General features: G+C 34.5%; 4 protein-coding genes across 10 annotated transcripts in view; 2 read left to right on the plus strand and 2 right to left on the minus strand.

Moving 5' to 3' along the window:
• rab5ab (RAB5A, member RAS oncogene family, b) overlaps positions 1 to 2,611 on the minus strand; it is an 8,002-nt gene extending 5,391 nt beyond the window's left edge. The window contains exons 1-2 of the mRNA XM_051132065.1: positions 2,538 to 2,611; positions 228 to 457 (exon numbers count right to left, since the gene is read on the minus strand). Of these exons, the coding sequence (XP_050988022.1) occupies positions 228 to 393 (166 nt within the window). The 5' untranslated portion in view covers positions 394 to 457; positions 2,538 to 2,611. The remainder of the gene's footprint in view (positions 1 to 227; positions 458 to 2,537) is intronic.
• Positions 1 to 12,265, plus strand: part of efhb (EF-hand domain family, member B) — a 20,418-nt gene extending 8,153 nt beyond the window's left edge. Inside the window, 15 exon segments of the mRNA XM_051132058.1 lie at positions 3,958 to 4,031; positions 4,142 to 4,222; positions 4,330 to 4,392; positions 5,734 to 5,877; positions 6,140 to 6,314; positions 6,402 to 6,512; positions 6,656 to 6,785; positions 7,927 to 8,010; positions 8,111 to 8,178; positions 8,439 to 8,593; positions 9,055 to 9,262; positions 9,522 to 9,740; positions 10,423 to 10,538; positions 10,540 to 10,605; positions 10,711 to 12,265. Of these exon segments, the coding sequence (XP_050988015.1) occupies positions 4,157 to 4,222; positions 4,330 to 4,392; positions 5,734 to 5,877; positions 6,140 to 6,314; positions 6,402 to 6,512; positions 6,656 to 6,785; positions 7,927 to 8,010; positions 8,111 to 8,178; positions 8,439 to 8,593; positions 9,055 to 9,262; positions 9,522 to 9,740; positions 10,423 to 10,538; positions 10,540 to 10,605; positions 10,711 to 10,857 (1,752 nt within the window). The 5' untranslated portion in view covers positions 3,958 to 4,031; positions 4,142 to 4,156 and the 3' untranslated portion in view covers positions 10,858 to 12,265.
• Positions 12,266 to 13,341: 1,076 nt separating this feature from the next.
• Positions 13,342 to 20,659, minus strand: si:dkey-82o10.4 (uncharacterized protein LOC797793 homolog). 2 transcript variants are annotated; one of them, XM_051131759.1, is made up of 5 exons: positions 20,146 to 20,659; positions 18,553 to 18,624; positions 18,341 to 18,467; positions 17,649 to 17,793; positions 13,342 to 13,992 (listed from the first exon to the last, which is right to left on the minus strand). In XM_051131759.1, exons 1-5 carry the CDS (start codon positions 20,527 to 20,529, stop codon positions 13,914 to 13,916), a joined length of 807 nt encoding a protein of 268 aa, XP_050987716.1. In that variant the 5' UTR covers positions 20,530 to 20,659; the 3' UTR covers positions 13,342 to 13,913. The 2 variants fall into 2 exon arrangements, 1 of the variants encoding a protein (XP_050987716.1); XR_007829424.1 differs by having other exon boundaries at positions 13,935 to 13,992; positions 17,649 to 17,789.
• Positions 20,660 to 56,295: 35,636 nt separating this feature from the next.
• Positions 56,296 to 120,396, plus strand: LOC127178529 (DNA-binding protein SATB1). 6 transcript variants are annotated; one of them, XM_051131457.1, is made up of 13 exons: positions 56,296 to 56,625; positions 66,615 to 66,853; positions 70,128 to 70,304; positions 72,024 to 72,150; positions 74,491 to 74,539; positions 82,061 to 82,172; positions 82,880 to 82,957; positions 88,322 to 88,773; positions 91,877 to 92,089; positions 95,945 to 96,016; positions 96,742 to 96,897; positions 114,476 to 114,682; positions 118,717 to 120,396. In XM_051131457.1, the coding sequence occupies exons 2-13, from the start codon at positions 66,643 to 66,645 to the stop codon at positions 119,281 to 119,283; spliced, it is 2,421 nt and encodes an 806-aa protein (XP_050987414.1). In that variant the 5' UTR covers positions 56,296 to 56,625; positions 66,615 to 66,642; the 3' UTR covers positions 119,284 to 120,396. The 6 variants fall into 6 exon arrangements, with proteins under 6 accessions (XP_050987414.1, XP_050987416.1, XP_050987418.1 ...); XM_051131455.1 differs by having other exon boundaries at positions 56,299 to 56,625; positions 74,491 to 74,614; XM_051131456.1 differs by lacking the exon at positions 56,296 to 56,625 and adding an exon at positions 64,557 to 65,537 and having other exon boundaries at positions 74,491 to 74,614.
• The last annotated feature ends 23,783 nt before the right edge of the window (positions 120,397 to 144,179 follow it).

The following is a 144,179-nucleotide window of genomic DNA, read 5'->3' on the forward strand; positions in this document are numbered from 1 at the left end:
GGTTTTGATTGGCAAATATTGTGTTTACTGTACAAATCTTTAGAAAACTTTAATTTCAGAGTGATTATGTAATAAAATGATTTTTTTTTTTTTCCCAGCAAAAATAAGTTATATTGTGATTACCATTACTGTAATATACAATTTTGCTCACACTGCCTATGCATAAATGCATTAGCATCACATCAGATGTGAGTTATTATACGCAGGCAATAAAATGTATCTCTTACCTCCTATTGTGCTTTCCTGAAACTCGTGAAACTGTCCTTTTACAAAGCGAAGGACTAAACTTGACTTCCCCACTGCGGACTCCCCCAGAAGCACTAGTTTGAATTGACAGATTTTGTTGCCGGCGTTCGGCCCGTTAGGTCTCGTTGCTCCACCTCTTCCTGCCATGACCCTAAGCCCCAATCTCCTGTACTAAAGTCAAGAGGTGCTTCTCAAACGGTCACTCCCAGATCTGTGGAAACAAACATTAATAATCTAGTATTACTCGTTAGTTAACAACAACTCTATTACCTATTACGTAATGTAGTATATCAGGGGTGTCTTGAGTAGCCAAATACAACCTGAGGATAACAAGAGCTGCACAATATACATTCGTTGCCAATTAGTACAAATATTCCATTTAACATACTCTATAGTAAGCATAATCCTACAATTTGAGACCCAAGTCTTCAGATCTTATATTGTAATGAATGAGACTGAAATAGTGATATAGAAAGAACATCTATTGTGTAGTTTGTCATGCCATCAATTACATCCATACCAATGTGGTCACATGACTAAATCGTAGACAACAGACATTGTTTAGGAGCTGCCACTGTGTTAAGCCTTAAATATCCATTGTGCTTTGACCCAAAAAACCCAGTGACATCAGTCTGTGTCCCTAAACACCACAAACAAAAACCAAAGCTGTGATGGGAATGAAATAGTAGCCTATTACATACTGCATACTGTATATTATGGAAGGTCATTTCTGCCACATGAGAAAATAAAATCATACTTAAATCATAATTACATGAAAAACATGAAATTATGATATAAAAAGACAAGGACAATGACAAAGTTATAATTATGAAATGTAAAAAAAATGGCAGTGTCAATTATGAGAGTCAACTGACAAGTCAAAATTTAGAAAATCATAACTGCAAGTCATTTATGACAATTTAACTTTCCATGTAAATTTAGCTCATTTTGACATTGTTATAAATTTGACTTATCTAATATTTATGATTTAGCAATGCATGTTTTTTCTTATGTGGTAGAAATGGGCTTCCATAGTATATATCGTTTATTGCCAGCTGTTTTAGTAGTAATGCAAGGAAACAATAAGAAAAAATCCATAAACAACATCTGAAAAAAGTTAGGAATATTTATTAGTAGGCAAAAATGTGGAGTATGTTTTCAGAGCTAGAACACAAACATTTACATAATCTGTATCCCAGTGTTTCCTTTCACTTTCTAATTCCTTAATTTGACTTTTTGAGCCTACACGTTGAAGTAACGTTAACATACAAGTGTTTCACTTTTTGGTGTATACTCTTAAGGTGTTTTCTGTAGTACTGTAATGTACAAAAAATAGTAAAATACAAAAAATGTATATATATATTAGAACGTTCGGGAGAAAACTTCTATGAAGTGTAGACACTATGTATACTGCAGAAAAGGTATGAACAGTGTGGTAATGTGCTATTCAAACACGGCCCAAGTACCTTTGCCTCTCTGCTTCACCAACTTCCAATACCTACTTTACATTCTAGGCTACACATACTTTACATACAACCCTGTTATGTCTGATGTGATACAGAAAGTATGAAACAGAGTGACAGTGCAAAACACAGGTTATTACTGACACTAATGATCAATCAGCGCGATTATTGCTTCTAGGCTTCCAAGGCGATTATAAATGGCAATTTATTGACATTTTCACGTCGGAATTGATAGTATATGCTCAAATTAAACTAGCATTATTTATAAAACATGACTTATTTGACGTATAGCATAATCTGCCTCTTCAAAACAACCCTTTGGTCGGCTAATAATGTGTTTGTTGTGCAATTTATCAGGTAAGCAGTCCTATTTCGAAGTGATAACAAAATAAAATCACTTGATTATTTAATAGTAATGTATTTATTGCAACGATATAAAGCTGGAGCTGCCTGTTAGCTTGTGATGCTAACTGTGCTAATGCTATTGTATGTCTCTATATCTTTCTCTCTAATACACACGTAATAATACAGTCAACTCAATGACAATCGTGTTCCGATGGTGTTCTCAGCGGTACTTTATCGAGTCTGTCAGTTTCTCAGATGCTCCGGTTCAAATGGTTCAGAAGCTAATGTTGCTAATGCTAAAAGAAAAACAGGCCGCGCGATATACGCTCACACACAGCACTGAGCGTGACACCTCATAAACAAACGCTTAAAAAGCAAGAAATCTGAAATGACTGAACAACAGTATGACTTATTTCAAAAACAAAGCAAAAAACATTCAATTTAACATAACAGTACAAATATTTAAAGCCCAGACACTCGTACCTTCCTCTCGGTTCCTCCCAACTTCCCCTTTTGCATCAAAACTGATGATGACGGATCGGATGACTGGATCTGACGTCAGACTCATCGGCCAATCAGAACAACGCTTATCACATTTTTTATTTTTTATTTTCATAACACACAGGTTTGTAACTTTGTATTGTTTTTCTTCTTCTTCTTCTTCTTCTTCTTCTTCTTCTTCTTCTTCTTCTTCTTATTATTATTATTATTATTATTATTATTATTATTATTATTATTATGTTCTTAATTAAATGTAACATTTGAAATTCATTAAAGTCATATTACAGTTATGCATTTTATTCATATTTAGTACTTAATAACAGTTTTCTTAACTTTATTTAAGTATTTATTTATTATTATTTATTGTGTTTTTGTCCCCCAATTAAAAGCGCACTGGCAACTTAGGTTTTTGTTGCAGGTAGATATTAAATATAGGGTACTTTATTTATTTATTTATTTATTTATTTATTTATTTATTTATTTATTTATTTATTTATTTATTTATTTATTTATGAGTCTCTTATTCAATTAAAAGCGCACTGGCAACTTTGGTTTTTGTTGCAGGTCGATAATACATATAGAATACTTTTATTATTTAATTAATTTTTTTTTTTTTTTTCCACGAACTGTTGTTGTTGTTGTTGTTGTTGTTGTTTGTTTGTTTCAATTAAAAGCGAACTGGCAACAGGTTGTTGTTGCAGGTAGATAATCGATATAGGATATTTGTATTATTTATTTATTTATTTATTTATTTATTTAATTTTATTTTTTCGCGAGTCTTTTTTTTTTTAAGCGCACTGGCAAATTAGGTTTTTGTTGCAGGTCGATAATACATATAGAATACTTTTATTATTTAATTAATTAATTATTTTATTTATTTTTTTATTTTTTTCACGAGTTGTTGTTGTTTGTTTGTTTGTTTGTTTGTTTGTTTGTTTCAATTAAAACGAACTGGCAACAGGTAGATATTAAATATAGGGTACTTTATTTATTTATTTATTTATTTTTATTTATTTATTCATGAGTCTCTTATCTAATTAAAAGCGCACTGGCAACTTTGGTTTTTGTTGCAGGTCGATAATACATATAGAATAGTTTTATTATTTAATTAATTAATTTTTTTATTTTTTTTTCACGAGTTTGTTTGTTTGTTTGTTTGTTTGTTTGAATTAAAAGCGAACTGGCAACAGGTTTTTGTTGCAGGTAGATAATCGATATAGGATATTTGTATTATTTATTTATTTTATTTTATTTTATTTTTTCGCGAGTCTTTTTTTTTTTTTTTTTTTTTTTTTTAAGCGCATTGGCAACTTAGGTTTTTGTTGCAGGTAGATACATAGATCTAGGATAATTTTAAAATAGAAAATAAGCAAGCTTAATTTAGACATCGATTTTCTGACAGGTGGACGTCTGAGAGACTGGCGTCATTATCAACTTGACGCCGCATTTCCTCCGCGCGTTGTCAGGTAACGGAAGGTAAACAAACACTGCTACATTGTTTGTAAGGCATTGTAATTGGTGCTTCTGGTGAAAAGTTGTTTTTTGTTTGGATGGTTAATTGGTTGTAAATATATCTGCATTAAAAGTGTGAGTGTGTAGGCATGAGTCTCATAGAGCGGAATTCATCCGTCTGGAGACGCAGAGACCCGTTTCCAAACGTCCGCGCGGTATGAGTAATTTTCAGAGGAAGTTTGGATGTTGTACGTAGATTTTTCGACTGTAGTTATGCAACAGATATTAAGAAATTCGTATGTATGTTATTTTCCACTGAAAGGCAGGGAAGCTCATTCCAGTTGGTGACAGAGCCAAGACTTGTCTGCAGGAAATTACAGCAGGGGTAGGTCAGCAAGCGTTTCTTGTTCTAACTGGATGTATTTATATATTTTTGCGTTTTATTTTATATTTTCATTTATTTTCAACAGTAAGTTTTAGACCAATATACAGATGTCAAAAATATACACTATATAAAATATAAATACTGACCTGTATAAGATATTTCACCTAAAAGACGTTTACATATAGTCCACAAGAGAAAATAATAGCTGAATTTATAAAAATGACCCCTTTCAAAAGTTTACATAAGCTTGATTCTTAATACTGTGTTGTTACCTAAATGATCCACAGCTGTGTTTTTATGTTTACTGATAGTTGTTCATGAGTCCCTCTTGAGCAGTTAAACTGCCTGCTGTTCTTCAGAAAAAAATCCTTCAGGTCCCACAAATTCGTTGGTTTTTCAGCATTTTTTTGTGTATTTGAACCCTTTCCAACAATGACTGTATGATTTTGAGATCCATCTTTTTTACACTGAGGACAACTGAGGGACTCGTATACAACTAGTACAGAAGGTTCAAACACTCATTGATGCTTCAGAAGGAAAAACAATGCGTTAAGAGATGGGGGGTGAAAACTTTTTGAATTTGAAGATCAGGGTAAATTTAACTTATTTTGTCATCTGGGGAACATGTAAGTATCTTCTGTAGCTTCTGAAGGGCAGTGCTAAATCGGAAAAAAAGAAAGAAAGATATGTGGGCAAAATAAGAAAAATGTACACATTCGTTCTGTTCAAAAGTTTACACCCTCCGACTCTTAATGCATCGTTTTTGCCTTCTGGAGCATCAGTGAGTGTTTGAAACTTATGTAATAGTTGCATATGAGTCCCTCAGTTGTCCTCAGTGTGAAAAGATGGATCTCAAAATCTCAAAAATCATACAGTCATTGTTGAAAAGGGTTCAAATACACAACAATACTGAAAAACAAAAGAATTTGTGGGTCCTGAAGGATTTTTCTGAAGAACAACAGGCAGTTTAACTGTTCAGGACAACTGTTCATGACTCATAAACAGCCATCACTAAACAAAAAAAAAAAAAAAAAACACAGCCGTGGATTATTTAGGTAACAACGTAGTATTAAGAATCAAACATGTAAACTTTTAAACGGGGTAATTTTTTTATAAATTCAACTCTTATCTTCTCTTGTGGACTATATGTCTTTTATGTGAAATATCTTATTCAGGTCAGTACTAAATAAAAAATAACATGCATTTTGTATGATCCTTCTTATTTTGATAAAATAATTAACATTATCCGATTCTGCAAGGTGTATGTAAACTTTTGACCTCAACTGTATGTGTGTGTACATGCATACTGCATATATACTGTGTTTGTGTATTTATTTATAGACTGTAACTCCACCTGTGGTGAGAAAGTTTGTCCATTCTGCTCGGCCACCCGTTGGGACAGTTCGGGTCTTCCATGGAAAAGCAAATGATCCTGATATTGCCAGCACACTAGTGCATGGTGTGAACACTAAATCATCCATTAATGTAAGACAGTCATGTCAAAATTCTTTTAGTGACCATGTTTGTTCTTATTGCTTGATGTTGAAACGCTTTCATTTGTGATTGAATCTCCCAAAACCTGTCAGTGATCTTGTTCAGTTCATATTTCACCCAAAATCAAAATACAAAATGTTTAGAGAAAACCAAGCCTTTTTTAGACTCAAACAATTTATTAAGGAGCTTTTTTTTTTTCAATATAAAACACACTGCCAACTTTAGTCTTTGTTGCAAATGCATGCATTTTCAGGCTGGATCAGTGATCAATCCCTCACCAAAAACCCGCTTCCAAGAGAGGCTGCGTCATCTTCAAGAAATCAATTATGCAACCAGTCAGAAAGCTCCTCTTGGGAGGTCACGAGTTCAAGGTCTACCAAGCTGGCTTGACCCTGAGGGAACTACTTTTGGTGTCGCAACGCTCCAGTGTAAGAGTAATAGTGAAACCTCACTAGCATAGTCATGAATAGACTCAACATTTAAAAGAAACAGCAAATCTGTTCTTTTAAATGCAGTATCTAATGGTGGTGAGATCATCAATCCACCCAAAACCGCACATCAAGTGAAGAAGGAAGCGGTCGAGGGACATCAGCTCTACGTTCGCTCACACGGATCCTACTTTGTAGGTCAGTTAGAACTGTCTTTTAATCATTTATGACTTTTTTTGTTGTTTTCAAACTACTGTCTATTTCTCTTATGCTCATTTTGGCATTACTTCAGAAAATGCAGATAGACAGCTTTTGCTGCATTTGTCTCTTTGCTGTTGCAGGGGAGCGTGTGGACAGGAAGTACAATTGGGGTCACTGTGGGAGAGAAAGTAGGTTTGGTGTCCCTACGCCTCATTACAATGATGGGAGAACCATCTCCAGATCTTTGCAATGGCCCTGTGACTCACTAATGTAAACTCATACATACACATGCACCTTAACTTACTGTACATTTTGCTTATAGATGAAGATCTGAACATAGTGATTTTATTAGCGTTGATTTAAGGTGATTTCAAATTATTTTTATTTTCAGATTAAATGAAAATGTAAATATTTGTAAATTTAAACATTTAAAAAAAAAAAAAAAAAATACATTGTATAATTTTATTTGTCTGTATTTGCCAGGAAAAAAAATTGCAAAAATTCTGCTTAATATTTTGTGACAACCATGATACACTACTATTTAAAGTTATATATATATATTTTTTTTTTATTCAGCGAGGATGCATTAAATTGATCAAAAGTGACATTAAATCATTTTTTAAAAATTATATTTAAGATAAATGCTGATCAGTAAAATTTGTTCATCAAAGAAACATTAAAAAAAGCACTTACAATTTTTATCATATCATATGTTTTTTTAAATATATTTTTATAATTCATATTAATTTTGAAATATCATTAATATCATATTTTTATATTAATATGATATTTTATCAGTAATTACTGAACACCTTATCAGCATATTAGAATGATTTCTGAAGGATCATTGTGACACTGAAGGCTGGAGTAATGATGCTGAAAATTCAACTTTGCCTCATATGAATAAATTACATTTTATGATATATTCAAACAGAAAACGGTTATTTTAAATTTGGTAATATTTTTATATTTTTGAGCAAATAATGCAGCCTTGGTGAGCAGAAGAGACTTTCAACAACTTTTTAAAAATCTATATTATATATAATCTGTATATATAATATGTGTATATAATATCAGTATATCTGTAGGGGAGAATTGGGTCATTCATCCCACTCTCAATCCCAGCACAAGGTTAGAGAAAATCAGAGATTAATTGCATTGTCATTTATAGCTAAATGAATTTTTTATTTTTTTGGGGGGATAAAATTATGCCTCGAGAAAGGTAATAGCATTGTCATTTTTACTATTTTGACAGCTATTATGAACGTCTGTAATTTTCAATATTCGGTTTGTAATGACAATCCATATTTCGTTTCAGATTTCCTAAATAAGCCCCTAATGACAACTAATATGGCAATGCGAATGACAACATTATCAGAAATGAACAATTAATTAATCTTCATGTCTTAAGGCACAACAGCGCAAAATTAGTCTCGAAACGCTGCGATGACTTCAGAGAGAAGACTCAACCGCAAACAGGCAAAGTTCATGATCCGTAAGTCATGATTAAGAGCATTTTTGTTAAATACTAATGACATTTTCACAGTTTCTGCCACTGTGTAAATCATCTTTTCTGTCTGTGCATTAATTTATAGAATTGCAGAGACATTAAACGTTCCCAGTGATCACACATTCGGAGTCTTGATGAAACCTGACAGCTTTGGTAATTTGAATCGTCTGTCACATTCTGAGTTTGATATGTCAGAAATAAATTAGCAGCCAGCATTGTAGAGAATTTATGGTTTGATATTGCTTAGTGTGAAAAACACTGTTGGGAAACTTCAACTTGGACATTTCTATAATCAGTCTAAAACAAAACTCAAAAGCATTCGTTGTATTTTAAATCAAGAAAATGAAGCCTATATTTAGGACATTATTTTCATGATAATTAAGCACATTTTTTGGGGTATGTTCTTGACTCAGGTGCAGGTGACCTCCTGCATCAAACTCCACCTGGCGATTACCTGAAAGGCAAAGACAGACAGCGAGCGCTGATCAGCGCTGTTCGCCAGCACCTCAAGAAGTCCAACTACCAGAACTTCAGCTCATTACTAGAAGCATTCAGATACTACGACAAGGTCAGAAGCTCTTCTCATTGCTTGAGGTGTATTAATATAGCCAGCAAGAGAGACCTAACCAATAAACCATACAACATACCATAGTTACCCATTAATTTCTAAAGGAAAGTATGCTGAAAAGTTATAAATAAAGCAAAAAAATCCATTTTGCTGTTTACCTGTTCTCTTTAATGGTCTGTCTTGTGCTTTTGTTTTTTTTAAGCAAGTATAAGGGCTTTTAGTATAATTATAAAAATGTCTATATCATATCATTTTATGCAAGTAGTCTATTGTACTTTTAGAAGGACCTCATTGTTTTATATTACAATCAGAATTTCACCATGGTTAGCCTTTAATTTATAAAGAAAAGTATGCTGAAAAGTTATAGAGCAAAAAAATTACGAATTGATCCAGAATTGATTTTTCATTTTGCAAGGCAGTTTTGCCAATTAGCTATTGTAATTGTGTGTCTTGTGTTGCAGAAGGGTCAAGGGAAAATCGATAAGGAGGATCTGAAGGAAGTTTGCCACCAGTTTAACATGATTGTCAGTGAGCCGGTGCTTGATGATCTCATGGAATACTGTGATGTTGATAAAGACGGACTGATCGACTTCATGGAGTTTTCCAATTTTCTCAATTGGAAAGACAAAATGCCGATCACCAGGGTGGAGCAGAAAATTCTCACAGGAGGTGAATTTATTTGCATTTGCTCACAGAATCTCAAGTCAGACCTACCAAAAACTCATCGAAATTCAAATGCAAAGTCTTTTGGACTATTATGATTGTTCAAATACTTTTCTGCTTTGAATCAAAGTTTATAATGCTTTGATTAATCTCTAAGCTAATTGGTTTGGATCAAGGCTTTAAATATTGAAGTCCCACCAACCAAGACAATGAAACTGTAGAATAAGTGTGTGCCAGATGTTAATTTATCTCTTGCAACTTGTAGAACGCATGGCTTGGACGGCCCCAGCTAACATGCAGCGCACAGACCTCCAGAAATCCAACGCCGTGAAGCCTTTAATTAGACCTGAAGATCTGGAACCTGTTGAGTTGGGATACACCAGGAAGACTCCAAAAACCCTGTCAAGGCCAAGAACAGTGCAAAACAACTTCATCACCTCATCTTCTGTCATCAGTGCTGTCGTGGGTGGACTTTCCTCTGCTGGTGAGTCTCACAAAAAAAACTTTAAATCTCTAAACTGCCCAGTTATTCAAACTACTTTTTTTTTTAATTGAGATTATGACTGATTTTGTGGTCCAGGGTCACATATGATTGATCATGGTTTTGAGTAATGTTTATTTGTTCATCTCTCATTCATGATTGTATTGCGTTGCGTTTTGCCCAACAATTAAAAACCACAGAGCTTTGATTATAAAACTAAGCATTTAAATATCATCTTACTAAGGCATATTATTGAAAATATAGAATGACATTTGATATTTACATGTATTTTAGGTAAGTAGTCTGCTATATATTATAAAGATCTCATTGAATTACATTACAAACATAATTCATCTCACGTTTTGGTCATAAATATCAGTAGTTGCACCAAATTGCATATTTTTTTTTTTAGTTTTTTTTTTAAATTAATTAATTAATTAATATTTTACCTTCATATTCACCCTATATCGTACTATATGAGCCATAAAAGCTTTATGTATGACATATGATGCATATATACTTTGTCTAAAGGTTCAACAAACTGTTCCATTTCCAAAAATGTAATCTTCTTATTATTATTTCATATGTGACCCTGGACCACAAGACCAGTCATAAGACCAGTCATTATACCATTTATGGTACTATTGTACAAGTTTCTTCTGATCACTTCCCATTAATACTGTAGATGATCGCACATACGGAGTACCAACAGTACGGAGCGATCTACCTGCTCCTCGTATCAAACGTGTCAGCGACAGGACAAACTACGGAGACGAAGCAACAGCACATGATCTACTGAACCCCCCCTCTGCATTCCCTCCACGGAGTCCATGAAAGAGAGTTTTTCAGTCCTCGCACTAAAGATGAGGTGAGTTTTGGATAACAGCCATGTCGCATTATGATTTAAAGGGATTTTAGGCTGTCCAAACAATTATTACAAACAGACTAAAGATATACTGCATATCTCTCGTAGATTGCACAGATATTCCAAAAAGTGGGTCTTGATGTTGGTGAGGAGACATTTGAGGAGGCCTGGAAGTTGGCGTCCTTAAGACATCCTGCTGGTGACGTATGTGTGGAAAGCTTTCGACATGTTCTTCATGAACTACGGGCAAATTAAATCTAAAGTCTGAGTATTTTAATAGTCTTTAAGCAGGTGTTTATTTAGAATGCACTGTTAAATAAAGACTTGCATTAAAAAGCATGATCCTTAACAAATTTGTTTCAACTTGATAGCAAGATTTGGTGACACCCAGTGTTATTATATTTGAGATTATAGTTTTTATTAATATTTTGAATTACTCTTTATTTTGTTTTCATTTCAAATTTAGTTAAAATTGTAGTTTTTTTTGCACTTCTGTCATTTTTATTGGTCTATAATTTTGATTAATAATAATTTTGTTAGTAATAATCATTTATCACTTATTAATTAGTTAAAGATTATTTTACGTAACAACACTTATGGTTTTATTTTAAGTTTTAGTTAACTATAAAAACCCTAGTGACACCATAATTCAAAGTTTGCCTTCATTCAGACCATTTAGGAGAAATGAATGTCAAAAAATTACAAGTAAAAGCTGAGGTAAAGCTCTAGGTGCCTTTCAATGGATTATTTCAGTAATATGATAAATGCAGAAACTGCCTGTGGAAAGATTTGTTTCATTTGAGCAATTATCAGCGTGGACACACTAAACTAGTAATCATTACTACGCCGTTGTTTAATTGGAAGTGGGTTCAGACCCTCATGACTTCTGCAACTGCAGTATTTTATTAGTTCAGATCCATTATTGGGTCAGCGGTAATTTCGGCCATGTTATTTGTTTAATTTAGTCTCTTGTCAAATGAAGCAAAGTGCTGCAACGGGCCTGACTGCAATAAGAAGTGCCCTCAACGTAGCGTAATAATAGCCCAGCTTAGTAATGAATTTTTGCCTCCCAGGATAATATTATTGAGTTTACTTGGAGGACGTACGCTGCATTTAGAGTTTGAGAGAGATGGAGATTGCTGTCAATTACCGTTTTCTCCCAAAGGACTTTATCACAGTCCTGATGTTAAGTGGGAGTCGGCGTGTGTGTGTGTGTGTGTGTGCGCTGTACCCTGTATAGTTTGGGCAAATGTTGTTATCTGTTATGAATATTAATGGTTATTTGCCACCTGGATATTAGTGTTCCCTGGTTATTGGGTAAATTATTACATCTCTTGGACTAGTAAATCTCTTTTGTTTGTGAAACGATGAACATGAACCTGCTTCTTTTCACAATCCAATCCATTTTCTATGCTTAAGATGACGTCCCGCTTAACATTTTGGGCCTATCGTGACTTGTAAATGTCAGATTAAAGAAGTAAAATGGGTTTTGAGCTGCATTTGGTGTGGAGTTTAAATGCACAAATTCATCTGCCTAATTTGGCAACATCAATACAGCCCATCAGAAACATGAGTTAATGTTTAGTAGAATAAACAGATTATTAATAACAGCAGAGAGTCCCTAATCCATGATAAAAGCCTAGAGGAGTGCAAAATAGCTTTGTAAAGCACATTAATGCTTTTATTTTCTTTTGTTCAGTTCACTTGTAGTTGAAGCCAGCGTGATTAATTGCCTAATATGGTATTAACATATTTATTTCAATTGAAACAGGAGGTATGATATCCACTGTTAATCATATTATGACTTGTTTGCACACATGTGACAAAACACCCACGCAAGTTGAACAGAACAATCCATTACTGCCTGCAAAAAATTATAATAATCCCACAGCCATATTTCTAAATGATTTAATGAATTTCAGTCAATGATAATTCGATGACTCCCTGTAAAGCCATGAATGCATAAACAATGACATGCAATAAAACAGTTTTCCACAGAAATAGGATGACATCCACGCATGGGTGAGAACATCTTCCTGTCAGTTTAACAAAGGATTTATTTTAATATCTAAATTAGGTGATAATTGGTCTCAACAACCATCTGTGGTTCTCTACGATCTGAACGTATCAAATATCATAATTAATTGTGGTTGTTTATCTTGTCGGAAATGTTAGAATCTCATTTGTCGTCTACTTGATCTGAAAAAACGTTGCGTTGAGATATCAGTTTAATTTCAGTCTCTGCTTAATGGAAATGCATTAGACCAAGATTTGACAGTTTTTAAAATTCTAAAAAAGCAAAAGTAACAAACGTTGGCCATAATTAATCACATGACCCAAGGACATTTGTAACACTGTAACCATTTTTAAAAATAGACTTAAGTCATCCATATCAACATGGATGTTTTTTAAACTCCAAGTAATTTTGTATTTTGAGTTGCCTGTTTTATGACAAAAAGGCGCATTTAAAGCCATCTCATTTCATTCCCATTGTATGAGTTTATTTTACTCTGATTTTTAATAAAAAAGAAAAATCATTGCATCCAGACAGATCTTTCTCAATGCATTACAGTAATGAGAATTAGATGTTGTCCACATTATAGGCAATCTGGTTGTGAAATGTGCTTATTTGTTAAGAAAATCTTAATGGTTCTTAATAACTTGCTTTATCTTTATGCAATACATTTACAATGGCATTATAATTTAGTCAAATTAAACTTTGACTATTAACTTTTTTTTTTCCCTTTCAAAACAAGGAACAAGAAATACCATAACTAAAAAAAATGACAAGGAAGAATTACAGTTTTAATGGGTTCTTTTATTGAATTATCTAATGCTTTCTGGACCCGTCTGAGCTCCGACACACTTGTGGATGTAGATGTGACTTTGCTTATGAAACATGGAAGTGATTCTTTGACCTCATTTATACTGGAAACAGATCTGTTTTGGACGATCACAAGTGGTCAATGCCACAGTACATAAAGTACAGAATGGGGTCCAAAACATGTGATCACATCACTTAAATCACATTTGTAGTCAGAATGTGTGAATTGCATTTGTACTGTAGCAAAAGTGAAACACCTACTCACCTGTCAATCAACCAGTGCACTACAACATGAGTTTTAAACTTCGTTAAGAGAGGCTCCGAGACCCTCCCCTAGAAATCCAGACATAACAGACTTATTTGAGGCGTTATAAAGAGCTGTAAACACTGATGTTCCTCACCTGACCACTTGTGATCAAATCACCTGAGACTGATGGTAACAAAGTGTAAACGAGATAAAAAAGTCTTGGTAAAGTCTTGTGTGTTTTTACTCCAGTTGTTTCCAGTGCCATATCCGCGTCACCGTCCACTCTTGATCAGCTCCAGTAGTCAACTCACGATAAAACCTTCAACAAACACATAATTACAAGTTGTTAATAGTTCATTAGAGACCAAAAATAGCTTGAATGTAGATTTTTATTTATTTTTTTTTTTTTCCTTCGCAAAACGCCAGATAATATGAAGCCTGTTTCTGCCACATAAAAAGGTAACTGTGATTTATTATCTAACAATTCTCACAAAATCCCGCAATTCTGAAAAAAAGAGACATCACAGTTCTGAGAAGAAAGGTCGGAATTGCGAGATATAAATTTGGAATTGTGTTAGAAAAAGTCATAATTGTGAAAGAAAAAGTTGCAATGACAAAAAAAAAAAAAGAATTGCAAGGTATAAACTCAAAATTCAGAGGAAAAGGGGCAGAATTGTAAGATATAAACTCAGAATTCAGAGAAAAAAAGTCAAAATTGAGAGAGAAATACTTTTTTTTTTTTTTTTTTTTTTTTTTTTTTTTTTTTGTCAGAATTCTGAGTTCACATTCACAATTCAGAAGATTCAGACTCAGATTTGAAAAGAATCATTTAGACCATTTAGTCAACCAGTTTGACTGATTCACTTAAAAGAATCAAGTCTCAGATGATTCACTGTTTCAAAAAAGTGAATATCTTGCAATTCTGACTTTTTTTTTTTTTAGTTAAAACTGAGTTTACATTCACAATTCGGAGGATTCAGACTCTGTATTGTGAATGTACAGAGTCTGAATCCTCTGGTTTTATGAACCAGTTTAACTGATTCACTTAAAAGAATCGACTCCCAAATGATTCTCTGTGGCTTGCGGCCAAATTTTATGCTACATGAGCAGTATTTAGCTGAAGAAATATGTTTAAAAAAAGCAGAATTGCAAGATAAGAACTCAGAATTCAGAGAAAAAGTCAAAATTGAAAGATAAATACTAACAATTCCAAAAAAAAAAAAAAGTGAATATCTTGCGATTCTGACGCATTTTTTTTTTTTTGTCAGAATTCTGAGTTCACGTTCACAATTCAGAAGACTCAGAGGTGGATTTGCAACGAATCATTTAGAGCATTTTGTGAACCGGTTTGACTGATTCACTGATTCACAACTTTCGAATGATTCACTAATTCAAAATTTAGGATGCATGAGCAGTATTTAGTTACAGAAATATAAAAAAAAAAAAAAACTGGCAGATTTGCAAGATGTAAACTCAGAATTCAGAGAAAAAAGCCAAAATTGAGAGGAATACTTCAGAAGATTCAAATTCAGACTCAGAATTGGTAAATAATCATTTAGACCGTTTTGTGAACCAGTTTAACTGATTCACCTCAAAGAATCAACTCCCAAATGATTGTCTATGTCTCGCAGCTAAATTTTATGCCGCATGAGCAAAATATAACTGAAGAAATATGTTTTAAAAAAGGCAGAACTGCAAGATATAAACTCAGAATTCAGAGAAAAAGGTCGAAATTGAAAGAGAAATACTCAAAAAAAAAAAAAAAAAAAAAAAAAAAAAAGTTGCCAGAATTCTGAGTTCACATTTAAAATTTTGACTCAAGATTCAAATTCAGACTCAGATTTGGTAAAGAATCATTCAGACCATTTTGTGAACCGATTTGACTGATTCACTTAAAAGAATTGTTTCAAAAATGATTCACTATGGCTTTCGGCCAAATTCTAAGCTACATGAGCAATATCAAGTTGATGAAATATGTTAAAGCATAGCATAACTAGAAAAATATATATTCTATATAGTAATATGCATTACATTTTTGCCATAATTAATCACAACAAGCAAATCCATCTGACAGATTACTTCTTACTGGAAAGATGTTGCATTGCACCTGATGAGAATATGTAAGGAAAAAAGGTAAGTATAGATTTATAATATTGACAGTTATCCTTTATTTCAGTATTGATGCATCTCTATTGCAATGCAACGGAAAATCTGTGAAATTTCATATCATGCATAAAACAATAAAAAAAAACTCCAAGAGTGTCAGAACTCAAATCGCACAATGGAAAAAAGACTGAGGTGTGAAAAAACGTGTCATATCAGAACCACACTAGGGTGATCTGAAGTACGACACTTTCACAAAGTTAACTTGGAGACGGCACTCTAGCTGAGCGACAGCCGAGTAAAACGTGCTAATGTGACAGATGGAAAGATGTTTTGAAACACGAGAGAAGGAGAGGAGTATGCAAACAGCTGAGAGCGAACCTATTAGCATCTATATATCCATCAAAGCACTGCGGAAAACAAATGTCTGTCATAAGGGAGAAATCCATTAAGTACATTTAAGATCATTTGAAGCTGTGCTGGCATTCATCAGTCAGACTTATGGCTGTGTGCAGTTTACGTCGACGCTCACCAAAATCTGTGTCTATGGGGAGGAGAATTTGTCACGCGAGGTGCTTTCACGGAGACAGTTTACAAGTGCGATGAAATGAAGAGCGTTTGACTTCTAATTATGTTGTGAGTGTGACTCTTTCAGAGTTGTATATGAAATTTACTCTAGAGTGTCAAACATACAGCCGCTATATGTGCGTTTGGACCGAGAACTAAGGCTGGTGTAGCAATTAAGTCACGTAAGCGGTGCATAAACATAAAGAAACGTAAGGATGAGATCATAACACCAAAATGTACATAAGATGAATGTCACAAAACATGTTCAGCTCACCACCAAATCAGAAAGATTAGACTTATTGTTGTCTTAGAACAACATTGATGAACTTTGTTTTTTTTTCTTTTATCCACTTCAGATGTTGACTACTATATAGTAACATTTCGTAATTAAATAAATGTAACATTTTTTACACCATTTAAATAGATTTTTAAAATCTTATTTACAGTTTTTTTTTTTTTTTTTTTTTTTTTTGGTTTTAATTTTAGTTTAATTGTTAGTATTTTCTTTTTTAATTATTTCTTTTTTTTTTTTTTTTTTCATTTTAGTACATTCAGTTAAATGAAAATGAGAAATATTACCTTAGCCACTAGCTGAAATAAAATAGTTTTTATTTGTAGTTTCCATTTTCATTTCTCTCTTTTTTTTAATAGTTTTGTTTTTGCAATTTTTATAAATTGTTTTTTATGTCTACAGTTTTTACATTTAATTTCTATTTTAGTTATTTTGGTACATTAAATTAAATGAAAATGAGTTGACGTGGTGATGTGGTTTATCTATTTATCTATAAATTTTTATCATTTATTTAAGTACGTTAAGCTAGATAAGAAACTAGCTTAAATAAAAGAAAACAATAAAATGTTGTTTTGGCAATGTTGCCATAAGTCCATCTTGAAGATCTTATGTTTTTATACAGTTTTTTTTTTTTTTTTTTTTTTTTTTTTAACATTTTATATAACTTTTAGTCATTTTAGTACATGAAACGAAATGAAAATGAGAAATGTAGCCTTGTACTGTTTGTCAAAACAGTTTGTGATTTTTATATTTTATGTTTTCATTTAATTGTAATTATTTAAATGAATAATTTACTTTTTTTAGAAATTATTGTTTTGTTTTTTTTGTCTATTTTTGTCGAATTTTTATTTTAGTTTTGGTTATTTTAGTACACAATATATTATATAATATAATATAATAAAATGACTATTGTATTTTTTAAAAAATGTATTTTTTGTAATTCTTTCTTTCTATCTATCTATCTATCTATCTATCTCTAAAAAGCTTTAAATATATTGTCATTGCACACTTACTCATACACAGCTGTGATGATCTTCTTTTGAGGATCATCTTCGTCAGTTAAATCCATCTTGAAGATACGGGTGCTCTCGGGGTCCTCAGGTACATCTGCGCTGGACAGATACCAAAGCCTCATCGTGATGTAAAGAAACTTTCTGCCTAGGAGAACAAAACACATTCAATTCCGTGCTTATCCATCAGGATCAGATGTGCTGATCTAATTTTTGGCTTTATGGAATATTGCTTCTTCCTCTCCATTTATGTTGGAAATATATTGGAAAATCAAAATCATATATCACAAAACATGATTATTGGTACACGGTATATCACTTTTTGTAATATCTCTTTAACAAAAGCCAGTTCTTAATGACATCATCCTCCAGGAAGTGACATCACATTGGAGGGAAAACAACAGCACAAACAGCAGTGAGTATTATCAAGTGATTTTATATTTAAAAATTGCATCCACAGAAATCAACATTACATTAAAAACTTAAAGTATCAAAATAATAATAGTAACAAACAAAAAAAAAAAAAACATGAACCTGAAATTTCAAGCCAACTTTATAGCTTTATATTTATTTATATAAGCTTTTAACCAGAGAGAATGTTTCTGAAAGACTGCTGAATCCTTGGAAATCCTTTAAGTTACGACGCAAGTTTATAGAGTTCAAAGATTCTGTACAACAGGAATAACCAGACTCACCGCTCAGGTCAAAGAATACGGACACATCCTCTGGTAACAGAAATATAATGTCATCGAGGGAAATTGCAAGATGTCTTTTCTGGGCCTCTGACAGAGTTTTACACTGCTTTCTGACAGTGTCGACAGCCTGTAAGCAGAAAAAAAAAAAGTTTTACAGGCCTTATATGATTTCATATGTTTGTCACATCAGTAATTTACTGTAATAAACTAACCTCTCTCGACATCACACTCCTCAGCTCATCAAACTTGCCTTTGGAGAGCATAGCAGACACATGGACCGCTGCCTGTGGAGAGATATGTCAGTCATAATCACAGTTTAGTGCTTTAGTAGTGATAAACAGATATATGTGCCAGGCTGCATTTGGGCATTTAGAGATTATCATATTGATTTCTTATTTTAAACTTCATTATATTGAGTAATCAGCATGTAAAGTAAATGTAAGTAATCAGCATTTCAGCATTTCTGTAAAGCTTTTGCTCTGATATCTCATTTGCTGTAATTAAATTGCATTATATATAAATGTATCAGCCACCCTAGTCTATCAGAAGACCAGTATTATTTTAGTATACTATTGTAGTTTTTATTAAAGGGGTCATCGAATGCAAAGTTTACTTTTTCATGTTGTTTGAACATTAATGTGTGTTGGCAGTGTATGAACAAATCTACCCTATAATGATAAAAACTCATGCAGTGGTTTTTAATTAATCTGAAAAAATAAAATCCCCTTTTTCAAATCGAGCCGTCCTCAGATGCCTGTCGGTGTGGCATCACACTCACGCTCCCACGATAGTTGATTGACACGAGCGTCTTAACTCAGATCAGCTGTAACAGTCCGACCTCCATTGCCTCGATGCCGGAGCAGGGATGCAAGTTAGACAAGAATCTCTCCGATTGAGCGATTGAGGTGTTGTGTTGCTGGATGTAATAATGAACATAGTGGTTGTCATTTACTCCCGACATCTGAGCCACTAAAGATGCAGTGGATTACATTTGTTTGTGAATGAAATGCACCTCCTGATCTACATAAATGCGTCTATGTTCGCGCAAATTATTCGTGATCCAGCTTCACCTACAGCAGAAGTGAGTATAGGTTTTTTTTTTATGAACCTCTGCAATCACTTTTCATAATAAGTTGCAAGTTTAATGGCTAAAGTAAATAGGCTCGTCACTCCACAAAGAGAAGAAAAGGGAGGGGCGAGCAGAGCTCATTAACATTTAAAGCAGCCTCGACCAGAACAGGATGATTTTTGCAGAGCTGATTTTGGCAAGGTAAAAAGGGTGTTGTTTTACACTATTTTAAAACGTATTAATTATATATATAGTCATTTTTATATTGTTTTTAATGTTTTAATGTTAATTTTTTTTATTTCTATTTTTGTTATTTTAGTACATTAAATGAAAATGAGTTGACTTGTGAGTTGTAGTATTTTTCTGTTCTTATTTTAATTTTAGTAACAGTTTTAGTAATTTTGTAGTAATGTTTCAGTTTTTTTGTCATTTTTATACTTTTAATGCCTATGTATGTACTTATTTATTTTAGAACATTAAGCACTTTAGTATTTTTTTTTTTTTTTTTACTATATTCAGTTTCCATTTAAAATTTAGCTAAAGTTTTAGTAATTTTGTTTTTGTTGTTTTTTTTTTTTTTTAAAGACTATAATTTTGTAATATGAGAAATGTATTGGTAATCAATAAAATTAGTTTAAAATTAAAATTAGTTTTTTTTATTATTTAATTTTATTTATTTTACTTTCTTTCAGTTAACATTTGTTATGTTGTTTTATTTTTCCCTTTATATACCAACCTGTTTCACACCATTGTCAAACTCCACACTGAACGTCAAGCCAAAATACAGTTCAGTTAAAAACAAGATGAACCTATTCCTGACCCACATGATGGGATCCGGGGTGCCCACCACCTTAATGCCAGGATGCTCAGTGTCCTTAGTGTCCCTGTCCGCATCTTTACTATAAAGTCTGCACTGCTGACCAGCAGACGGCGCAGACGGTCTGCGCAGGTGATGCCATGGGCGCTCTGGAGAGGTCGCGCAGCTGGCATAAGGGCGCAAGCGCTGATGCCACCATGGCTGGCAGTGGGTGTCTTGTTTAACTAACACAATATTCCTCTTCCATGGACAAGCCAAGAAAACGAGTTCCCGACGTGCAGCCAAACACATGAATCGCTGCATCACAAACGCGCATTTCTTTTGCAATTACGCAGTGCCGATCTGATCACTGTAAAACTCCTAAATGACAGGCGTACCGTCCTCAGTGCTGCTTCCGGCACCCTTATGAAACTAACCCACGCTGTACCCATAATGCTTTTGGTTTTTTCATTACTTGTGTCGTTTCTCCAGTAGATGGAGGCAAAGACCCGTGTTTCCAATTCGACCCACCCATGACGCACAGACGCTGGATGGCAGGATGATGCTGATGGATGGCCTTACAATGTAAGTAGCATTTATTATGAGAAGTTATAAATATACAATGCAAGTTTTCGTTTAATGTGAATATCCACCAGTGTTGAGGAGAATGTCCTTTTTTGTTCAGCTAAATCGTGTCAGGTGGACAATATAACGTTTAGAGACTTATTTAGACACAAAAATCGCACTTCAAATGTCTGAATGTCGTTGCATTAGAACAAATCTATGTATTTGCGTTCAGATGTTAAACGACGTGTTTTCTTCGAAAGTGTTTTTCTCCGTGACTCAGTCAGAACGGTGTTTTGTGGACTGTTTGTAGCAATAGCCAAAATACATTGTATGGGTCAAAATAATCGATTTTCTTTTATGCAATAAATCATTAGGATATTAAGTAAAGATCATGTTGCATGGTATTTTGTCAATTTTCTACCGTAAATATATCAAAACTTAATTTTTGATTAGTAATATGCATTGCTAAGAACTTCACCTGGGCAACTTTAAAGGGGATTTACTCAGTATTTTCTTTTTTCTTTCTTTCTTTCTTTCTTTCTTTCTTTCTTTCTTTCTTTTTTTTTTTTTGCACCCTCAGTTTCCAGATTTTCAAATAGTTGTATCTCAGCCAATTATTGTCTTATCCTAACAAATGAAATCGTATTTATTCAGCTTCCAGATGATGTATAAATCTCAATTTTGAAAAATTGACCCTTATGACTGGTTTTGTGATCCAGGGTCACATATGAAGTCAGTTTCAGAAAATGTAACGAAAGAACAGTATTAGAGACACCACCGGGGCTAGTTGTCACACAGTGACAGTCATTTTATGAATAGACACAAGGTTCTGACTACGACAGTGCTGTCTTATTTTGTATGATGGACCGACAGAACAATAAATTTAAATGCAAGCAATATCTTGACTGCTCAGCATTTCCACCGTCATTGCCCTGGGTAAATGTACACATGCTGATGGGGCATCTTGTCACAATAGAACCTGCAATTAAACCGCCTATTATAGGCTTTTAGCCACAGGTAAACAGTTATTAAACATAAAAAATACCAAACCATTAGCAGAAAATATTCAGATTTTTAAAAAGCATAGATGTCTAAGATTTTAAAACCAATGTGACAACATTCCCCAATCATCATCATTTCTTGAGAACACAGTACAGTCTAGTGTGCTTTTTAATTTGATTAACATTTGAAAGCATCTTGTATGTTCTTGTATGAGTCACAGCTGAGGTAAAACCTTTGGGACATTTAGCCCCGGTCTCTCCTAGTAGACTACTTTTTGCATTTTCCTTCCGTTCGGCATGAATACGAGCACGTATGTGCTATATAATATACTTACTGAACGATCGGATGAATGAACTATTGAATAAAGAGAGATTTGAGCAGGTTAGGCAAGTGTTGCTGTTGAATCATCTAATGCAAATGAGTGACACAGGTGGGCAAGCCGCGTTAAAGCGCGCCCCCCTCTCCGAAGCTAGCGGCATCACCCAAACACACCTCACAGGTGCACAACATCATTGTTTCAGAAGCTTAAATGTGATCAGCAGAGCAAAACATCATTAAATTCCTGCTGTTTCCGCTGATTACAGGTCATAAGCTTTTGTATTTGCCTGCTATCTGTGTTTTCTTTTGAAAATGATGATTATTCATTCAGGGTTGAGGCATAAAAACCAAGACTACAGACACCTGCGCGATTTACCCGCCCCTCTAAATTCTGTGACTATTTTTATTGATAAATAATTGCTATTGCAGCTCATCATTATTGAATTTGCGCTCAGATATGGAAACCTTTCTAAGATGTATTATAGTAATTATCTCTGTCAGTCTGAAATGCTTTTACATCTGTGGCTTGAATGAACAGAATAATAAAAATCTTGCAGCAGTTCCGATTTCAATTAATTACTTCGCCAGAGTGATTACAAACTTTAGGTCGTGATTTTATAGCGGAAAGAAACTCAGATAACTGAGTGCCTCCAATAATAAATAGCAAGGAGGAAAAAGTTTTATTCGCTCATAACCTTTTGCATGCTTTTTTCTTTTTCTTTTTTACACTTGTTTACACTGGATTTTATTTTGGACTTGCAAGAGAAAAATAGGCAAATAATAAATCTGTCAACATCAGTTTGCATATTAATGTAACATTCAGCATAAATTACTTGAGGTATGGTATTGTATGCTGTTATCTTAAAAAAGCATTTTTTGATGAATCAAACCTGGCTTATATTGGTTTGTGCACAAAACTGTGAGAGATGTATGTATGAAAATGAGTGACACACTGTAACTTTGACGCTGGATAATGAGAGAATCAGTGCAAATGCCAAAGTAATAGTTTCTGATTTTTTTCCCCCAACAGATTATTTTTTCTTGTTTTTGTATCTATGCATAAATTAAAAAATCTGCTGAAATTTATTATTCATCTGAGATGTGATTAATATGCAAAATTATGCAAATTAAGATGCAATTAGGCTCCAATTCTCTAGTGGAATTTTCCATTATAATTTAATACAAAGTAACAGAGTAATTGGTGTCACGTGTAATTACGGTTACTCAAGTGTACTTTCAGGCATGCAAATGATGCGCTATATGTTGGTTATCCGATGCAAATGTGATGCTTTAACAAGTTGGGCACGCCAAATGTGCGATACAGACGTGTGGAGCAAAAAATATTGCATTTACCTAGTATTTAATGCCCAATGTCTTTAATGCCTAGCTGGTATGAAATACTTTTTGAAAGTTGACATGTTCTTCTGTACTTTGTCGAAAACTATTTTACACAGCAAATGCATGCAGCTTTTACAATCTCCTATTAATTGAGAGCGTGCATGGAATCTTTAGACTTTTTAAATGCATCCAAAATGGCAAAAAATAAAATACCCCATCTGTAAGTGTCAGACCTTGCACGCAGGTTCAAGTGACAAAGCCTGGATAATTTCGAAACTTTCCAGGGCGATTAACACAGACAGGGCTTCTCGAGTGCCTTTGAGATCAGCTCCTTCTTGGGAGGTAAATTGATTTTGAATTGTTACATGGCTGGTTACATGACTTGCTTGACATCTAGCCCAATGACATTATAACACAGATGCTCGCTTCATTGAGCTATGCCTTTCTTTTCTCCCTGTACATCCTCTCTCCCTCTCCTCTTCCCGATCGGCGCTCGGAACAAAGACGCGGGCTCCCCGCGCCCTCCCTCCGCCGCGCCTCCGCTCCGTCCCCCTGCCCGCACAACTCTCTCAAAGAACATAATCCCTCAACAAAAATCGACGCACAAAGGAAACTTGAGCTCAATCCTATAACGCACAGCCGTGGCAGACAATACCCCCCTCCCACCAGCCCATCCGTGCCTCTTCAGGAACGCTAAATGCCCTGTGGCAAAAATCAGTCTTGATCCCTCCCAGCCTGGCTGATTAGAGACGTCCCGCTCTGGGTTTTGCCCATTAGCGCATGGCACAGTGTACAGGCTGCCCACTGCATGGCTCCCCCGGTTCCCTGTTCTCAAGGGCCTGGTGATTGATTGCTGAAAATGTATATACATAATGTTTTTTTGCACTCCCAAAAGTTACATTTCCGTCATGGTGGGTTGTGAAAGTGCTCGAGAGAACGGCCTCTGTCGTATCTCTACAACTTTCCCATTTTCTGTGCATGTAGTTTTAGGTCTTGCATGCATAAAAATAGGGTTTGCATGATCAAATTCTGTTGATTTCATCAAGTTAGCATGATCTAATTGGTTACAGATGTGGTTTCATTGCGTATGTTTTCGTAACTTTCATGCTCTTACATTTTCAGTTGCTGGAAACTTGCTGGAAAAAAAGCATAGTTTAGTGTAAATTTGTTTTGGGCTAGTGGAAAAATTGGCAGGGCAAATACAGATTTGCTGAGTGCTTATTTTTTCGGTATTGAAAACTTATACTGCATATAGAATATGTTGCTAAAAAAGCATAATTTTGTTTTGGTGAAAAAATTATGGAAAATTGGCAGGGCAAGTACAAATTCAGACTAAAAAAATCCTTATTGTTGAGCTCTGTATATGGTTGTTTGGGGAATAAAAATAGGTTTTGTCTTCTTTTTAGTAAAGAAAACGTACTGCATTTGATTTTTAGCAACCTTTTTTTTTTTAATTTTGTTGTGGTGAGGAAAGTGGAAAAATTGGCAGGGCAAGTACAAATCTAGGCCAGCAGAAAATAATCCTCATTGTTTAGCTCTGTACATAGTTCTTGTTTTTGTCTGAAATGGTTTATTATACTACATATGGAATATGCTGCTTGAAAAAGCAGAAGTTTGTTTTGTGGAAAAATTAGGCAAGTCCAAATTGAGCTGTGTAGGTGGTTGTTATGAGAGTAAAAAAAGATTTATTAATTACTTTAAATAATCTTGTTTTGATGAAAATTGTGGAGAAATTGGCAGAGCAAGTACAAATCATAATTGCTGAGCTCTGTACATGGTTCTTTGAAATATATATGATTTGTAGCAATAGTCAAAAATACATTGTATGGGTCAAAATTACATATTTTTTATGCCGAAAATCTTTAGGATATTAAGTAAAGATAATGTTCCATGAAGATATTTTGTAAATTTCCTACCGAAAATATATCAAAACTTAATTTTTTAGTAATATGCATTGCTAAGAACTTCATTTGGACAACTTTTTTTTTTTGCACTCTCAGATTGCAGATTTTCAGCCAAATCTTGTCTATCCTAACAAACCATACATCAAGCTTATTTATTCAGTCAAAAAATTTACCCTTATGACTAGTTTTGAGGTCCAGGGTCACAAATATGTATATGTATATAAACATTTTGATGGTTCATAATATTGTTTTTCGTAGACGTTTCCTTCAGAAATGAAATTTCTTAACATTCTTTTCATTGAGCTTTAAGTATACTACTCCTGCTTGAGGTTTAGAAATGTGCATCTGCCGTTTTTACGAGTCGTTTGTGTGTTAGGTTTACGGATGACCTACTGTACTGTTACCCAGATAATCTTTTGCATCTTGGATTTCCTTTGCATTTGTAAGTCGCTGCCAAAGTTGCGCATCAGGTGTTGAGATATGACTTTCAGAAATATGGGGATTGAGGTAAGGTGCAACAAAAGATGCACAGCCGAGCACGGCAGGAACTAAAACTGGGTTTGTGGCATCAGCATTGTGTACAATAATATAGGGCGATGCACGTTCGCCTGCGTCGTGCTTCCTGCATGTGGCAGTTTAATAATAGCACCCAAGCTTCCAAGATGCAGAATAATGCTGCTACCTGAATCTCAGCCAAAGCGTCTTTAATGCGTCCCCTTAGCTTTGGCTTTGGGCATGCAAGTTCACAGTGGGGGAGCGTGGGTGAGGCCGATGTAATCTCGTGTTCGAAGCGTAAATGTTCAGCCCGGTTCGTCTGTGTGGTCTTTCTCTGTCTGTGCATTCGCAGAATGGCAGTCGAACGCAGCCCCCGTGTGAAGATTACATCGACGACAAACACTGCTTGCAGAAACTAGGCCACGCTCTGATGTTTTTGAGGGTGAAGGAACCACGCTGTACGTCCTCACCTGGCTGTGAGATCACCGATGGGGAACGTGCTCCGACTCGGCTCATGTGGGAGATTGCGTTTTGGTAAACGTCTCTAGACGGCACGTGCCTTCTTGTAGCGATTAAGAGAACACAATGATCTTGCATAATGGAAAATGTGGCGTGCTAACGTGTCTCGTAACATGTCTTAGTAAATTCGTGTTTGCGGTAGACACAATTAAGATGTTAAAGTAATTCTTTTATGTCGGGTTAATATGGGGAGGCAATATTAACTAATGAGCGAATTGGGGGAAACCTGTTTGAAGACAGTCAACGGTCGTCTGGTGATGTTGGTAGCGCAGAAGTAAAGTTTTAAACTTATGCAGTTATCCTACGTAAAAGCTACATGATATAATGCAATAAATAGTAAAACATACTTTGTTATATGTAGCTCTGGACCACAAAACCAGTCATAAGTAGCATATGTAGCAATAGCCAGCAATTCATTGTATGAGTTGAAATTATCGATTTTTCTTTTATGCCAAAAATCATTAGGACATTAAGTAAAGATCTTGTTCCGTGACGATATTTTGTAAATTTCCAACCGTAAATATATCAAAACTTAATTTCTGGGTAGTAATATGCATTGCTAAGAGCTTCATTTGGACAACTTTAGGGGTGATTTTCTCAGTGTTTTGATTTTTTGCACCAGAAAATTCCAAATAATCTCAGACAAATTTTGTTTTATCCTAACAAACAATGCATCAATGGAAAGCTTATTAATTTAGCTTTTCAATTAAAAAAATGTACCCTTTTGACTGGTTTTGTGATCACATATAAAATTTGTTTTGGTAAACATCTATAGTTGGCACATGGCTTCTTGTAGTGACTAAGAATACAGAAATTAATTTGTAACTACACTAGACACCAGTATTTAAAATGTTCAAATCATTTCTTGCATCTCAGTTTAATATGCAGAGACAATATTTAAGCATCCTGACTAGTAACGCTGAGTTAACTAATGATTGAGTTTCAGACAGGGAAACCTGACTTCAGTAGCGCGGAAATGTAAGTTTTAAAATGTATGAAATTACGCTACATGAATGCTACAGGATATAATGCAATAAAAAGAAGCAGCATAATAAATTCATAAATATTAAACCATACTTAAGTTTTAATATATATTATTATGTAATATTCATTTTGGTATTCACTTCTACTGGGCATGTGCCTTCCCTAGTAAAAAAGTAATAGATTTAAAATTTCCTTTTTTTTTTTACTAAATATAGTTCAAGACTATTAACATGTTTACTGACATATCGCTCAAGACTTACTGATATAAAAATTGTAATTAAACTTACTATTTGTGCACAATGCACATTTCTTAATATTAAAACTAAAATATGTTTTAATGTCACTATTGATGAGAATTAAATAATAGCGGTCTTTAAATGCAAATTATTAAAGTGTACCTAAAGTATACTTGCAGCAGTGTCACTTAAGCACAAATCAAATATACTTAAGTATATCTTTAGTTGCACTACTTCTGCACAATTAAAGTACAAAATTAGTTGTTCCAATTTAGTAGACTTTAAATATACACGTTTAGTACACTAAAAGTACAATTGCAAGGTGTTTTTATTAAGTTTATAAAATGCAAATGTATTATTTACTATACTAAATATTTTAAATAAACAGTAAAATCTTACAATTTTTATGAGTGCACAGATACTGTGTTGCATAATAAAAAAAAAGTTGCATGCTAATGTGCATCGTAACGTGTCTTGCAAAATGTGTGGCCAAGCTGGACAATGATATTTAAAATGGTATAGTTCTCAGTTTAAAACAAAAGTGGATTTGGGGTGGATATGTTTGGGAAACCTGTTTGGAAACCGTCAACAGTTCTCTGGTGATGTTAGCAGTGCAGAAATTAAGTTTTATTTTCAAAATGAGCTTTTAGAATGATAATGCATATTCTATAATGCATATGCATGATGATGCATAATCATAAACTAGTATTTTCATCAACTTTACATCTACTTCAAAGAATTAGTTAAACCTAAAAATGAAAATCCTGCTCTTACTCATCATCATGTCATTCTACACCTGTACAGCTTTCTTTTTTCTATGCAACACAGAAGAATGTTCAAGCTGCTCATTTTCATATTATGACTAAATGTTCATTTAATTCAACAAAATGATTTTATTTTAAAAGATTTTATAGTTTAAGTGTAAGAGTGTTTGTGTATCTGTACATGGGAAAAAAAATGATTCTTCAATGTTTAAGTGTAGTTTTAAACTTTGAAATTAACCCACATGAATGCAAAATAATATGATGCAATAAATGAAGTATGTAAATATAAAAAAAAATTAAATCACTTTTCTATATGAATTTGCAGGTCACTGGTATGCAGCAGGAAGACAAAACTGTGCATATGCGTGTATGTCCTTTCCAGCGGCCGTATGCAAGTGGATGGAGCTCAAACTCTAATGCCCCATTAGGCAAATCGGTAGGTAACGTGTTTGTTATGAGCAAACTCATTTTTGTAAGCGCAACGTTTTTAGACTTTGTGCCTATCAAACGTTTGAACAATAACAAAGTGCCCATATGTCCCAAAAGAACTACATTTCAATTGTGCGTCGTGTTACACTTTGGAGAAAAAGCAACTGCTAAATGGCAATTAACAACCAAAAGCGCTCTAGAGAGTAAAACAATCTTTCTCTTTCTTTTCTCTTTCTCCTCTTATGATTGTTCGTTTGAATTAACACCCGAATAAGTGAATCACAAAGACTGACAGTTGTGTTTCTGGCTCAGCTTCTCAGCTTTTTGCTTCTACGCTAGTACACAAACATGAAACAGACATTATTTGAAATATTTGCTCAGCAGATGTGTTTTCTCTTTTTTAAATAAGTAAAAGAAAAAAAAAAGCCCATCACAGAATAGGAAACGGGGTTGGGAATAAACGTGGTAATTTGGTTCTTCTCTTCATGGATTACTGTCACTCACCATCAGCCACTGTGTGCGCTTGCCAGTCCTGTTTGCAATTTCTGGGCTTGTGCTGTACCTTGAAATATTTGCCAAATGGATTTTATAGAGGCTGTAATTAAATTTAGTCCACCTTCACATGGTTTAGGAGGGCAGAGGCAGCCTCTCTGCATCGAGTGGGTTTTCCTGGTGGTGTTCTCAAACGCGTTAAAGCCTTAATGTCCAGATTAACGTGTCGATTTTGTGATAATCTTTAATTTTTGAAGAGAATATGAGGAGGATTTCATTCATGTTTGCATTGTTAAAACTGTTAAGATAAACTTGCTACAGGTTTTGCACTAAAAAAGCATAAAATGAGCTGCAGTGTTATTTTCGTATCACTGAGGTATTCGTTTTCTTTAATACTTTTATAGTTTTCTTTTCAGTTATTTTATTAAATATTTTATATTTTGTTTTAGCTAACATTTATTTTAAGCAACTAAAATAATTTTTTAATGAGTTTTCGTTTCAGTGGTCTGTATAAATTTAGCTTACAAAATGATGATGCATATTCTATAATGCATACATGCATGAAAATGCATATTCATCAAATAATATTTACATCAACATCTCCTCTACTTTAAAGGAATAGTAACCCAAAATTTTAAATGTTGTTTTTACTGATCCTTGCATTGTTGTGTGCAACACAGATGTGTTGTGATTTAATTTTAAATTATTTTATATAAAAAATAAATAATTCAGTTTTATAGAATACAAAACCAAATAATGCATGCTGTAACCCTAGTAAAAAAAAACTATAATGTTGAAATAAATACATTTATTTCATACTAAGTAAACTACAAATACATTTACATATTATGTACTTAATAAAAATATCCTGCAATTGTACTTTTAGTATACTAAGCTGGTATATTTAAAGTCTGCTAAATGGGAACAACTAATTTGGTACTTTAATTGTGCGGAAGGAGTGCTGAAGTCCAACTAAAAATATATTTAAGTATATATAATTATGCAAGTGTACTTTAGGTGCATTGTAAATATTTTGCATTTAAAAAACAATGTTATTTAAAGATCATACAGTCCTCATCAAAAGTAACATTAAGACATATTTTAGGCTTAATAATAAGAATTGTGCACAAGTAGTACTCCAGATGAAGTTTAATTACAATTTTGAGCGATATGTCAGTAAATATGTTAATAGACTTGAGCTATATTTAGTATAAAATAAATGCATTTTAAATGTATTACATTTTATTAGGGAATATAGTGTTTGTGCATCCATACATGGAGAAAAAAAAATAATTCCTCAATCTTATTTCGCAGGATTTGAACCCCTAACCTGGCTTACAAACACATCATGTTACGAACACAGGTATCTATTCATTATATTTTGTTTAAGATGAATTATAAAACATAGTTTTAAAAGTGGCAGTGAAACAGTGCAGCAATTGTCACCAGTAAACACCAATCAAAAATCCTTTGAAACATTAATTAAACAAAGAAAGTAGAGCTTTCTTATAAATCACGGCGCAGGCGTTAACTGCGAGACGCGTGCACACGCGACGCACATACACAAATTACTTCCTGTCGGCCCGTAATTACCACTGGTTCGCTGGCCCTTTTGGATAGCAGTTATGGTGACATAATTCATTAGTGTTTGCCCAAAGAAATGATTTGAAATCTTTAAAGTGCTCCTTCAAGCATAATAGCTATTAAGGGGGCCACATGCAAGACTGAAGTGTTAAACGGTTTGTTGAAGTCAGCTGGGGTACAAGAGATGATAAATATAAATTATAGTTAATATACTGCACCGGTGGTTTTTAAAAAATCAAATGCTGCTGCTGCTGACACAGAAGACTGCAGCAGCGGCAGCCCTTCACGGATGCACGCCACAAAATGCACAACGCCCACAAACAACACTTCACTTTCACAACTCTGAGAGGTTAGTAGCATTGCTTATGCCTGGGTACACAAATTTGATTACTAACAACATGTTTTGTACACCTGCAACCCACATGCAAACAATAGTCACTGCGCTCACAGGGTGCAAATACCCTTATTTGATTAAGAACAGTTGAAAACTTTACACTTTAAAAGTAGGGGTTTTTTTTTGGTTTGTTTCACTCGCTATGCAATCTACACTTCTTGTTGTTTGTGTTCGTAACTTAATTTGTTCAAACCGCACGTTGTAACTGGTGACAAAGCCTTCTGGTAACAGTATGTTTTTCCCAATGCTGCGGCAAGGTATTTTTATCATTTATGAGCTTAGGTGCAAATGAATAAAAAGCAGACAACTGTGAAACACGATCACGTGATATGCAGATCAGGTAAATATGTAGATTTGGTTTGTCATTTATACTTTTGTCACTTAAAACTTGAAAGAAATTGCTCCCAGAAATGTGGGGCTCCCAAAAAGTACAAGTTTAACAATCTGACCCTAAAAAATAACATATCGATCAGTTTTTTCTATCTGCATTTAAACTAACTTGTGCCTTTTCATATTTTTAAATGTGTGCAAATATGTGTATATCAAGATTAAGTTGACTAAAACTAAAATTAAAACCATAAAACATTAAAATAAATGTTAACTGAGATTACATTTAAAAAAAAAAAAAAAAAATTAAAAGCTTTTTATTTCGGCTAGTTACAGAGGCAACTTTTTTCCATTTTAATTTAGTTGAGCAGCGTACAATAATAACAAAAAATTTATACTGTTTAAATATATATATATATATATATAAACACATATAAAACGGAAAATTAGTATCTCAGTGCTAAAATAACAATACTGTATATTTAGAAATAATAATTACATTAAAATAATCTATATATACACACACTTTTATATATAGAAAACTTTACATTTCAAATAAAACTGACATATAAATCAACAGAAACTATAAAAAAACTGATTGAAAATATATTAATGATACAAAATTCTAATAGTACCTCGATGCTAAAATAACACTGATATATATTATATAAATACTATAAATTATATTATAATATATAAATAAATACATAAAATAATTAAATAAATGAATTAATCAATAATAAATCAAGTAAAAAAAAAAATAAAATTCAACTAAGGAGCGACTGCAGGAGATGCAGATGTATTATTGTAAAAAAGAAAATTCGTCATATGGTGAAGTATGGTGGTTATGGTTCTTTTTATACTCCAGTTTTGCACCTAATCTGGATTTCAGGACTGTGTTTGGTTGAAAGAATGACGTGGCCTAATAGCCGCTCCCTCCGGCAAGGCGTCCTTTGTGAGCGCAGCTCGTTCATTGTCCGCACAGGCCGACTAGCACCATATACACGGCATTCATCACTTTGTCTGGTCTTTGTGTGTCTCCTTTTGAACCAAACAGCAGGAATTATTAGGGGCTTAACACGGAGAGGGTCCCAACGCGGCTCTGACGGCATAAGCCTCTTCCCCTTCCTTATCCAGGGTTAGAAAACATTCGAGCCCGTTCTTAACATTATCGAGCATCTGCATCAAGATATTGTTGATTTAGAATGAAAGACGTGAATCGGCTGACGTTTGGGGAATTCCAGGGATTATTATTATTATTATCGCGAGCGTGAACGTCGACGGCGTTCTCGCAAACGTGGTTTTCCGGACCGGGGGTGGGGAGGGAGGGAGGCGATACCGGAGCGCCACACCTCGGCGTCTCGGGTCCCGCCGATTTGGGGAGCGTGTGAAATCCGTGGCACCTCTCCTGCATTCCTGGCTGAATCGGTGCCATATCTGTGATGGACTGAGGCAGAAGAGCAGGCAGCCGGGGATGAATACGGCTTAATCTTTACACAGGCCACATGTGTGCGCATGATAACATGGATGCTTTCTTCCTGTGCTGGGTTATTCTCATCCGGCTGCCAGGTTGCTGCCTCGAACAGCCGTGTTTCGCTGCGATATTTAGCTTGCACCAGAAAAGAACGATGGCACCTCCTAAGGAGGGGGTTAATGCATGTTTTTGGAATTGGAGGCAAAAATTGCTGTAATTCCTGACACATTTCGAGAGACAGATACGGCGCCTTTTTGCTGCAGACAATATGTAAAAGCAACTATAAATGGATGGTTGGCTTCTCAGAAGCTGATATTTGATTTAAAACCTTGTTGTGATGGAGATGAGATGAGGTTATTTTTGGACGCTCATGACAGCTGGATTCTGTTTGATGCAGTTGACCGAACGGAGACCCGTTGGTCTCGAAATGCAGAATTTATGGCTTCCGCATTCTGTTGTGTTTTTTTTTTTTTCCCTCCGTTCTGTTTTTCCCAGGATCACTAAAACATTCATTGTGATTGCATTACCATAAATGATTCTATAGCATCTTCGTCTGTAATTATGGCCCGTGTTTCCGCGGCCTTCGGCCTTGAGTTTGGCTGAACCCCAGGTGTAGATCTCGGCTAGTCTAATGAGCAGACACGGACTCCTCTCCTCTCTGAACCGCAGCCGTCCTGCACCCGGCTCAATTAAAAAACGCAGGATGTGCCGTGATATTAGCACAAAATTAATAGACTCTCACTAATTGAATCTATCAGATTCAGTGGGTAGTATATCTTCTACACAAACACAATTGCATGTTTGGACAGATGACAAAGGTTTGGCTGAGGTGCCACTGCCAACCCAGTCAGTAGTTTCGTTTTTCTTTAGCAGTCAGAATCTAATGCATTTATTGTAGAATGTTTCAGAAATGCATTTATTTATTTGTTTGCATATTTTATTTATACATTTATTATATTTATTTTGGATTTATGTCTTTATTTGTTTGCACTTTATTAATTTGTTTATGTATTTGTTTGCAAATATTTGTATGTTTATTTTACTGTATTTGTTTTCATGATGCGTTTGTTTATTTTGGATTTTATATCTTAATATGTTTTATTTTGAATTTGTTCATTTATTTGTATTATTTACAGTTTATTGTTTGTATTTGTTCGTGAGTTTATTTCTTTCTTTATTTTATGTATGTTTTGTATATTTGTTTGTGTTTTATTTGCTTGTGTTTATATACATTTTATTTATTTATTTATTTGCATGTTGTGTTTGTGTATCTATGTATGCATGTATTTATCTTTGATTTCTTTCTTTACTTGCGTCTTTGTTTTTATTATTTCATTTATTTGCATGCTTTATTATATATTTGTCTGTATTTATGTAATACTTATTAGTTTATTGTTTGTATTTGTGTACATGTATATGTTTATTTTACATATGTTTTATGTATTTGTTTATTTGTGGTTTTAGGTTGTTTGCATGTTGTATGTATGTATGCATTTATTTTGGATTTATGTCTTTGTTTGCATGTTTTTTATTTAATTATTTCATTTATTTACATGTTATATTATGTTATATTTGTGTGTCTGTATGTATATGATATTTATTTATTTATTTGTTTATTGTTTGCATTTTTATTTGTTTATTTTGCATATGTATTGTGTATTTGTTTGTTTTTTTATTTGTTTGATTGTATTTGTTTTCATGTTGTATTAATTTATTTGTTTGTTTGCATGTATTTATGTATGTATGTATGTATGTATGTATGCATGCCTGTATTTATTTTAGATTTGTCTTTGCATTTTTTTAATTTAATTATTTGATTTATTTACATGCTTTATTATGTATTTGTTTGTCTGCCTGTATGATATTTGATTGCATTTCATTTATTTATTTTTGTGTTTGTGTATTTGTTTGCTTGCATTTATTTATTTGTTTAATTGTTTTTTTTTGCATGTTGTGTGTGTGTATATAATATATAATGAAAAAAAAAAATAATATATATATATATATATATATATATATATATATGTGTGTGTGTATGTATGTATGTATGTATGTATGTATGCATGCATGCATGTATTGATTTTGGATTTATGTCTTTGTTTGCATGTTTTTGTTTTATTTAATTTATTTGCATGCTTTATTATGGATTTGTTTGTATGTCTGTGATTGTGATGTGATGATATGTGATGTTTGTTTATTGTTCGTATCTGTTTGCATATTTATTTATGTATTTATTTGTTTATTTTACGTATGTTTTGTGTATTTGTGTGTGTTATTTGTTTTCATGTTTCATTTAGTTATTTATTTTGCATTTATGTATTTGTTTGCATTTTATTTATTTATTTGTTTGTTTGTTCACATGTTGTATTTATGTATGCATGCATTTATTTTGAATTTATGTCTTTGTTTGCATGTTTTTGATTTATTTATTTTATTTATTTGCATATTTTTATTATGTATTTGTTTGTCTGCATGTGATAATTATTTATTTTATTGTTTGTGTGTGCATGTTTTTATTTATTTATTTATTTATTTATTTATTTATTTAAGATTCCATAATTTAAAAAAGAACTGGAGATGCAGCTTTATCCTCATCGTCTTTTGAGAGATTTTACTCTGTGCAAACGCTTTGTCGCAATTATTATTTTAGCACGTATTTCGCCTTTGCTCTTTGATGTAGCTGTCACACAAAGACATCAGAAATCATGACATCTGTTTCGAAAGCACGTTGTTTGTTTGCAGTAATAATACATCTGCATCTCCTTCAGTCGCTCCTTAGTTGTTCAAGTAGATACAATTGCAATGTCAGATGCACCTCTAATTGAAAAGTTAATTATCTTTCTGAAGCCATCAGCTGTCACTTACGAGGATCAGATACTGGTATCGTCCCCGGGGAGCGACGTTATTTTGGTCGTAATGGTTTGGGACCCTACATTTTGTTGCATGTGAACGTTTGATCACTGAACAAACCATTTATAGCTCACTCTTTAATTGAAGTCAAATTAGCAGTACTATACACAGTGCTTAATTTCACGTAGGAATTGTTTTTTTAAACATGGCTCGACTAACACAATCAAACTTTCCATTAGTCCACTTGTGTCTCTTGATGCCTTTGTTATTTTCTCATTACGTTTTATTTGAAACTCCATGGCTCCCTAAAAATTCAAGAGAAAGGGATGAAATTATCTGCGGTCTAAACTATTATTCCATGAGGAATGCTCTACCTGGAGTCATGACACCTCTGCTGGCAAACAAGAGTGTTTTTCTCATTTGGTTTGGCTCATTTTTTGAAACATTCTCTAAACTCTAAGTGCAATAGTCACAAATGTTTTCTGGGACATCACAACTCAATTGCATGACTGCAGAATGTACTAACTCACCCAAAACATTTCATTCATGCTTCAAAATCTGCTTATTGTGTCAGTAAATTGGCCAGTGCCACCATAATGAAGTTTTCTTCCTAAAAAGAACATCTAAAAATGAAAAATTACTTCAGATGTACTTCCCTTCAGGCCATCCGAGATGTAGATGAGTTTGTTTCTTCATCAGAACAGATTTGGAGAAATTTAGTAATCACTTGCTTACCACTGGTTCCTCTGCGGTAAATGAGTGCCGTCAGAATGAGAGTCCAGTCAGCTGATTAAAAACATCACAGTAGTCCACAAGTAATCCACACCACGTTAGTCCATCAGTTAACATCTTGTGAAGCGAAAACCTGTGTGTTTGTAAAAAAACAAATCCATCTTTAAGACGTTTTTAACTTCAAACCATTGCTTCCAGCTAAAATAAAAGTCAATAATTCATAATAACGCTTCCTCCAGTGAAAAAGTCCATCTCTTGTTATCCTCTCACATCACTAACATATTCATTCGGGTCTGTTTTAGCTTGTAAAACAGTACTTGATCTTGATCTGATCCAGACAAGACAACATTTTCACTAGAGAAAGCAATGTTATTGATAGAGGACTCATATTTTAGCCCAAAAACAATGGTTTGATGTTAATAATGTCCTAATGATGGATTTGTTTCTTACAAACACACAGCTTTTCACTTCACAAGATGTTAATTGATGGACTGGAGTGGTGTGGATTATTTGCTGACTATTGTGATGTTTTTATCAGCTGTTTGGACTCTCATTCTGACGGCACCCATTCACTACAGAGGATCCATTGCTGAGCAATCTTAAATGGCCATCTTAAATGGCCAAAATTTAAAACTCTATTGTAATGTTCCATAAATTATTTACAGTTAAGATGATATTGTGCAACATTTAGTTTAGCTTTTTTTTTTTTTTGCTTGCAAAGTGACATTGCCATTGACCTACAGGATCTGAACATCTTTAAAATACAAGACAGTGTCTGAGAACGTAATCTGAGATTAGTTTCATTATCTTAAGCATTCTTATATTATAAATGAATGCCTCCTGGTCAAGACACTGACATGTTCATTTCACGCTGAAAAAAGTGGCACAAGCTTCTTGCATTTGAACCGACACTCCTTTTCTGTCACTCATAAATAGAGATGTGGTGTGCTTTCTGTCAATCATCTGGTACAATTAAATGTGGGCGTTCTTTTCTCCGTCTTATAGTTTAGGTCAGTGCAGTGGGTCGAGGAATGTTTTTTCTGTCTCAGTGTTTTTTATTAAAGGAAGCATGTTTTCCATGGTAACAAGTTAACAATGCTTGTGAAAGTTATTAATGCGTTTTAAATATATGCGAAGGTATATATACTAGAAATATGTGCCTTATATATATATATATTTATATATATATATATATATCTGTACACACAAGACCCCAAAACAAAGATTATTTGTTCACTTTTAAATAAGTTGCATTTGCAAAATGTGGCAGAAATTGTAATTTTTTTCAAGAGAGATTCATTCAGAAACAGTTTAAGATGACACACTGTCTCTGTACAGTATTCCCACGGCATGAAACTCGCAACAGATTCATAAATCATTTTTACTGTAATTAGGGAAATACTCTAAATGTCATTTTGAATCTTTATACCACTACAATGAATTGCACACTTTTGCTATTACTCACTGTTACTCATCGTATTGAACGGGACCTCGTGTTTTGTCGCTCTTTGTTGTGGCACTTTCCGTTTCAAAACTCCTACGGCTTACTTGAAGCAAACCATCGCTGGTCTTTCCACAACAAGAACAGGAGCTGTTTTGTGTTGATTTGTGACAAAATTCACAAATAGAATGAAAGGAAAGCGATTAGCATGCTGTGCAAACAGCAAAAACAGTGACCTCATTCATTCGCAGTGAATACATATTTACAGCGGCGCCTCGTTTAAAAGTTGTTGATGGGTATCTGGTGAAATTGAATGATTGCATTATGTTATGTATTAAAATGAGCTTATCAAAATATGCATTCACTCTGTTAACCCACAGTAGAGTAGAGTATCCAAAACAAAGTCTTTCTCGGTCGGTTATTTTAATCTAGCTGTTTAAAAGAATCAAGGTGTGAAAGGAAATGTATGACCTTAAGTTTTTGTGGTTGCTTTCACGTTTATGTGGGTATTTCCTACCAATTATAAAAGACACAACGGTATTGCGGTCATGAGCGTTTCTGAAACTACATACAGTCAATATTGACTTTGATTGTCATCGTTTTATCTCACCTCAATGACGTGTGCATGCCATTTTCACCTGTTATCCCAAATTCACAAGCCCCAGCCTAATCTTAAAAGCCCAGACTTTGTGTTTTAACCGATACGCTTCGGCGAGCGAACGTCGGAGATGCCATCCGCGCTGTTGAAGAATGTCGGCACGGAAGTGTCCAGCGTTGGCACGCGCGGCTTTCGCCTCCAGTGCTCCAATGTGCGTCGCCGCCATCCACCCAAGCCTTCGCACGGTGTCAGGCGGCGATATGCGGCAGAAAAGAACGCCACCTCTTATCGGCGCCAATCCAGATTAACTCAAAGACACGCTCCCCCTACATTTCTGGGCCCACTTGCTCCATATTTGGGCACCGTTCGACTTGTTTTTGAGCTGTGGCGAACCTAAGGCGAAGGGAGACCCGCAGCCAAGGTGCTCACAATTAGCCACATTTCCCAGGGCTGCAGGCCTGTGGGTTTACTGGACTGCAGAGGCTTAAACCCCCTCGTGTCCCTTCGGGAATCTCGGCCAATTCGGAGCCGCTGGCATCCCTGGAGTGATCCCTGAGAGGTGGATGGGTATGATATGCCTTCCACAAGAGGCCATTTGCATCGTGCTGAATTCTGAAAGGGATAAAAGAAACGTGTTGGCTTGAGGTGTATGAGAGCGCGTGGACCGACTGCCTTCACTCCTGCAGTTCTGTCCTCTTTGTATTCACATGCGCTAGCATTCAAAAGTTTGAGTTGAGTAAATGTTTTTGCCACTTCTGCTCACCAAAAGCTGTTTTATTTAATCTAATATACAGTACAAATTGTGCAATATTATTACAATTCAAAATAACTGTTTTCTGTTGGAATATATTTTAAAATGTAATTTATTCCTGTGATGCAAAGCTGAATTTTCAGCATCATTTCAGTCTTTACGATGTCATTCATTGCTCACCAAAGCATTTAAATGATCAAAAATACAGTAAAATTAGTAATATTCTGAAAAAGTATTACAATTTAAAATAACTGTTTTCTATTTGAATATATTTTAAAATGTAATTTATTCCTGTGATCCAAAACTGAAATTTCAGCATCATTACTCCAGTTTTCAGTGTCACATAATCCTTCAGAAATCATACTAATATGCTGATCTGCTGCTCAAGATTTTTTTGTTGTTGTTGAAAAGTTCTTATTTTTTTGTGGAAACCGTGATGCATTTTTCCACAGGATTCTTTGATAAATAGAAAGTTCTACAGAACAGCATTTATTTGAAACTGAAGCTTTTGTAACATACATTAATGCTCATCAAAGAAAATTTTATATTGTGAAATATTATTACGTTGTACTTGTGCATTCTTCTATTTTAATTTTATGTTAAAATTCAATTTATTTCTGTGATCAAAGCTGAATTTTCCGCATCATTACTCCAGTATTCAGTTTCACATGATCCTTCAGAAATCGTTATTAATATACTGATTTATAATCAGTGCTGGAAACAGTTGTGTTTCTTAATATTACTTGGGAACCTGTGATACTTTTTTTCAGAATTCTTTAATAAATAAAAAGTTAAAAAGAACAGAATTTACTTAAAATAGAAATATTTTCTAACCATATATACTAGTGTTCAAAAGTTTGGTCAGTAAATTTTGATTCTTTCTTTTTTTGAAAGAAATTAATACATTTATTCACCAATGATGTGTTAGAAAAGATTTATATTTTGAATAAATGCTGTTCTTTTTATTCATCAAAGAATCCTGAAAAAAAGAATCACAGTTTCCAAAAAATATTTGGCAGCACAACTGTTTCCAACATTGGTAATTCAAATAATAAATCAGCATATTAGAATGATTTCTGAAGAATCATGTGACATTTAAGACTGGAGTAACAGCTGATGAAAATTCAGCCTAGCGTCATAGGAGTAAATTATATTTTAAAGTATATTAACATAAAAAACATTATTTTATATTGTAATAACATTTGCAGTATTATTGTTTTTGTGTTTGTGTGTGTTTTTTTTTTTTTTTTTTTATCAAATTGATGCAGTCTTAATGAGCATAAGAGACTTCTTTAAAAAAAACATTACAAGTCTTACTGATCCCAAACTTTGAGTGGTAGTGTATATGTGACCCTGGACCACAAAACCAGTCGTAAGGGTCAATTTTTTAAATTGGGATTTATACAAGCATAATAAATAAGCTTTCCATTGATGTATGGTTTGTCAGGATACGACAATATTTGCCTGAGATATAACTATTTGAAAATCTGAAATCCAAGGGTGTGAAAAAATCTAAATATTGAAAAAAACACCTTTGAAGTTGTCCAAATTAAGTTCTTAGCAATGCATATTACTAATTACAAATTAGGTTTTGATATATTTACGGTAGAAAATTTACAAAATATGTTCAAGAAACATAATCTTTACTTAATATCCTAATGATTTTTGACATAAAAAAAAAAATATCATTTTGACCCATACTGTGTATTGTTTGCTATCGCTACAAATATACCCGTGCTACTTACGACTAGTTTTGTAGTCAACATATACATATCTACTGTCATTTTTTTATCATTTTAATGCATCTTTCCTTAATTTCTTTTTAAAAACCTCACAGCAGTGTATGCGCTACAAAGGTTTAGGAGTCGCATTTAAATGTCACATTAAATTTCTAATTATTTCTAATTATCATTTCTGTGTGTATGCAGTATAGCGGTTGCTCCTGTATTTGTGATTGTTTACATAGTGGCAACCATAGCAACGTTTTGGTGCCTCATGTCTGTAATGCAACCAAAGCTGAGCTTGTTTGCTATTAATGCCTGAAGACGTGTTGAATATGTATCTGCAGTATTCGGGTTGCATTCAGTTGAGATGATCCTCCCTGACCTGGTTGTCACTTGTTGGTACTAGTCATGCAGGGTGTGGGTAAAATGTCAAGTTTAACTGTACATTTAGGTTTTTGCTTTTAAAAAATGAATGGCTGAAGTTGATGGTGTTTGGCCTGTTATTTTCATTGCATTTTACTTCAGGTCTAAAAAGAGTCTTAAATTGGTCATATCATGAGAAATCTGATCATTTGAGATAAAAATTCAGCTGAAACATTCATGAATTCGACACTTATTTCTGGATGGACATATTTCGTGAGGGGATTGCAAAAACCTTAATAGGAATGTCGCTTTCTTGTCACCTTAGACAAGGTGAAAAACATCATTAGAACTATACATAAAAAAGGGTACAAAAGCTGTTGGTTGGTACCTTTCAAAAGGTACTAATATGTATCATTTAGGTACTAATATGTACACTTTCTGTGCTATAAAGGTACTAATATGTACTCTTTAGGGGTAAATAAGGTACAAAAGTGTACCTGTTGAAAAAGTACAAACCCAGTGATTGTTTTTGTACATTTTACAAATGATAGTCTGATTGTAACAGCTTGAGCATCACATTTCAGCATGAATTGTTTCATGAATCTGTCATAATGTGACTTGCAAAGAGGCTGTTAGTAAAGGTGAAGAAATTATAGTGATATTTCAGGGTTCAGGCGTGTAGCACTGAAACCCTATTGTAATAGTTAGAATGGTCACAGATCAGCGATCTCCACGTAAAACTGATTGTGCATACCAAACCGTAAAATCGTAGGGACTTGAAATTTGGAGGAATGGTAGTAGTCACACCGCCAACAACGTGACTAAGGCTTGCCCCAATCGGCCTGACGGGAGCGCTACAGTGATCAAAAGTACGAAATGAAGTTCCAAACATAGGTTCGGGAGGAGCCCAATCATTCAGTCCAGTAAATCATCATTATGAGCCTATATAAGCAGCTCTCATTGCACCGTCCCAGCGTCAGTTCTTCTGGCATCCCTCCACCTCCCCTTCTCCTCCTCTGTTTCTGTTATTCTCCCTCTAGGTAATATCACAATGGGGGGGTTGAACTCGGCGCTCAAGCCGAGCCTCGGGTTCGAGCCTCCATTAGCAAGCCAAGTTTGTTTACCATTGCCTATCAGGACTAGATGGGCAGGCGAACTCATGGAATCGCTCATAACTCCTAAACCTTCAGTCGCAGGCTCAAGTGTCTTGTGTCCTTGGAAGCCTTGGCTCACGCTGGACAAAATGCACACCAGATTCGATCGTGAGCCTTGTGAAATTTTCAGGTATTTCACATTTTTTGAAAAACCTACTGTTCCATACTAGTCCTAGGTTTTTCACCCGATTGGAACCAAACCAGTGCAGAAAGATTTTCTGGAGAGTGATTATCAATCATTTTCAAAAAAAATCGAACTTTTTTTCAAACTGAAAAATCGAACTTTCGCCAAAACGTTCGAAAGGGGCAGAGCCACTTTTAGTAAAATGCTTCTGCTGAACGGAATGACATATATCCACCAAACTCAGAACGCTTGTGTAAGAGCTCAATCTGAGGTCACATGAAAAAAATTGCGGTGCTTGGCCACTACGTGGCGCTATAAGAGGGGGAAAAACATAATAATGGCTATAACTGCGCAACCATTTGTCCTATCAACATGAAAATCGGTGTGTGTGGTCTTGGTCTGAAGTGCCACAAATGTCTACAAGGATATTTGTGTATCTCAAAAACATGGCCGCCATTGGCTGACGAAGTAGACAAGGTTAACGGAGGCCAATCGGAGCGAAACTCGGGGGGCGGTGTTTGACTCATGGACTCAAAGGTCTGAGAGAAATTTGAAAGCAGTCAGCCACTGGAGGGCGATATCGCATTTTATCAAGTGCATAAACAATTGTACGTCGCACGGTTTTGCACATATACGCACTATATTCATATCATACGATAGAATTCCTCATTCCAGACAACTTTTCCTCTAGAACCACTGTTGCCAATTAAATCGTATTTTAAATGATTGAGAAGATGTAAAAAGCCTACTTTTGCAAACTAGCCCTAGGTTTTTCGCTCAATCTGGAAAACATTACTGCAGTACAATTCTGGACTCTAGGCCAACAATTATCCAAAAAAATGTTGAAATTTACCCTTTGGGAAGCTATAACGGGATAGTTTATAAAAGGGGCCTGTCCAAAATCCTATAAAGCCTAAAGGAAAACTCAAAACTTCACAAACCTGCTGAGAACATGCGACAGGTGATTCTAAACAAGCATGCAAAGTTTAAAGGCGATCAGTAATATCACTACAATGGTCATAAATGTTGAAAAACATCATATTTCTATGGTAGGGTAGGGCTTGCAGCTATACTCACGATTGTAACTAATAACTACGTTGTTGTATCATTGAACATACAGTATAAAGAGGACATTAACCTGGAAGTCTTAAAGAGACGGAGTTCACCCAAAAATGAACATGTTCACATTATTTACAGAAAAGAAAATGTTTTGAAGAATACTTAATGGGTGTTTTTGCTGTTAGAAATAATAAAATATATTATTTAAAGTTGATAATTGGAGTAGATTTTACAAACAGCACTTTCAGTCTTTCTCCTTCAAAATTTCTTGTTTAATTTATTGTGTTACTGTAATAATTTGAAATAATTTGCTAAATTTACTTCTGATTGAAAATCTAGCATTTTTCAACCTAACAGTGTAAGAAAACCGTTTTTTTTAATAGTAAATGGGAATCAAAATAAAATATGACCATTTATGGCACAAAGTGGACCTCAGGGGAAAAAAGGGAATTATACATCGATTTGACCCGTTTAACCGCTTTTGTACTAACAAGTATTCGGTTCAACCCAACAGACTGTAATTCTTAATTCAGACATCATTTCCTTTCTTTTCTCTGTCAGCTCTACCCAAACGGTTTTGATTAATTTACACAGGAAGTGCTTGTGAAAGAGATTTATATCACGATTCATCTGCAAAATAATCAAATCATTACCAGCTAATGACAGCGGGATGACGGATGATGTGGATATTTGCCCGGTCCCAGTAACGCTAGCGCCTGTAGACACAGAGGATGCTGGCCCCACATGTCACAGCTACACCGTAATTGTGTTTCGGCTGTTCTGAGATCAGCCGCGCAGACAATCCCCGTCTTAATGAAGTCGTCTGAGGCGGCGGCAATTACTGACTTCTGTCACTATCACCGGGGGCAACGAGGTTTGGGAGAAACGCTCTCTTTGCTTGAGGGATCCCCCATTGCTTTCAATGGAGTGATGTAGAGCGCTTGTCAAAAGCAACATGGAATATCGGAGGATTAATTGGTCGAAGAAAAGAAGTGGAAAGTCTCTGTCAAGAGAGCGTAATTGAAACTCATTTCATTCTCGGTGTAATCAAACCAGCGCTCCGCTCAATTGTTTCTATTGGTTGATATCGGCCGAGTTATTTGCGGTGTACTTTTTTTTTTTTTTTTTTTTTTTCTTTTTCTTTTTACAAAGTTTTTTTTGAAAGATTAAATACTTTTCAGTTCAGCAGAGATGCATTAAATTAATTATAAGTGACAGTAAAGACATTTATAATGTTACAAAAGATTTCCATTTCACATAAATGCTGTTCTTTTGAACTTGTTAATCATCAAAGAATCCAAAACAACAACAACAACAACAAATGTGTTGTGGCTTTTACAAAAATATTAAGCAGTACAACTGTTTAGAACAGCAATAATAATAATAATAATCATAAATGTTTCTTGAGAAGAAAATCAACATATTAGAATGGTTTCTGAAGGATCATGTGACACTGAAGACTGGAGTAATGATGCTGAAAATTCAGCTTTGATCACAGAAATATATTATATTTTAAATTATATTCAAACAGGAAGTTGCTATTTTAAATTGTAATATTATTTTAGAATTTTACTGTATGTTTATCAAATAAACACAGACCCCAACAGTTTTTACTGCAGTTTTATGCACTTCTTATGAATTTATTATTCAAGAGATTCTGCTGAATATATTTACTTCTAAAAATGATGAAAAAATTCTGCCATTATTTACATTATTTACCCGTTTCTGCCACTAAATAAAAAGAAATAAAAAGGTACATGGTAATTGAGACATGAACTTGTAATTGCGAGTTGTAAAGTCAGATTTGTGAGATATAAACTCAAAATTCAGACTTTTTTCCTCAAAATTGCAAATTTTATTTCTCAAAATTGTGACTTTTTTTCTCATGCAATTGTGAGTTAAGTCAGAACTGAGATATAAATTCTGAGAACATCAGTCTTTCCCCCTCACCATTGCAAGTTTATACCTCACAATTCTGAGAAAAAAATTCAAGACAAGCTGTGCTAAAAAAAAAAAAAAAAAAATTTTAAACACTCAAAAAAAGGTACAAAATCTGTTACTGGGGTGGTAAGATTTGGAAAAAAAAAATACTATAAAATATAAAAAGTTCAAGTTTTGGCAAATGTAAAAGCCCGTTCACACCAAAAAAATAAATAAATAAGCCTAAGGCTGAAGGAAAAGTAAATTCACATCCGTACAGTAGAACTGTAGGAGAAGGAAGTTCAACACTCTACAGCAATAAGAAAAAAGAAAAACAAATGTTAAATACATGTATGTACACAATAAGTACATTGTATCAAATGATTAATTTCAATGTAAGTACATAGTAAAGGCCACTTAATATAAAGTGGGACCTTTCAGGATTTTTTTTCATATAATGGACTTGATTGCTGCCCTGATGTTGGACTTTCAAAATGTAGTTTAAATGCAGCTTCAAAGGGCTCTAAACGATCCCAGCTGAGGAAGAAGGGTCTTATCTAGCGAAACGATCGGTCATTTTTTTCGAAAAATAAAAATTTGTATACTTTTTAAGCACAAAAGCTTGTGTAGCACAGGCTCTGGGATGTGTGTTCACGATGCTAAGAATTAGTGATGGGTCGTTCTTTTTTGAAAGAATCTTGTGACTCTGGAAGAACGAGTCATCTCTGGGAGTGATTTGTTCAGTTGCGCATGCGCAACATCCTATAGGTTCTGTACTGGAATTAGTTCACCTTTTTTGAGTCTTCGGGTTTTTTCGAGTCATTCGTTCATCTTATGGGGCTGTCACGTGATGATTGAACGACTTGAACTGGACTCGAGAGATGAACTAATCAGTTCTTTTTCTGGCTCACACTGCATTGGTTGAGCTTATGGGGCTGTCACATGATGAACGAACGACTCAAACCCGAAAACTTGTCAGATGAGAGGTGAGGTGAGCTAATCATAGACTAAAGACCCAGGTAAACAATGAATGAATCTTTTCTGTTTCTTATAGCATTATAGTTTTGTCTTGTTTGTAGAGTGATCAACGTTTGTGTAAGCAGTAGATGTGTTCGGGAAGTAACACGTAACATTTTTATTATATTTTGCTAAAATGAACGAAATGACTCGAAAAAAGATTCATTCATTTTGCTGAATGAGACTCAAAGGTCCGAGACGGTAAAATGATCCGAACTTCCCATCACTACTACGAATCACGTCTAAGTTCATCGTCTGTGTACTCCTGCTCAAAAAGGTAGAGTATGTCGAAAAACTCCATGTTATTTTCTCCTACAACTTCAGAATTGTCCGACATCGTTGTACCTTTTTGTTTGTAAACAGCATTTGACTTACTTGCACTTTCTTAGTCTTTGCACGTTTGCTTTGTAAACACTGGGTCTGTAGTTCCACCTACGTTCAGCGTGACCTTTTGACGTGATTCAATAGTACGTGAACGCGCATCCCAGAGCCTGTGCTACACGAGCTTTTGTGCTTAAAAAGTATACACATTTTTATTTTCCAAAAAAATGGCCGATTGTTTCACTAGATAAGACCCTTCTTCCTCGGCTGGGATTGTTTAGAGCCCTTGAATCGAGATCTGGATCTTTTAAGGATTAGTCACGCAGATCTATTGTCAGGAGATCCGACGTGCCACGAGATCTCGTCACATCCGTAGCTGTTAGTAACGCCGTTTATTTATAATGCTGTTATTCCCATCACTGCTAATATGTACCTTTAAGGTACTAAAATGCACCCTGTAGGGGTAAATAAGGTACAAAAGTGTACCTTTTGAAAAGGGTATCACCTCAGTGACAGCATTTGTATCGTTTTTACCTTAAAATGTAGTGCACAAATACAGTTTTGGACTCGTTTTAGGATTTTGACAGCTGTGGTCCCTGTAAACTGCATTGCTGTACAGGGAAGAAAAACAAAATGCGTACAGGTTTAGAACGAGTAAATGAAGACAGACGTTTAGTTTCTTTAATTGACTTGTTTCTTTAAAAGAAAACAGCATTTAAATCTAAAAATATGTCTTTTCTGATAAACTGAATAACTTAGAAGTCCATGTTATTTGCAGATTTATTAAAGAGAAAATGGGAAAAATACAGCTTCGCTTAATGTATTGTATGCGCTAAACATCACGTCGCTCTTTGCCACAGCAGCCTCACTGATGTAATACATAGGGGATTTTCTGGAGAAAAAATGAAAGCGATGTCATAAAATGTCTTTTCTTACATGAATGTTAATAGAATCAGGTCTGGAACGCTTTTGATGGACGTATTGAACCCGCGCTCACAGCACAAGTTTGTCACAATTCAGCTCATCCGGCGCCGCTGCCCCGATACGCTCGTGATTGACTGGAGCACAGGTGTGCTTTGATGCTTACAGATGTTGTCATGGTTACATCCTGTTTTCCAGCTCGTGCAATTATGCGTAATAGATGAACTTCACTCCTCGGCAAATTAACAACAGGTAAAATGTACCGTAGTCACCGATCGTCTCCAAAGGCGGCGAGTTTTCCCTCATAAAAGCTTTCGCCAAGTGATGTGTTGCTGCTTGTCAGTCGAGTGCTTTTAATGGCAGGCAATCGCTCGCTTTGTTTGCGAACTCCCAACTTCACACTCTGTGGAATTTGAGGAATCAGTGTGTGGTTTGTCTCTTCAAATTACTGTAATAAAGTCACATTTATCTTAAGCCCAATGCTTCAAACGGGTCATAAATCTGACGAAAACACAAGAAAAGAAGTGGTGGAAGGAAAACCCCTCCCTGAACAAATTGGAAACTTTTAGTCTGATTTTGCTTTTAAATATCCCCAAGCAAATGTAATAACTTATAAGTTATTATTTTTGAGTATCTATGTCAACAAGTGTTATTTTATTATTATCTACATATTTTTAACATTTTTGTATTTTTAATTTAAAATATTATTCATATTTTAAATATTTTATTTTAAAGTTTTTTTTTTTTTTTATATGGCTTTAATTGTAGCTTTTGTTAACTGTAATAACACTGAAGGTAATACATTGTTATGCTTGTTTTTTTTTTTTTTTAATATGCCGGCTAATGATGTCCAGCCAGGCAGAGCAAAGTCTTCTCATGCAGGATTCTTTATCTGAGCTGTGCTTATTTGAGTTCAGATGTGTGGTTTAATTAAGCAGGAGTAATGGACTCTCTGCTGCTCGCGTGTCCTGCTGGGACTCAAACGTCGCCATCAAATGCATGTCAGTAATTTGGTAGTGAACTGAAGGGGATGAAGATTTAAGTGAACAGTTTTTCTCACACTCTTTCTTTCTCCCCTCCTCTGACTTTTTTCACATTTACAGATATTTATCTTGACTATAGTGACAGATTCACATGCAGCGTTTGCACTTTCAGGATTTGCTGTGAGTTTTGTAACATCAGAAAGGGCAGTCAGTGTGTTTGTGTGTGTAATAGAAAAGTACACACTTTTTTAAAAAAATTAGCACATGCAGGAATGCCTGCTGACCCATACACGAATCCAAATAAATTGCAAAAAGAAAATAATAATAATAAAAAATCTATTTATTAAATAATATATATAAAATATAAATATAAAATATATATAATAAAATAAATATAATAAAATATATTTTTCAAAATGTATATAAAATATAATATACATATAATAAATATAAAATATGAAAATGTACAAAACAATCATGCCTTCTCACCCATATGCTAATACAGCATTATAGCATATTGCATATTATTCTTAATAGAAAAATAATAAATAAATAAATAAAAATGTATTTACAAATATATAAAATATATTTAAAAAATTAAAGAATTAAAATGTAATAATAATCTTGGCTCCTGACCTGTACACTAATCCAAACAAATTACAAAACAAATCGAAATTATAAAATTAAATAAAATATATTTCATTATATATATTATAAAATATAATTTAAAATATGAAAATTAAAACAATCATTACTCTAGACCCATATGCTAATCCAAAAAATGAATAAAATATACTTATATCTAAAATGTATAAAAATTAAATAATTAAAGTTTAATAATAATATTGGCTGTTGACCTGTACACTAATCCAAACAAATAACAAATTACAAAAAAAATAAAAATTCTAAAATTAAATAAAATGTATTTCATGAAATATATATGTATATACATATATATATATATATATATATATATTGTAAAACATACTATAAAATGTGAAAATTAAAACAGTCTAAAAACAATAAAAAGTATAAAATAATAATAAAATATATATTATAAAATAAAATATAATATGAATATAAAATATGAAAATAAAAAAACATTACTCCTGACACATATGCTAATCCGAAATATGTATAGAATACAATATAAATATAAAATATGAAAATGTACAAAACAATCATGCCTTCTCACCCATATGCTAATCCAGCATTATAGCATATTATTTTTAATACAAAAATAATAAATAAAAATATATTTAAAAAAATCTAAAATATATAACAATTAAATATTTTTTTATTTTTCATTTTAACGGTATTTATTTACATTTTATTTATTAAATTTGTAAAATGTACTGTAAGTCATTGATTTACACATCTAGCACAATAATGTCTGTTTATTGGATTTTTTTTTGTATAAATTGATTAATTTGATTAATGAATTGTCATATCATGTCATGTTGATTGACAACTGTTCATTTTTGAAAGAATTTACAAAACAGTTGCAGTTTGCACTTTTTTCCTGTCATTTGTTTGTATCACATACTGTATGAGGAATGCAGGTTTTTGTTGAATTTGCTTGTTCATCGGTTTCACACTGTAGAAACCTTTTCTTATCTAGAGAGATCTTCAGATCAACATCCTGTCAGGGCCTGACATGGGTGGTAACGCTGAGAACCAGGCTATCGGCGTCTCAGACTCTTCTGCTTTCATGTGTAGGGAGTGTAAAGAGAGTTGAACCACACCACAAATCCAGCCATGATCAGAAAAGTGCTGATCTAATAGCTGCTGGCTCACCATGGTTTTCCGAAAGGAGTGATACAGCTGCAATAAACGTGGTTCATGCAATGTAGATTAAATGTCACGTCACGTCGAACAACCTGTCCATTTTACCTCATTTATTGCCAACGATGAATTCATTTGTTCCAGAGTCTGACAAAAAAGTTTCATCTCTTGAAAGGTGAAAAGCATTTATTTTGCACGGTTATGTCGTGTTTCGCATTTATGTTAGCGAAGCAGGTGTCAACTGGTAGGTCGCGACCCAAAATCGGTGACAGGAAAAACAATGCGAAATGCAAATAATTCAGAATTTGTGAGTTTCTTTAACTTCCAGTCATTTTGACCCTGAAAAAAGAAAATGTTACTGCACTGAACTAAAAATGTTTTTGCTTTTTTGGGGATTTTCCCCATCTTCTTGTGGTGTTACAAAAAATGCTTGTAAATTTTGTGGTATGCTATAGCATGTCGAAATATTGGCTTTAACTGTTTCGTCAACTTGTTTTCTTTCATTTAGCACAGGTTTTGCATTTCGTTTTGGACTGATTAATCATAGGCCTCATTGATTTGACCACATGCACCTCATGTTTTTAGCAGCCACTGGCAAAATTATCCGCAAATAATGCTTTTTCATTAAAAAACGTTCAGATCAATTAGGCCTTTGATCAGTCACTTCCAAAAAGAAATGCTAAACCCATACTAATTGAAAGACAACAAGATTGAATCCAAGAACTGGTGATAATACAGTATAACGAATGATTTACAAGCAGTTTTACAAGCGTTTCCACTCATTTTTGACGAGGAACGCCCAATTAGGATTTTCAAGGGTTAAAATTTGGATGATAACTGTGCAGTTCACATACTCTAAAATCTGTAAATTGTTCAACGAGAAAACAAAATAATAAAACATTCTAAAATTAGCCGAAACCTCTGATATTTTGCCCTAGGCGTATTTTTTTAGCGTAGTAAATATAGCCTGTAATTAAAATGTACCCACTGGATGAAAACAACAGCAGTCTTGCTTCTTCTCCAGCCTGGCTGTGAGTTGTAAACATTAATTTCAGGGTGTTGTTCGGGGTGAGAGGGAAGAGTTGGGATCTGCTGTTTATGTGGTGTTTTGCGTTTTATTTATTTCTGTTTCTCTATGAACTGCTGAGGTCTTTTTCAATCTTCCTTTTACTCACCATTAGACTCGGATGGCAGAAAAAATACGACTCTGTCAACACAATTAAGCTCACTTCCTGTGTCAGACACCCACGCCGCTACTTTAACACCTACTGTCAGTGCGCGGATGTACCCCAGCACCGTTAATACTGCACCGTTAGCGACTTCTCCAACACGCGCTCTCAGCTGTTATGGCAGTCGTGGCAGACAGCGTGAAATATTTTGTTATGAAGTCAACGTGACATCGAAATTAGCTCAATTAATTTCCTAATACGTGTGTCTGGTGGATGTTATTCCACATTAAAAAAAAAGTTTGGCTTTGAAATGTTTATTCAGAACGTTTAATCAGAATTTGACCCTCCTCTGAAAGGACTTTCCATTTCAGCTGACGTCACAAAGATGTTGATTGTTTTCAACCCCTTCCGTTTAGTCACATCTATCTATTCTGGTATTTACCCGGTATATTCTAGTATATCTCTCCGTAGTTATTAAAAACCGAGCAGTTGATGGAAAAAGTGTATGATTGGTGGTGTTGTCTCACAAATTATGAGTAGTAAATTTGGCAACTAATCATTAAAAAAATGTAATATTGATGAGTGTGTGTGTGTGTGTGTGTGTGTGTGTGTGTATGTGCTGTGTTTATTATTATTTTTCTTTTTTCGTTAACTTTACAAAATAAATATAACTACATATAACTCACATACTTACATAAGTGTGTGTGTGTGTATATATATATATATATATATATACATACATTTTGTGTGCACATATATTTATGTAAACTTTTAAATAATAATATAACATTTTATATAAGTAGTTTTTAAATTTATTATAACATTTTTATTGTTCAAAAAAGGTGTAGTTATTTTTCTTTTATTAAATTTCTATTTAATTTTTTTTCTTTACTTTCAAAAAAAATTAATACAAATGGCAAGTAAAACTGCATATATATATAGTGTGTGTGTGTAGCTAGCACTTATACATTTGTTTATTATTATTTCTTTTTTCATTTACTTTACAAAATAATTAAACAAAAATACATAAAACACATACACAAGTGTATATATACACACATTATGTGTGTGTGTGTGTGTGTGTGTGTGTGTGTGTGTGTGTGTGTGTGTGTATATATATATATATATATATATATATATATATGGACTTTAAAGTAATATAACATTTTATATTTGTACCATTTAAATTTATTATATTTATTTATTAAATAAATGTATATATTAATAAATTAAATGCATTTTAAATGTAAATTTATTTATTAAATAAATGTATTTATTAAAACTTTTATTGTTCAAAAAAGGTGCAAGTAGTTCTTTTTCTTTTATTAAATTTCTATTTAAATTGTTTCTTTTTTCTTTACTTTCTAATAAAATGAAATACACATAGCGAATAAAAAAAGCAAATATACACACACAGAGTATATATGAATTATTATTTTGTGTGTGTATATTTATTTATTTATAGGAACTTTTATATAATAATAATATACATTGTGTGTATATATATATATATATATATATATATATATATAGTATTTAAATGTATTATTAAAACCTTTTTAATACTATTTTTAAAAAGGTGTAAATAATTATTTTTCTTTTATTTAATTTCTATTTAATTTATTTTTTTCTTTTCTTTACTTTGTAAATAAAAGTACATACATAAAAATAACACATAACACTGCATACACACACACACACACACACATGATATTATATATTTTTATTGTATATTTATATACACATACACACACACTTTATTTTCTGGGTTAATAGTCAGTCTGTGTAGTTGGTGTGCACACAACTTTGTGACGTACACGGTGTCGATCATGTTTCACGTCATAGCTGCTATATTGTGTACTTCAGCATGGCTGAAATGCTGCACTAAAGGCTTGTTTTATGATTTGCATTAATGTGTGTAAATCAAAGCTGATCAGTGTTTCTCTCCAGCACACATGAAGCCCTCTTGTGGTCACTCTGGAGAACAGCACATGAAAGTCTGGTCCTGTGTCCTTGTTCCACATGATGGTGAGCTGAATCCAAAGCCAGTCGTACAGTGTCAGAAATTCTCTCTGCTCTTCGTACTGTATTACTCTCTCAGACTCAAGGAGTTTCCCCCGATGTCTCCTGCTCGAGATTACTCCCCTGAAACTAATGTGTGACGGTGATTCATACAGAGAACCTGAAAATTATGAATGCCACTGATAAATGAAACCATTTTGGCTTTTGTGGAGTCCCGAAGCCACTATTTGGGCGAGTTTTCTGAGAAGCAGTTACAATGTGATGATGACAAGAAACGGCTGTAACGATAACAGGCAGTTATTTGAATTAATATTTGGCTAAGATTGCAAATAATAACTTGCTTCAAATGAATTCACTTCCGGTTTTTAAAGACAGACATAAGCGGTCGCAAGCTTTAGAAAACATTCACAGATTTTACTCTGTGATTATGTAAATTTTGGCCTAGTTATCAAGTCCGAGGTGTCAGTGTTTTTGGAAATTTACAGATGCTTGTTTCCATGATGCACAGCACACTATAGCAGCCGCCTTTCCGTTCATACGACAATAATACCGCAAACAAACACACAAATGCACAAGCATATTTGGACAAACACCCCTGTACTTTAGCAACAGGTGATGCTTGCCAAGTCCTTTCGAAAGGTTGTTTTGGTGAGAACAGAGAGTGTTGGAACACATTTTTCTTGCTCCGCACGTCTCAGACTTTGCTATAATATTCCCACATGTGTCTGCTAGAAAATAAAGTTACAGCTCATGCTAAAAACATGTAAATTAGCGTCAAGAGCGCTGTTGTTACGGCCGACCACACGTGTTCCTAACACTAACAGAAAGCATGAGTCTTTTAGATTTTGTGCACGCATTTTTATTTCTGTATTTTTTGCCATTTAAAATTACAGATCAAACATGTTTTAAAAATACATATAGGCCTGTTTAGTATTTCTTTTGTGGGCCAAAGAAGCACCCCAATTTCTGTGACACCAGTTCTGTCATTTAACATCCACACAGCAATTCATAGATAAACTAAGCTACCATTCCACTTTATTTTTAACACAGATTTTCACAGACTGTACTGTCACTTCAAGAGGCTGGTGGTCATGTATGATGGTGATAGTGAGACTTTATGGTCTGCTCTATTCATTCAAGGTTTCCTTATGTTGCATCATGTTTGTAATTTCTATATGATAATAATGCACGTTTGCATTGCAGTAATGAATAAGCATGCTGACATTATTCTGTGTGTGCATGAAAACGTAACAGGAGTTTAAAATTTCAAATTCGAATTCTTTCAATTCAAAATGTCTAATCAGATTAAAAAAAAAAAAAAAAAAAAAAAATCAAAACTTCGTCTTTAGAATCAAAACAGTGCGCAGCGTTACTTATTTCCCCTTCATCAAAGGGAGGAAATGCTGAAGCTCTACTGGAAATCTGCATCGGAGATGATGGTATCTGATGTATGTTTACTGTCGAATAAATGTCAAATGAACTCTGGTGTAAAAGCTTTCTAATAACGTGAGCTTCGGGTCGGATGACTCACATTTGAAAGGATTCATTCTCACCGTCATATCTGGTGCAAAACTCCTGCAGAGCTACAGTTTGAATAGTTTCCTTTTCCGCATTGAATATTAAAATAAATATCCATATGGTAGATCTTTATGTTTTATTGTCGCGAGGTGGTTGTGTTTTTAAATCAACACCTGCCACTTTTTTAGCAACGGATAAAATAATCAAATCGTTTTTTAAACTCTGAATATTGGTTATAAAACGTTTTTTTATTTGTGCTACAAATGACAACTTTATAGCTTAAAATTGCCGCCTTAGTGTATATAAAATTTTATGATTAAAACGGAATAAATGTGCAACTCACAAATCAGCGCTCGGACTGAAAAAAAAGAAAGAATTCTATTATGTGAACCTTAAAAACCACTTTTATTTGATTCTAGAATATATTTAGATTTAATATCAGCATCCGCTTCAAATGCGCCTTTTCCTCATTTCAAGATTTTGTCCTCTCTATGTTCATTTGGATTTTGATCTCACTCGCGCGTAATTGAAAACTTATTGATCTATAAACAAGCCTTAAAAATAAAATGTTTTCTTGTGATCCCGTATTAAGATGTGCCGTGTGTGTGTGTGTGTGTGAAGTCGCACATGAAATCAAATGACTAGAAGTGTAAACACACCGTGGCTGTGGATGGCAAGTTTTAAATAATTTTATACAGTCCTCCTTCCTGACATTTTTTAACATGTGGTGTGTAAATATGAGAATGGTTGAGTGTGAAAGTGGATGAGTCCCTGGAGAGCGCGCATGGAGACGCGCCGCTCCAAAAATCAAAGTGGGGCAAGAAGACGCGTTGCGCCACAGCTGGCAGATCGTCTTATGTCGACGGGGAGGGGCGGTTCGTTTACCTGACACCCCTCTCATCGAGCTCGAACCCTCCCCCTTCTCGTGCGCTGCTATCCCGCATCGCAGCCCACGTTGCGCGCAGTCCGTGCGCTCCCAACTTCAGCGGTACGCGCAGGGACATCCTCATCTCCATCAGCGAGCAGAGCTGCGGACGTGCGCCGGCTTTGGATCTCTCAACGCGGGGACGAAGTTAAACGAGCCTTCTCAACTTTTGGATGGAAAACGAGCGCTTTCGCGGAGATTGCTAACTTCTCTAAGGTATGGTCGTGTTTGCTTTCTTTCCCTGATGTCTCTGAGCATCTGCTCCCAACGCAAAGCTGCTGTATATTTAACGACCAGTCAGATCTGTTTGCTGTCCTGTCCTATCAATAGATAAACAATTGACAACGAAGGGGGGAAATCATTCAGGCGTGCGTTCAGGTGCAGCTGATTTTCTTCTATTCTTTTTTTTTTTTATTTTTTTTTATTTTTATTTTTTTAATATGCATGCATTTTATGCACTGTATATTATAAATCTCCAAATGTAGATTTTACTAAAAAGTTCATTTTAAACACACATCTGCAGATTATAAGTGTTTTAAACACAGTCTGGTGGTTTGCATCCTATTTGCACTTGTGCACATTAATGGCATTTGCACGTATGTGCACAAGATCTAAATAGAAAAAAAAAAGAAACAAAAATCCAATTTTATGGAGTCAAGAGGCAGACATGCTCCTAAATAAGATGAAATGACTAATACGACTAAATGACTCTAAATAAAACTGACTGTCAGCCTGCAGAGAATCACATATCAGTGTTTTCTTTTTTTACTGGTGTGATGTATAACTTTACGTTTCAGTTTTTATAGAAGGATGTAGTGGTTAGGACCCTGTGCAACTAAGTGTGACAATCACACTTGTAAACATGAAAGGGTCGATTAACGTGTAAAGAGAAAAAAGGCGACAGATCAGACTTTAGGGAGTTTAGTTAAAAAAAAATTGATATACATAATGCAGTAATAATCATATGAATTTAAAAGGCAAGGTTGTCAAATGCACGTTAGTCAGAAAATCTATTTGCATTTAAATTTCTTTCAAATCTACATATTTGACTGTCACTACATTTTCTTAAGGAAAAGTATTAATAACGCAGGTTGAAGTCAGCACTGAGATTAATACATTTACACATTTCTGACCTGAAATGCATTGCATTTAGGCATCTGAACAAATAAAATAAAAATGCATGCATCTCTGTGCTTTTAATTCATATCCTAATTGGCAATTATATGGGGTGTGATAGAATAAATTATATTAGAAAGTGGTTCATTAAATGTTGCATTTAAATTTATTTGCATTACTGTTATGGTTATGGGTAGCAACCGTACATTACCATTATTGTGTTGATGAAGAGCAGAGAGCAGTTTTAGGAAGTGCATGATCACTGTTACTCGTGGGCAAGGTGCTGTCCACAAATGAAATATGTGAAAACGTGACTGTTGCAGTGCAACAAGACGTGCGTGTGATTAATTAATTAATCAGTGATCATATTGATTCTATAGAATCGAATTGAGGACAGTAAGAAGAGCACGCCTGGAATATTATTTACAGGTACTGACACACTTTTGCAGTCTCATTTGCAGTGCACAGTATATCTGATTCCCCATTAACAGGTCAATGTGGTAAAAACGAGGTTATTCTTCTTGAGATTACTAGTTATCTGGGGTAGAATTAGTGCGGTTGATCTGGTCAGTGTTTCTCAGAATAGAGCTCGTGAGCTTTTCCTGCCAGCGTCAGGTTTGCTTCTTGTAAGTGCTGTTTGACATCAAAGTGGCTGCTATTATGCAGGTTTTCTTCACTTGTTTCATTCTGACATCTTAATACTGTCACGTTAATGTACAGTCTGCTGATGTGAAACCGCGTGGGTCCCCTTGATCTCGACTTGAAAGTTGTTAACCATCTTTTTTTTTATTGGCATCACCTAACCCCATTTCCACGGCTGGTTGTTGTTGTGCAGATACTCACCGTGATATGATAACCGAGCCTGATTCATCATCTGCGTCGATATCGCTGTCCCAAATCTCAGCGCAGCGGCATCGTCTGGCATGCTCGGACGGACCGTAAATAACAAAGACGCTACAGATGTTTGTTAAAAATGATGCGCGTTTGCCAGTTAGGCCCTGAGTGCGTAGCACGTTCTCGAGCTGCAAATAACAACAGGAAGTTAGAGCAGCTTCTGAGAGAGGAGGTGATATCGTTCAACGCTGGCCTTCGATTTGGGGGTCGGAAAGGTTAAGCTGCTCTCTGAACGCATAATAATGCGACTTCTCGACGTTTGCGCGCGAGCAAAGTTGCATCTTTGTCGGGGAGAGGTGCACGCCGGTCGCCCTCCCGACCCTTCGAGACCAATTATCCAGCGCGGTGCATCGGTTATTTTCAGCATGCACCTGAGAGTATAATCAAGGCAAGTCGTCCTTGATGAATTATTTCCACTCGGTCTCGCATGATTTGTCCTGTTGTAAGTGACGGCAATCAAGGTGCACGAAAGCTCAAATTCCTGGCCTCCCAGCCTCAGAACTTCTTGGTTGGTCTGTGTCTGATTTGTGTAGTGAAGTCAAGAGTGATTTCTAGGGTAAAACCATTAATCGTCTTTACCACGGCGGTAATGAACGCTAGGCTGAAATAACAGCTCAGCAAAGAGAAGAATTATACTTGTGGTTAGAGCACGGTAAATACCTGTTTAGCTGCCAGCGTATGCATTTATTAGACTGTCGCCAGCAAATAAGAGGTCTGTCTCGTTTTTTAATATGTGGCTGCTTGGAGATTCCACCCTGTTTGGAAAGAGCTGTTATGATTTCTAATAGTTAGGAAAGGTAACAATGAATCAGAGACTTTTGATGACAAGCTCAAACCAGTTTGGGAAAAAGAAGAAAGGAAAATTAAGGATTGTTTGTGCATACTTGGGCTCTGAGTCAAGCATGTAAAACAGCAGACGATCACATGCAACTCGAGAATAATTTAGCAACATTTTCCAACTTTTTCTTTCCCCCGAGACGATTTGCATATATCAGCAGCGATTTGACGCTCGTGCTAAAATCCGCATCTCATCTTCGCGTTTAATTCCTCAAGCGCTATCTTATTGACGTATTCGCCTGCTTTTATCTGCTTTTGAGAATCGTCACCGGATCTTTTCAGAGGACAAAGCGTCAAAAGTGCGTCATGTCGATTTGGTCATGCCTAGGCTAAATGACATTTGTGTAAAATCAGAAGAGCAATATGAGCATTCTCCGCAGCACCATCACTAATACAATTTGAAATACGCACTCGGTTCCACCTTAAACCTTTTTAAATTTCGCATAACCTAAATTTAGACACTCCATATGTTTTGATCTCACGTTATTGTCTGCTATTTCTATGCTTGTCGTTATCCGATCTGTGTAGGTTTTCTCGAATCCTTTGTTCTGGTAAGGCGACACAAAGAAAGCAGTATGTATCAGAGGAATGCACATACTGCAAAAGATCAGGGGTTTTAATACCCACCCACATACTCGCAACAAACAATTAAAGAAGATACTCTCTTTTGCAGCGCGAACGCACACACATGCACTTGTAGAGATTTGGAGGGACGCAGATTAACGCCATACAAATCTTTGCCTTTGCAGTGTAGTCAACTGAAAAGAAGCAAAGGGCTTTCATTTGTTGCTTTTGATTTCTCCTGCACACACATATAGAGAAACACTAAAAGAGAAGGAAGAAGTATGTTGGTAAAACTGTAAATCCTGCCTATTGTCACCGGGCCTCCGATGCAGTTCGCTTGAACGCCACATGCGTTTTGGGTAGATTCGATCGGTGCGTACGCGTGTACGTGTTCCCTGTAAGATCTGAACCCGATGACCTTGGTGTCGTCGATGTGCGTTTTTCAATATGAAGGTTCCGAAAAAGCGTTTTTTTGTTTGTTTGTTTGTTTGTTTTTTTTGCAGTTTTGGAATCTTTCGGTCTTTAGAACAACCGATTTGCTTAGTGTGATGAACATTCTGAAAATCTTTCCCCACCTTTTTATTGCATTTCCTCCACTATTTTTGCGGGAACATGTGTGCAAGCTCTCTCATTTTGAAAGCCCAAAGCATCATGAATCGAGCCAAAACGTGGAGACGCGTAAAACTTTGTGAATGACGGGCGTTGCAATTGTGCTAAAAGTTCTGCGGGCGCTGTGTGCGCGTGGGCCCACGCGTTCGCGTTGCATCTCAGCAAAGCTTGGACAAAAAGAGCTTCACAGCGGTTTTCTCCCCCTGTCGCTTTAACTCTATTAATTGTTGATACGTCGCAATCCACGAGGCAGAAATTAGAGGGCTAATTATTCGATCATGTGACGCTGCCCCACTGCAGTGACAGAAAAGTAATTTCCCGGGCCTTGAAACTGATCTCACTTGATCGTTAGATGACGGATTTGTTTTATAATTCGATAAAAGCGGGGAATAAACAAGCGATGAGCCGATAAAGAGCCTCTCTCGTGCGCTTGGAGGGAGTAATTGTTTTTAAATAATTAATACGGATTCCTGAGGGAGATCCGGAGGGCAGGATCTTTTTGTTGTCGTTCGCTTGTGTGCGGCCGGACTTTTGCACGCCTTCACTGATTTAAAAGTCTCACTCACTTTATTTGGCAAGTGTTCAGATGCAAGCAGGCCACAGGGGGACTTTTACAGTGCACACTGGAGGTTCAGCAGCACTAGACAGAAATGACTGTTCACTGTTCTGCATGGGTTTATGTCGCTGCTTGCATTAAATAATTAGCCTAAACGTATAAAGCGATGGAGTTAGACTCCCCTCATGCACATAAGTCTATTACTGCAGGTTATTTTTATTATTTAATACACTTACAAGTCATGTGAGTCGTGCACAGTCAACTGCAAACTACTGTATTAATGTGCTCGAGTAACACAGCTCCTCTATTCTGTCTAAAAATGTGCCAGCCACCGATATTTAGAGACTGTAATGAGTTCCACGTTTTCGTGTTTCCAGGAAATGTTTGTTTTGAATGCATCTAATGGAGATTTGTATACTGCCCATTTGCCTCCGCATTGATTCAGTGTCTCTGTTCGCTATGTGGTGGGCACTGATGACTCTACCCCATGCTGTTTGTGTTATCAAACTGCCGAGATGCTCTTGGCTCTGATTTATAACACTACCTCAAATAATCTTGTTAATGCACATTTAACATTGCGGAAGTGGCAAGCACATAGACTAAACAACACCTACGCGTGCGAGCAGTCAGAATAGCGCTGCTGAAATGTGCCGAGTGATAAACTGCCTCCAGTGCAGCTAAAAAGAGGAAGAGCGTACTGTCTTGTTGTCATAGGGGTTTCTAACTTTGGATGTACACTTACACATATTGTGTCACTATTCCGGGGGAAACCGGATGATCGTGGAAAAAGGCTAAATAAGCAGTGCAACCGCTTTAGGATGTTATAAAATGGGAAGAAATGTGATAAAATGCTCTGTGTGTGTGTATTTCAATTGTAGAAAATATTAGTAATTAGAAGTCTTGGCGAAATGATGAACTGTTTTTTTTTTTTTTTTTTTTTAAGTCAGCTCATTTTTTTACCTTTTAACTTAAATTAGTGATTTAAATATGACCAAATATGTCAACATAAATTGACATCAAATTTTCAGATGTTCCAGGATAAACAGTATGTTCAAGGGAAAATATAAACAATGCAGCATCTATAGGCTATGCTATAAAATGGAAAAAAAGAGTTAAAATTCAGTTTTTGCTCAAGTATTAGAAGTGTTAAAGAAAATATGATTTTTAAAATTAATTTCAGTTTTATTTTTATTTTTGTAGTTAAAATTAAAATTGTATTTTGTTAACTTTTTGAAGATTTAAATATAACCAAATATTTCATCTAACATCAGTATAAACTGACATCAAATTAAGCTTGCATCTCAAATTTGAATACCCCCCAAAAATGTATTTTATTTATGTGGCAGTACAGTACAGTACATTTTTGCAGTGTTTGTGCATTGCTTTTGTTCAGCATTTGTGTATTTGTTTCTAATTATTTTATTTTCTTAAAGCACTAGTGTATGAGTATTCATTATTGTTTGCTCTGAGCGTGCTACAAATATTGGCATTTTCAACTCTTCAATTGTGTTTACCCTTCTTTAAATAGGCGAGAGCTGAATTATAACCACAGTTGATCAAATCATTTCTGCTCTGTGAATCTGCATGCCCTTCTGTATGTCAGAGTTGGTGTTGTTGGGCGGTGTGTGTGTGTGTGCCAGGGCTCTTGGCAGTGTCTGCACCTGTTGGCAGCATCAGGACCCTCCTGGCAAGGCCGGCAGAAATTGTGTGATGCTCTTGTACGAGTGCAGAGGAGACTGCAGCCACAGCACGTCAACATGGCGGCCACGCTCCGCTTACCCCTGCGCCCGGCCCGCGTTTCCATTTTACTGTGGAAATAAAAGTGGACCGATGCGACTACACAATCCGTTTGTGTTTTTGGAATTGACATTTAGAGCCACTGTTGGATTGCCGGAGCAGAAATGCATCATATACAACTGTGCATTGTCTTGTTTACAACGACTAAATCAACTTTTTAAGGGTTATGTCGTGGTTGAAACAGTTTAAGCTACATTACTTCAGTGTGTGTTGTGTAAAAGAGCCGCTGCGGCAAACTGTTTTTGATATACCGTAAAAGTTGGTTATATTAGTTTTGGTCTAAAGTAAGTGCGACACTGTAGCTGCTGCGCCACCCAATGTGTTGCACAAGGACTAACATCTCAAGACAGCGAAACACAAGCTCCCTGCAAATACACATCAATGCCGGAAACGCATTTAACACTGTACGAATGGCACATCAGATATGTCGCATTCATGTGTAACATTAAAATACAAAGAAAAAAACACTATCGTTTACCCGTGTTGAATTGATGAACGTATATTCGCGACCCCTTGAAATGGATCCACCTTTTTTGGTCATCGCTCTACTCCTACATTTCCTGTTTTTAACAGCAGTGATACTTAATGTTCTAGTTCAGCACTTCTGCTGATTTCATATAGCTTTATCACCTTCAGTTTCATGTCTATACATGTTACACACTCCTGCCTTTTAAAAACACATTTTACTGTCTTCACTATAATTAATTATTGGGCCCATTAGTCATTATAATTGTTGATTCTGACATGGGCATGTGCTTGGTTACCTTTAAAACATTTTATTTTTTGTAATAAATAAATATATTTCACTCTCAATTGGAATTACAATCAGTCACACACAGTAGCAAACAAATTATCCATGTTAGTGGACTTTTGAATATGAATTATTTATTATAGGTTATTCTATATATTTAAAATATATTTTTTTAACAATAAAATAATTGTAGATTTTTATTCAGTGAATGCATTGAATATATTCAATACAGCACAGTACGCTAGTAAATACAGTTCTTTGGAAGTCATTATACTATTCAGGATGTGGTGTTACTTCCAAACCACCATGTCTGATTAAATTTGACCCTTGTACATATTTCTGCATGACTGTCGTGTTTGTATGTCAGCGTGTTTTTATTTATGAGAACATAAAATGCCTCTGCAGTAATTATTTTCTTTTAGTGCAGTGGGCTTTTTTTTTTTTCATGTAAAAATAAGTAATAGTTTTAGTTTAATAATTTATGAATCTTTTTTTATACTATTTTATACTTTTTACTACATTTTCTCTTATAAATAATCACTTTGTAAACATTTTTCTAACTAGTGTGCATTAATTTATTCTTGTATCATATTTGAAGAAATTAGACCTTTGTGTGTGTGTGTGTGTGTGTGTTCAGGGTTGGTCGTTTGCTGTCACCTGCACATATGTGTGTGTGTCATGCACCAGCATCACTGACAGATGGCGTGTCCTTTTGCTATAAGAAATATTGTACTCTTGAGGCTCTTTTGCAACTTTTTAAAACCGAACCGCGTCGAAGAACCCTGCTATAATATCATCACACTCGTTCATACGATCATCCGCGGTTGTTTCCAACCCCCGATTCTGCTGATCAACTCATCATTAACATCTCAACACACACCGTCGGGATCAAAATCCACACGCTCGCAAACAAAGATCGCTTATTTTGTTACAAAAAAAAAAATGCAAAGTGATTTTATTGTGCCATTGGCTGCGTGTGCATCCTGTACGTGTGTGTACAGGATGTGTGTGTAGATTCAGTAATAAATGCAGAACCGCCTCACTCTAATCAAGCTGATTAAAAATTCCTGCGCGCGTACAGGCGGAAATCCACCATCATCATCTTCGTTCTCCGGCACTTTTACTTTATTTTCGCGTCCATCCTCCTCCAGGACAGCGCCTGACGCGGGAGGACCCCGAAATCCGTCTTCAATCGCGTCGTTTAGCAGGTTTAGAGATGAGGAGAAGCAGCAGGCAGCGCTGAGAGGGAGGGATGAGCCGATGCAACTCATAATTTAATGGGGACAGAGAGAGAGAGGGAGAGAGAGAGACACACAGAGAAAGAGAGAGAGAGAGACAGAAGGGAAACAGAAAGAAAAGGACCGAGCGCGAATGTTACAAATGTAACAAGCGGAAGATACAATGTAGCGCTGACGTGCGTCAGGAATGTTCGGATGCTTTGACGTTTCGTTCGACGTTCGAAAGTGTATCGCGCACTTTTAAAGCTGCTTTGGATCCGCATATCGGCTCGAGATGAGACGGCAGGTCGCTGGGGCTTCGTGCTGTTGTTTGGCCAGATGAGAGGCGATACACGAGCGCTTCTGTTCCTATAGGCTCGTATTGTTGAAGCTCAATGGGATGTGTAGGGAACGCTGGCGGTTACTTTTATTTTTAAGCCTTATTCTGCGCGCACAACGGACGGTGGATGTGATCGTAAACTCTATTGAACTCTAGACTTAACCGGAGATCGTTGCATTTCGGCTTGATTGCATGCGTCTACGGTTTTTAGCCCTCATCGCAATTTAAAGTACTTTGCGCTTCGTCTATATGCTTCTGCATCTGTTATGCGCTGTAATTCATGCCTCAGCGTATGATGTTAGGTTTTGGTGTGGACCATCTGGAAGTTTTCGATGTTTTAGAATAGAATAGCTGACATAAAACTGATATTCGACTGAAGTTTGTGCTCCTCCTGCCAAAACTTGAAGTCGCTGTTCATCCACAGCTTCTTTATATGCTCGTCTTGTGGTGAGTTCAAGCTGATTTGTTATTTTGTCGTATTTCTTTGTGTTCGGTGATTTTTATTATTTGTAAATGTTATTTTTAATTTTTTAAATCTAAAAAAAGTGCACACTGTCCATTTTAATAATTGAATTCTATTATACTCAACTAAAATGTAATGTAACGTATATTATCTAGTTACATATATTTTATATGCCTGAATCAAGCTGCATTAGCTTACAGCAATGACTGTTCAGTGTCAGAAGTAGAATATATGTTTTTAAGATGACGATAGTGTGTTTCCATTCACATACACATACACATACAACGAAAGTGCACTGAGTTCATCTTCTTAATTTATATCCTCCATACCTGTTTTATTAGTTTTTAAATGAAGCCACGTAAGTTCATCTGCTGTTCAGTGCTGTGGAATTCATTGTTGCATGTCTGATGTCTTGTTTGGCCTGTTTGATGAAATCTAACCCCGTCTGTCATGGTGTCTGGTGCAATGTTCCTTTATCACTACAAATGCAATGTTGAGACAAGGTGCACGTCCCTTTTCCTGTAATCTTAGATAATCTGAGGCCCTTCTTTTGTTTTGCCATTTTAGGGAAACTTTTTTGGTTGTCGTTAAATACAAACAGTTGCAACCGAATTTTTCCTCACTTCAGTGGGGAATTCAGTGTCTTTTAGTTTTATACCAAGAGATCTGATCCGCTAAATATTTCACAGCTCGTCTCTCTTGTATGGAAAGGTTCACTGTACGGTGCGCTGATCACTGAAGTGGACTCCTCTGCACATTAATGCGACTGTACAAAAACTAGCTTGTTTGCTCTCCACATGGGATTCTGCAGTGGGTTAGATATACATAATACATGCTCCTAGGAATGGGAATGTGATCGTTGCATGAAACATTGTAAATGCCATGTAACATTAGGCTTGGTTTGACATTTCGGTCTACATGGAAGAGACAGAGTTTATGTTGCAATTTCATCGTTTTTTTAGGTTCAGTAATCCTCATAATTGGATAAAAAAAAAGTTTATGATGTTTATTTTATGATATTGTCCTAATGCCGCTGCTTTTCTTGTTATTTTTCCCTTCAGGTGACAGTGAGCAGTGGTGCTGAGAACCATGGAGCATCTCAGCGAAACATGCCAGGGGAAGGAGAACTGTGAGATGGTCAACAATCTGAACGACACCAAGGCCCCTCCAGCCAAAATGGCCCGCCTGGAACAGAACGGAAGCCCGCTGGGCAGGTCTCGTCTAGGTAGCACTGGAGCGAAACTCTCCGGAGTGCACTTCAAACCCCCTGGACATCATCTGAAGGCCTGCCACAAGAGGGGTGAGTTTGCTTTTTATTACCACTGCACTCTTAAAAGTAAAGGTTCCATGAAGAACCTTTTTTTTCAAATCCATGGAACACTCAGGTTCTAAAAGAGGGTTTTCACAGTGGTGCAGTAGAAGAAACATTATTTGTTCCCTAAAGAACCTTTCAGTGAACAGTTCTTAAAAAGAACCATTTTTCTTGACACAAAGAACGTTTTAAATATCTGTTATACACTCTTAAAAATAAATGTTGGTGCCATAGAAGAACCATTTATGGTTCCCCCAAAGAACCTTTCAGTGAACAGCTCCTAAAAGAACCATTTTGAAGAACATTTTAAAAATCTAAAGAAACTTTTTTGACTATAAAGAATCTTTTCTGCATTTGAAAGCTTCTATGGATGTGTAAGGTTGACTGATGCCAATAAATAATTTATTTTTAAGAGTTTAAGAACTTTTTATGCTTTTCAAAGGTTCCATGGATATTAAAGTTCTTAATGGAACCATCAATTCCAATAAAGAACCTTTAATTTTAAAAGTGAACCATTCCACTATTTCTAAAAAAAAAATTCTCTTTAGATTATTAAAATGTTCTTCTTTGGGGAACCAAAATGATTCTACTTCCCTTTATTTTTAAGAGTGTGTGTCTGTCCATCCAAATTAGGACCAATGATATTTCACAATGGATGGGGCTACTGATATTTCATCACTCAGAAAGGTTGTGACTGACAAAACGTTCCAATTTTATGTTGTGGCTATGAATTGTTAGATCTTACACCTGGTTAATATATGGTGCAAAGTAGATGCATTATGTGTTTGTTGCATAGCTGTGCCACTAGCAACATTTTGAGAATACTTTAAATAGTTATTGTAAGCACGTTTGCATTCATTTTTAGGAAGCAGTCTCCTTTGTCACGAAAAACCTTTTACTTTCATCGGTTGCTGATTGGATGTTTAGAGCATTGCTGTTTATTTTGGCATATTTTGCTGTGGAATTATTTGAAGAAAAAAAAGTAAATAAATAATTGTAATAACTGTCTATCTATCTATCTATCTATCTATCTATACACACACATATGAATTATATTTATATGCAGTGTACAATTAAAGGGAAAACGTTTTAGCTACAGCAAGTAGCGTCAGTTGTTCATGTTCCTCGGCCGCATTCTATAGCTCTCTGGGTAACCGTTATTATTATTTATGGGAAAAAGTGAACTTTTGCTGAGTGCTTGCTGAACTTTGGAAGCTACTGTATTCATTGTTTCAGCTGAATAATATTTACCATGGGCTTTTCTCAGCTCTCTGGGAACAAAGCGTGTATTGATCCCGAAATGAACCGACACAGCAGTCTTTATTGTTAGATCTTTATCTATTAAAAATGGAAAAGCTTCGATTCAGCACATTCCCTGGCATCTGCTTATGATTACCCTATTTATTGATTGTTTTCCAGAAAACGGTCGCATTCTTAGGAAACTGCGACCGCGAGGAGCAGAAATATGATTTATTACGATTGCCCCGGATAGACGGCGTTGATATTACCCCCAGCCTCTATTAAACCTTGTAAAAATAAAGATCCTGGGTCCAAGAGATCATGAAGTTCCTGAAATTTCATCACCGGAGTGTTGCAGCTGGCTGGTATTATGTGATATTTGCACAGTAAACCCGAACACATGACAGCTTTGGACGGAGATTCTTCGTTTTTATTTTTTTTTTTCTCCCTGATAGCGGCACGCTGTTTACACAGACTCGTAAACCTCAAGGCTATACCGTGCATTGGGAGCCGCTGCACGGCATCATGGGAAGGGTACTGGGATCTGCCTGAAGAAGTATTCTAATGTGATTTGAGCACCTTAACAATAAATAAAGCGCTAAACCCGCGATGAGCTCTAACCTTTTAGTGTGCTAACGTGTTTAAATAGCAGAGCTGTTTTGTTGACGTCGTCTCCGCTTGTTCTCGTTCTGATCTAATTATGCATGTTACAATGCTGCTTTATTGTAACACCATCCCAGTGGATGATAATCAATTGATAACGCAGCCTTGCATGAATAAATAGTTTCAACTGATTTGCAAAAAATGCCTGAAGTTACCTAACTTGGTCAATGAAACTTTTTTTTTTCTCACAAAATATACATCAAGTCAAATGTCAGAAGTTTTAGTGACACAAAGTAGTATTTAAAAGGTATCATTTAAGTTCCAGTCATTAAAGGAGTGGAAAAATGTTCACATACTCAAATTTAATGTCAAAGAACTTTACATACAAAGTTGTTTAGTACATTTTAATACATTTATTCAACAGGGATGCCTTATGTTGATCAGACGTGACTAAATACATTTATATTGCTACAAAAGCTTTCTATTTCAAATAAATTCTGTTTATAAAAGTTTCAGTTTTAATGACAAGTGTTACAAGAGTGGAAAAACAAGATCAAATACACAGTTTAGTGTCAAAGAGCTTTACATAAACAAGTTTCTGTCGCTGTTCGAATGTAGTAAAACACCCACAGATGTAGCAGAAGAAAACTAGCTTGTGTTTGCATTTTCTTCTGTCACTGGCCATAATTCTAACCTTGAAATCAGGATTAGGCTATATGTCATAGATGTGAAAATCATCTGATAATAGAACAAATAGTTGTAGATGATCTCAGAGGAAGACGGCAGTTGTGTCTTTGTGGTGGTTTTTCTGCTGATTAAGGGTTAAAATGACTTCACCTCACAAACGCATCATTTTGTGTGGAAAAATATGATGTGATAGAAAAAAACAAGTACTATTTTTAGTACACACTTAAAAATAAAGGTGCTTTAAAAGGTTCTTCACAGTGATGCCATAGAAGAACCATTTTTGGTCCCACAAAGAACCATTCTGTCAAAGGTTCTTTCTTACCTTTTTATAATCTGAAGAACCTTCTTTCGCCAGATGTTAAAGGTTCTCTATGGAACCATTTAAGCAAAAAAGGTTCTTCTATGGCATTGTGAAGCACCTTTATTTTTAAGAGTGTATCAGCACTGCAAAATTCATGAGGTGGTGTTATTGAAGGTTACATGCAAAGGCAAATGTCATTATTGCTATTGCTTATGCTTTTTTAGGTTTGCCTTCCTAGCAATGACTTAGCATCATGCTATCATTAAAAGCAACTTTATTTTTCATCTAAATATACTTTGCATTTGCATTTTTGGCCGAATATGCAACAAAAACAATACTGTTGTTCAAAATCTGACATTTTAGCATCTCCCTGTTGTGTTGCATGCTCTCTATGCAATGGCGTAAAAAAGCTTGCTCTCTTGTTTCTGCTAGGTAACATGCTGCCAGTGTTTTGTGTGGTGGAGCACTACGAGAGCCCCATCGAGTTTGACAGCAAAGAGGAACATGCTGAGTTCGTTCTGGTCAGGAAGGACATGCTCTTCAACCAGCTAATCGAGATGGCCTTGCTCTCGCTGGGCTACTCGCACAGTTCGGCCGCACAGGCTAAAGGTACGACGCGTTTATACCATCGTAAACATGCCGTGCAGACACACGGTGCACGACTATACCTATTTCTCCAGAATGTGCATGTGTTTTTTTTTTATTTTGCCGTTAGATCAGAATCATGAGTCATAAAACGCCGGGCAGATGCTTGGATATTTTTGGAGGCTAAACAGAGATATTTTTGGAGTGATTTGTTGGCTATGTTCTGGTAGCAAACGCATGCTTCTGCTCGAGCTGACCCGATGCTGAGGTCAGGGGGGTTGTGGGTAGAGGCAGGAACACACAGGTGCGCCTCCTGCTCTCTGTAATCACACTTTTCTCAATGGGAACGAGTGTGGAGGTGGGCCTGCGGTTTCTAATTGCTCGCTTTATGGAGTTGGGGGCTATTTTAAGAGCCGTAGCCTTCAGCCTGTAATTTATTGCAGGCTGTCCATCATAATTTCTTTTTTCTTTGGATCTTCTGGATCTTGGTTTTTTTCTTGGCCTTTTTGCATCTCTGTTTAAAAAATACCATGGTATTACCATAGAGAGAAACTTTAGAAAGGCCATGGCTATGTTCCCAAAGTTATTCACAAAAGAATTTGGCATTATAATGTGTGGTTAAGTTAACAATGTGATAGTCATAAATCACTACTGCTCAAATGTTAGGAAATGAATACCTTTAGTCAGCAAGGATGCATTAAATTGATTTAAAAATAAGCAAAAAATGTCTACAATTTGATCAATAAAAAAATATCAGCTTTAATGCAATTTTCAAAATAAAGAAAATCAAATGTCGGAAGTTTTAATAACATAAGGTAGTATTTAAAAGATATCACTTAAGTTGCAGTCATTAAACCTAAGTGGAAAAATGTTCAAATAATCAATTTAATGCTATAGTACATTTTAATACATTTATTACATTTATATAGATCAAAAGTGACAGTAAATGCGTTTATAATGCTACAAAAGATTTCTGTTTCAAATATATTCTGTTTTTAAAAGTTTGTTTTAATGATATTTGTTAAAAGAGTGGACAAACATGATCAAATGCTCAGTTTAATGATAAAAAGCGACAGTGAAGACATTTATAATGTTACAAATGATTTCTAGTTCAAATAAATTCTGGTCTTTAGAACCTTCTGATTAAAAAGTATCAGTTTATACAAAAATATGACAACTGTTTTCAACATTGATTATAATTACAGTGTTTCTTGAGCTGCATATAAGCACTTAGAATGATTTCTGAAGGTTTTATGTGACACTGAAAACTTTAAATGTAGCTTTTTCGCAGAAATAAATTACATGTACAATTACATATTTTATATAAAAAAATAAGCATAGACAAATATTGGTTCAAATTGTCGATCTTAATTAGGTTTCGCCATTAAATGTGTATTTATAACCAACATTTCTCTCATTTTGCCTGCCATCTTGGATACATTTTTTAATTAACCCTGTCAAAATGCATTATGGGATTGTGTTGTCTGCAAAAGATGCATGTGTTGCTGTCTGCATAAGGAGATTGCTGTAAATCCTGCCTATGTAGGCAGTTCACTAGGTTTGGTTACCACCATAGTATTTTGAAGTATGTTACTGTACCAAGTAGTATCTGCAAGCATCATGCATGAATATGGTTATCGAATACAACATATCAAAGTTCCACGTAATTGTTTTGTAAAAAACTAATAGGAAATGCTGTCATGTGATTGTCTGTCTGTGGTAAATCGTGTCGCTTCACCACAGGTCTGATTCAGGTGGGCAAGTGGAACCCCGTGCCTCTTTCCTACGTGACGGATGCACCTGACGCCACAGTGGCAGACATGTTACAGGATGTGTACCATGTGGTCACGCTGAAAATCCAGCTACACAGGTCAGTGTTTCCCATGTGCTGTACCCACAACACAACGCAGCAATGCCGCCACATACAGTGCAGTTTTTCCCACAAGCCACTGCTGTGGGCACACGCAGACACACCTCTTCCTTTTTCAGTAGACATCCATGTACATCTGTCTGTCTCGTCTCCAGAGGCAATGTGGCTGCCTCACACTTTAAGGTGTGCCGGATCCAATCGCTCCTTTTCTTTTTGTGTGTGCGTGTGTCTATGTGCAAACACAGACGTGTTAATTGCACATTACAGCAGTACTACCGCTCATCCAATTACTCCAGTGTTTTAAAGAACTATGAAACCATCAATATTTAATTATTAATCCGGGAAGCCTTTTCTGTAACAGAAATTCAAGACTAAGTATATAATTTTTACTTGCAGCGTCAGCATAGCATAAAAAGCCATCAATTTACATTGAAGTATGAATCATACAATAATGCTTTTTAAAGCTTTTTATTGTGCATAGATGAAACGACATTTATTTTGCAATATTTCCTGTTTTTCTTATGCACATATTTTAGTGCTGGGCAACGATTAATCGCATCCAAAATAAAATTTTTGTTTATATAATATATGTGTTTGTAGGGCTGTCAAATGATTAATCACGATTAATTGCATGCAAAATAAAAGTTTGTGCTTACCTAATATGTGTGTGTGTACTGTGTATTAATTATATATAAATAAATGCACGCAGATGCATAAATATATTAGGGCAGGCAAATGATTAATCGCATGCAAAATAGTTTGAGTTTGCCTAATATATGTGTGTATACTGTGTGTAATTATGATGTGTATATATAAATACAAGCACATTCATGTACATGTTTAATAAATATCTTCAAGTATATGTATTTACTAGAATTTTTATAGAATTTATATTATAGTTAAATAAAAATAATTTGTACATAAACAACATATTTCTCTTTAATATATACATTAATTTGTGTGTATTTATATATACATAATTACACACAGTACACACACATATATTAGGCAAAATATATATACATTTTTTTAATGTGTGTGTATTTATATATACACATTTGTATTCACAGTACATACACATATTTTAGGTAAACACAAACTTTTATTTTGCATGCGAAAAATAAAAGTCGCAATTAATCGTTTGACGCCCTAGTGTGTACTGTGTATATTTATTATGTATATATTTATATTCATATAATTTATATTATATATAAATATATTTAATATATAAACATAACATATTTTTCTTAAATAGATGCATGCATGTATATATTTATATGTGCATAATAAATATACACTGTACACACATATATTATGTACAAAAACATTTATTTTGGATGCGATTAATCACAATTAATCATAGCCCAGCACTAATATATTTATATATATATATATATTCATATTTTTAGTATATTTTCAGTTTAAACCGATGTACATGCATACTCAAAGCAATAATAATAATAATCATATATATATATATATATATATATATATATATATATATATATATAATTTTTATGCAATCGTTTGGTATTCCATGAGTGTTACCGAACAGGTTTCCCTGTCTGCCATTGGTCAGACAAACCAATAGTCGCTTATTTTATTAGTTAAGTCAAATCCGTTAGTCTGTTCGATTGCAGACTGTTTGAAAACAGTCATTGTTTTTGCAGTTCCTTTTTGTCACACTAGTGGCGTAGAAATGAAGCCCCTCAGCCTTAATTTTCATCGCACGCTGGTGTCGAACATCTCTGAATGTTTTTTGTTTTTTTTTGCATGGAGTGTTGCGATATTTTTTTGGCAGCTTGCCGTTTATTGCGTCCTATTGAACAAGCATTCATTAATGACACCCTGAATGCAGCTGTGTTTTCTCCGTTGATTTGATGGGGCATTTTTTTTCCCGAATACACATGCATAAATGTTCTAAATACTAGATTTTTCTTTTGAATACAGTATTTAGGTGATAGTGAATGCTGGTCTTTTTTAATGCATCTAGCGTTGAAATCTAGATGGAAACACCTTAAATTGTTTTAGCAAGCACATCAAGGCAGGAAGGTAGAAGTAACGTGAAATAATAGTCGCCACATGCAGCTGATGTATAATTCATGCATCAATACAGCAGATGTGTTGTATAAAGTAATTAACTAATCAGAACAATCAGGAGAGAGAGAGAGAGAGGAGAGAGACTCCAGATGCATCTGCTTCATGCGCCAAATGAAATCTGTCTGTCTTAGAGGGACGCTTGCAGCAGGAAAGCAAAGCCCAATGCTCACCGTCCTCTCTCTCTTTTGTTTCCCTTTTCCATCTCTCTCTCTCTCTCTCTTGTTCTATCCTTTCCTGCAGTTGTCCTAAACTGGAAGACCTTCCTCCAGAGCAGTGGACCCACTCTACAGTAAGAAATGCGCTCAAGGAGTTACTCAAAGACATGAACCAGAGCTCTCTGGCAAAAGAATGTCCCTTATCACAGGTGCTGGAGCCTTCCACGTCTAGTTGCCAAGATTGCAAGTGTCCCTTTTCAAATGCCCAGAGTTTGATAGAGTGGAAATGGACAGAATTGCCATAGAAATCCAAATCAATAGCCATTGTCATCGCCGTAGATTAATGCACTTTATTTTGATGCTGTTGCAGCAGTGCTAGCCGTTGTGAATGCGAGTATTGTTGGGTAAACAATGGGCGAACCACAATGATCTTGATAATGCATTACAAGCTGTGAACTGTTATGGGTGAATCTCACGAAACCTGTCAACGTGTCGTGTTTTAACCTTAAAATCTGTGGAAAGAAAGAAATGTATTTTGGTTGTAGAAAATTAGTTGCATTGTTTTTTTTAAAAAATATTTTAATGACAATTGTAGCTCATGTTCCCATTATCGTAAAAAAAAATGTAGATTTATTTATTATAAATATTAAAATATTTATTTTAGAACTAAAATGTTCGATTTTAGTGTGATATTTAAAAACGTAGTAGTGTGATTTTGGAGTCTTTTAATTTAATTTATGCTTATTAAAAAAATACTGCATTACCATAATGAAAATCTCATCACCTTTCAGAATAATTAGGAAAAAAATACTGTACTGAGAAGTTAAGGGGGATAATAATGAAAGAAAATAGTCCTTAAAATATGCTTAATTTTTAATGTGAATTCGCTATTTATTTTAAAACTAAAAAGTTCTATAAAAATATCAGATTCACCTTTGAGAATTGTTACAGTAATAAGAATTTGAGGTAGGAAATCTGCTTAATTATATTGAAAATTTTATATATATATATATATATATATATATATATATATATATATATATATATATCAGTCCTAGAAGTAAGCTTAATTTTTTAATGAATTGAATTTTTTATTTACTTTTTTTTTTTTTATTCTAATGTTCCTTTTATATAAAATCTTTAAAAAGTATTTATACTGCATGATAGTATTATTTTGGAGACCTTATACTGAATTTTTTATACATTCTGATGTAAAAAATACTTTATCACCATAGTGAAAGTCTCACATTTCAGAATGATCAGGAAAAAATGATGTAAGAGACCCAAATCATTACAGTAATGAGACTTTGAGGGGAAAAGTAATGCATTTTTATTTGTTTACTGGTCCTGAGAATAGGCTTAATTTTTAATGTGAATTTACTATTTATTTTAAAACATTCTATTTTAATAAAGTACTTATACAGCATGATAATATTAGTTTTTTAGTCTTTACACTGTGCAATTTAATTCATGGTGATTTAAAAAGTGTTATATAATAAAAAATGATTGTATTACCGTAATGAAAATCTCACCAGAATGACCTTTGAGAATAATCTCAGAAAAAAGTGAAACATAAAACATCCACACTATTACAGTAATGAGAATTTGAGGTAGGAAATCTGCTTAATTGTATTAAAAATAATACAAAAAAATAAAATAAGTAAATAAATAAAATTATCAGTCCTAGAATTAAGCTTAACTTTTAAGTAAATTGAATGTTTGTTTTTTTTTTATTCTATTATTCTTTTAATATAAAATCTTAAAAAAAATATTTATACAGCATGAAAGTATTTTTTGGAGTCCTTATACTATATATTATTTTTAATTCATTCTGATAAAAAAAAAAAAAAAAAAAAAAAAAAGTGTTCAATACTGTATTACCATAATGAAAGTCTCACCTTTCAGAATAGCCAAAAAAAAATGATGTAAGAGACCCAAATTATTATAGTAATGAGAATTTGAGGGGAAAAATAATGCAATTTGTTTTTTTTTTAACTAGTCCTAAAAATAGGCCTAATTTTAATGTGAATTTACTATTCATTTTAAAACTAAAGTATAAAGTATTTATACAGCATGATAATATTAGTTTTCAGTCTTTACACTGTGCTTTTTAATTCATGGTGATTTTGAAAGTGTTATATAATAAAAAATTATTGTATTACCGTAATGAAAATCTCACCAGAATCACCTTTGAGAATAATAAGTAAAAAAGTTAAACATAAAACATTCAGACTACTACAGTAATGAGAATTAGAGGTGGGAAATCTGCTTAATTGTACTGAATATAATGCAAAAAATTTGAACGGTCCTTTCTTTTATAACTTCTTTTTAACAATTTATCCCTCTTGATTTTGCAGTGAAATATGGACATGTTTCCATGAGATTCACCTTTAAAACCACGATGTGTTGTAAGTAAGCGGAGTTGGCGTTTAAGTGCATAAGGAAAGGAGAGCGTTTGAGCTTGTGTGTTGGCGCAGTCGCAGTCTATTTCATCTCAGGGAAGCCCGTTCTTTACCTGCAGGTGTGTGCGTGTGTGGTGATGTAAAGAGTCCCAGGGTGCTGTTCAGGCAGCGCAGGGGCTGGGCCGCTCCACATCTCTCTAATCACTCTGTTTACAGTCCATATGTGAGCTATTCCCACTGAGCAGCGGCCCGGTACTTACACTGAATTAGAGTCCGCTCACAGCTCGCATGCTGTAGGCTGGGCGGCCCGCACGCGTGTGCTGCAATTTTCGGGGGAAGGGGGAGTTTTCTGCTTTTGTTGTTTCTGATTTCTCTCACTGGCGTGAAGGAGGAGTGTCTTTCGCTAATTTTAGTCGTTACTTCTCGGTTTTGAACAGGATGCCTCGTCTACCTCTCAGAGGCGTGTTAGGGCCGTCTTTGATGGGGAACCTAGTAGAAGTGACCTTTTTAGGTAGGTGAACAGTCTTGCTGTTGAACAGGAAGAGTTAGAAAGATCAGGCCGATGTAAGAACGAACGCCAACTTTTATAGGATTAGCGTGGTCTTGATACTCCGAACGGTTGCTCTTGAAAAGGTTAATGAATTGACAATCAGAATGAGAAGTAGGCCACAATGGAAAGCTTTCCAAAGCTATGTTGCATGTTTAGGTTTATATGCTACTGTAGTTGATGAACTTTGCGTTTGACTACTTGGCTGGTCATTCTTAAAGAAAGCCTTATGTAATTCAGCTGATTAGATGGACCGTCATAGACCAACAAGACGTTTTTCTTAGTAAAACTAGCAAGTTAAACAGAGTTCAACCGAATCAGGCATCTTGATGTGTTTTTCAAAGTTGAGGTAGTTTTTATTTAACTTTAACACAACACTTTTACACTAGAAGCCTAAAAATGCCTAATGGACAAAAAATGTGACTAAACGGCCAAATGCATTAATGTTGTTCATGCATGTATGTGCTTTTCCATGACTATACATTTTCAAGTTATTATTGTATTATTACTGAAAAACGTGAGCTTTAGAAAGGCACTGTTCAATTAAGCATTTCAATTTTATAATAATATTATTGATATTTATCAGTACTGATATTGATATAAAAAATATAAAAATGCCATTTTATTTTAAATGTGATGCTTTAAAGGGGATGAATTTAGCAACATCTGAAAGTCATCACAAATTTTTTTTAAAGTTGCTAAATTAATCCCTTAAGTGTTGTAATACAAAAATTAAACACAATAAAAATAAATAAATAAAACTTACAATTAAACAGTTTTTAATTTTATAATATTGACACTGATATTCATATATGATATATATATATATATATATATATATATATATATTATAATATTTCTATTTGATATTGATATTTGCATTGATATTGATATGCATGTTGACATTTTTGTTTTTGTTTTTTTGTTTTTTTTGTGGTTGCACAGTTGTATTTATCAACTTTCTCTCGAAGTCAACATGCCATACTGTTTTTTAAAAAAATGCATGAATGAATGAATGAATTAATTTCTTTTTAAATAAAACTCATACCTTCTTAAGTGTCTAGCTATACAAATGAAACATCTATTTTAATTTTATTTAGCAGCAGCAGGGCTAAAATTGAGTAACCTAAAAAGTGTATATGCTTAAATAAAATGAAATTAAATAAAAATACATTTTATAGTAAATATTATTTTTTCTTTAGTGGATGCAGGGTTAAATTGAGCTACTTCAAAAGTGCCCCTATGCACATTTGCACATTTCACTCCTAAGTGTTTCCTTTTAAAAAAAAAAACAAACTAAAATGAATATTTGAATAAACCCACTAGTTGACCTTAATAATTGACTAGTTGACCCATTCCTAATTCATTGTGTTTTTTGCCTAAAGGTGACCTGGTTCAAAAAAAAATAAAAGCCCATGGATATTGTTTTCAGTAGAATACAATTCGCCTGCCGTCAAACCGATTTTCGTGCAAAGCTAAAGAAAGGAGAAAAGTAAATTGCTCGTCCAGGTTTGCTCGCGGGGCCCCTCCCGCTCATCAGCCGTCTTTCAGCGCACGTATGTTTCCCTGTGATCAAACTTAACCCCTGTGTCCCCTCAGACGACCGCAACAATAGAGCTCCCCACCCACCCCGTGGCCCTGAAAGAGCAGCTGTGTAGTTGCATAGCAGCAAATAGCCGTCAAATGCCATCTTTGCTCGGGTTTGACATGGGCTTTCCCCCCTTTCTCCTGCAATGGACGAAAAAGAAGCTGTAATTAAGACGTTTTTAAAGAAAAAAAATGAAAAGGAGGGGGAATTAACCCACCTCTCCAACACAATGCGAGCAGCCTCTCCACAGAGAGACTAAAAGATGGCACGTAAGAAGGAAGTACAAACAGTGAGCGCCTGGCTAGATACGGAGCGTTTTTATGAGACTCTCCCGTGACGGAAAGCCAAATAGATGGTTTAGGTCGATAACGGCGTGACAGACTTCCTGGGCGCACCGATAAGCCTCGCGATGGTTATCTTTTAAAGAGGCTTGTCCCATTACCTGTTGATGGCTCCTGGCGTTGGCTACGCTGAGGTGTTTATCCGCGTGGCGGATGGGTCTCGGGAGTTTGAGGCGAGTGATTAATGAACGGAGCTTTGCGCAACATCTGTGTCAACTGTACCCAATATGAGCATTCAGATCTCAAACAGATCTTCGATGACTCATGGAATCTTGGTAATTTCGTTTCTCTTCTATTGTTAGTTGATGGTTTTGTTTGTAAGCTCCCTTCCATCCTGACTGTTGTTTCAGATCAGCGATAAAAGAAGCCGTGACATTTTAAAACGCCAGTTGGCCTTCAGATGTGAGGTTTGAACCTGGCCTCCTATCAGCATGGCACTGTGCTTTCATATTCCGCCCTTGCTTTTGGAGAGGGTCTCCTGCTCGTCTTGGATACCGTTATACACTTTTCATTTCGACGGCAGCACAAGCTTTGGCAGTAAAGGTTAATAGTCCTTCTCCAGCGTATACAGAGATGTGTACTTTGGTGAGTGGTTAACCCTCATCTGGCTGGTCCTGCTAACTGTGCACCTGTTTTTGGAGACGTCCAAAAGAGTTTTTCAGCCTGATACTGTTGGAGAAGCTTTTAAAATTTCAAACAGTACCGTAGTTCCCCTTTGACATCAAAAAGGCTCTGTTCCATATGATGTCATGAGAACAATTTTAAATTTCCATGTCATTTAAGAACATTTCAAAGTTCCATATGATGTCATAGAAGGACAAGTTTACAGTTCCATTCCATATGATGTCATAGAGAATTTTTAAGTTCTATGTGATGTCATACAAGAACATGAAGTTCCATATCATATGATGGAAGAACAATTAAAAAAAAAAACAATCCATTCCAACTGCTGTCACAGGAGAACATTTTAAATTTCCTTATGAAGCAAACAATTCCATATGAAAAAGAAAACAATTTAAAATTCCATCCCATTCTAAGTTCAACTACAAGCTGTCCATTCCAAGCTGTCAGAAAACATTTTAATATTTATTAAAGCCACAAGGATCAATTTTTTTGAAATTGAGATATATACATCTGATTAACACTGAATAAATAAGCTTTCAAATGATAATCTGAAATCTGAGGGTGCATAAAAATCAAAATATTGAGATTATCGCCTTTAAATTTGCCAAATGAAGTTCTTGGCAATGCATATTATTAATTATATATTAAGTTTCTATATATTTATGGTAGGAAATTTACAAAGTATCTTCATGGAACATGATGTTTACTTAATATCCTAATGATTTTTTGCTTAAAAGAAAAATTGATCATTTTGAGCCATGCAGTGTATTGTTGGCTATTACTACAAATATAGCCATGCTACTTATGACTAATTTTGTGGTCCAGGGTCAGAATTTATATATGTTCCATATAATGTCATAGAGGCTTTTTTAAATTCCACGTTGTCATAGATTTATTTTGGAAAAAAAAACTTCATATGAAATCTTAAGAGAATAATTCAAATTTACATATTATTCCATAAGAGAATTGTTTTAATATCCATATGATACAAAAGAGCCATATTATGTCATAAGCAATGTTTTTAAGTTCCGTATGATGTTTTTTAAACCACATGTGATGTCATAGAGAACATTTTAAAATTTCATGATGTCATGGAAAAGCTATTTAAAATTCCATATGATGTCAAATGATAGCTTTTTTAAAACATCATGTATTATATCATTGATTAACACTTTACATTTTCATATTATGTCAATAAAAGAGCCATGTTCCATGTGATGTAATAGAAGGGCCTTTTAAAGTCCATATATATGATGTCATGATGTTGTCTTACACCAACCTGTAATCTAACACCAAAAACAAATCTCCAAAGAACCTTATATTCACATCAAGAACCCTTCAGAGGGAAAACGGTTCTTGATAAGCGACGCATAACTGCAGCTGAAGAGCCTTCGTTTTGAGAGCCCATCTCTAGGTCTTCAAGATGCGTTGGAGCATTTGGAAACGGGAATGTTGAAGTTATCCATAAACTCAAACTCTATTGCAAGCCGAAAAGCCCCCTCCTCCTCCCCACCTCCGAGTCCCCAAGTGCTCATGTTATAAAAATGATAAAGCTGCCGTACCTGTAATTTAAAAACAGATGGTTTCATCTTTTGAATATTTATAACAATCAAAACAATTTCTGCGCTATGTAGCCCAGGGCTATTAAGGTGTTAAGTGTTGGGTTTAATGAAAAAGAATCTCAGCTTTTTTTTTTTCTTTTTTTTTTGCAGCGGAATGTATTAAAATAGAAGAAGAAAAAAGCAGAGGAGATGAATAGGAAACGTGCTGTTAGGGCAGCGAGGAGACGTGAACTCGTTGTGTGGTCTCAACATGCAACTCCGGCTGTGAAAACAGATTGCGAATATGAGTTGCATTCATATAGGGCAGAAATCCCCAAAGCATCATCTGCTTTGCTGTCTGCCTAACAGAGCCTCCTGTATGCATCCGCGTTCATACTCTGTGGCATTTGTTAAAGGGACATGTATTCTTTTAGTTTATATTATATCAAAAAAATTGCATGAATCACATTACATACGTTTTTGGATCAAGATATGACAGTGAACTATATACATAATGCTAAATTGTGCGTAGTACAGGAGTTTTGACAGACATTGTTATTGTACTGTGAGTCAACATACATTTTAAACGACACATCAAATTTTGTCTTGCAGAGTATGATTTCTTCAATTGTTAACAGCACTTACTATGCAAATGTGTCTGCGGCGAAGTGTCAAGAATTCGGACGCTGGTATAAACATTTCAAGAAGACAAAAGACATGATAGGTAAGCAGAATGCTTAATGAAAATTTGTAAAAATCAAATTCTGTCTAAAAAAAAAAAGCGATCTGTCTGTCTGTTGACTATTTATCTGTCTATCGATCTGTCTGTCTCTCCATCTGTCTGTTTATTTGACTATCTGCCTATCTATCTGTCTGTAGCTCCCTCTGTCTATCTGACTGCCTGTCTGTCTATCTGTCTATATCTGCCTATCTATCTATCTGTCTATATATATTTAGCAGTCTGTCTATTGACTATTTGTCTATCTCTCTGTCTGCTTCACTGACTGTTTGACTATTCATCTATCTGTCCATCTGTCTGTCTATTGACTATTTGTCTATCTGCCTGTCTATTTGTCTATCCAGTCTTTTCCTTGTATACCTATTTTTAATGTGCCTTGTTTGTTTGCTCTTTAGATTCTGTTAAAATCTAACAAAACCTGTCAAATATAGATCTCTGTTTAAGACAAAAGGCCTTTTTTAAATTCAATTCCATCTTTGCCTTGCAAATAATAATCAACAGAACTGTGATTTTTAGCTTTTCAAGTGTTCAAACACGCACCTGTCAGTCAGTCAGGTTGTTATACTGCAGCTCTTGACATCTGCCTCTTGTTTCCTGTTCACACGTTCACTTTTACCCCCACTAACACTCTCTCTTTCTCTCTCCACACCTGTGAATGCGTGTGTTGCGTGTTTGTGTGTTCGTCTGCGCAGTCGTGCGCCAGCCCTCCCAGCTGGAGGGCTACCTGGGGACGTGTGTCCTCCATGACAGTCCACGTGCCACCACGTTAGGTAGGTCACGTGATGCACCGCAACCCACCTTGTTATTCATGAGCGCATGTGCTCGCACTCCGATGGCGGCGATGCCGTAACTTTGCGATAACAACTCGCGGCAGGCCGAGAGCCGCGTGAGCGGGACGATTAGCGTCAGATGACGCAGTCTGCAATGATAAAAGCATACACATAAACAAATTCAATATACAACCAGTCTTTTGCCTAATCAAAACCAATTATTATTTTGTATAGCGCTTTTTACAATACACATTGTTCAAAGCGGCTTTACAGGAAGTCATGTTTAAGGAGAAGTTCACTTTCAAAACGAAAATTTACAGATAATGTACGCCCCCCCGTTGTCATTCAAGATGTTCATGCCTTTCTTTCTTCACTTGTAAAGAAATTATGTTTTTTGAGGAAAACATTTCAGAAATTATCTCCATATAGTGGACTTCAATGGTGCCCGCGAGTTTGAGCGTCCAAAATACAGTTTACATGCAGCTTCAAAGGGCTCTAAATGAACCCAGCTGAGGAATAAGGATCTTATCTAGCGAAGCTAAAATTACAATGTATATACTTTTTAACCTCAAATGCTTGTCTTGTCTAGCTCTGTGTGAACTCTGTGTATTCTGGTTCAAGACAGTTAGGGTAGGTTGAAAAACTTGCATCTCATTTTCTTCTCCAACTTCAAAGTCGTCCCATCTCGCATTTACCTTTTTTTTTGTAAAGGGTGTTTGATCTTCTTTGCACGTTCACTTTGTAAACACTGGGTTAGTACTTCTGCAGCGATGCAGGATTTTAAAGTTGGAGGAGAAAATGAGATGAGAGTTTAGGACCAGAATACACAGAGTTCACACAGAGCTTGACAAGATGAGCATTTGAGGTTTAAAAGTATATAAATTGTCAATTTTTTTTAGAAAATAACCAATCGTTTTGCTAGATAAGACCCTTCTTCCTTGGCTAGGATCATTTGGAGCCCTTTGAAGCTGCATTTAAACTGCATTTTGGAAGTTCAAACTTGATTGAGGTCCATTATATGGAGAGAAATCCTGAAATGTTTTCCTCAAAAAACATAATTTCTTTACGACTGAAGAAAGAAAGACATGAACATCTTGAATAACAAAGGGGTGAGTACATTATCTGCATTTTTTTGTCCTAGAAGTGAACTTCTCCTTTAATGTTTATATCTTAATATTTTCAGACTTTATAGTCACTTTAGCAGATTAGAGACAATAATATAGTTTACATTTTGCAAGGAAACAAGCAATCATACAGTTGAGATTTGCTATATAATATATATTGTTTTACGTGTGTATTGTTTGTTTGCAGGTAAAGTTAGTGTAAAGTAAAGTATATATCCAACCTTTTATATAACGCTGGGCAATAATAGTTTATATTTTGTGATGATAAAGACAATCAAACACTTGAGATTTGTTATATAGCATATACCTCTTTAAAGTAGTGTACTTTATGTATCCAGGTGTATATACTTATATACTTGCATCATATATACTTATTTTGCAAATCGGCAGTTGCCTCCAGCTTTTATTTTGAAAAATTCCTTTTTGTTTTTGGTTTAATTTTGACATTTTGTCCTAATCAAGCAAGATTCTAGTTATGAGAAATATATCTGTCCACACAAAAATCACAGCCAGTCAGAACAATGAGATTATTATAGGCAGAGCTTGTAGCTGGAATGTCACGGGGAATGTATATATGTCACCCTGGACCACAAAACCAGTCATAAGTAGCATGGGTATATTTGTAGCAATAGGCAACAAAACATTGTATGGGTCAAAAAAGTCTCTGTTTCAAAAAATCTACCCTTATGACTGGTTTTGTGGTCCAGCGTCACATATATGCATTTGGCAGATGCTTTCAGTCTAGCTGTCGTCTTGAACTAAACTGATCTGAATAATGACAATATTGTCTTTTTAGATCTGCTTTACAGCTGAATTTAAAGAACTTTGCAACATTTAAAGACATAGTTTAACCAAAAAAATGAAAATTGCCATTGTTTACTCACTCTTAAGTTGTTCCGAACATGTATTAGTTTTTTACTTATATAGAAGTCAATGGCTACCGTCAGTTTGGCTATCAACATTCTTCAAAATATCTTCTTTTGTAGTTGCCAAATAGTTGCTGGTAGCCATTGACTTCTATACTTTTTTTTCTACTATGCAAAACTATGCAAGAGTCAATGACTACCAGCAACTGTTTGGTTACCAAATATAATTTTTTGTTCTCGAGGAAAAAATAAAACCATACATGTTTGTAACAATATGAGGGTGAGTAAATGATGATTTTTTTTTTTTTTGGGTGAACTATCCTTTTGTAAGGCTGTTATTTTCCTCTATTACTGTGATGCTGTTTTGAAACAGCCTGTATTGTATAAAGCGCTACATGAATAAATTTGACTTGATTTGTTTTCAAAGCAACTTGTATTGCATTTAAGTTATATGTTTAATCAGTTCATGCATTCCCTGGGAGTTGAACCCTTGACCTTGGCATTGCTCTATTGTCTAAACTGCAGGAATGTGAAGCTGAGCATAGTTATGGCAAGGTTATAAGTTTAACTCCCGGGGAACACTACGTGAATGCACTGGTCAGCGAGAGGCCAGTCTCACAAGATCTTGCGGAGTGTGGCGAGCCGTCTCTAGCGCAGCAGCGCTCCCATTGAAACGCAGCCGGGCTGGAGAGCTAGCGCCCGCCGTGCCGTGGGGTTTTACCTCCCTCCCCTCAGCCCACATTCTCTCTCCCATTGTGCTCCTAATCCCAGCCTGCTTTGTGGCGAATTCCACAGGAGGGACTCCGGTTCTCTGTCTGTGTCGCCGCCGCTGCCGCTGCAAACGGGGCCTGCGAACGCTTTCTTCCAACCTTTTCAATTTGCATGGAAAAGCGTGTGCCCCCCAGCAGTTTTCAACACCAAAAAGACAACTGAGAGGCATACCGTAACATCAGAGCACAGGAATGAGGGGGATTATGGGAGAGCTTTGATTATTACCCAATTTTTTTTGTTTGTTTTTTTTCTTTCCCTCTCACTTTCGGCTGATATTGAAAAGAACAGCCGCGGCTTTGTGCTCGCTGTCAGTTAAGACACATGTTTGCGTCCTTGTGCTTATTGTGCGTATCTCTGGAGAGTTTCCATGCGCTTAATCTGGTTTTTATCTTCTTGTTGAAATATTTATATTTTGATGATTTGGCATAATGCTTTTTTTGCGCTCCATAAAATCCGTAAGATTGTGATGGAGTAGTGCGGCGGGCGTGCTAGTAGGTGATGGGCATTGTATTTCTCATTTTTTTTTAAGCAATATCTTTCAACTGACTACCTGTGTTTCAAGAAAGCATAACGCTTTAGTCCTTTAAAGGATTGGTTTGCAATTTTTTGCTATATTTACTCACCTTTATGTTGTTCCAAACCTGTATGCTGTTATTGTTTCCATGCAACACAAAAAGAGAAATTTTAAGAAATCTTCATGCAGCTCTTTTCAATATTCATAGTAACCACATCTGTCAATAAGATGTAAAATGGACAAAAAACACACAGAATAGTGACATCTTAGAGTTATTTTTTTTAAATTCACAGATTCATCAACACTTTTTAAAGATTTTCAAGCCTGTTAGCCACCACACTAAACTTATCGATTTAAAAGAATCAAAGACATATAGCCACAAACGGCATCATATAGCTGCCTTATTTCTCAATCCGCTCCATCTGGCCTGTTTAAAAGGCCGTGCTCTGGGCTTCCAGTACGACACGTTCCGGTTATATTTAGACGTTCCCAAAATTTCATATTAGCCAGCTTGTGTACCTTGTTTTAGAATTAAGAGCATAAAGGACGATTCAAGTGTATGGCTGTCTGGCTCGGTCCATGTGAAGACATCCCGCTCGCTGCTTTAGCAGAGCACCCACACTGGCTTGTTGTTATTGCTCACATGATTTGGCCATGGACATTATAAACTAATTTCTGGTGCAGCCAATTTATGCAGATACAGGTCACACACTGTGCCCCATTATATTAGAGAGGTTGCATTGGGTTACTGTAGTAATGGCAAGCTGGAACAGGCTTGATTAGTGTTTTTTTTAGCTTGAAACTCTTGCTTTTTCACAACTTCAGGTCGTTCCATGAAAGTGTTTGGTATTAAAATATTTTGATTTTTTTTTTTTTTCAAATAGTTGTATTCCAAACCATACATCAGTGGAAAGTTTATTTATTTAAAAAGTTGACCCTTATGACTGGTTTTGTGGTCCAGGGTCACACACACTTATTTATTTATTTTTGAATTACGTTCTAAGTTTTATTATGTGTTAGTAATGGTAAAAGTATTTTTTGGTACCAAGTTGATACCCAAATAAAAAAATGTTTTGTTTTTTTTTAACATTAATATGTAATAGTTTAATATGTAATTTTTTTTTTTTTTTGAGGTAATAATGTAAGCATGGTCAGTTCATCTTAAAGTCACTTTAAAATGTCTACAGGCAGAATAAAAATCTGATTTCTTTCAGAATATCATCTTTGCGCATTAGACACTAGACCTGTCGCTGTCATTTTCTTGTTAATATGAATCCAACATCACAATATTGGCAAGAAAAAGAGAAAAGCACTTACCGTGTTCTCTATTAATGACTGTTTACATAAATAATTGCTTGAAACAATATTTACTTAATTGAGAAATGCTTGCGCTACATGCCACTAATTTAATTTGTTCATATTTATATTAATATTGAACTTTTTAAAATGAAGGAGTAGATTCTGTAGCATATTACATGCTGTGATATTGAAATTAGCATCCAGAAACATGAAATTTCACCACTTTCCACTTTATTTGTACATTTTTAGTTGACATATTCATATATTTTTATTTTCTTTATATTTTTATTGTACATACATGTTGTATACATTTTATGTATTTATATATTGTGACCCTGGGCCACAAAACCAGTCATAAGGGTCAATTTTTTGAAACTTAGATATATCATAATAAAAGCTGAATAAATAAGCCTTCCATTGATGTATGGTTTGTTAGGATAAGACAATGCTTGGGTGCTGAGGGTGCAAGTCAAAATACTGAGAAAATCGACTTTAAAGTTGTCCAAATAAAGTTCTTAGCTATGCACATTACTAATCAAAAATTAAGTTTTGATATGTTTACAGTAGAAAATGTACAAAATATCTTAATGGAACATCATCTTTACTTAAATTCCTAATGATTTTTGGCATAAAAGGACCATACAGTGTATTTTTGGCTATTGCTACAAATATACCTGTGCTACTTAAGACTGGTTTTGTGGTCCAGGGCTCTGGTTTAGAGTTAGTTTTCTTGATTCTGGCAACCAAACTCTGCATTAACATGCTTTATCTTCTTTGTGTCCACCTTTAGCTGAGATGGACAGTCTGTCTGATCTTTCCCCACCTGGAACCAACCACCTCAGCTTCAGTCAGCAGCCTATCCCAGGCAGCACGGCCGAGCAGTCCCCGTCCCCGGTGCCCCTGTCCCACAGCAGTCAGGCCCCTGGCCGTGCCCAACTCCCCGGCCTGCACCCCGGCCTGGTGTCCACACCCATCAGCCCCCAGCTGGTGAATCAGCAGATCGTCATGGCTCAGATCCTCAACCAGCAGTACGCCGTCAACCGTCTACTGGCCCAGCAGTCCCTGAGCCAGCAGTACCTCAACCACCCGCCCGTCAACCGCGCGCTCAACAAACCGCTGGACGCGCAGGTGTCAACCAACGCCGAGGTCTCATCGGAGATCTACCAGTGGGTCAGAGACGAGCTGAAGAGGGCGGGAATCTCCCAGGCTGTGTTCGCCCGTGTGGCCTTCAACAGGACGCAGGTACATATATTTGGATCATAAAATATAAAATATTTGGAATCATGTTCCAAATCCATGTCAGAATGCTGTCTTTGAAGTAGGGAGTGTCTAGTACGGCCCCTCACTCAGTTTTGGAACACAGCCATTTAGAATGTTGGTTTTGTAGATGTCTGTCAAATTATTTTGTTGACGATTATGAATGATGAATCATATGCCGAGCTCCGCCCCAGCCCCATACATCAGCTGTGACATGTTGGTGTGATGCTTGCCACTACACGCTCTGTACATCATTAAAATTCACCATGCCTTGCTAATATAGTGACAACAGAACGCTCACAGTTAGATGGTTTATCTGCTTTTTGTTTTGGGATCAACACAAAGCGCCCAATCGTCTGGTTAGCGCAGGGTTATCGAGACGCATAGCGAGCGAGCGCTTTTCTCACACATATTGCATCTCATCATTCAATCAAAAAGTTCCTGGCAGGAGTAAATGATCACTGACTCACATCTTTGGGTTCGCACACCCATGGCGTTTGACCTTGTTTTTTGTCACTGCACGCAATCTGTCGTCAGAACTGAGCTGGGACAGGACACTTATTAGCGGTTCGAGCTAAGGCGGACATCACTATTATTATTGCTCATTCAAATTATTACATTTTCCAACCAAAATCTCATTCCTCACTGCTTGTGCAGTGTTATTGTGCATGAATGTTACCTCAGATTGTACAGCTTATTGAGGTTTTTGCTCAACAGGCAAAATTTCTTTTTGAAAGTATATAAGAATTCACTATAAAATATTTGGAAACTGAAGTAAAAATAGGCAAAATTGGCTAACTAACCACAGATTATTTCCGTGATTAATATATGATTCTACGACTAGAGATAATTTGTCAATATCGGTGACAGGATATGTTATTTTTACGATTCTTCACTTGTTAAGTTTTGTTTAGCTGCCATACAGATGTGTCCTACAATTTGTTATGATGTTTTTGATAGAAGTCTGTAATTCTCATTAAGACTGCATTTATTTAATCAAAAATACATACAAAAATAAATACAACATTAATCTCTTGTAATATTACAATTTAAAAAAAAAAGTTTTCTGAGCATTTATTGTTTAATGAATAGAAAGGTAAAAAAACCAGCATTTATTTAAAACCAACATTTTTTGTAACAATATAAATGTCTTTACTGTTACTTTTGATCAATTTAATGCGTCCTTGTTAAATAAAAGTAATTTCTTTCAAAAGAGAATCATATTTATTTTGGTTAAATGAATCAATTGTGTCACTTTACTTTTCCTCCAAAAATTGAATGTGCAAAACAGAGTTTTTATGACATAAAACTAAAATTAAAACCTTTAAAATTAATTCCTGAATAAAATGAATTTGTTTTAAAACAAAAGCATATTGATTTTGGTTAAATAAAGCAGTTGTCACAACTGATGTACAAGTTTTTATATCGTAAAAAAAAGAAAAAAAAAAATATATATATATATATATATATAGAGAGAGAGAGAGAGAGAGAGAGAGAGTTTATTTGCAAAAACAAATCACTCATTTTACTTTATTTTTCAAAAATCATTTTTTTATTATGTTATGGTTTTTTATTGTTTTATTGTTTGTTAGCTGTATTTTTTTTTACATATTATTGTTATTTGTATTAAATATACATATATATAAAAATATATATATATATATATATGTAATTTAAGTTAAAATCTTAAAACCTAACAAATGCTATATATATACATTACAAAAAAAATTACAAAAAAAATATGATAACTTGAAGTCAAAATATTGATAAAAATGATTATAGTACATCAGTGATACTACAATTACTCTGGTGAAAACTTTAAAAATATGTTTTGGTGGTAATATCTGTATCATATTACGAGAAAAAAATCACAATACCTCGCCCCCGTATCAACACATGAAAGCACACAAACACCCTAGCAAAGACTAGGAAAGTTGTCAGATGAACTCAGCATTGTGGGGATTTTTCACTAGTGGTTATTAGTGCAGTCCCGCTCCTCAATTCTAACCGAAAGCCTTGACAACTGTCTGCCATCATCAGGTGAGACAAAGAGAGACGTACCTGGCCATGTGCCAGCGGTGGGGGGTGGGCGCTGGCTCGGCCGCGGACCGGCACCGCAGCACGCATGAGCGACTGTTGCTGGAGACGGCGGGAAGATAATGTCTCGCGACGTTCTGCATAAAACCCCCGTTTGGCAGGAAGTGACTTTGATGTTGTGTTAGAGCGATAGGAATCTATAGGAATCAGAAGCCGCGTCGTGACAGGCGTGTTTGCGCAGATTGGCGTTGGGTTGCGCTGGGAAGAATTTGCAACATGCGTTTTTTGTTTCCCCAGAGCCCTTACATATTTAATGTACATTCTTCCTCACATGTGAATGATGGCTGCTTGTGGTGGCATGTCGTGGCGTCTCAGAGATTAAAAGTTTGTGGGTTTGGTGGCCCGTTTTCAGATTTTAATATGCAAATTGCTTTAACTTTGATGGTGTTTGATAATATTTGATTGAAAGTGTTTCTGACCGAACTTAGCTTAGCAGCTGTTGCCATCTACCAGATTTTCAGGCTATCTTTTGTTTTTTTCAGACTCACCAAGGTCGATTTTATTTGATTAAAAATACAATAAAATTTTGAAATATTATAACAGTTTAAAATAAGTGTTTTCTGTTCTAATATATAGAATATATTCTAAAATGGAATTTATTCCTGTGCTGCAAAGCTGAATTTTCAGCATCATTAGTGTCACATGATCCTTCAGAAAGCATTCTAATATGCCGATTTGCTGCTCTAAACATTTCTGATTATCGATGTTGAGTTGTAATCAGATTTTCCTTTTTTCACTGACTTTAAGAAGAAGTCTTTGTAGTTTAAATCACATTGCTTATTTGTAAAGAAGGGCTTTGTAATGCCAACACAACAGATATCCAGTTAATTCCTATGGGACATTTAGTATCTGTAATTGTAATGTGGGCGGAGCTTATCGACAGGTCAATTACTTTGTCACATAAGGAGTGGAGAGAAAGTTTTAATTGTTGCACTTGTCCTGATTGCTCTTTGCTAAGAGGACGATGCATTTATTTCTCTATCTCTCCCAGGGTCTTCTGTCTGAGATTCTTAGAAAAGAGGAAGACCCCAAGACAGCGTCTCAGTCGCTCCTGGTCAACCTGCGAGCGATGCAAAACTTCCTGCAGTTGCCGGAAGCGGAGCGCGATCGCATTTACCAGGACGAAAGGGAGCGCAGCTTGACCGCGGCGTCTGCTATGGGCCCCGCGCCCCTCATCAGCACCCCTCCCACACGCCCTGTACAGGTAACATGCTCCTATCACACTCAAATAGGCACTTAAAGGTCAACCTTTCTGTACTTCTTATATTTTTTGTATTTTTGTGTTGTTTTACAGTTAAAATACCTATGCATGCTTAAGACGAGATTAGTTTATTTGGATAAATTTTACTTACAGTAACAAAAGACAGAGAGAATATATCATGATTTAGATTCATTTTTCTTACTCTGTTGGCAAATGTTTTTTTCTTGTTTTATGCATAAATCTAACGGATTTAAATAGACCCTCTGTCTTGTTTATTTATATTTTATATAAAAAAAATTAGAATGCATCTCGATGCATCGTTAGATTCATTTTTCTTACTCTTGCTGGCATGTTTGTTTCATGCTTAAATCTAATAGGTTTAAATAAGCTATAAAAACTAAAAGCCAGTACAACCTTAACTCAAATTAAAACAGAAATCTGAAAAGTTAAAACATATATGCATTCTTATTTGGATACATATTACTTAACAAAGACACAGTGAATATATTTGGAATTAGGTTAATTTTCCTTACTCTGTTGGCAAGTGTTTTATGCATTAATCTAACAGACTTAAATAGGTTATCTGTCTTATTTATATTTTGAAATTTTGCATTTTTTTTTTTGTGCAAAGCAAAAATGCAGGGTTTTTTTTGTTTTGTTTTTTTTTTGAATAACATGCACCACAAACGTGCATTAGTAATAAAGTAAATGGGGTCATGCTGAATTTAAATAGATGCTGTATTCTCACTTATGTAAATGTAGGTGGAACTGAACACTCAGACTCAGTTTCAGAACAAATATTTAGCATGCTCTCACTTACTAACATAATGAGTGATTAGCTAAGGTATGTTTTTCATCAGTCATCGTCAGAATATTTGCTTTGCGCAGACTGGAATTTAATGCGTAAATTCCTGAGGACCCCCGCCAACTGCTGGAAAAATGATTTTATTTTAATGTCAGAATTACCTGCAGAAGCTTTACTCAAATGAAAAGAGTTTTAGCGTGTACCAGCAATGGAAGACTGGGGAAACTTATTTTGTAAAGGTCGTTATTTTTGCAATTTTGTTTGGTGTGGCCTAGAAATGATGTACTGTGGCTTTAAATGACATTATAGTGTAATTATAGTGTATTATAGTAATATGTTGGTCAGGAGCTCACACATGATGGTTTATACTAACACACAACCACAAGGACACCATTGCAACCCCACAGCTAGAACTATGTGATAACAAATTGTGACTGACGCACAGTTAGGTGCAGATGCAGTGATGCAGAATCAGAGTAAACAATGCATTTTCAAATGCAAGACGCTATATTGTTTTTTAGGCACTAGTCAATTTTGAAATTTTAGGGTATTTTGCTTATTATCCGTATTCTGAAGATTTTTACAGAGGGGTTTGTTCATGTGCACTGTAAAAAAAAAAGAAAAAAAACCTTTAAAAAAAAAGTAGTTTCAGCTTAAAGTAAGTGTTCGTGCTGCCTTAAAATTTCAAGTTTATTCAACTCAAATATCCACGTTTTCATGTAGTACAACTTAAAATTTCAAGTTTCGTCAACATGAAATGTTAAGGCAGTACGAACACTTACTTTAAGTTGAAACAACTTTTTTTTTTATTGTATGATTTGCCTAATATATTTAACAATTTCTGCTTACAAACATGCTAAAATGTTTTTGAACATTGATGAAATATCCAAAATCCCCTTCGTATAACCCTTTGATTGTAATATGTCAACAAAACTATTTTGAAACTGGCTTAATCCAGTGTTCAGATTTCTGTTTTGGGATTTTATGCAAATGATTGCATGCTTAATTATATAATGCCTCTTTTGCATATTTAAGCATTATAAGTTTCAGAAAACTTGTAATACAAGTTTGATTTGTCCTGCGTTTGGTTTGTTATTAATAGTGATGTTAACAGTTGAAACTATTACATTTATGCATTGTAAATTTGATGCATTTAGCAGCCACTTTTATTCAAATATTAAATGCACCACTTTTATTTGTAATATTCTGTACCGTTATTGGCAATTGCCAATGCAAAAGTGTCGGTACATCAATGACATCAGTGCATGTGTACTTTGGAGGAAGCGTTTAGCGCAGGGAAGATCTCACTCCCAGCCCTTCTAGAGCTCCAAACTCTTCAAGCAGGGCCCGGAAAGGTATGCAGAGCCTCCTTCAAACGCAGTTGAGTGTGTCTTAGTGGATCGGACACAAAGGTTTCCTGTGTGTGATGGACTGAGGAGGCTCTTTTATACCGGAGGAAAACTCCCTCACGCACACAGAATGTGTAAAGACCGAAATGTCATCAGTGTTCACTCAAGTGTGCACGCATTTGTGTGTGCGCTTGCGTGCATCATGTCCTTGCGTGTGTGTGTGTGCAAACCAGATGCTGCTTTCCTGTTCAGATCCCATTATCAGATGGTTCTGTAACCTGATTATTCAGCAACTGCGCCTAATTCGTCAGTCTCGAACAGTGCTCGGCAAAAGTCTCCATTATCTGATGATATTTGTACAAATTGGTGAAATTTGGAATCAAAGGGCGTATCGATGCACTGCTTGACACACATAATGGCTGTGTTCCAAAACCTAGTGTGCTTCCTTGCTGCATAGGCAGCATCCTAACTGAAATGGAGTCTCATTAGTAACTGATTTGGAACATTCTACATAGGCATGTAATAAGCATAAAAATGTTTAGCATGCACATATATTGGGTTATTTTAACATTCTAAATTTTATTTTCATTTCTTTAAATTATTTAATATATTTAATGTTATTTTATTGATGCTTTTCTGTGTTAAAGTACATTATATACTGTTTTAAATATTAAATAAAATATTATATATTTTATGTAAATATTTTTGTTGAAATATTAAATATTTTTAGAAATATTATTACAGATGCTTTTTTAACTTGTTGCCTTTATATGCATATTTAGATTAAGTTTGTTGTCTGTTTTTGAACATGCCATCAGTCAGATAACATTTTGTCCATCATTGGCTCTTTTGCATAAAAAGTGAAGAATAAAACAGGTTCAGGTAGAGGGAAGTGTTTTGATGCATGGCAGCTTGATTCAGAATTTTATTTTAATTTATTTAAATAATTTTATATATTTAATGTTATTTTATTGGTACCTTTCAGTGTTAAAATTCATTATATAATGTTTTAAATATTAAATAAAATATTATATATTTTATGTAAGTATTTTTGTTGAAATATTACATATTTTTATAAATATCATTACAAATACTTTTTTAACTTAATGCCTTTATGTGCATATTTAGATGAACTTTGTAGTCTGTTTTTGATCATGCCATCAGTCAGATAACATTTTTGTCCATCATTGGCTCTTTTGCATAAAAAATAAGGAATAAAGCAGGTCCAGGTAGAGGGAAGCGTTTTGATGCATGGCAGCTTGATGCTGACAGATATGAGTGAGATGTTCGCAGGATTTTCTGTTGTAAATCAGCAGGGTGGCACGTCTTGCAGCGCTGCAAGGCTTTTATGACGCCCATAAAAACAGATGTGAAGGTATGTTTCCCACATACGTTAATGGATCGTCAGACAGTGTGTGCAAGTTTGTGCACGCTCATCCCTTTATAATTAGATATGATCACAAAATAACTCAGCCTAGACACTGATGCTTCACATGTAAATGACTGCTGTAGATGCCGCTGACAGCCTCTTCACCGGCTCGGCGGTGGCAGTTTGGAGACCCTTCATGTTGGAAAAAAAGTTATGGCCGTGTTCACACGTCATTTTGCTGCGGGAATCAGCACTGCTGTGATAGAAATCTGATCAGTTGGACTAAGTGTTATTTTAACCCATTGTTTTAAACATTTGTGTTTGTGTGTTCACAGCCCAGAAGAGAGGAGTGTAACAATGTGAGACCAGAAGACTGGAATCCCAGAATTCCAGTGGGCATCTCTCCTGTGAGTGCACATATGGTACATTGTTTATGCAAAAAGTGATGCATGGTTTTGTCCTTGATTATAAACCCTTGTACATATGTATTATTTAAAAAACAAAAAATGATAAAATAATAATAAAATAATTAAATGCATGAGAATTCATTTTAATAATAATATTAATTAACATTTTTAAATAATAAAAATAATAATTATTAAAAATGTTATTGTATATAATTTTTTTTTGCTCACCAAGGCTGCATTTTATTTAGATAAAAATAAATATTGAACATAACTGGTTTCCATTTTAATATATTTTCAGATTTAATTTATTTCTGTGATGCAAAGCTGAATTTTCAGCATCATTACTCCAGTCTTCAGTGTCACATGATCCTTCAGAAAACATTTCTGATTATTATCAATGTTGAAAAAGCTTTATATTTCTGTGGAGTTTTGGGGGGGATTCTTTGAAATGGAATTCTTTTGTAACTAAATAAATGTCTTTACTAGAACTTTTGATCATTTTAATGCATCCTTGCTGAAAAAAAAAGTATTAATTTCTTAAAATAAATAAATAAATAAACATTTTACAGACCCCAATGTTTTGATGCATCAAGTAATAAATATATTATTTTTTAATATAATTTATACTTTTATTATCATTTTTTTTACCACCTTGTTTGACAGGTGCATTAAAAATGAAGTCTAACTTTTTTTTTTTCTTGGTGCATGATTTCTTCTCTGCTCAGGTGAAGCCCAACCCTCTGACCTCGGAGTGGAACGGGAAATCGGAGAACTGCGTGTTAAACATCAACTCGTCCATCTACGACGAGATCCAGCAAGAGATGAAGAGGGCCAAAGTGTCTCAGGCCATGTTCGCCAAGGTCGCCGCCTCAAAGAGCCAGGTAGGTCCCGCTCCGACCTCGCCCATGCCCACGCGCTCCGACTTCGACTTTCACTAGCTTGCCGTGCTTGAACTCCTTGTCCGGTTGACAAAACATTGTCAAACATTTTTGTGTACAGTCTACAGAAAGCTCAGATAGCGAGATAAAAGCGTAAAAGGAGAGCTTTGTTAAGCCTCGCAGGTAGCGCGGCCCCCGTAATGACTTGCGCCGCTTTATTGTGGGTTTGCGAACAGCAGACAGTGTTGCAACATAAAACAAATGTGTTTATATAATTCAGCTGTGCAACGACCACACCGTTATCTCACATAGCGAACAGCCTTCTGCTGAATACAGGCCTCTGTGAGAGACATTACCGTCTGTTTTAGCCTATTAAAACTAATTAAAGAAACGCAAGGCGAGCCCCATTATTAAAGGTTTCACATATCTATGTGCACACTTAAAGATTTTCACAATTACATCTGATGGGGGGGGGAACGTGAATAAAAGCCCTAAATTATCTGGAAATATCAGCAGGTTTTTGCTGATTGCACTGATTACGGTGCCAGATACTTTTGTTTCACCAAATTACAGTTTGATGCACAAACCACTGTTTTTGTCGAAGGGAGTTCAAAGCCGAGAAGGGTGGAGGAGAGAAAAGACAAACCGGGGCATTTATGCGCGTAAGATTCTCGTACAAAATGATGGTTTGAGAGAAAAGAGCCCCCTCTCTGTCTCTCTCTGCAGCCCTGCCTGAGCCTGTGTGCTCCATTCATGGCTGGTGTGAATGTGAATTGAGCAGCAGATAAGAACTGTGCTAATTACGCAGCTGAAAAAGGGGCCTGGGAGAGCACTTATCTCCGGCTCCATCTCGTAATGTGCGCTCCCCGGGCAGCTGGTACCCCCTCCTTCCCGTTCCCAGCCCCCTCCGCTGGGCCCACGGGGGCCCGACGGCTGAATGTCCGGCCGGTGCCGAGCGCCTGGCGGTGCTGGTGCCGACGCCTAGCGATCGTAGTTACGAAACGGCCGCTGCGGTGTCGTAATTAGCGCTCCGGAAACTCTTTTCCAGTTGAGGCGTGACGATTGAAGAAACGTAGAGGGAAGCCGTTTGTATTGGCCATAATTACTGTACAGTATCAATGTGATCAGTCAGTTTTTGGTTGCATTTTGGGTGCTTTTAATGAAGAAAAGTCTCTTAGTCTTGCCTGAAAATACTCCTTTTGTCATTTTATGAGGCGACAGGCCAAATCTATATTTCGTATCATCAATGTTGAGAACAGTTGTGCTGCTTAATGTTTTTGTGGAAACAATGATACTTTTTTCCGGAATTCTTTGATGAATAAAAAGTTCAAAAGAACAGCGTTTGTTTGAAATAGAAATTTTTGTAGCATTATAAATGTCTTTAATGTCACTTTTGATCAATTTAATGCATCCTTGCTAAACAAAGGTATTAATTTCTTAAAATTAAATAAATAAATAAAAAATACTACTAGTATTGCTACTAATAATTATGATAATTATTATTTTTATTGTTGTTATTTTTTTAATAGTTTATAACAGGCCAAAGTAGTGTATGAATGATGTTTGTAAGACTGTTGTTTTTGTCAGAATCTAAAATAGCAAAGAAATTATGAAATGCATTCTGATTGACGTCTAATTTATGATTTCTAAACTAAATAGGATGACAAACTGGCTAACACTTTACAGTAAGTTTTCAGTTAGTTGGTGTTAGTTAATGCATTAATGCATTAAAAGCCTTCACTACAACCTGGCAAAATAAAAGTAATAAAGACTTAATTTGAAGAAATTATGACAGAAATGTATTGTACAGTAGAATGTAATTCTCAGAGTAAAAACAATAATAATAGTTCCTAAAACAATATCACAACATTTTTTTTTTTCAATGTTTTAATTTCATAATTTCATTTGATTGATCAGAATTCCAATTGATTACATTTTAAAAGATCAGTTAAATTGTTTCGAATTCCGCAAAATAGAAAAAAATAAAGCTGAGAACACAGAATTTGGGAAAAATAAAAGGAATTTGGGGGGGAAAAATTATAATTTAGTTTCATTGCATTTTAAAAGATCAAATTAATTTTTAAAGTCTTATGCAGTCCTATGATTACCAGTGTTTTTATTATAAATTTTGATTTAAATCATTAAACAGAATTTGGGAAGAAATAAAAGATTTCATAATGTCATTTAATTACATTTAAAAATGTATAAATTAAGTTGCAAATGTTTTATGCATTCATATGATTACCACTATTTTTGATTTTATACATTTTAATTAAAGAAACACAGAATTCAGAAAACTGAAAACAAAGAGTTTGGGGGAAAAAAAAAATTGAATTTGGGAGAAAAAACAAATTTCATAATTTCATTTGATTACATTTAAAAGTATAAATTAAATTGTTAAAGTTTTATGCACTCATATGATTACCACAGTTTTTAAAAATTAATCCTTTGTACACAGAATTTAGAAAAATTGAAACAAATCAGAATTTGTGAAAACAAAAAACCTGATTTCATTTTATTTGTACATAATTGCATATGATTTACATTTGCAAGACAAAAAATAAAATAAAACATAAATTTTGGGAAAAAAAATAAAAAATAAAACCAGCTATTAGATTTTATAGCGCCCTAATGTTAGCTAAGATCCAATAAAAAATATTAACAGAGACAATGTTTGATTTTAAGATTAATTAATGCATTCAAAGAATTTTTCATAATTACTTCAAATACAGTTAACTAACGTTAGCAAATGCACTCTAATTATAAAGTATAGCCACAAACTGTGTGTGTTTGTTTGTGTCTGTCCCTCTCGCCCCCTGCCTGGCTGAAGGACCTCGGGGTCCTGGACGGCGTGCGGTGGGAGGCGTTTTGCCGTATGGTTATCTTCCGTGGCGTGTCGGATTAATTGGCGCGTCCATCAGTGCAGGAATCCTCGTCCGTAGCGGAGGTAGACTGCAGCAGCACTGGCCGCAGCACACGCTAGAGATCTGGCACAGGCCACGGGTTTGGCTTCCGCAGCCACGGGGCTCCAGGCTCGGCCCAGCTCTGCCCTCGATGAGAGCCATGGAGATGGGAGGTGTTGAGGGGGAGGCGCAGCGCTCGTCCCCTGGGCATTCAAAGCCGTAAACAGTAGTTCGAGGGGGTTAAAGAGAACCATTGCATGTGTGTGTGTGAGTGTGTGTACCTGCTTACTCATGTGGCCGTGTGTACGCCTGTGTTGCAAATGTATGTGTGTGTGTGCTGTTTATTGGGGGATGGGCACTGGATCAGAGCCATGCCGTCCCCCTCTCTGGGCACACATCCATACAGGACGTGAGTGCCAGGCTTTATCTATTTGGTGGCACTTTCATATTCCGAGTAGCATTTCAATTAATTTCTCCTCCTGCACCACAGAAAAACCACCGTTTTTGCAGCTTGTAAACTGAAAAAGAAACATATAAACTGTTTATTTGTGCGCACTCGTTGACGTCCAATGCAGAGTTCATGAAATCAGGACGTTTTGGAGGTGAAACGCAAGCTGTTGAGGTTCCTAGTGCTGAATTTCCCTTCTTCTCTCCTTCAGTGCAGGATATTTTCGCCTTTTTTGTCGTCCGATTGTGATTTTTATTTGAAGTGTTATTCATATGGGATAATTTATGAACCTAAGTTTAAGTTCAACATGAAGTACTGTTCAAAACCGATTTTTCTCGCACAATATAATGCTTTTTTGAGTAGTTAGGTATTTTTTCTGTTTGACTTTTATGCTCACCAAAGCCACATTAATTGGCCCAAAAATGGAGTAAAATGATGAAATATCATTATAATTTAAACTAACCACTTTCTATAAGAATATGTTTTAAAATGTAATTTGTTCCTGTGTTGCAAAGCTGAAATTTCCGCAACTATTACCCCAGTTTAAGTGTCACATGATCCTTCAGAAATCATTCTAATATGCTGCTCAAGAAACATTTTTTTTTATTATTATTTGTAATGTTGAAAACAACTTAATATTTTTGTTGAAACCATGATTTATTATTTTCTTTATTTTTCTTTGATGAATAGAAATACACAGAATTTAAAAAACAAAAAACAGAAACATTATAAGTGGCTGTGTGGTTTAATGTGTCATTGCTGAATAAAACAAAAAAAAAACAATAAATAAATAAAAAAAATATATATGTATGTATATATATATATAAAACATTTAATAATTTAATTTGATTACATTTTAAATAAACTATTAAAGTCTTATGCATTCATATGATTACCACTGTTTTTATAATAAATTAGAATTAAATCATGATACAGAATTAATTCAGAAAAATTAAATCAGAAAACAGAATTTGGGGAAGAAATTAAACTGAATTTGGGAAGAAATAACAGCTTTCATAATGTAATAAAAAATTCAGTTAAATTGAAAAAGTTTTATGCATTCATATGATTACCACAATTTTTGACTTAAAATTTTTTATTAAATCAAGAAACAAAATTCAGAAAAACTAAAACTGAAAACAAAGAATTTGGGGGGAAAAAAAAATGTCACTGCTGAATTAAAACTGTAATATATATATATATATATAATTTTTTTAATTAATATTTTTTTATTATTATTATTATTATTATTATTATTATTTTATTATTTTATTTTATTTTATTTTTTTATCTGACTGACTCCAAACCAGGAAATACCAGGCATCATTAATTAATGTATTACAATATAAAATATATTATTAATATATTATTTATTAATGTATTATAAAATAAAATATTTAGACATAATCAACATACAAAATAATAAAAATGTAATCATTTAAACACACACACACACACACACACACACACACATATATATATATATATATATATATATATAATATGGAATAACATGCAATGAATCATTCACAATAATACCAGGAACACGTAATATTACATAAATAGAAACGGTTTTGATTTCATGTTGAGTTGGATTACAGGTTTGTTAAAGTCCCTAACTCTAAATATGAGCAATAGTGAAAGTGACGTATGACTGAGTCAACACCACTAATACAGACATGACAGTGCTGAACTGCCATTCACACAGCTGGGAGAATAGAGAGAAGAAGGGCATTATGGGAGTTGTGCTGACACCCTCTGATGGTGAATACAATCACGGCCCCTGTTGTCAGATGACAAGCCCTTTAGAACCCGGAGCCATTCCCTTAGAGTGACCTGACTCTCTCTCTCTCTCTTTCTCTCTCTCTCTGTGACTGTATGTCTCTCGCTCGCTCCTGGAAGAGGCTGTGGTAATTAGCAGGGCTCTAATGAGACAGAATGTCAGTGATCTGCCGCAGTACAGGGGGGCAGGCGATAGGCCGGTGTGTGTATGAAGGGGGGTAGAGGAGGCTGTGCCATCTGTCACTGAGCGCCTGGCTCGCTGCTCTCTGGGGGGAACAGTGGGTCGGCAAAAAGTGAGAGAGAGATATTAAAAATGTGCAGGGTAGACTGTGTATATCAATGCAAAATTGCAATTGTAATTTCAACTGGTGGTCGACCAATATATTGTCTGTTTGCAGATATTTAGCTTTTTTGAGGCTGTTTTGTTGGTTGTTTTAACAGTTTTGGTATGTCCCAATTGTATCATAACCTTGCCAACATAATCAACCCAGCATTTATTAAACATTCTAGTCATATTTTTTTTTTCTGAAATATTTTTGGAAAATTTAGTTATTGTTTTTTTGTTTTGTTTTTTTGCATATTTTTTTTTGCCTTTTTCTGTGGATATTGTATTGATACCAGCAACTACAAAAATTATACAATTTTGACCGGTCAAGATGAATAATTTTAATTTAAAAAATAATTTAAATATTATATATATATAATTTATATATTATTTAAATAAGCATCTATAAACACAGGAAATGTATGTTTATTTATTTATTTATTTATTTTATTAATTTATTAACTCATTTATTTATTTATTTATTTTACCTTCATTCAAATACTTAGACTAGTAATAAACCAAAATGTATTAACATATTTTTGGTATTATCTACTTGGCCAAGTTCATTTAATAACATTTTCTGTTTTCAAATATATTTGAAAATATATTTGATAATAATGATACAATTTTGGTCAGTTAAAATTAATATATTTTTTAAATTTATAAAATTAAATATTATATTATTTAAATAAGCATTTATGTAATTTTCACAGGAAATGTATTTATTTATTTATTCATTCATTCACTTTACATTCATTCAAACATTTAGACTGGTAATAAACCAAAATGTATCGACCTAGCCTATCAATAAGGCCAATAGTTTTGTTGATATCCACTTGGCTAGGTTAATTTAATTACATTTTCTTTTTTCAAATATTTTTTTCATTAAATTTTGATTTAAATATGTAACATAAGTTGTCATTTCATTTTCATGTCGCTTATTTGCTATATTTACATTGTATTATACGTTGTATCATCATTGGCTAACCTGAAGTCTCAATAACAGCATCAGTCTTTCTGTTCCAGAAAAACAAACCAGCAATATTAATGACATCATCTTGCACTCAAGGGTGTCATGCAGATTTTTGTCTAGTAAAATGAGACTGACACCATCCCTCCCCATGATAACACCTGCTTCTGACTAGCAAGTAGGCTATGATATAAACCAGAGTCTATTGGCTGTTCATTCCATCACAGCTGTTCCAGTGGGCGGAGCCTTTGAGCAGCAGGCGTGGCCTAAATCGCGTTTATGTGCCCTGTGTTTCCAGGCCAGGTCTAGACACATCGTCTGCCGCCGCGCATCTGCGTTTACTTTCATTAAAGCACGACAACCCAAAGCCAGATGCAAATGAAATTACAGTACGCTTCCTATATGGAAGTTCGGTCCTCCCTCTTCCTGTTCCGACAGCCCCTATAATTTTACAGAGAATATATATTTTTCATTATCATGCTTCATTTTGAAGAGTTGTTTGTTTACGGTTATGAATTCGCTGCCTCCCAGGGGCGTGTGCGAGGCAGATGGGAGCGGCGGGCCTGTGAGAGCGGAAATAGGGCCATGACTGTTTATTAATTGATTTATTTATTTATCTGGCTGCCTGGTTATTAGGTTGCCTGGGAAACAGCTGCAGTTCCCCTGTATTATTAAAGACACAATATTCGTGAACCAGAGACCCAGATGTCTGGGAAATTAATTCCGCGTATGATTTATCGCAGCCGCGCGCCTCAGAACGAACCTTTTTCCTTGTCGTTTAACGCGTCCGTTGACCATCTTCTGGTTCTCCGGCTTGTTCTCCATCTGTTTGCTCTCTCTCTCTCGCTTTCTCTCTCTCCTCGGCACGTAAGGTAGCGTTAGAGGTGGCCCGGTTTCTCGCGCTCTCCTCTGTCAGACCACACAGGGCTTGTTCTGAGGCCCATTCTCGCTAATCTGATCAGGCAGGCAAATACGCCGGGAAAAGCGGCTTTAATGATCCCCCTAATTACCTCAAGTCAATACCAACTGTATTATTAGACTCCGGGAAAATATTCCATTAGGGTCCCCCCCGTGGGACTCCCCGCACGTAGCGATGTCACGCGCCGCGCGCCCCCATGCTTGTAATTAATTTTATTTACACACGCAGGAATGCACAAGGTCGCACCTGCAGCCCGGAGCCGCCTCGCCCGGCCCCCGACTCGCCCGCTTAATCAGATCTGTCATAATTACCATTCTGCATGCTTCTGACACACGCTGCGAAATATTTCAATTTAACTGCAGCCAATGGCTGCGGCAGACGCCGCTCTGCTCGCCGCTCGCCCACGGCGTACAAAGGCGGACCGGACCTGCTCTGCGCTTTCCCTTCTTTGCTCTCTTCCTCCTAGTTTTATGCAACTTTTTGGACATTAGTGACCCGATAAATTAGTTGATACCTGTCCTTTTGATCCATTATTGACCAGTGCTCATGCACGCTTGGTTTATGTGGCCTACCCTCAAGTCATACTGTACGACTTTCATTCAGGCATGCAAAACAAAAGGCGCGTTTTTGAAGGACATACAGGGCGTTCTTTTGTGTAAATTGGAAAAAGGCACAAAAATACAATGAAATTGTTTGTCCATGTTCTTCATTGTTTTACGTTAACTGATATGCATTGTTATATATATTATATATTTAATGCTATTCCAAAAAAAGACACTCTGACCCTGCGCAATAAAACAATTCATCAAACATCATCAAATGCTTCAAAAGCTTCCGTCGTAAAAGTTAACGGCTTGATATATTTTTGCCGTTTCAAAGCAAACTTGTGTTAATTAAGAGTGCTGTTGGAGCTGACATGTACAATTTGCAGGTTTTATGCAGTTTTAATCTATAATTCAATAAGATCAGGCATGATTTATCTGCTTAATTACTCTCTGATATTAGCAATTAAACTCCAGCTTTGAATTAAATCTCAATCACACGCTTATAATTGATGGACTAGCGTTTTCTCATAGGTTGCTCGTGTGTCGAGGGCTCCTTGCAGGCTCTTTGTTTGAATTATGTTGCGATCAACCTACTTACACTTTATGTTGGGGTTGTTTCTTGTTTTCCTTCAGGTCTCTTGAAAATGTTAACCTAGTTACGGGCCACCAGATCTGCCTTATTCTTGCACAATCTTTTGTAGACAAAGTTGTTGACATTGTATTGGGGTGCAGAGTATTTATGGTTTTTTTCTTGGCCGTTGTTTGTCAGTTAAGCTTGCACAATTAGGACTTGCACAATTTTGGACAAAATACCAAACAAATGTGATTTGTAAGGATGTAACGACACACCCCGAGCTGGTTGAAAATCAATATAAATATGTGACGATTCAAATCGGTTGAGATGTTTAGCGCGATACAGTAGTGGCGGAATCTGCATTCTGATTGGTCAGATCGCCTGTCAGTCAAGTTGTTTGCGAGTCAATTGACTGTCTTTTAGAACATTTTAGATGCTTTTTTATTTTTGTCTTGCCACTGTATAATGCATATTAAAGCTGTGTTTATAAGCGCAGCACTGCTTTGTTTACAAACCAGGGAAACACTATATTCCTGCTGTTCCATAAGCGCCACCTGCTGTCAGAGAGTGAATTTGCATTTCCATTCAGCCCATCTGCTGTTTTTTTGTTTTGTGCAGAGGTGTTTTTTTTATAGTATAGTTTTTGTTTTTTGTTTTTTTGTATAGTTTCACAAAACTAAAGTCAGACCATTCTGTTTTTGCTTCAAATTTACAAATTATTCAGTCTAATTTAGATTAAAAACTGCTCATGCTGCATGTATGCAGGCTTGGGCACCAGTATATATTCGACATTACAAAAAATCTAAAAGAAAAAATAAAGAAAAAAATTAAGAATAGAATTCAAAGTAGAAAAATAAAGTAAATAAATATTAGAATGTTTTATAAACTGAACACACACATATAATTTTTGTTTTAATTATTTGTTTTAATAATTTATTTACCAAACATCCATGTGAACATATATATACATTTATTTATAAATTATTTAATGATTTAAATTATTTTGTTTTATTTAAATTACATTTACATAGAATATTAAAACAACAAAAATCGTCAACTATGTGCACATATACACACAGCATGTATGGAGAATATGTAAGAAATTTAAAAATTAAGAAAAAATTAAGAAAATATAAGAATGTTACAATGCAAATATGTCTTTGTATTTAATTATTTAATTTAAACAATTTAAGTTAAATAGCCTAAATAATTTAAATTAAATTGTTTTGTTGCAAAATGTTTAGTTTAATATTGTTTAGTTAAATAGTTTATATAGAAAATAATAGTTTATAGAGAAAACCACAGCAGCATATATTAGGTTTTCACTTTTTTTGTGATTTTAAAATGCTGTGGTTTTCTCTATTGTTAAATGAAAAGGGCACAGGCAAAGCCTTATATAAAGACATTTCTTTTATTTGTGTTATTTATTACATTTGTGGTTTGTTTTAAAATTTCAGTTTAGTTTTTTGTTATTTGACATTTTTTAATCTCCAGTCCCTAGTGACTTGCCATCAAATCCAGCCTTTAATCATCGGCTACAAAGCATTTCTATTGTTTTATCAACTTTAGCAAATGATTTACTTAAAGTGCAAACAGTTCACAATAAATGACACTTACTTGAACATTTTATATTTTCATGGAAAGCATTTCTGAAATGCAAATACTTTTCAGGGCCAAAGTGTATTATAACTTCTAGAAAGTTAATGGCGCCATACATGTTGGTAAGCAGGTTTTCTGCACATACTGTAACAACCCTTTTGTGTCTGGGTAGAGATCTCAAGATAGATAGATAGACAAACAGACAGGTGTTATTGATCCCCGAGGGGAATTTTTCATAAAAACAGGGCTATACGTTTACACGTTGCAATCAAACAAGACAAGACAGAACACGTCACTCTATAGCGTTGCGTACTTGGTGAGAAATATGAATGTGCATTACAGTAACTTCTTACTTTTAGTAAGTTTACTCTACTCTTCTTCTACGGTTAGTTTTGATCAAATACAGTCTGAAGAGAATCTTTGCTGTTAATGGCCTGAAGGAAACTCTCTCTATCGCCCCCTTAAGTTCGGAGGTCTGTTAGTGTGTGCAATGCATTCCCATCTTAAATATGTTTGTAGCCTGAGGATGAAGGCAGAAGAGTATTTTCTTGACCGCATCTGTGGAGAAGGGATGCGTTTCTGTGTGTTTAGAGTTCATCTGGGGCACTGGCCTCATTTTCTCTTCCTCCATGCCAAGACCATTTGAATAAATACTGGGAGCAGATCTATTTGCATAGCAAGATATCCAAAAAGGCAGTCCGTTCCCGGCCTATTTTTGGCCCCCCCTTTTTTTTTTTTTTGCTTATTGTTGCAGAAGATTCACATATGCTGCGCGAGCGCATTAATATATTTCAGCCAACAGATGGACTTGACGCGCATGCGGCGGGTCCAATTCCTTCGCTCGTACATCCGCAAACCCCACACACGTTCGCTCTTAGGGCCCGGCGCGCAGACGAAAACAGGTTTGAACATACTGTATTATCTTTCGAATTGATCTGCATGACACTGTCTGCCAAAGCTGAGCCGGTGCCAGATTCAGGAGGGGCGGTAGAGCAGGAAACAATAATGCTTTGTCTGTTGAACACTGCAGCCCTCTGCCTGACATCAAGATGTTTGTTTCTCGCTTTTGTTTTTACTTCAACGCGCTCGAGACTGAAGCCATAACAATGGATTAGTATCTTTATTTAAAAACAATGGAAAAGAGCGAAAAACGAAAGAAACGTTTTTTAACATCTGCCCCCAGATTGCGGTTTTTGACAGGCGTCCGCGTGAGTTTGTGTGTTTGTTTAATAGAGGAGTCCGGGTACGCCCTCAGGGCTATAGGGGCCGTATCTCCTCCGAAACTTGCTGACTTGTTTGAGAACGCCAGCCAACGATGTGATGACTGATAGATAAGCGAACAGCCGTGGCGTAGAGGGCAGAGCGCTGATCTGGAGACAGCCGTGACCAGTTGATCTGATGTCTATATAGCATGCGATATTAGGATTAACACATCCCAAAACTTTAATGATATGACACAGTGTTTAGAGGTGGTACTGTTTGTCAACCGTGGGCACTTGTATATTTTAAAATAAATAAATTTAAGAAAAAATATATAAGAATGTTACAATTCAGATAAATGTCTTTGGTTTTAATTATTTAAATTAAATAATTTAAGTTAAAAACCCTAAATAATTTAAATGAAATTGTTTTGTTGCTAAATGTTTTTTTTTTTTTTTTTTTTTTGTCAAATAAGTTTTATTAAAAGTTTTGCTGCTAAATGTTTAGTTTAATATTGTTCATTACATTTTATTCAACTGTTACATTTTTAAATAATTTTTTTTTATAACTACATAATTTATATTTATTTATTTATTTAAATGAAAAAAATTAAATTGAATACCTCATAATTTCAGTTAAATCATTTTGTTGTTAAATGTTTACGTTTAATATTGTTCATTCCATTCTATTCAACTGTTAAATAATTTACATTTTTCAATATTTTATATTTTATAACATTTATTTTAATTTAAATTAAATAATTAAAAATAAATTTTGTTGCTACATGTTAAGTTTAATATTGTTCATTGCATTCTTTTCAACTGTTAAATAATTAGAATTTTAAAATATTTTATGTTTTGTAACTAAGTAATTTTTATGTATTTAAATAAAATTATTTAAAATAATACTTTCAGTCATTTAAATTAAATTGTTTTGCTGCCAAATGTTTAGTTTAATATTGTTCATTACATTCTATTCAACTGTTTAATTATTTGAATTTTTAAATATTTTATTTTTTATAACTAAATAATTGTTTTTTTTTATTTAAATTAAATCATTTAAATTAAATGCTTTAATTTAAATAAAATTGTTCTGCTGCTAAATGTTTAGTTTAACATTGTTCATTACATTCTGTTCAACTGTTAAATAATTTGTATTTATAAACATTTTATATTTCTATAACTAAATAATTTCTTATTTATTTAAATAAAATAATTTAAATAAAATACTTTAATTTAAATTAAATTGTTTTGCTGCTAAATGTTTAGTAATATTTAATATTGTTTAATAAAAGTTTAATGTTGTTTATCGACTTCTATTGAACTGTTTAGTTTTTTTTGCGTTTGTTTTTTTTTTCTTCCTCAAATTTATATTTTTTCTTTTTCTAGTTTTATTGGTGGTATTTAGTGCAAATTGATACTAGATGCTATATAATGCTTTTACCCTCACCAAGAGTGAAATATAAAACCTTTTTTTTTTTTTTTGGCACTAGATAAAATATGATTATTTAGGCAAGATATTTCCCTTTTAAATCGCTTCAGTTTTGTTTAGTTTGTAACTATATATGGGTAGTTTATACCATAGCAAGTAAGTTACCCAATAACCTTGCCAAATACTTATTTCCAATACAAATCTCTATATTTTCTTGATAATCACTAACCAAGTACACACTTTTAGTGCGTAGTCGAAGTATACAAACTGGGATGCGGCCCAGTGATGCCGGGGAGCTGTTGGCCGATTCGGGACCGGTGGCGACATCAAGGTCCAAGCAATTTGAGACTGGTATCGTCTCAAGAGTCCGAGGCCTGGCAGAGCGGGGTGAGCGGAGGGGACGATAAGGAGCAAATGAGATAATAAAAAGGTGTTGATGGTGCCATGTGACTGTGATGTGGAAAACCGCAACTGTCTGGGGCTCCTGAACTCGGTCCCAAGGTTATTAATGTGTCCGCTGGCATCTGGGTCCGGGCGAGGGACATAAACACCACGCTGTTCTCTCACAGTAGCGTCCTGTGCTTGTCTCATTGGCAGCTTGTGACCGCTCGGCCCTCACACGCATAGACACACCGTATCCTGCTTAGTTGGGTGAATCTTACGCATGAATTCAGCCATTGTGCGCAAGAGAAATATTTTTATCAGAATGTACCACTGCTATTTATACCCCGAACACAATGAAGGCTCTGGTGGACCCTCTCATCACGTACCACTTGACCCGTCCACGGCCTTTGTGGACGTTTGGATAAAATACATAATCATATAAAACTGAGCTGTAAATGGGTGAATCTCACGCAAAATGTGTCAAAAACATCTTAAGGTCATATTTCACCAAAAAAATATAAATAAAAAATAATAATAATTAAATTTAAATTAAATGTAAATTTATTTTTACTTTTTTGAAATAAAACTAGCTATTTTATCATTTTTATGTAAAATGTAAAGTAAAATACAATAAAAACTATTTTATGATTTTTTTTTTAGATGTGAAATGTGACCACAAATAGATATTTGTGTAAAAAGATAATTATGATTACAATTTTATTTTTTATATTATTTTATATTATTTTATGTTATATTATTTTATTTTATTTTATTTTATTTTATTTTTAAATAAACTGTTTTATAATTATTTTTTATGTGACCACGAATTTAGCTTAAAGAACAGTAGACTGACATTTTATTTTATTTTATTATTTTATTTTATTTTATTATTTTTAAATAAAATAAACAATTTTATAAATATTTTTATGTGCAATGTGACTACAAGTTTGGCTTAAAAAAAGTAGGCTTACAAATTGTATTTTATTTTATTTTAAATAAACTACTTTATATCTATTTTTTATGTGAAATGTGACCACAAATTTGTCTCAAAAATAAAACATTTGTAAGCCTCATTTTCTTATTTTATTTTATTTTAATTTAGTTACGTTTAGCTTAGTTTAGTTTAGTTTTTTTAAATACAGTAGAATTTCTGGTGTGAAATGTGACCTGGATTATGTATTTTATTTATTTATTTATTTATTTGAGATTTATGCAGTACCCATTTTGAAAAAATAATAAATCAAAAATAATAATAAAAAAACAATATTCCTAAATATTTCTCGTCTAGAGCTTTAAAAGTGATTGTAAGAATTTATCTGTGCTTAGTTTTACCAAAATACCAAAGTCAAAAGATCTCTTTATTAGCTCATACATTTCTTATTAAATTCACTCTGCTCTTTACTCTTACTCTACATCAACTATGGACTCATTAGCCATTATTATTTCTCATAATGATTTAAAAAAAAAAGAACTTTAAAACAAAGTTAATGCCTAAAGAAGCAACTGTGAACTAATGAAGCGCAACCTCTGAGAAATTCACTTTTACGTTTACTTGCCAAGCAATAGTCCATGTTAATTGTACATGACTAGTTTGCCAATCTCCATATTCTCCAATAATACGCATTATCCTTTAGTGTTTGTCAGTATTGGCCAAACAAATGGCAGTAACGCTCCCGTATCCAGGCCGACTCTGCGAGCGCTCACTGTTTATGGTAAGACAGTGGAAGAAATGCAATTGAACAAATACAAACGCTTTTCAGGTCTTCAAGGCCCAGAGAGCATTACACTATCTGTGTGGCTGTCCAATGCAAAACTGTTTATTGTAGTGTTTTTGTTCTATAACGCAACAGCATTAATGCTAATACCTCTGTTGACTTTTTAGCGTTTGGTCGCACGTTGGTTTTTTTGGTGGCTCGTTCTTTGGCTCAGTGGGATTTGTTTGCCGTTTTATCCGCAGATGTTTGATTGAGGATTATTTTACGATAGTGCGCTTAATGGCTGCGATAAGGTGTGTGCGTGTTTGAACCGCGTCGGGCTACAGACATCACAGCAGGAACGAGACTCAAATCCCTACGCGTGCAAATAAAACAAAATGCGACAATAAACGTGGCAGAGGAACAAGGTGAGCTGTGATGAGCCGCTCTCGCTCGCTCTCTGGGGCTTTACATGGCTTTTGGGAGGAGCAGGAACATGGGACAACAGAAATGCTGAGTTATCTTTGCCATGCAGCGCTCTGGTGTGGCTCTGGCTCCTGCTCCGTGTGTGTGTGTGTGTGTGTGTGTGTGTGTGTGTGCTGGGTAATCCGGTGGAAATGAAAGGTGCTGCCACACACTGGCCTGGAGATTACGGCATCACGTTTGTAAGTGTGCCAGGACTCGACTGCTGGAACACACACTAGAGCTCCCTTTTCCTCTTTTCCTTTCCTAAAAATAGGATTTGACCATACTTTATATTAAAAATGGGAATTGAAAGGAATTGAAAGATTCCTGTTCTATAACCAATTCATTAAAGATTCTTGTAGTACTTTTAAGGAAGAAACAAAATCTGTAATATTTAGCACATATACATATTTTTGTTTGTTTACAGCATTAGTTATAAAGTTATTGCATGAGACTGTGGTTAAATGTATTAGTTTGACTCATGAATATTGAGTATATTTATATTGCATATTGCATTGCAGCCATGCAAAGCATAAAGTAAATAAAGTAGGGTAGGAAAGATGTAATGTTAAAATGGTCACTATACGCTTATATTTTATGTCGTTTTCCACTGTGTTTATATATATATATATATATATATATATATATATAAAATGGCAAAAAACAAAGTTTTTAAAGGTTTGGGTTTAGAAATATTAATACTTTCTGAAAATGTATCAAAAGTGACAGTTAAGACAATTGAAATGTTTGAAAGAAAGAAAGAAAGAAATGTTAAAATGGTCACTATAGTCCTGTATTTTTCCACTATATGTATATATTAATCCAAAAAAGTGATGAAAATTAATACAAAATGCAAAAAAGTAAGATTTTTTAATATTTTTATTCGACAAGGATGCATTAAATTGCTTAAAAGTGACATTTAAAATGTTATGTAAAATTTCTATTTTATATAAATGCTTTTCTTTTGAACTTTGTATTCATGAAAGAATACTGAGATAAAAACATAAAACAATTTCCACAAGTTTATTAAGCAGCACAAGTGTTTTCAACATTGATAATAACAAGAAATGTTTCTTGAGCAGCAAATCAGCATATCAGAATGATTTCTGAAGGATCATGTGATACTGAAGACTGGAGTAATGATGCTGAAAATTCAGCTTTGAAATCACAGGAATAAATTACATTTTAAAATATATTCACATAGAAACGGTTATTTTTAAATTGTAATAATATTTCACAATTTTTCTTGAATTTTTAATTAAATACATGATTTTTTGTTTGTTTTTTTTAAAGAATTCTCTCCTGCTCATCAGGGCTGTATTTACTTAATAAAAAATACAGAAAAACACTGTAATATTGTTAAATATTATTACGGTTTAAAATAATGGCTTTCTATTTGAATATATTTTAAAATATAATTTATTGCTGTGATGCAAAGCTGAATTTTCAGCTTCATTACTCCAGTCTCACTCTAGTGTCACATGATCCTTCAGAAATCATTTTAATATGCCGATTTATTACTTTTACTATTTATGCTGGAAACAGTTGCGTTGCTTCCAACATTGATAATAAATCAGCATATTAGAATGATTTCTGATCATGTGACACTGAAGCCTGGAGTAATAATGCTGAAAAATCAGCTTTTGATCACAGGAATAAATTACATTTTAAAATATATTCACATAGAAACGGTTACTTTAAATCGTAATAATATTTCACAGTTGTTCCTGATTTTTTTTTTTTTATTAAATACACTGCCATTCAAAAGTTCAGAATTTTTAATGTTTTAAAAGAATTCTCTTATGCTCATCAAGGCTGCATTTACTTGATCAAAAATACAGAAAGAACAGTAATATTGTGAAATATTATTACAGTTTAAAATATTGGTTTTCTATTTAAATATATGTTGAAATGTAATTTATTCCTGTGATGCAAAGCTTAATTTTCATCAGCAGCACAACTGTTTTTAACACTGATAACAAATCAGCATGTTAGAATGATTTCTAAAGGATCATTGAAACTGGAGTAATGATGCTGAAAATTCAGGAATAAATTAAATTTTAAAATATATTCACATAGAAAACTGTTATTTTACATTAAAATAATATTTCAAAATATTACATTTTTTTCCAGATTTTTTTGATCAAATAAATGCAGCCTTGATGCATTAAAAAAACATTAAAGACCTTACTGATCCCAGACTTTTGAACAGCAGTGTAAATGCTTATTTTAAAGATCGTACCTACCCCAAACTTTTAAAAATTAGCGTACATGACATTAAACATGCAATGTATATGTTTCATTTTAACCTCAACTTATTGTGTCTTCATGTTCTCCGGCAGGGTTGGCTGTGTGAACTGCTACGCTGGAAAGAGGACCCGTCTCCGGAGAACCGCACGCTCTGGGAGAACCTGTCCATGATCCGCCGCTTCCTCAGTTTGTCTCAAGTGGAACGAGATGCTATATATGAGCAGGAGAGCAATGGAGGACAGCAGCACCATGCGGACAGGCCTCCTCACCTGCTGCACATGCCCACCGACCCATTACAGGTCAGAGTCACAAATACACACATTACACACTCAAGTAGCTCAGGTGTTGTAGATATTAGTACCTTTTGTAAGAGTACTGTCCTAGTGACAGCTTTTGTACCTTGTTTTCTGAGAGTGTAGTATTAGAGTAGTATTACGTTTGCCGGTAATTCAACTTGAAATGGTTTACATATGGTAGCCATATGGTAATGCTTTATTTATTTTTATTTTTACCACAAACATGTCTAATTAAGTCTGTTTTGATCAGTTTGGAGGTGCCGTATAAGTTTTTCAAACGCTGGTAATTTTGCGCTCTGCTGCTGTGTAAGCAAAACAGTCATTAGCAACATCATTTGTCTGCGTTTAGATATTAAGGACAGCTAGCTGTTTTAATAAATTCATCACTATTCTGAATCCATATTTAATCACAAAAATCCCACAGTTCTTGTGGTTACAGCTGCGTGTTTGATCAGATATTATTTTGTTTACTCGCAAGCATATGGTCATTCCAAGAAAATAGCATGCGGGGAAGAAAAACATTTATTCACTTCCATTTTCACCACTTAAGGCAAAGAGATCCATGCATGAATGCTGGAGGTTTATAGATTTGCAAATCAGATGTCTACTAAAGCATTTGGCTACACTTGACAATAAGTTTTCATTAGTTAACGTTAGTTAAGCTAAAAATCAACATGCTTCTACAGCATGTTAGTTCATGTTAAATGCAATATTTTCTACATTGAAAAAAAATGGTTTTTTTTTCTACATTGAAAAAAAAAAATCCTTACAATTTTTTTATTTTATTTTTAAATCAAATAAAATGAAGTATTTTGTAATTAGTATTTTTATGTAAAATGTGACTGTGGCTTAAAGAAAAATGAGCTTTACAGAAATGTAATTTTATTTATATTATAATGTAATTTTATTTATTTATATAATTCTTGTTTTATGTGAAATCTTACCATAAATTGGGCTTAAAGAAAATTGGGCTTACTGTTTATTTTATATTTTATATTTTATTTTATTTTATTTTATTTTATTTTATTTTATTTTATTTTATTTTATTTTATTTTATTTTTTAAATGTAATATTTTATGATTAAACTTCTGATGTGACCTGAATTTTTATTTATTCATTCATTCATTCATTCTTTTTTTGAAAATTCACACAGTACCCATAAAAATAGTAATAATAAAATATTAATAAAAAATATTCTTGTATAAAAAAAATCACGTAGAAAAGAAAATAAATTAAACCAAATTTTTTTTTTATTATTTTTATGTAAAATGTGATCGTGGTTTAAAGAAAATTAAGCTTTAAAGAAAACTAATTTAATTTAATTTTATAATTCTTGTTTCATGTGAAATCTGACCGTAAATTTAGCTTAAAGACAATTAGGCTTATTTTATTTTATTTCTTTTTATTTTATTTTATTTTTTATTTTTTTATGTAATATTTTATAATTAAACTTCTGTCTGTATGTCTGTATGTATGTATTTATTTATTTATTAAGATTCACACAGTACCCATAAAAAATTGTAATAATAATATTACAAAACAAAAACTATATTTTTATATAAAGAAAAATGGAAATTAAAAAAAAAAAAAATCAACTTAGAATTGGTAGTAAATTTCACAAATAATTACCGATATGGCAAGAAACACGATGAATCAAACATTACATTTGATGTAGAAAAACTGAAATAGTATTTTCTTGTAAAATATACTCCAATAATATTTTTTTAGGTATACAACTTTGAAAAATAATTCTTACAATGTACATTTTAAAATCAAAAATTGTATCAACTAATAAACTGACTAATGTCAAGACCTTATTTTAAAGTGTTACCAAGCTATTAAATAAATCCAAATGTAAATGCATGCATATTAAAGCCGTAAAACACAAGACTACATCCATTACCATGATTTTTACCACTGTAAAAGAGATCTTGCACACAATGTAAAGCTAATGCCATAGACTTGCATTGAAAAAGGGACCTCAACCACATAGTAAAATAGTTAGAACTTTTGCATGAGCAAACACGTATTTTTTACTTTACTTTAACTTTAATTCAACACATGTCAGATGTTGACCTTGATGTACAAAAATCTTTCTGGTCATCATGCTTATGTACCATTTATTTCTGCTCATTGTATTCCAATGTCTTTGATATGTTATCAGGAGACTGGCATATTTACAAAAAAATGTTATCGAGCATTCCCGTTCCTCTTGGGAATGTCCCAGGAAAAGCAGTCTGTATGGTGTATGGAAAACAGCAGCTGCCGGTTACAATGGCCTAAACTCGCAAACAATGGCGCATTTTAGAGCAAATGTGTCATATGTTTACACCGACGTGAAAGTGGCCTAAACACAGACACCGATAGCGCTCACACGCCGCACATCTCTCGCGATGAGATCTCGCCACATATTGAGTCTGTATTTACCGTGTTAAGCAACAGCTTTTGAATAGGGCTTGATAAGCAATCAACAGACCGACACTTTTTATGCGAATATTCTGATGAAAGAGTTCGCATTCATGTTAACAGCCCAGCATTAGCGGGAACAGGTAAAGCTATAAAATCCCAACATCTGATTGCTAGAAGTGGGCGACGGAACCAAAAGCATATATCATAATACGAGTAATTTTATAGCACGGTAATGGTATATATCACAATATGGTTATTTTAGCTGGAAATTCAACTCGAAAATTAATCCTTTTCATCTTGCCATCTTTATTCTGTCTATTTTATTTTATTTTAGGCACTTAATGCAAAAAAAGTCAGATTATGAAACGCTTGAGTTCAAAACTTAAAACTCAGAAGAGTAACTTATATTCAAAGAGTAAAACTTGTAAATCACTTAACTTAGCAGTTGGATATGAAAGAATTTGTAGCAAATATTTTGGGTTTTTTTTTTTTTTTTTTGTTGTATTGTTCATAATCAGAATGTACTGAAACCATTGAGTTATTAGACAGATAGATTAATAGACTATTCCTAACAAATTTATAATTCTGACAGCCAAATTAAACTTCAATAACAGACAGCAGTGAAACTAACAATATTGGATATTAAAACATAACTGGATATGAAATAAGAATTTTAGTATAGAAAAACCTAAATTTGACATTTAGCATGTTTACTTTATTTTATTAGACTCATGAAAAACTTGGGTTTGGCATGTGGCAGGTTTATTTTATTGTTATTTTATTTATTTATTTATTTTAAATTAGACTCATGAAAAACTTAAGTTTGGCATGTTGCAGGTTTATTTTTATTTTATTTTTAAATTAGACCCATGAAAAAATAAAATTTTATAAAAAAAAGTTTGGCATGTTGCAGGTTTATTTTGTTTTGTTTTGTTTTGTTTTATTTAGTTTTGACTCAAACCAAAAGATCAAATAAATCCTAATAAATAAGTCTGACATTAGTGCAAAAATCTCAAATTAATGAAAAATGTACGTTTGGCACTTGGCAGGTTTATTTTATTTTTATTTATTTATTTATTTATTTTTAAATTAGTCTCATGAAAAATGTTAGTTTGGCATGTGGCAGGTTTGTTTTATTGTAATTAAATTTGTAACTAATTTATTTATTTTTTATTTATTTATGTTGGTTGCTAATGTTGCAGGTTTATTTTATTTTATTAGACTCATGAAAAACTTGAGTTTGGCATGTGGTAGGTTTATTTCATTTTATTTTATTTGAATCAAACCAAAAGATCAAATAAATCCTAACAAATAAGTCTAACATTAGTGCAAATAAACAATAAAACAATAAAAGTAAAAAAACAATAAATACAAATTTATAGTTCAGAATCATTCAAAAGCGTGGCTGGACACTCAAAAGTTAAAAATAAAAGGTTTTGTTTTATTATATTAATGAACTTAATTCAATAGAACAAATGATTCCAAACAAATGAATAAGTGCACATCATTGCGAAAACTTTAATATAATTAATGGACAGTTTAGTCCAGATACATTCAGAACTGTTGTAAAATAACTTGTGTTTGTAGTTTGACGTGTAGCATGTTTGTCTGTCTCTCGCCCCTCTCAGAATCATCAACAGCCTTCCTCTCAGCTCCAAGCACCGCTGCCCCTGCCGCACCCCTCTCAGCCTCCCCTATCCCAGCAGCCCCTGCAGCAGCAACAGCAGCAGCAGATGGGACCGCGGCTGCCCCCGCGACAACCCTCCACGGCGTCGCCCGCCGAGACCGAGGACGAGACCCGCTGCAAGAGCCGCCAAGGCAACCGCATCTCCATGGAGGCGCTGGGCATCCTACAGAGCTTTATTCAGGACGTAGGCCTGTATCCGGACGAGGAGGCCATCCACACGCTCTCGGCACAGCTGGACCTGCCCAAACACACCATCATCAAGTTCTTCCAGAACCAGCGCTTCTACATCAACCACGCCGGCAAGCTGAAAGAGTCGCCCATGGGCTTCCCCTCCAACAACAACAAGGACGAGGGCCTGACGGACTTCAAGGAGGGCGAGCTGTTGAACGAGCTGGACGAGAGCGTGCAGACCAACAGCACCATGTTCTCCATTAAACTCGAAGAGCACCTGGCGCCCGAAACGCACGCCATGGGACAGGCCCAAACTGAACAGGAGGCTAAAGAGTAACGGACGGCTTTCTTTCGCTTCGAAAACTTATTCTCCTTCACTCTCGTCCGTGTTCCCATGAGCGAAACTGCAAGACTTTTTACACGAGACTGAATAATAGAGATGATTAACTTTCACAGTTTTGTAAAGCGTGGATTATTTCACTGTAAAGACTCGTGCATCATTTCAGTAATCTGCACAACGAAACAAAATGTAAAAAGAAAAATCCTGAAGGAATAGTTCACTCCTAAATGAAAAGTTTTCAAGTGAATGGCAACTTGGGCTGTCAAGCTCCAAAATGCACAAAAGCATCATAAAAAGTTTCATGAAAGTAATTTATATCACATTAACAGTGTATATCACAATGTTTTTTTTGTTTTCTGTAAATACAACATTTTATTTTTATTTGTATTTTATTTTATTTTATGGACTCAAACTAATAGATTAAATTCTTGAAATTATTCAAAAAACAAATCAAGTTTGACGTAAGTGTAAAAACATTAAATTATTAAACACTTGAATTTGAAAAACAAGATACTCCAGATGCTTATCATGGTATGAGCAACTTTATTTCATGTTATTGTTTTGTATCACAGTATGATTATTTTTTGTTGTAAATGCAACTAAAAAATCAGTTCTCTCATGTTAAATCTGACTTAAAATAAATAAAGTAAAATAAGTCATTTATATCATGATGACAGTATATATCATACCTTTTTTTTCAGCAATATTTAAAAAATATATATATATATTGTATATTATTTTATTTTATTTTATTTTATTTTATTAAACCTAATGGACTCAAACCAAAACATTAAATTATTCATAAATCAAGTACGACATAAGTGTAAAAATGTGAAATTATTAAACACTTTTTTGAAATATTCTAAATAAAATACAGTAGATAGGTGAGCAACATCATCAAAATCATGTCATGGTATGAGTAATTTTATTTCAAATAATGTTACATATCACAGTATGATTATTTTTGTTGTAAATGCAACTTAAACATTAATTTCTCTCATGTTAAATCTCACTTAAAATAAAATAAAGTAATTTAGATCATGATAACAATATGTAAATACATTTTCCAAAAATTGTTTTATTTTATTTTATAAAATAACACTTGTAATTTTATATATTTATGATTATTTTTGTTGTAAATGCAACTAAAATAATTAACTTCTCACTTTAAATCTCACTTAAATTATTTTTTATTTTATTTTGTGAACTTACGCCAATAGATTAAATTATTCATGACAAATCAAGTCTCACATAAGTGTAAAAACGTGAAATTAAACACTTGTTGTAAATGCAACTAAAAAATGTATTTCTCTCATGTTAAATCTCACTTAAAATTAAATAAAAGAAGTCATTTATATCATGATAACAGTATGTAGATACATTTTCCAAATAATTGTTTTATTTTATTTTATTAAACCTAATGGACTCGAACCAATAGATCAAATTATTCATAACAAATCAAGTCTAACATCAGTGCAAAAACAAAATGCTCTAGACATGCTAGAGGTGACCAAAATCATAAAAAAAAATCACGTCATGTTATGAGTAATTCTGTTTCATATTAACAGTATACATATCACTGATTATTTTAGTTGTAAATGCAACAAAAAATGTTTTTTACTTCTCTCAACTTAAAATTATTTTTTATTTTCCTAATGGACTCAGTTGGACAAATTGTTCATTACAAATCAATCCAAGCAAAAATGTCAAATTCTTGATAGCCCCAGTTCTCATTCACTTGCATTACATAGCAAAGAGCAGCCAGGACGTTCTTCGGAAGTCACTTTCTGACAGAATTTTCACGTTCGCGTGAACTATTCCTTGAAGCGAACAGTATGTTGCTGTGGATACTTGCTGACTGCACTTGTTGTCTGTTGTTTTTACACTGATTTTGAGCTACTGATTTAAAAAACAAAAAAAGGAAAGTCAATGGAGTTTGATAGACTTTGATGTTTACGTAAGTGATGTTAACTGGATTTTTAAGAAAAAGGACAAAAAAACAAAAAAATGCATGAAATTGGAGAAGAGGGGTAGACAAAGGCCTTAATGATGAGGTACCGAGTCGAGCACTGCTGGCTAATGAGTTATTCTCTTTGAAATAAAAAGGATGGCTCAGTCTCTGGATCCCTAGGACCCGCAGGTAAACCGGTGGAGAAAACGGCTCAATCTTATTATTTGGTTTGAAGAAATATAAATATATATATATAGACATATATTAATTGTAAAAAAGTATACAGTCTTAAAGAAACTATGCCAACAAATGCCTTGTACTATATGGCACTGCCGACGTTAGATTATTTTGCAAGATCCTGGATTTCCACCGTTTCAAATGTGAATCACGAGCATCGTCCTGCATTATTTATTTTGCGTTCTGACGTAATTCCGTTTCGGGAACCTTTCCGTCACCCGGCGCTTTTCGTTTTACTGATCTTTTTCTATTTATAAATGTAATTTCGATGGGCAGTAAAATCAGAAGTGTCTTAACGTTTTAAATGGAAAAAAAAACATGTGCTTTAACGGTTGCCTAAAAAGTGCTGTATGTCAAGCGACTCATGCTACGAGCTTCACGATTAATGTTGTATGCAATTTTTACTATCATGCAAATAAGCTTAGGTAAACGACTAACCTATAGAGACCACCTTAGAGAGAAAAACATATGCAATTTGTGTGAAAAATCGATGTTTGCAATGTGTCTTCCTTTGGTTAACGATCCAACTCAAAGCTATTCCTGTATAAATATGATGTATAAAAAAGTGGTTCTTTTTTTATGAGTTTATTGCAATGAGAACACCAGTTATTTTGTTACGACTGACTGTTTTATAAGTGTTTCTCGGTTTCTTTATGCAGAAATGTTCTAACTAGGAGTGGTTACTGATTGTTAATGACACAATTAAACTGTTTGTATTGTACTCCGAATCTTTGCGTTGATGTGCATTAAAGAACATCCACAGCGCCGGCCGACTCAGACGAGCGCCGACGAGTAGAGGCTCCCGGGCGAGGGCGGGATGAAGTCGTATTAGGAGCGTGTTTAAGGGTAAATAGACGGCAGGTGTTAAGGCCCCGTTAATGAGCTGATCTGCGGGGATTGGGGGTGTAAAGCTGCGAAGGTGCTTTGACTTCCCCGTGAACTCCAGGTGAAGCTCTGAGACACGTGTGGAAATCTGTCTCGCCCATATGGAGGGAAATCATCAATGACCTCTGCGATCGCGGCTTGCCTGAAAACGTCGCTGTGGTGTTCGCAGGCCTTTTTTTAGAAATGATGGAAGGAGGAATATCGTGGGTGAGGGTAAGTTTAAATGGAGACGATCCAACACACAGTACATTAAATGACTTGTTTTGCTTTTCTTATCAACCCTGTATATGCATATACATGTGGCGGGAGATGAAGGCAAGTATGTACATAAATGTAATATATGAAAATACACAATTTTGCAGTTGTGCGAAATGTTTGCAAAATCAAGCACAACCGTTTGTTGTCGAACTCACGGCAGTTCGTTATTATTGCAAGTGGGGATTTTTTTTTTTTTTTCTTTTAAAGTATGTGAAGTTAAATATTTTAATGTGTACTGTACACTAGCAGGTATCAAATTTCATGAAAATGTTAAATAAAATTCCTTGCACCATAGAGGCCCTCGACTGAAATGTGTTCGAATGACAGACGAGCTTCTCCTGTTTGCTTTTTAGATCAGAGTATTTCAAATCTGATATACTATATATTTTTTTCTCATTATTTTATCACCAACAACCTCTAAAACTGTTCTGATTTTAGAACATTACACCATACTGAACATATATATTAAAAGGTATATTAATAGCAAAAACAAAACTGCATATAAATCATTTAAACAAACACTACTGTTGTACAAAATAACAATAAAAAATTACCAAAATTACTAAAATAAATATATATATATATATATATTCAGCTACCTGCCAAGGTGATTTTTCTCATTTTCATTTAGCTTAAATTGTACTCAAATAAGTAAAACTAAAACTATAATGGACATAAAAAAAAATGTAAATAAAAAAATAAGTAAACTACAAAAATGCATCAAAATTACTAAAATTACTATAACTTTTTAAATGTCATTTTTTAGGTTTCACAACCATCATATATTTATTACATTATTATTTATTGTATTTTCAGATAATTGTAATATTTTTTTCTGTCATATGCATGAATACAACACAATACATACTGTCTATTATTAATATTTTATTACATTAGAAAAAAAATCATTATTTGAAATTATATATTAAAAAAAAAAACTTATTTCAGCTACCTGCCAAGGTAAATTTTCTCATTTTCATTTAGTTTAAATTGAAGTACTAAAATAACTAAAACTAAAAGCTCATAAAAAATATTATGAACACATTAAAAAATATCTAAATTAAAACAAATAAATTACGAAAATGCATCAAAATTACTAAAACTTTCAAATGAACATGACACAAATTAATAAATAAATAAATAATCCAATTTAAAATATAAACGATATGTTGATTTTTATAAGGTTTCACAACCATTTTTCAGATAATTGTGATATTTTTTTTCTGAATACAACACAAGATATATCTCTTTTTTTTTTTTTAGTTTGAATTGAAGCACTAAAATAACTAAAACTAAAAGTTCATAAAAACTATAATGGACACATAAAAAATATCTATATAAATAAATAACAAAAATGCATCATAATTACTAAAACTTGGACATGACAAAAAAATACATTACAATTTAAAATATTAACAAAAACTATATGTCCTTTTTTTATAAGGTTTCACAACCATCATATATTTATTACACTTTTTAATTATTTTATTTTCAGATCATTGTGATATTTATTTTCTGTCATCGTGAATACAGCACAAGATATACTCTGTCTATTATTAATAAATTGTTATTGCATTATAACAAAGACAATTGTGTATTAGTCCACATAAAAAAATGTTAATGACATCTTGGAATTTGCTTGCAGAAATTTAGCATGTGTACGTTCTACATACAGCAGAAAGAGTAGGATGTTAGTATGCTTTTCTGATCAAAGCCATGCTTTGAGAATACTCTACTCAAATATTTTACCTGGAGAATAAATGAAGACTCAACAGGTTGACACAATAATAGCAGGTTTTGCCTCATAGTGGGAGGATGCAACAATTACCCATCAGCCCCTGGGACTGCACAGTAAATCAAACAGGAAATGCAGCAGAAACGCTAATAAACTTATTATGATGTGATCTTTATGGAACTGCTCTGTGGAAATAAGTTCTCTGTTTTGTGGTGCTCCATTCACTAACTCCAGCATCCCGGTTGTTGGTTTTCTTTTTACAGATGGAGGCCACAGAAAGTGTGATATGAGGTACTGATTCATGTTGCCCACGTACTTTCTTAACAGGTCTTTCTGGTCTTTTTGTGAAGAATTCATAAGTGCATTGCTGTCTAGTGTTTCCTGCTTAGGTGAAGTTTGACATTTGGCACATTCTACAAATGACTCAAATGCACAGGAAACTCAGCTCACAACTGATGTCAATGTTACACACTATTAACACTGTACATAGAAAAGATTTTAGTCAAACTCAACTATTTTTAACTATACTTTTAGGCCGCAGCAGGCATTGACCAAAGCAAGAAAAACTTGACCTCAGCATTGTTTTTCTTTCTTTCTAAAAGGGTGTGTTAATCAATGTTTTTCACTACACGAACACACCTTAGTACGTTTATTTATGTATTTATTTATTTAGTAAATTTTTATATTAATATGTAGCTATGTAAAATCCAATAACCAACAATATTCACGTATTGTATATACATTTTAACTGAAATAAAAAATGAAAATAATACAAGGTGACTTTCGGGAATGTTTTGAAGTGATGACGCAATTGAATCACTGATTCAGTTTTAAATCGATTCATTAAAATCGATTCGCTTGAACCGTCACTGGAAATCGCTCAAACCAGTGTTGCCAGTTGGGCTGCTTCATTTTGTTTTTCATGTCGGCGGGTTAACGCAATATTTAGCCCCCGGAATGCTAATTTGACCAGGGAAACCCCGCCAAAAAACGCGTATTTTACCCTCCGCAACGGGGGACCCCCTTCAAAACGCGATTTACACAATTTAAATGAGGCAGTCTGCTTAGCTAGCTGTCAAAACGAGGTCTGGTTTATGCTGGTTATTTTGGTTAAGAACTGCTTGTTCTTATTCTTAATGTTTCTGGTGCTGTCGAGATATTTTAGCTATACCTTATTAAATTAAGTCATTGTAACATATTGGCATGACTGTCTACAAATGATATGGATTCAGAGTTTTACTTCATGTAATTAATCTTGTAAACTTTGATACTGTAAGTCCAATGATCGTTTCATCCGGTTTTGAAACAGAATGTCAAGTTTACCTGGACATATAAATTCATCCTGACATATTCTGGGATTATTGATGTAATGCTTCAAATGATGAACCCTGTTATTATAAATTGCTCCATTTTCTTTTTCAAAATCTGGGTCATTTAAAATCAGCAAACTGCTTCAGTTAGGGCTTCTTGGAACAACTTTACAGCTAATTATGTTTATTTTTGTGTGTACCCTTATATTTTAAGTTAAAAGTGTCCTGAATTCTCTCTTACGTAAAGTTATATTTCAAGCATCATTGTTAAACTAATTTTTAGTGACGTTTAGAAATGATGTATTGACTTTACCCCAGATAGCACTGGAAAAAAATATCTCTCATAATAATTGAAACATCTGTGTATGTTTCTTTTTATGAGCAATACATTTAATGCTTGACTTTACCATAATTTTGTATAGCATTTAATTTGATCAACAACGATGTTCTGTGAATTTAAATTAAGTCCATACTGGAGCTGTAGTATGTTTCCCAGACCTTTTGCAACATGAGTCCAAACAGTTTCTGAGTTGTTCCATTGTTGTTGAATGTAAATACACATTCCAGCTTTAAAGTAAGTTTATTTTTTCCATCAGTTTTCCACATTTAGGCTGAATTGAGGACAGTTGCAGATATTAGCTTGGCATTAACCTGTTGATAGCAAATCTTATTTTTAAAATAAAACTAAGTTCTAATGCACAAATCTGATTTACTATACATCAAAAAGGTGTAATATACTTTAGAGGCGGTTGATTAACTGGTACATTTTTATTTTTAATTTAATTTAAAATTATTTTTTGCGTGCGCTCATAATAATTAAAACATGTATATATTTTTTTTTTTTTTTTTTTTGTGAGCGCTAAATGACAGATTAATTTAATGCCTGACATTACCATCATTTTAGTTTAGCATTTAATTTTTAATTATTTCCATGCAGCTGTATGTTTACCAGAATCTTTGCGCCATTAGGGAAAATAGTCTCTGAGTTTTTCGTTGCTGGAAATTCCAGTTTTAAGCAATTTAACTTAATTTTGGCCAAGTTTATTTTCTAATGAACTAGTCCAGAAGTTTTTATCAGTTCTCCATTGAGGCTTATTTGAGGACCATTGCTAATATTAAGTGGGCATTATCCTGCTGACACTGTGAACAGCCAATCACAGCTAAGTGGAGGCACTGCTGTGGTTTAAATTTTGTTTTATTTATTTTTATGGACTGGATTTTCTTCTTAATTAGAGCACAGTGAGGCAAAAAACACAGCCTACATTTGAACCTTTATTTGCTGGATTTCACTTGGACAGTGTTACTTTAGAAAAATGTGTTTACTTGATGTAATTTTTTGTGTAATATTTGTACTATCAACCATTTCCTCATCCAGTATTTTATGTTTTTTTTATTATTATTTTATTGGAAAGGGGCAGTGCCTCTCTTGCCTCCTCAGAGGAAGCGGCCCTGGTTTGTACGTGTTGCTGTTGTAAATCGGAGAGATGTGTTGAACAAGCGAACAGCAGCGGCTCTCAGCACAGCTGGATGGCCTGATAAAACCGTAAGAGCCATCCAGTCCAAACAGCCTGATAGATTCAAAGCTAGCGCGGCTCCTCTGAGCAGACATCTGAAGAGGCAAAAGGGCCGAGGCAGGCTGGACTCAAAACCTCACTCAGTAGCCAGAATCTGTGAGCTCACCTGCCATGAGTTGCAAACTGCTTGTACTTTTTTGCAACATGTAGATTTTTTCATGCATAAAGGGTTCAGATGACATACTGCGTTTGTCGACATGTGCAACCAATACTGCTATTTGTCATCTTTTATTTGCCCCCGGGTTGTTCCGACCTCGTTTTCTTTCTTCCGTGCAACGCAAAGATGTTGTTTATTGTTTCACATGCTACTAGACGGTACAAAGTATGCACTGCACAGAGCAGAGTAGGCAGTGCGCTGGTGTTCCACCCTGAACGCAGCCGAGGAGTGTAAAGTTAATCAGATTCAGGTGGACTCGGGAGGTCCAATCAGATTTAGGTCTGTGGCCTGATGACTAATTAGATCTGTAGTCTCTTGATCAGTTACTTCCAAGCCTGTGGTCTCTGCACTGAACGAGCATTGCTCAGCTCAATTAACCCGCCCCAAACTCGGCGCCTTACAAAAATAATCGAATTTAACGGTGTAATTGTGCAGCAAGGCACCATTTTACCCCGCTGTAAACCTATGCAATAGATTCAAACCTGAACAAAGCACTGATGACCCTCTACAAAGCAGGTCGGTGGAGATCAAGATATCATCATGCTCAATATTTATCAGCGACGATCTCAAACACCTCCACTTTGCGGCTAAATTGAGATGTTGCCAAGCAACCGCATGGTATAGTGCCAGGAGCGCAGCTTTACAGCGTCCCCAGTTGTGTCTTTTATCTCTTAGAAACACTAGACTGTCTGCCTTTTTCTGTAGAACAAGTTTAAAGGTGTCGCACAAAACAAGCAAATGCGTACTGCCATCCGTTACGATGGCACAAGTTTATGTGGCGCTGTGTAATTGTGGTTTCTGTATCTGCAAATAGTGGTTTGCAAAGGCCAGTATTGCTTTTACTATTGCTTAACAATGTAAAAAAATATATATACATATCATAAATATTTGTTTCCAGTAAACTATATTGTACAAAAATCCAATTTCACTCCACTTTAAAAATTGTACACCAATTTTTCTGTGTATATGTAGGATTAAGGGTTTGTTGAAGTATTAAATTGATATGCAACGTACTGTACTAAATGACTGGATTTAAAAATTTTAGTCAATACGATGGGTGAAGAGAATCTCAGACATATTTCGAGTCATATTTTGACTTTGTCCAATAGACAACCACCTGGCAACCACATAGCAATATGCTGAAACCATCTCACATAGCAACACCGTGCCATTGTGACATGTTTTGAAAGGGCAAGCATGATGCGTTTTCATAAATATCTACTTTAGGGCGTTTTCTTATGTAAATTCATTCATTTTGCAAATTTGGTGAGCATTGCAAATGCAGATGAACCTGACAAGTTAACTTTAAAAATATGAATATTTTTGCTTAGCAAACAATATAGGAGAAAATCGTACCTATTGTGTTTTAAAACCGTGTGTTTTAAAATGGGCAAGCATGATGTATTTCTTAAATATCATCTTTAGTGTATTTTGTTGTAAATTTGCATTGTAGAAGCAGACAAACCTGACAAGTTAACATTTTAGAGTTTATTCAAAAATATGAATATTACCTTTAACATTAAATTGATAAGCAACTTACCGTTCTAAACGAATACATTTAACAATTTCGGACAATACGATTGGTCCCATAGACATATTTCGAGTCATATTTTGACTTGGGCCAGTAGGCAACCATCTGGCAACCACATAGCAATATGCTGAAACCACCTCACATTGCAACACCGTGCCATTGTGACACATGTTTTAAAAGGGCAAGCATGATGCATTTTCATAAATATCTACTTTAGTGTGTTTTCTTTTGTAAATTTAATCATTCTGCAAATGTAGTGAGCATTGCAGATGCAGATGAACCTAACAAGTTAACTTTTTTGAGTTTTTGGAATGTCAAATGGAACTTTTAGCCATATTTTGATCTACTTTTGTGTGTTTTGTGTCATAAATTCAGTCATTTTGGAAATTCAGTGAGAACTGTAGAAGCATGACAAACCTGACAAGCAGACAACAAGCTAACCTTTTGGAGTAAAAATTAGTGAACAATAAAAAATCTCATATACTCATAAGGGGAGTTTTAAGCCACATTTTGGCTTTGGTCAAAAGGCAGCCACCTGATAACCATTAGCAACCATGTAGCAATGTGCTAAAAATGCTTCATATAGTAACAACACCCTGGCACTGCGACACATTTTAAAAAGGCAAGCATGACCTATTTTTGTAAAAATCTACTTGAGTGTGTTGTGTTTTGTAAATGAAATTTTTTTTTGCAAATTCAGTGAGTATCGTAAACAGGCAAAGTTAACTTTAAAAATATTTTTTTTTTGCCTGGCGAATAATATACTGGGAGAAAAAAAGTAAAAAAGTTCTATAAAGGGAAATTTTAGCAAAATGTTGAGCAGGCATTGCTCCATGTGTTTTGAATGGGCAATCATGATGTACTTCTTAAATATCACCTTTAGTGTGTTTTGTTTTGCAAATTTGCATTGTAGAAGCAGACAACCTGACAAGTTCACATTTTGGAGTTTATTCAAAAGTATGAATATCACTTTTAACATTTAAAGGAACACTCCACATTTTTTGAAAATAGGCTCATTGTCCAAACCCCCCTAGAGTTAAACACCTAGAAAATTGGAACTTTTCATTTTTCATCCGTCTTTGTACACAACGTAACTACAGAAGAGTCAAGTTTTAAATAGGAAAAATATAGAAACTCTTTGGTCATTTTTGTGCGAGATGCTAATGGTCTAATCGTATTCAATGATCTATGCTAAAAGTGTTACCGCCAGACCCGGAGATTGGCTGAATGGATTTGAAAACTGTAAACCTCAACCGTTTAACTCTAGGGGAGTTGGAAAATGAGCCTATTTTCAAAAAAAGTGGAGTGTTCCTTTAACTGATAAGCAACTTACTGTTCTAAATGACTACATTTAGAAGCAGACAAACCTGACAAATTAACATTTTGGAGTTTTTTCAGAAATATGAATATCACTTTTAACATTTAACTGATAAGCAACTTACTGTCAACTGTACTGATAACATATTTTGAGTGATATTTGGACTTAAGCCAGTGCCATTGTGACGTGTTTTGAAAGGTCAATATGATGTATTTTCATAAATATCTACTTTAGTGTGTTTTCTTTTGTAAATTCATTTTGCAAATTTGGTGAGCATTGCAGATGCAGATGAACCTGACAAGTTAACTTTTTTTGAGTTTTTAGAATTTCAAATGGAAATGGATTTTAGTCATATTTTGACTTTGGCCAGCAACCACCTAGAAACCATTCAGGGGTGCGTTTCCCAAAAGCGTCGTTAGCCAACTATGGTCGCAAGTTTCGTTGTTACCAACATAGTTCAACGATTCTGTGTTTCCCGAAACCATAGTTCAAATGAACATTCGCAAACAGCATCACAAACTTGCGTGGTTGGAACTACAGCTCTCAACCTGTGGTTAGAAGCATAGTTCCTTGTTAGTAAGACATGGGCTCAATAAATTATGCTCTTGGGCACAATAAGCAAGCTAACATGCAGTACAATCTATATCTTTCACTTGACCTAAATATAAATGCATTTTAATCTATGTATTTTTAAGCTTCTTCTGTAAGTGCCGTTTTTGATTAGTGCGCATGTGCAAAAATGCCTAAGGGAGCCCCGGAGTATGATGTAAGAGGGAACCTGCGATGAATCAAACATCAAATAGTGCAAAATGACAGGAACCAAAGATGGGTAAATTAGTCATCAGGTGCCATGTTCAATATTGCTGCATTTTAGAGATCTCTAATCAGTTAAATAGCATAATTATTACTCGGTGACGTCATTAACAGCGTTAACCACATTAACCACAACTAATGTGGTTCAAACAATGGAGATGTGGCTGTATTCGGGAAACAGTTGTGACTAGCTAGTTTGTTTTCACAACAATGCATCGCACTATGGAGGTTAATCAGGGAGTTACGCCGTTGTAAGGGAAACGCACCCCAGAACACCCTAGCAACCATGTAGCAATGTGCTAAAAACACTTTGCATAGCAACAGCCTGGCATTGTGAAGTGTGTTTTGAATAGGTAAGCTTCATGTATTTTCCTAAATATCTACTTTAGGTTGTTTTGTGTCATAAATTCAGTCATTTTGCTAAATCAATTAGCATTGTAGAAGCATGACAACCAGCTAACTAAATTCATGCCTGGTGAACAATAAAAAAAAATCTCATATACTCACAAGGGGAGTTTTAAGCCATATTTTGGCTTTGGTCAAAAAGCAACCACCTGGCAACCATTAGCAACCATGTAGCAATGTGCTAAAAATGCTTCATATTGTAGCAACACCCTGGCACTGCGACACATTTAAAAGGGGAAGCATGTTGTATTTTCATAAATATGTAATTTAGTGTGTTTTGTTTTTTTAAATAAAAAAATTTTGCAAATTTTTTGAGCATGGTAACCAGACAAATGTGACAAGTTAACTTAAAAAAATATGAATATTTTTGCCTGGCAAACAATATAATGGGAGAAAAAAAATTATAAGGGGAAATTTAAGTAAAATTTTGAGCAGGCATTGCTCCATGTGTTTTGAATGGGCAATCATGATGTACTTAAATATCATCTTTAGTGTGTGTATGTGTGTTTTTTTTTTTTTTTAATTTGCATTGTAGAAGCAGACAAACCTGACAAGTCAACATTTTGGAGTTTATTTAAAAATATAGCTTTTAACATTAACATTAAGAGTTATGATGTATGATGTTCTTGCTGTCAAGTGCTTATGCAAGCAGCATACACCAATATCTACTTCTGGTTCACTGGCTAGTTTGTTATTTCTTTTTTTTTCTCTGCAGGAATGGTTCAGGCGGGGTAAAATACTCTGAACAACACAACCACAGCCATTTACTCACTAGGTGTCCACTTATTCATTTTCAGGAAATTTGGCTGAAGTGGCCTCTTATTATCTGAAGTACTAATTGAACCTATTTTCCTTTTCGAAGCCTGTCTACCTGCATTCATTTTAAAGCAATAACTCATGGATGAGCAACACCACTCATTGGCAACCACTCACACTGATGGCTCCACTTATGCGGTGACCAAAACAGCAGCACCTCCCCGCAGTCAGATCACGAATCGCAGTGACTTCATCTTCACGTTATGCAATTTAATCACGGTCAGTACAGTTCTAACCTACGGTTTTCCTGCAAACTATGTCAAGTTTCTAATAGGCTGCAAATCCTAATGCACAGATCAAGAAGGTCTAATATGAAAAAAAGATTTTTGCAATTATCACAACTTAAAATTCAACATTAGAATAAGTGCTAATGTATTGTTTCTGTAATATGCTGTAACTTAAAGTGTCCAGTACTTGACTTAAAATTATAAGTTTGGTTAACTTTAGTTTAATGAAGTTAGATATTGTTATATCAAATAATTTTCAGTTGTTATAACTAGTTGCAGCAGCATTTTTTACAGTGTGCAGGGCTCTACTGTGCAACTGAAAACTACTGCCTCCAAATAAGAAAAAATATTTAGGTGCGACTGACACGACAAGCATATTTGTGTTTGTGCTGAGGGGAGCTTCAAAGGTTTCTATGTGTTTTTGCAATGTTGAGTAATGTATCACAGACATATCTCACCAATTCTTTCATAAACCAAGTGTAGAGAGGGAATAAATAAGCAATTCATTGTGCAGTGTACAGAGCTTCGTTGATTATAATGGAACTTTGTGAGATCGCAATGAACTTAGATGAGTGAAAGCTTTTAATGATTTTTAAAGGAGTTTGTAAATGAGAGATTGATTTAATACAACAGTTAAATAAACAAGTTAACATTAAAGAAGTCCACTTCCAAAACAAAGATCCACATATAATGTACTCACCCCCTTGTCATCCAAGATGTTCATGTCTTTCTTTCTTCAGTCGTAAAGAAATTATGTTTTTTGAGGAAAACATTTCAGGATTTTTCTCCATATAATGGACTGATATGGTTTGAACTTCCAAAATGTAGTTTAAATGCAGCTTCAAACGATCCCAAATGCGGTTGTAAACGATCCCAGCTGAGGAAGAAGGGTCTTATCTAGCGAAACGATCGGTTATTTTCATTAAAAATACAATTTCAATACTTTTTAATCTCTTAAAATCTCTTTAAACGCTCATCTTGTCTCGCTCTCCCTGAACTGTTAGGGTATGTCGAAAAACGTATTTTCTCCTTCAACTTCAAAAATCATTTCAAAATCATCCTACATCACTGCAGAAGTACCGACCCAGTCTTTGCAAAGTGAACATGCAAAGAAGATCAAACACCCATAACAAAAAAGGTAAAACAGTGATATAGGATGATTTTGAAGTTGAGGGAGAACATGAGATGAGAGTTTTTCGACATAGCCTAACTGTCATGAACCGGAACAAAAACAGTCCAGGCAGAGCAAGACAAGATGAGCGAGTATGTAAATTGTATTATTTCCATTAAAATAACCGATAGTTGTGCTAGATAAGATAGATAAGACCCTTCTTTCTCAGCTGGGATTGTTTACAACTGCATTTTGAATCATTTGAAGCCGCATTTAAACTGCACTATATGGCTGTAACGATGTTGCCTGATTTTGCTCCGTTTCGTCATCAAAAATAGTCTGAAACAAGAAACAAATGAGCCACTGAGCATCCCCATTCAAACACAACGTTTCGTTTATGAATGAACGTGTTTTTAAATAAATCTAGCAAGTCAGTGATTACATTTTCCATTCTTAAAGACAGTCACTTGCTTTACTTCTAAATGAATCTAAACCAATCAAGCCACTTTTGTGTTCTTCTGTGCCACCTCTGTAGCACAAATTAATTTTCATTAATACTGATTTCAAGCTTAAAAAATGTGATTTTTTTTTTTTTTTTTTTTTTTTTTAAATTGGCATAAAAGATTACATGCTTTTAATAAAGTTAGAAAAATGCCCCTGTGCAGTAAATCACTTTAAGGAGTCAAATACCACTTCGTAATGGGAAGGCTAATTTTTGATCAGATTTTTGGATTATTGATTAGAAGGTGTTCCTAAAAAGAAAAGTAAGTGTACAACGTTGGTTGTAAAAAAAACATTGGTTCTCAAGCAAAACCAGTGGGTTAATGGATACCATTTCACTTTGTTACTCGAAAAACCCCTGTGATGTGCTCTGATCGTGAGTGAAATGTGTTTTATAGTTGTTTGAAATCCTTTTAACAACGCTTAATTTAACAAAAATCATTTGCTGTACTGTAGGTATCTCGGCGGCTAAGCCGCTAACATTTAAGCCTGACAGTCCTTTCTGTCGTTAATGTGACAAGCGAAATAACACTTCAAGTTGGGCTTCTCACACCTGTTTGTTTAAACTATCAATGAATATAATTTCCACCTGGATCTACTTTAGCCAAACCGAGACTAAGCCTCGCGGCAAAAAGTACACAGCTAGACCGAGCGAACGTACGCACACCAACTTACACCTAGCTAGCCATCACGAAGAGAAAAAAGCACCGAAAAAACAAATAAAGATAAAACCGAAAAAATGGTTTTAAGTGTCTGAATAGATGGAACAGCTGTGGAGGGATGAATAACTCGTTAGCTCTGTGCATTTTAAGCCATTATACCCGCACCTCTCACCTAGCCTCATTTGCAAAAAGGACAGGATTGAGGTGCTAATTAACGTGATAAAGAGTTGAGCAAATCTGATGGTGGCGCTGGATTTTGGAGGGAAAAAAATAATCTGTTACATCTGTATTCTCCAACACTCAGAAAGGTGTGACTTTCATGTTTAATTAATTAAACGTTCTCTTTAACTGTATCTTGACAAATACAAGCCAATTAGAAATGGAGGAGAAATGTTTGTGACTAATTAATGGTTGATTTCAGGGGAAAAAGTCTAAAACTTGGAACAGATTTAACTTGCAACAGTAGTCTCACACCTGGATTTTCACAGCACTAAATGCTGATTAGCAGGAAAATGAACCATGGTGTGGTGCAGTTAAAGTGAAGCATCACCTCTCAACGCTTTAACGGAGATGAATAGGGCTAATTCACCAGCTATGGGTGGGGCTGTTGCATTAATTGAACGCAGGCGAAACTCCAAAGGAACACGTCTCTGTTTTGTGGCTGATTTACCTCGGTTTGTTTGAAGCTCGCTTTTAAATAATTACTCCTCAAGTGGTTTCGCTCTCGCTTAGGGGTTATTACAAAATAAAAGTCCCTTCCCAGCCTTTTGGTTTTTTACGTTTTAAGTTCTGCGTATGTCGCCGTCACGTCAACTTTGCATTAGTGACCAGTCGGTGGAAAGAAATTAAGCCGAAAAAAAAAAAAAAACATTAAATTATTACATTTTTTTCCCACTAAACACTGGACGTCGGATAGACGTGCAGATCATGTCTATATTGGGTCCGTCGGTCAGGGTCACGTCACTACGACGTCCAATGTTTAGTGGGTTGGGACATTTAGAGGGAAGCAGTGCTATTATAGTTAAAATCAGTTGCAAAATTTCTCTTTTTTATTTCAACTTGAAGTAAAACAGATAAAATTAATATATAAAAATCATTTTTTGACATGCAACAAGATTACTAATATGAAAACAGAAAATATGCAAATCAAATCTAATTCCAAATATTACCAATAGTATACGCTAAAATAACACTGCAGTGAGGTGATAAAGCATATTTTGTAGTTTTTAGGTAGATTAATGATGTTTATGTTTGTTTTGCGTTATTGATAACTTGAGTGTTTATTTATATTATATTATATAATATTTATTAGCTTTCTAATAATTTTAAAAACTATGTATTTATTTGTTCAGGTGATATTCTGAGATAAATTCAGGTACTAGACTGAGAAATTAATTAAAATGCATTATTCACTTAAGCCTCATTAGTTAGACTTGACTTTAGACCCGAATCCTGTTATGTGCAACTTAAATAGAATAATTAAATAGTTTTAAATAATTGAATAATACTTAAATAGAATAAAAAACTGTTTTAATTATAAGACTTTGTCCAGTATTGTTAATTCAGATCTGGAAAAGTAGAACAACCTTTTTATTACCTTTAAACTTGAAATGAGAGTTTGCTTAACAATAGGGCTGGGCAGTATAGCACAAAATCGAGGAGTTTGATTTGTATTTTTCTCTTTTCATTTTTAACAAAACATCCATTGTAGCCTAGCAGAAATGTTTAATGCAAGAGTAAAAACTGAAAAAGTCACTATCAAATTATTTTAAACAAGCACGACTAGTTCTTTAGAAAACAATCAGGCTAGATTTCACAATGTTGTTTCATTTTATAGCCAGAAAATGACTATATTTATTTTTTGAGTGGTTTGCAAATGTATTTATAGGGTGTGAAATATAGGCCTTGCTTTACCAGCATCTTTTTTCTAATTTGAGCACAACACATGTTGAAGTGCTTTAACTTGGTCACAGGAAATTTGAGTCGGTTTTTCCCTTCTTTTTTGATGTATGTGTAAGTTTATATCCATCGTCACCCAATAGTTCATACGCAGCACATAGACTGACAGAACAAAAGCCCAGAGTCATTAAATGCCACAACACACACATCAGTCTCTCGTACCACTGAATTGTTAAATGATGCCGTACAACATCATCATTTCCCTAACTAGACAGCTCCACAATTCATCCAGAGTGCATTTCTTCTCTTATCGGGAGCTGCGCTTTTCAGACACGTCATTTCCGAGTAATTCACACATGCTGAAACCCGTTTGAAAAGAGCAGAGCGACACAAATAACATCACCGTCATCTGAGACAGGATATGCTCTAATAATAAAAGTCTGTCAGACAAATTCACAGTATTGAGTACAAAACCAGATTTCTGCACGGCCATAAAAATGCCCTTTGTGCCACGGCGTTTCCCACAATTCAATCCGAGCAAAATGATCATTCTCTTGGGAACGGGATCTGTCATGCCTTTTCCAAATACTGTACGTTCAAGTCAATGAACTCTGAAAATAATGCAATCGTACTTTCCAAAAGCGTTTCGTATCATGTACCCACACTTAGTTGTGTTTCAACATCTTTAAAATTGTCGGTAGTTCATTTGAAAGACTTTGGGAAGTTGACGTGCTGTGGTGTGACAAATGCAAAACTATTTTTAAACAGCATTTTGCTAATTCTTTCATAATTGCTATGCATGCGTCTTTATGAACTCATATTGATTAAGAGACCAAATGGAGCATTGTCTTAATCAGTATTTTTGTCTTGTTTTCCAGTCAAAATATATATAATTTTGCATGAAGTAACTTTAGCTTTTCTTTTCAGAGAATATATCTTAAATTTATGTTTCCTACCACACCACGCAAATTTGATCTTGTTTTAAGCATAAGCCTCACTCAGTTCTGTTAGGTTAATGCATAAAACAAGAATAAAACAAGGCAAAAATACTTTAAAAAGTCTTTTTCAGTGTATAAAAAAATAAAATAAAATTGCCGTTGATTAAGAAAAGAAGTCCAAAAATGATTATTGATATTTATAATATTTATTAGATTTTATAACTATCTTTAAAAAAAAAAAAACATGTATTTTTTTTTTTTTTTTTTTTTTTTTTTGTTCAGGTGATGTTCTGAGATAAATTCAGGTGATAAACTGAGAAATGACCTAATCAGAAATTTCAGAGAATAGATCTTACATTTATATTCCTTGCAACACTGGCAAATTTTGTCTTGTTTTAAGCATAAACCTCCCTCAGTTCTGTTAGATAAATGCATAAAACAAGAATAAATCCATTTGCCAGTGAGCTATTAAAATAAACATAATTTTAAGGATGTTTTAAGTGGAAAACAAGGCAAATACTTACTTAGTCTTTTCCAGTGTATTAAAAGGCAAAAAAACAAGAATTATTGACATTGATTAAGAAAAGAAGTCCAAATTTGAGTGTTTTTATACTTATTTATTAGATTTTATAATTATCTTTAAACAAAAATATGTATTTATTTGTTCAGGTGATGTTCTGAGATAAATTAGGGTGCTAAACTGAGTAATTACCTAATCAAATATTTCAGAGAATATTTCTGACATTTATTTTTCCTACCACACTGGCAAATTTTGTCTTGTTTTAAACATAAACCTCCCTCAGTTCTGTTAGATTAATGCATAAAACAAGAATAAATCCATTTGCCAGTGGGCTATTAAAATAAACGTAATTTTAAGGATGTTTAAATGGAAACCAAGGCAAAAATACTTACTTAGAAAGTCTTTTGCTACTTTAAAAACTTGAAATATTGACATTGATTAAGAAAAGAAGTCCTAAATTGAGTGTTTATTGATATTTATATTTATTAGATTTATAATTATCTTTAAAAAAAACAAAAAAAAAAAAACATGTATTTATTTGTTCAGGTGATGTTCTGAGATAAATTCAGATGATAAACTGAGAAATTTCTTAATCAGATATTTCAGAGAATATATCTTACATTTGTATTTCTTGCAACACTGGCAAATTTTGTCTTGTTTTAAGCATAAACCTTCCTCAGTTCTGTTAGATTAATGCATAAAACAAAAATAAATCCATTTGCCGGTGGGCTATTAAAATAAACATAATTTTAAGGATGTTTAAGTGGAAAACAAGGCAAAAATACTGATTTAGAAAGTCTTCTGTAGTGTATTAAAAGCAAAAAGAAAAAAGTGCACGGACTCATTACGTGCCGTCTAAACCCATACAGTGGGGTTCAGTTTTCAAGTGCATGTTTAAATCACGCCATGCACGCCGTTCTTGAAGTGTAACTTTCAAGTCTGATCACCGGTGCCATCGTCATAATGAACGCTAGCTGTTGAACAGGGCCATTCTGGCCAAGCAAATCAGCTCTAATCATTCAGATTTTAAAACCTGTGTGTTTAATGCACAGTCCCTCGGCTCTTAATTGAGTCTTAGAAAGCCCCTATCCGGCTCGATGCCTATCCTGCATACAAATGCAAAACTTTCTATGTCAGCGCCATCTACAGAGGCATTGCGAGAGCAGAAGGCGAACGAGGACAGAGCTGTATGAATTTTAATTGCGCTCACAGCCACAGCCACAGTGACACGCTTACGTTCCCCGAGGTATAAAAATTTAAAACCAACTAAGTAAAAAAGAAAGTTTCCGTAAACGGGTGGGGGGGGAACATATAAGTGGCATAGCCGAACGAGTGGTGCGGGCTGCCTCAATTCCCCAAAGATGGTTTATTATTCCATGCTAAAATGAAGCGGGGAGCAAGGAGTGGTAGTCAGCGAAGCGTCAGAGTTGCTCTTTGAAGGCATTAAAAAGCTGAACGCACAACAAAGACCAGATGTTCCAGCATGCTTTATTTATACTGCCATCAGCTATGTTCTGATGTCCACGAAAACACTTTACACCAGTTTTTTTCTCTGTACAAGCCTAGGCCTTTTTAACACATACTGTAATACTCCATGATTTCTGTACTTTATCGTTGCTATTGATGTGGGCAACCCATACAAAATGAACTTGTTTGCAAAAGTTGGAAAGCATCACTTTTGCTATTGCTCGGGGTTAGAGAGCTTTCCAATTTTCTTATTAAACTTTGGCATGTACTGTAACTCCCTCTTCGTTTTTACTACAAACATGAATGATACCTGAAATCATAGTTTCATATTTTGAATATCTTGTGTAAGCTTGCACAGATCTACACTTGTACCTAATTAGAAAAATATTATATTTACAAAATCATAAATAAATCAGCATAATATTATGCATATCTAATTTTTTTTCAAACTGATTGCCATTGCATGGACATTTTAAGCAACGTTTGCAACCTTACACAATATCAATAAATTATTGTTATCATTATTATTATTATTTTTTTTTTTTTTCAGAATCATTACTGGATGGTACCAAAATAAGCCAGTGCATTACTATTTATTTTTATTTGTTTTTTCAAAGTAGTTGCCATTGCATGGATATTTTGAATAACTTTTTTAACCTTACACAATATAATAAAAAAAAATCACGATTATAACTTCTTGGTACCAAGTCAGTGCAATTCTATTCATTTGTACTTCAAGTTGTTCCAAACCAATTGCCATTGCATGCATATTTTAACTTTTTTACCCTTGCACAATATAATAAAAAAAAAAAAAATCATAATCATAATTATTACAGGTTGATGCGAGTATAAATCAGTGCAGTGTAATATTATTTATTTATTTCAAACCAGTTGCCATTGCATGGATATTTTGAGCAATTTTTGCAACTTTGCGCAATATAATTTCATTTTTTTCAGAATTATTACTGGTTGATATGAATATAAGCCAGTGTAATATTTATTATTTATTTCTTCCAAACCAGTGCATTAATATTTTGAGCAACTTTTGCAACCTTGCACAATATCATTTAATTTTTTCAGAATTATTACTAGTTGATACCAATATATACCTATGCAATTGTATTTATTTCTGTTTGTTTAAGTTTTTCCAAACCAGTTGCCATTGCATGGACACTTTGAATAACATTTTGAAAAAAATAAAATAAAATAAAATAAATTACTGGTCCATACCAGTATAAGTCAGTACAATATTCTTTTTTTCTACTTGTTTAAATTTTTCCAAACCAGTTGCCATTGCATGGATGTTTTAAGTAACTTTTGTAACCTTGCACAATATAATAATAATAATAAAAATTACCAGTTGATACCAATATAAGTCAGTGCAATATTATTTATTTCTTTTAAACCAATTGCCATTGCATGGACATTTTGACCAACTTTTGCAACCTTGCACAATATCATTAAATTATGTTTTAGAATTATTACTGGTTGATACCAATATAAGCCAGTGCAGTAGTATTTATTTCTATTTGTTTAAGTTTTTTCAAACCAGTTGCAATTGCATGGATATTTTAAATAACTTAAAAAAGAAACAAAATATTACTGGTCCATACCAGTATAAGCCAGTGCATTATTGTTTATTTATGCTTGTTTAAATTTTTCCAAACCAATTGCCATTTGCATGGATATTTTGAGTAACTTATGTAAACTTGCACTGAAATTTTAAATGATTAATATTCATAATAATTCAGCTATTTTCAGCTATTTTGTATTTATGCCTAAAACAAGAACAAAATAGCCAGTGGGGTAAGAAAAATTTACATAATTCAAGATATATTCTCTGAAACTTTGGCATCAGACTTACTATTTGTTGGTATGTAAACTTGCATAGACAGGGCCCTGAGTTATATTTAAAAACATGTAAGTTTTGGCAAACAGCCTCCAGGAGTAACCAATCAGAGTTTTTAATCATGAAACTGAATGACAAAGATGATGCCACGTCACATCCGAGTACCTCTTTCAACGTCCTTTCCAGTTGCTCGACCCAGTGACCAACAGATTATTGTATTTACACGCGCGTGCATGTATAAAACACCAGCTCAGGCACTTTTTGTCTGAACAGCGTGTCATTTGAATAGAGGTTTGGCGCATTGTGTTGTTCGAATGACAATAAAAGATACCAGGCGCATTACGGTTCTACACTGCGGTGGTTTTTGTGCATTCAAAACCCAAAAGGCTCTCTGACATGTGGCTGCGCGAGCTTTTGTTTTTGCGTTAAATGTTTAGGGCCAGAGGAAAAAGATTCTCAAACAAAGCTGTTCGGTTCAATTAAAAGAGGAAATATCTCTTCCTGAATGAGGGATCCATTGAAACAAAGAGTGTTAAATTGATGGTGCCACAATAAAACTATTAGCAGGGGAGTAGACAGATGCTGATGTGCCGGTCCCCTTTCCAGGGATTATTATTTATTTACACTTCTCAATCACAGCCTCCCAGATGCCACCCGGACTCCGCTGCGGAGTGTGTGCTGGGGGAGGGGTGTGTGTATGCATGTGTATGCATGTGTGTGTGTGTGTGTGTGTATGGTATGGATATAACCAGGGGTGTAGTGGCTCAGCTTTGGCAGTGTGTGCCCCTGATATGACACCTGGACAAACACTATCAGCGTCGAATCCAAGGACTGATATCCAGCTCATAGAGAAACCCATTATTGATTTGTGCTGTTTATTCCAGAGGCACTTTAATCGCGGCAGGCCTACTGTACATGCTCACATCTGTCGCAAATTGCTCCTCTTGGAGGCACTTTTCTAGCACGTATCAGCCAAAGGGATGACTTTTGAGTCTTATGTGTTTAGACGTCGATGCACAGATATAGAAATGTCTGATAACGTTCACTCAGCGGTGATTAACGCACGATACACTGATAACCCTGCAATAATGACCCGTGGATTGTACATTAGACATCTACTTGCCAAATAAATAAATTAACATGAAATGATTGATTGAAAGTATTTTTTTTGCTGTGAGAAAGAGATTTTTTTTCTCATTATAATGGATAATAATAAACCCTATTGTCTGCTTCTATTATCAGTCTAAATAGATTTTTAAAAATATGCTATTATTGGCAGATACCTGTATAGTCAATTATATCACGCATTTTTACTTTTAAATGTTATGTACTTTCTGCCAGTAAGTGTGCGTGGATATATTATCTCATGTAAGCTTGCACAGATCTACACATGCACCTAATTAGACCAATATGATCATTTAAAAAAAACAATTATTTTTGGTTGATATTGATATAAATAAGTGTAATGTTACGCTTTTCTACTGTGTTTCCAAAGCAGCTGCCAATGTATAGGTATTTTAAGTAACTTTTGTAACTTTGCACAGATCTACACTTTTAATTTGAGTAATATGATAATTATTTTTGGTTGATACTGATACAAGCCAGTGTAATATTATGCATATCTAATGTTTTTCTAAACAGATTGGCGTGCTTGATCTACACTTGAGCATTATGATCATTTTAAAAACAAAAAACTATAATTATTTTTGGTTAATACATATAAAAGTCAGTGCTAATATTTAATATCTAATATTTTCCAAATGTATTGCCATTTGATTGACATTTTGAGTATCTTTGCGCAGATCTGCACTTGCATCTAATTAGATCAATATGATCATTTAAAAAATCTTTATTACTGGTGAATACTAATTAAAAAAAAAAAAAAAAATCAGCATTTCTATTGTTTTTCTTCCAAACAATTTGCAATTGCATGGCTATTTTTACTGAGAAACCTTGCACAGATTTACACTTGCACCACACTGAATAAATATGAGAATTTGAGAAAAAAAATATTGGTCGATACTGATAAAAGTCAGTGCGATATTATGCATATCTAATTTTTTTCCAAACTTATTGCAATTGCATGGATATTTTGAGCATCTTTGCAGAGATCTGCACTTCCATCAAATTAGACTAATATGAAAATTAAAAGATAAAAAACATTGGTGAATACCGATTAAAAAAAAAAAAATCTTTTCTTCCAAACTATTTGCAATTGCATGGCTATTTTGAGCAACTTTTTTTTTTTATTGAGAAACCTTGCACAGATTTACACTTGCACCGCATTGAATAAATATGATAATTGAGAGAAAAATATATTAGTCATACTGATAAAGATCAGTGCAATATTATGCATATCAATTTTTTTCCAAACTGATTTCATTGCATGGATATTTTGAGTAACTTTTGTTCTTTTTTTCTTTTTTTGAGAAACCTTACACAGATCTACACTTGCACCACATTGGATAAATATGGTAATTTAAGACAAAAAAAAATAAATCAATAAAAAAATGTCATCGATACTGATAAAAGTCAGTGCTATATTATGCATATCTAATTTTTCCAAACTGATTGCCAGTGCATGGATATTTTGGGTATCTTTGCACAGACATCTAATTAGACAAATATGATCATTAAAAAAAAACAAAAAAACAAAAAACCTTATTATTGGAATACTGATAAATAAAATATCCTGGATTTCTAATGTTTTTCTTCCAAACCATTTGCAA

Source organism: Labeo rohita, chromosome 16 (assembly GCF_022985175.1).
Source record: "Labeo rohita strain BAU-BD-2019 chromosome 16, IGBB_LRoh.1.0, whole genome shotgun sequence".
NCBI classification, from domain to species: domain Eukaryota; kingdom Metazoa; phylum Chordata; class Actinopteri; order Cypriniformes; family Cyprinidae; genus Labeo; species Labeo rohita.

Coding starts and splice junctions, on each gene's coding strand:
- si:dkey-82o10.4 (XM_051131759.1), bottom strand. CDS start 20,529: ATGCAGCGATTCATGTGTTTGGCTGCACGTCGGGAACTCGTTTTCTTG. Junction 17,794..18,340: donor CGTATTCTTTGACCTGAGCG/GTGAGTCTGGTT, acceptor TTGTTCTCCTAG/GCAGAAAGTTTCTTTACATC. Junction 13,993..17,648: donor ATCATCACAGCTGTGTATGA/GTAAGTGTGCAA, acceptor TGTTTGTTGAAG/GTTTTATCGTGAGTTGACTA.
- LOC127178529 (XM_051131455.1), top strand. CDS start 66,643: ATGGAGCATCTCAGCGAAACATGCCAGGGGAAGGAGAACTGTGAGATG. Junction 88,774..91,876: donor TGGCCTTCAACAGGACGCAG/GTACATATATTT, acceptor TATCTCTCCCAG/GGTCTTCTGTCTGAGATTCT. Junction 92,090..95,944: donor CTCCCACACGCCCTGTACAG/GTAACATGCTCC, acceptor GTGTGTTCACAG/CCCAGAAGAGAGGAGTGTAA.